The 144,179-nt window shown below is 41.9% G+C and overlaps 1 protein-coding gene across 2 annotated transcripts; it reads right to left on the bottom strand.

Annotated features, from left to right (window-relative positions):
• Positions 1-44,639: 44,639 nt before the first annotated feature.
• Positions 44,640-107,704, bottom strand: LOC124709453 (probable E3 ubiquitin-protein ligase ATL44). 2 transcript variants are annotated; one of them, XM_047240841.1, is made up of 3 exons: positions 107,434-107,704; positions 106,271-106,373; positions 44,640-45,100 (listed from the first exon to the last, which is right to left on the bottom strand). In XM_047240841.1, the coding sequence occupies exons 1-3, from the start codon at positions 107,559-107,561 to the stop codon at positions 45,065-45,067; spliced, it is 267 nt and encodes an 88-aa protein (XP_047096797.1). In that variant the 5' UTR covers positions 107,562-107,704; the 3' UTR covers positions 44,640-45,064. The 2 variants fall into 2 exon arrangements, with proteins under 2 accessions (XP_047096797.1, XP_047096796.1); XM_047240840.1 differs by having other exon boundaries at positions 106,208-106,373; positions 107,434-107,700.
• Between the last annotated feature and the right edge of the window lie 36,475 nt (positions 107,705-144,179).

The raw sequence follows: 144,179 nt of genomic DNA, 5'->3' as shown, positions 1-144,179 counted from the left end.
TGTCAATTGGAACCTTGCTGTGAAGTTAATTTTCCTTTGTGCTAACCAATTAGTTTTGAAAAAGTACAGAGGAACACATTTCTCACAAACAATGAAATCATTAATTGGGTTGCCAATTTTAACCTAGCCTTTTACAACTGTCTGATTATGTGCTTACTATTCAAAGTCTGATTAACAATACCTCTGGTTTCTCAGAGAAGCTCTTCACTTTTGGGAAGTCCAATGATACGGAATTTTCCACAGGAGAAACTCCATGGTGCGGCGCACTGTGATGCAGGCTCAGAGACACATACTTGGGATGTTATAAGATTATCAGGTAGTTGTCTCACGTCGCTGTGCAACATTCGTGGAGCACCTCAAACATGAAAGAATGCACAAACCAAACACGGAACAGTATTAAATACGTAACTAATTCATTCTAACAAATCTTATGTCACTGAGCACAATTACTCAGTTATTCAAAATGTCAAGAGTACAGGCATTCTACCTATCCATTACAAACTTATAAAACAATTCTATGCTCTTAACAATATTTGTACAAGATGGGTATAAAGTACTTCCCCATTTGGTATTGATTGGAGGGGAATATATTATAAGTAAAGCAGCTACTGTGAAAAAGGCATTGGCATTCTTACAAGGCAATGGTCCAGTCTGACATGTTGAAATGTGCCCTGTAATTTTTTTTTAACTATACAAGAAGAATATACAAAAAGAAATATAGCATTAAAATTTTAGCTGCCAAGATGCACTAAAGTAAAATTTGAAAACTCCCAGGTTCGTGCTTTCTCAGGCAGCTGGAGGAGTGTACACCCCTACTGGAGCAATAGCAGACTGCACACGAACAACACGGCATATGCATAGCCTTGATTGTTGGTGCATTGATAAACAGATAATGCAGCAAAACCAGATTGTAATTTATTAAGGGAATTTCAGTATCCATTGATAATCCCTGTGACAGTTGTCCACAGTAATGTCACTCGAATTTGCAATTCATAAAATATCCATAATAATTACCAGTTGCTTTTGTGGTGTCAGTGTGAACAGTGGGGACAAAACTGGATTATTATTCATTGTGTTTTCATCATAACTGCTTGAAGGAAAAAAAAATAGTACATTTGGAAATACGATGTTGATTTTGATTCCATGACGGCATATGCAACCAGGGGGATAGTAGATGTACTGAGAATGGTTTCAATGTCATCAAACAGCATAGTGGCATAGCCAGGGTTGCCACAGGTTCAGGAAATCAGGGAATTTCAAATATGTCAAGGAAATCACAGAAATATCAAGGAAATTTGAAAAAAAAAAAAAATCTGAAAAAACCTAATGAAATGATTTGTTTACTGTGATGTCACTCATCGTTACAGGCTGGGTTTAACTGAGTACTTTCACCGCTTCCCTACTCTCTCATTACTATTGTTTCTCCCCTTCCTACCACTCCCCTCAGCTTGCAGTCAGTGCAGCCACCACTTCTTGCCACTAGCCTATCAGCTGCCAACGAGAGGCAGGGAGCCATGAATGGTTTGTCTGGATCTGATTCTCTGAGATTGTGGGTGTAGCGGCCGGAGACAGCAGTCATGTGTGAATGTGTGTGTGCTCTTGTTTTCCGACAAAAACTGTGGATGAAAATTTAGTTGTTAGAGTGTGATTGTCTTTCCTGTGTGCCTGTTTGTTGCTCAGCAATCATCTTTACAGTAAATTGCTACCTATCCTCATTATTATTGATTTTCAGAGTATTTGAAGAAGTTATCTGTTGCATGGATTGATAATTGTGGACTCATTTCATCAACATGCTGTCTGTAGCTCAAGAATAGCTGGCCATGCAAGTGGACTTTCACAATGGGCCAAAACCGCAGGCCGTTTCTGTTGGTGTCTGTAATGGGTCAGGCCTGCCAATCTGAAGCCATTCGGTTCCCACTAATGTGCAGGTCCTGCCCGTTGGATCTAGTCTCACCGATCTGACAGCATGCCGAGTCTGTTTGTGGGTGGTGCAATGCAGTGGATTTATGGACTCAAGACTGTGGTGCTCATCAGCAGGCCAGAGGCCATGGGCGATGGATTTCAGGAGTTGTGACTGTTTCACCACAAGTAGATTGTGCAGTGTAGCATTTTATACACATTTATTTGTTCTAGTACATTTTGACACTTAAAAAGTAGTTCATATGTTGAAAAGTATGGACGATAAGAAGAAGAAAATTGTCAGTTGCTGCTGGTTTGTACTCATATATATCTCAAAAGAAAAATTACACAATACCTGTGAAACAATAGATATAACACTGTGGATGATAACTGATAATAACAAACATAGTAAAACAAACATTTTATTGGCAGTCACCTACAGTGCTGATTTGTACAATTTGTCCCCATCTTAGACACTTCTTTCAAGAGGCCTACTTTTTTCTGAGGTTATTTCTAAAATCAGTGGAGGTATTTTAAATCTGTCTTGCGACTCCTAGGAAATGCATATTTTTGTCACGAAATGTGTTTTGTTTTATTGAAATAAAATAACATCAATGGTCTTAATGAAACATGTATACCATTTGGCTTGCTTTCTCCATCTAAAAACAGTTCATTACAAAAGATGTTGATGGTAGTACTTAAGAATTTTGTTCACTCCAGGAAACGCCATTTGCTTGCAAGTTTTTTTTTGGTTTTTCCTCATTTGCATTATTGTTTCTTGTACCTTAGCTGCGAAGACAGATTGTCAACTTACATCTTAACTTAACTTTGAGATCTCAAAATATTTCAGGGAAAAATGCTAAAACTTCTCTGGAAATCAGGGAAATATTAAAGAATTGCTCTTGGGGAAACTTATAGCAACCCTGATAGCTACCAGAGCGCCATTTGTATTTACCCTTTAATAGGGAATGTTCACAGCCAGAAGGCTCAGTGTGGTGCAAATGTGTGAAGAAAATTATGGCCTTTTCAGAGAATTGACACACAAGTTGGACGGCTGTATCACCTGTGCAATGATGCTGACATCATAGTCAAGTAGTCACGTGAACATTCTCACACCTGTACACAAGGTTCTGGATGTCCACACAGCAGGGATGCCAGTCAGAATCGTTGTGGCAGTGGCAGATTGTGTAGCCAACACTGCACAGATAAGAAGTCTTGTGAGCCCAAGTGTGTAAACACAGTCTCTTGTAAACCAGTTATTAGCAGTGGGACAATAAGCATTGTCATCTCTAGCCCATCTTCCACTCACGCCACAATATCAGTGTGCGTAGCTCAACCGGTGCAATGAGAGGATCACTTGAAAGATGGAAAGGTGCACCAACGTCTTTCAGTGATGAAAGCAGATTCTACCTGCATGCAAGTGATAGTTGCTTGCACACATGTCGTAGACCTGGTGAGCGCTGTCTTGTAGAGTGCATTCGTTGAAGACACACTGACCGCACTCCAGGCCTTATGGTCTGGGGTATGACAACTCTTGTTCACCTGTGGTGTTTCTGGAGGGGATGTTAACCAGTGCTCGGTACGTGCCAACTGATATTAGACCTGTTCTTTTGCCATTCTTTCAACAGGAAGATGTTGTTGTGTTCCAACAGGATAATGGTCACCCATACATTACCTGCGAAACAACGTTCTCTGAAAGATGTGCAGCAACTTCTCTGGCCAGCACAATCTCCGGACTTGTCCCCAATCGAAGATGTATGGGACATAATGGAACAAGAAGTGATTCGTCAACTAACAGCTCTCAATCAGGCATGGCATAACATCTCCCAGGACAGTATTCACCATTCGTATGTTCAACAGGATGCCAGAGTCAGCGCCTGCATGGCCTCCCATGGAGACTATACCATGTACTAATATGGGTGTTTCGGTGGGGGTCAGATACATGGTGTAGTGCTTTGAGAATTTCCGCGTAAATTCTAGAACCACTTGGCCTTCCTCTGTCTTGAATCCACAATATTTTAAATAGAAGTGTGAGAGAGATGAATCCAATCTACTGTGCATTGCATGTTTGTGTGTGCAGATCTAAAAACAGTCATGAGCAAAATGTAGACGCAGCAGCCAAATGGCGGCCGACAAGTACCTGCTGTACGATCCATAGAGTTTCATTGTAAGGGTAGAGAAGAGCCTGTGCTATTCTTTGCTGGTTTAGTGATTGTTAAGAACAAATGAAGAAATGAGATTAGATTTTTAAGTAATTCATGTGTTGGACTTGCTAGAAGCAAGACATGTTCATATTTTCTGTTGTTTATTAAACCAGACCTGTTGTAAATGTATCTTAATAGAGTCAATGGATCCAGGGCTGGGTCCCAGTTCGTAGAGATACACTAGGAGGCCTGGTTCATATTAAATATGTTAATGTCATGCACAAAATTCCTATGAAAGAATGGTTGTTACTGGAAAAACCACGCTTGACTACAAGCAATCCACAACCAATAATAGCAGGAACTGCGGAGACTTCTGGAGTTAACATATTTATAGACTCAGGGAGTGAGGTGTCACTCATTTCTAGTGTGTTCTTTAGCCCATTACAGACTACGCATTACTTACCGCTGTTACCAGTATTGGAGTTTACGTAGTTGATGTAACCTGAACACAAAGTAAGGTTGTGAAACATGAAACCCAAGTAAACAGGCACATTGGAAAAATCAGAGTTTGTCAAAATATTAGTAGGAATGTTTTATTTGGCGTAGATTGGTTATTAGAATTTAACATCATATTGAATCATCATCTTCATCATCATTTAAGACTGATTATGCCTTTCAGCATTCGAGGAAAATCTCCTTTGCTTTGGTAAAGGTGACAGTAAATGTTGGATACCGTTTATAACCAATAATTACATTGCAAGACAACTGAATGTCAATGTTTATGATTAACAGCTACAGCACGATTATCACCAGAGAGTGATAATGTAAATCATGTATCACAGCGAGCTGACATACAAAACAAAGTAAATGAATCTCTAATATTAACCAGTGAACAAAAACTAGATTTATATAAAATTCTAATGGAATATGAAGTAGTATTTTCCGATTGTCCCGGTAATATCAGCGATTGCATATGTAAGTTTAAAATCATAGATGACACTCCATTTTTCTGTAAGCTATATCCAATACCAGTAAGTTTGAAAGAAGCAGTTAAGGAGGAAATTGACAAAAGATTGACAACAATATAATAGAATGTAGTTCTAGCATCATGAATAACCCTTTAGTAGTGGTAAAAAAAGGTTACAGGTGTGTGATTAGTGCTAGTACATTGAAGAAGCATATAGAGACAGAACGAGACAGACCAATTAATATCGAAGAATTATTATCCAAATTTGAAAAAGCAAGGTTTTTCAGCACGATGGACCTGATGGAGGGATACTGGAAATTTAGGCTACATCCTGAATCAAAGAAGTATACAGCATTTCTGTTTGATGATAAATCATATCATTTCAATGTGCTACCGTTCGGACTAAATATCTCAGTATCTGTATTTATATGTGCTCTGATGAGGCATTAGGAAGAGATTTATTGAAGGATTTAATATTATATGTAGATGATATCCTCATAATCTCAGCTACCTGGGAAGGACCTGTGAAATCTGTCACAATGTGAAAGAGAGTAACACTCATGTTAAATACAAAATGTATCCAATTATTCCTAAATCGTTACTTGATCTTACAGCAGCAGATTTGTTTGGACCATTTCCTAAAGGAAAGTGAGGATTGTCATACATTTTGGTCATAATAGAGTGCTGATCAAAATATATTAAGTTATATCCTATCAAAAGAGCAAATACACAGACGGTTATACACTGTTTGCAACAGTACTTTCTGGAGGTGGGAAAACCAAAACGATTTCTCACAGATAATGGACCACAATTTGTCAGTAATGAATTTAAAGAATTTCTGGCTTGGGAAGATACTTGTCAAGTATTAATATCCAACTATAACTGATCCTCGAATCTATGTGAAAGAGTTATGAAAGAAATTGAAAAATTATGCCGCACCTACTGCCATGAAAAACATACTTTATGGGCAACAAAAATTAAAGACTTTGAACTTATTTTAAATGAATTACTGCCTTTATCAACTGGATTTAAACATCTTTGGCAGTAATAGACAAACCCTTTGTAGGAGAACCTCTCATTAAATGTTTTTCTGGGCCTGGACAACTTACTGTCAACTACGAACTGAATCGGGAAATAGTTTCTAGAAATTTAGTTGAAAAGGGACAACGAAGAGTGAGTAAGCATATTGAGAAAGCTGTAGAACCACAGTACAAGGTCAGTGACCCAGCCCTGCAGACAGCATCTTCAGAGTTCTGCCCTGAAGAAAGAGACACTAAAGTTTTTCCAAAAGTATGAAGGACCATACCGGTTTCAAACGGTAATCCATCCCAAGACATTATTTTTAGTGGATCCTACAACTGGGTCAGAAAAAAGAAAGTACAATGTAAAGGATCTAAAGTTATATATCTCCCAGGGACGTTAACATTCTGTGTTAACAGGTGGAGTGACGACCGTCGGATCCCGAGTTGTTTTCGGTGTTTCTTCTGTAATAAAATTTTCCTGCACCGAATTCCCCCAACTTCTTATACCATTCTCCCAACCCCCACTTAGAGGTTATTAGAGAAACATACCAGCGAGAAATTGTGATTACGTCACCCAAAATTGCTCCTGGTATGTGACTACGTCGTCCTCGGTTGTTAGAGAGTTGTGCCCGTTAGGAATCTTGATTGCATCTTCCTCGGTTATTCCAGGGATGCCCCTACATGTCATTATGACTCATCTCGGCTCGCCCCAACTTATCCTGACTTTGCTAGGCAGCGACATGAAGTGGCAATTGGTATGCATATTATCCCTGAAATAAGAGAGATTAAATCTGCCTAGCCAGCCATTCTCTCCCTTGGTTTCGATTATAATGTTGACAGCTGCCGACGCGGTCTCCACGTATAGTTAGGTTTTATTTTTGCCTGAATTAGTCCTTGTAAGTAATCTCTTCACCAGTTTTCTGTGCAAATCTGTGGGCAGAAGTCTGCGTGAAATTATTATTTATTTAAATTAGTATATTCTGTTAATATGAATCATAATTACAATGATTCCAAAAATGGTTTTCTTGAAAGCTGTCTGGTAATCCTTTTTTTGTCACACAGTTCTAAGTAAGTAGGGAGAACCATACGTGACACATAACTTTCAAAATAATTTGTGAATTCGTGAGAATACCATTCTCACATCGAATGTAATATAATAGAGTTAGTCATTGAAGCATATTTTTCTTAGTAAACTGAATGGAATATTATATTTGTGGAAAACATAATATTGTGACTAATTAAATGATTGTGATAATGGAATATTTAATTTTATACTTGGTACAGAATATTTTACACTTTTTATGAGATGCGATGTAGATGGGAGAGTTTGTATTGATGTCAAAACGGGGTGGGTAGTGTAGGTAAAAACACGATTTACACTAACAGATAAATCCTGACTAACACAAAACACACATCACACTTTTCAAACGACCCTTGCAAACAAGTGTGCCTGATTCTTCACCTCCATAGGGTTGCTAAGATTTTCTTCGGGAACCTCAAGGGTGAAGGTGTGAATGTCCATTCTGTAGGAGACGATTTAACACCATGCCTCCTCAGGCTTCTCACTCAAGTACCAGTGTGGTAGGGATCCTGAGGAAGGGTTTTCTGTCTTTGGGGCTGACTTCTTTTTCTTCTTTGATCTTAGCAACCACATCTACCTTTTTTCCTTTCTTACTTCTTGTTTGAGGACATATCTATTTTTCCCTCTTTCCATATTCATCTACTTCTATCACAGAAGTCCTTCCTAGTTTCTGTGCTTTCCAATAACCTACAACTTATCTTCAGAGAAGAAGGCCAAAGAATCAGACTACACGAAAACACTTCTGCAGACACACAAAGTAATACGAATATACAAACAGTTAAGTTACAGATTAAAAGGATGTAAGAACTGCCAAGGGTTGTAAGGGGAAAACATATGTCTACATCTGAAAAGATGCACACATTGTTTTTGAAGTGACAATTTTACATTGTTCCTTTTTCTTTGTCTTATCTTGTATATACATTCATGTATATAGAGGTGTATACATGTAAAGAAAGAATTGTAGCAATCAACTCATGTGCTGAGAGAGATAGGTGCAGAAGAGCTTGTGGAATAATTATTAAACAGTGATAAGCAAGGTTGGAGTTAATCGTGATAATCATTTAAGAAAAGTCAGGGTAGCAAATGCACTGATGAAGTGATGAGTCATAGAGAAGTGGGACTTGATCATATTTGCAGACATAGTATCTACTAAGAGTTGATTAATACAGGTAGACATAGTATCTACCATGAGTTGAATAATATGTGTAGACACAGTATCTACTAAGATTATAGAAGTTGAAAAGTGGAAGAGGACTCTAGGTGGAAGAGGACTCTAGGGTATTAGAGGAGGTACTAAGAAGTGAGAGTGAAGTGTAAAATAGATTTTATTTTTACCAGGAAGTATTTAATTATAGTGTACATAAAGATGTATATGAGGGCAATGAACCATGAGGCCTACTCATAAATTTATTATTTATTTATCGTATGGCAATACAGACACATAAGAAACAAACAGACAAATCACTAATATAACAAACGTTAATAATTGCAAACCAACATTACTAATATAACAAAGTTTACAGATTACAAACAAACGTCAAGTCTATTAATATAATATATCGACTCTGGAGTTGCGAGCAGGAAGTCGTCGGGGCTCCCATTATAGGCTCTTCTGGAACACTCCTCAACAATGTGGCTGATGGTCCGACTTTCTCCGCAGTCACACTGAGGGGATGGTATTTTACCCCATTTATACAGGGAGTAAGCATATCTGCCATGACGAGTTCTAATCCTATTTAGAGTGGACCACGTTTTGCGTGGTAGGTCAAAACCAGGTGGCTTTTGTGTGATGCAAGGCATGTTATGATTTTGCCATGCATTCCATTTTTCAGACCATGCGTTTGTGATACTGAAACCTTCTTGTACACAGTCCCTTGCTGTTCTTATTGGCGGGTTCCTAGATCGAAGCCTATTAGTGTTTGCAGCCTCAATGTCTTGGTGGATTGGCAGGCTTCGATTTCCCATGATGTTTTTGTATTCACGTACGAGGGCGTCAGTACGTCACAGGTGTGGTGGCGGGATGTGGCTTAATATTGGGAGCCATTGCGTTGGAGTGGGTTTAATTACTCCAGAAATCATCCTTGGAGTGTTATGCAACTGGACATCCACCTTTTTTACATGTGGGCTGTTTAGCCAAATCAGAGCACAGTATTCGGCAGCCAAGAATACAACTGCTAAAGCAGAGGTGCGGAGAGTGGAGGCCGCTGCTCCCCAGGTAGTACCACAGAGCTTTTGAATAATGTTGTTTCTTGTCTTTAATTTTTCAGCAGTCTTTGTTAGGTGCTCTTTAAAAGATAGTGTTCTGTCCAGTGTCATGCCCAAGTACTTCGGAGTTTTATTATGCCTGAGAATGGTGTTTTCAAATCAAATGTTGAGTTCCTTTCCAGCGAGTTTGTTGTTGAGATGGAAGCAACTAACCTCTGTTTTGGAAGCATTTGGTTGAAGTCTCCACTTACGGAAATATTCACCCATTATCTTCAGGTCTTTCGTTAGGATATCCTCAGATGCTTCAATTGTGCTGCATCTTGTAGCGAGGGCCCAATCGTCAGCATACCGGAACTTTCTTGATTGTGTTTCCGGCAGGTCTGCAATATAGAGGCTATACAGCAGTGGTAAGCCATTCTTTAGTTTTTTGATGGAGCTGTAGTCAGTGTCCATACTTATTTGGAACAACCTATCATTGAGCATGCTGTCTATTAAGCATGCTATAGATTTGCACAGAATTACTCGAAGAATTTTGTACATGATGCCTTCTCTCCACACAGTGTCGTAAGCTGCTGAGAGGTCAATAAAGGCGACTGATGTTTTCAATTTTCTCTGGAATCCCGCCTCAATGTAAGTAGTGAATGACAATACCTGGTCAGTACAACTTCTCCCTGGCCGAAAGCTTGCCTGTTCAACAGGGATCGCCCTGAACAATTCTGGGCTAATTCTGTTATATATAAGCCTCTCTAGTAATTTGCAAATTACAGACAGCAGGGCAATTGGTCTGTAGCTTTTTGGGTTGTCCGCTGGCTTCCCAGGCTTTAGAATGGCTATTACCTTAGATCGTTTGAGTTCTTGTGGGATATTGCCAGTTTGCACTATGTTTGTGAAAAATTGAGCCAGCCATACTTTTGTATACTTGCCACAGTTTATTATGAATTCAGGGTGAATGTTGTCGAAACCTGGTGCCTTTGTTGGTTTGACATCTTTCAGAGCTTTTTCTATGTCTTCGCTAGAGAAAGGGCGAGAGTGTTCAGTTTCTGTGGCTTCATGTTTTAAGATTTTGAGTTCTTGCTTCACTTGGATTGTATGAGTTTTATCCTTTGGTGTCCTGGGTGTGTTAACTAGATGTGCAGCTATGGCATTTGGTCTTACAGCTGCTTTTTATCGTTGTGCTAGTGGGCTGCTACCTAGTTTTCTCAGCAGAGACCATGGTTGCCTGCTAGATGTTTGGAAATTGAGGCTTTCTACAGTTTCCGTCCACTTTTGTCTTCTGGCAGCATCCAAGCTGTGAAGCAGTTCATCCGGTATTTCCTGATCTCCGGATTCAAGGAAGCTCTGGTATAGTTCTTCGCTGGTTTGGGACCATCCAGGGATGTATTCTTTGCGGTACCCTCTTGGTATGTGCTTCTTGGCCGTGCATATCATGGCACCAACAAATCTTTGGTAATTTTTGCTAGTAGGTGGTATCCATCCCAAACATTTGTCCAGATCTGTGGAGAACCCAGTCCAATTGGCTTTTTTAAAATTCCATCGTGGGCGAGGTATAGAGGTAATTAGAGGAATTTGAGTTCCTACCTCTGTTATGATTGGACGGTGTTGACTGTGCGGAAAGTCGGACAGAACTCTATGCGAGGCCATGAGGGGTTGGTCTCTGTTGTTGGACGAGACGAAACACAGGTCAGGGTTGTATTCCTGTCTCCAGGCAGCTGATCTAAACGTAAATCGATCCTTAGCATCAAATACATGGTATAAGTATTCGTCTTCTGCCCATTTTGCTAGTGCTTCTCCATTTGCATCATTGTCTTTATACTTCCACTGTTCATGATGACAATTGAAATCCCCAACATATGCAGCAGGATGTGGATGAGTTTGAAGAACGTGGGCTGGCCAAGGTGTAGCAGGTGGCTTATAAATATTGGAGACGGTAATGCTTCCGATTTTTGTGACAACGTTATGAATGTCTTCGTTGGTGGATGTAGAAATTAGGAAAGCGTTTTCAATATCTTGTTTGACATATGTGACCACTCCATAAGACCTATGATAGGTCGCTCCCAACAGTTCATAGCCTGGTATTTTGCCCCTTTTATTTAGTTGTTGCACTGTATCACAATGAGTTTCCTGTATAGCAACCAAGTCAATGTTGTCATTTTTTAATAGTTTTGATAGAAATTGGCACTTAGCATAGCTTATGCCTTCTATGTTTATGTGACAAATTCGAACCATGGTCCGAGTTTCCTGGTCAGATGGACCTGAGAAGGGCTGTTTGGTCTGTCTGGTGACATAACTATTACTGAAAGTTTCTTATAGTCACGAGATCCTCAGATTATCTGACTGCCAGTATGTGCCAGTTCATTTAGCATTACCCAGGGTGCACGTGTAGTGTTACACTACCGACGCGAACTAGCTTTACACCCCCCTACTCATAAAGGATAAGGGGGATGTACCTGGCATTTGCTAAGGATATAGGCCAGGTGTACCTACATAGAGATAGGACGACCTGTGGCCTGATGAATAGGGATGTTTTTATAAAGGGGCGTACCTACCAGAATGGAAGGAGGAAGTGCACTCATAGGGTCAACCCATATGTAAGGTATAGGTACTGATCCTAGGGGAAAAAGATAGTATCGTGGCAGAAGCCACTCATTTAATAGGAATTATTCTGGTTAGTTTGAATTCTATATACCACCAGCTTTATTATGTTTTATGTGAGTTTACAAGGGTCGAAAAGAACTCTTTCATTTGCCCGGAGTTCCTCCAGACTACAAACTACTATAAATAATGATACTAGTACATACTAAGGAAAAAATAGCACAAGGAATTAGAATAAAGTACTCAAGTGTCATGAAACCTGGAATTTACGATTGGATAAAGAGCAGGGGGGGAAAAAATGGTCCTCACGATTTTTTAGATACTGAAAGAGCTAACTCCAACATTGATTGAAATATTTACGTTTTATAATTAAAGTAAAATGAAAAAAGTAAGGAATAGCTAAATAATAAGAAAAAGGGTATTCACAGTTATTAAAAGAACAAGGTATACTGTTGAAATATGAATTGTTGTTATATGTGGTATAAATGTACGCAATGATGGTGTATAGTGCTTCGAGAATTTCCGTATAAATTCTAGAACCACTTGTTGGCCTTCCTCCATCTCGAACCCACTATATTTTAAATAGAAGTGTGAGAGAGTCTAATGTTTGACGACTTGGTTGACTCGCACGAGTTCGAATATTTATATGAGAATTGTTGAATTTGTTTTTTGTGGTAGTTGAAATATACAATGACTAAACTAAAAGTATTCTTCCAGTACCAAGTTGTTTCAAGATTGGAGAGAGAGTCTGATAAATTCCCTTAACCAGCATTATTCTTCGGAGAAGAAATTGTTGGAGATTGACATGGCCAGCTATCCAGAGAAGAAGATCGGCTGTGCATACCAAGTAAGTCAACCTGTGGGAGAGAGGTGGGAAGTTTGCAAACCAGCTCCACATAGCTTCTTGTCATCTAAAGCGTTAGAATGGTACCTAAGAACTGCTTGTGCTATTGAGCTTTAAATGTAATCATTTCATATACTCAATGTGCACTGTTGCAGGAGTAAATCGTGAGTAAATTGGAAACCCTGTATTGACTTTTCCCGGTAGTGTATATGCTTGCTAATAGCATCTATTATGGTGTAGGTTCCAGAGTTTCACAGCAATGTGGAATCCAATTAATGTTCCAAAGGTGAAATATAAAGAGCATTGTATGCAATCGAAATCATCTAATTCTCACGAAGACTTACTGTGGAAACATAAGCAGAAATTGTAAATAACTCATGATTCCATGAATTATTGTATGAATGATGATCATTGTGCCAGTAAGAATCCAGAACAAGAATACCTTCCTCCCCAAAGAAAACCTTCCAGTGACAGATTTCAGTGACAAAGAAAAGGCTGTGAACTTTAGTCTTAACAAATGAGGGAGAAACGCTTGAAGTTAGTGTGAAAAACAAGTTTTGTTTCTTAAAATCTGGATGTGAATTGTGTAAATGGAAATCAGGCTTGTGCAAAGTATGAAATACCCACCTAAATGAAATTTGCAAAAGTGTGAAAGGAAAACTGATTGAAAGATTTAGATTTGCTAGAGAGAGAATGCACCATTACCAATGGAGATCTATAAGACTGGGCCCCCTGAACTGCAAGCAGGATGAATTCTGCTGATTTTCATGCACCTTTTTAAGGACATTCAAGGAATGGTACAATTATGAAGTCACAAAAATACGAAATTTATTGAAAGAAAACATGTAAAGGAGATGTCATTAACAGGCAATATTATAGAGGAATTCATATCTGACATGAAGACTTAAGATGCTGTTACACCAGCATCGGCTGTGTATAAAGCAGATAAGTCAGGTTTCGTGAAAGACCTGCATTCAAACAGCACTACAATTTTGGAGTGTAAAAAAGACCTGAATCATTGTGGATTCGATGAATGCTGTACATATTCGTATACAATAATGCCAGTGACATGTATGAGTAGATTACTGTTTCCACAGCCTTTTATCTGCTCCCAGGAACCTCGTGACCAATTAGGACCAAACATTTAAAAAAAATTACTGTTTCATTTCAGAAATCTGGAAAAAATGGGGAAGATTAATATTCAAAATGTCTTCTTAAAAACTCCAGAAAATAATTCATTGCTTTAGTTGTACTCTTTGCCCTGGACATAACAAGACCCCTGTCTTTCAGGACAGTGGAAAGACTTGATATGACATGACACATTACATATTGACCTACTAACATGATTCACCCTCACAATAAAACTTTTCTCTTTCCTGACGATGGAGAACATTTTTTTGGGGAAACCACTGCACAATATAACTTCCGATAGATCTTTGCCATTTCAGGTTTATCAGCAGAACTTGCATTACAACATAATATGATTAGGGTCAAGTATGCCTTGTACCCAGCACAATAAGCAGAACAGCTGGGGTTATTTCTTACACCATCCAAATACTGCCCAAATAAAACTATAGTCAAGACGGTGTAAGAAAATCCCTGACAGCTTGCAGCACTGTTGCCAGCTTTCAACTGCAGGCATGAACAGTAGCCCTCTACAGGGCTGTGACTACACTGAGATGTTGCCAAGGAGACATTTACAAAATCACATTGCATTATTGGTAGAGGTAGGCCTGCTAGGCTGCCAAACACAGCCCACTGCAACTGTCAAGGATCAACTTATGCTGACTCAACTATAGTGATTACTGTGAAGTGCTTGACTGCAATCATTGTTCTTTTATCAGGTATGTCAGTGTAAGGAAAATCAATGTTTTCACCATTCGACGGAAAGTTTGCTTGTGATCACTACAGGAAATAAACAAGGATCTGTTATATTGTTAGTGAAATACACATTACTCAAAAATTATCATAAGCATTGGGGTACAAGAATTGTTATAAAATTTTGTGTGTATAACAAATATTTAATTTCAACAAATTAAACTCCTGATCAGTAGAAGTAGTTTGCAGTGTAACACCAAGCAGATTAAAAAAAAAAAAGAAAAATAATAATAATGCATGTGTGTACCCAAGTTTTTGTATTAAGTGGCATTACACTCTTTGCAACTGCATCTTCTGACTGACGGATTTATAAGTAGGCAATTGGTTATAAACACGTCTTTGTGCATATTGCATGCACCTTCGCACCTTGACAGTTAAAATTTTGTTCATTCCTTTTTTTACCTCTGTATTCTTTGTGTATAAGAAATTTCAGAGTACATTTTGACATATTTGAATAGACCATTTCCTTGTTAAATGAGCACAGAATTTAAGTTTTGTGCCAGAAAGACAGAACTTTATTTCCTGTATAAAATCAAGACCAAAAATCATTAAAAATATAAAATGAAGTAAAGGAATTTGGAACATTATCAGACATGAAGCCAATGACCTTGTTCCAGTGATGACACAAGTTCCTGTCAGATCACAGATGTTAAGTACTGTTGGACTCGGGTCTGCTGGGTGCTGTTGGCAAGCAGGGTGCATTCAGCCCTTGTGAGGCCAATTGAGGAGCTACTTTGTTAAGAAGTAGTGGTTCTGGTCATGAAAATTGACAATGGCTAGGAGAGCAGTAGAGCTGTGCAACTGCATGGCCTATCCATGTGGCCTGCACTTGCCTATGGTGTGTGACAGAGAGCTAATACGCTTTGCAAACACTGGTGGAAGTTGCTGAAGATCACTGTTGCTAATGACAGCCATGTGAGCACAAGACTTGGGTGATATTTATATGAAACATTATTCATTTGTACAAATAAAAACACTTATTCGCCATCTGTAATAAAAATGTTAAGAATAATAGATAAATCTGAAATCCAATTGTATTTATAGCTTCAATTCTTTGTCATTTATTAAATGAATATCCTCTTCATTTCTCTTAAATTAGTTTTCATAACAATGTTTTCTGAAACTTCTCGTAACAAACTTTGATTTACAGAGATTTACCATTGTTTACACTAAATAAAATGCATTCTACAGATGTAATGCACCCTTGAATTTGTCATTAGTTAAGACTTCAATGTGCGACTTTCAGCTCATAATATTCTTCAGCAAAAATTGAGAAGTCATCACTTCTGCTTTAGTTTTTGGCAAATAATTCATTGTAATTCCACTTTAACTTCACTTCGCACCTCACATTCCAAATAAAGTCATCTTTTTACGTCATAATGTCATTCAAAACTTAAGATCCAATTTAACTAACATTTCTTTTGCAATTATATGTCTGAAGTTTGTTGTAAGTCACCATTGGTCATGGACAGTAATGGATGGGAACTACTTGATTTTAAATCATGTGTAGAACTTTGCTACAATAATTGTAGTTGGTATAGAAAGACGACACTTTCACAATACACAAGTCGCACGTGTGCTGCAATATTACGAACTCATTTATATATTTGAACTATCTCTCTCCCAAAATTTTTAAACCTCAAAGCTGTACGTAATTGCATAGACAAAAGTGGAATCAAAAAATTTTTCCATATTCTAATGGTAAGCTCAAGCATTCCATAAGCAATTTAGGAGTCTTTGGATTAAAAGTCCGGTGATGTGAATCATTAGAAACCACCGAGTTCTTTCTTCGTTCACTCATTCTGTAGCACTGCAAACACAATTTGTGCAATTATATGAAGGAGACACATCTGTCCTATAGTGTCAGCAATCAAAGAAAGGCATTTGAAGATGAAAGTTTTTATCAGCTGCATTCTTAACGTTGGCTGCTTATGTAAAGTTATTGCACCATGTTAGCAGTAGGAAGGGAAAGTTTTGGCAAGTGCACAGACAGATGAAGGGGTTCGAGTCACTAGTATAGTGGTGCTGTAAGGCACTAGGCAGCCCATCTGCGGCACCCAATAAAAAAATTTCGTGGATTGTAACCCTTGTACTGGGCCACTGTGACAGCCAGCTGGCTCCGCGCTGCCAGTTGTGAGCAGGCTGTCTGGTGGAGAATGTATGTGCCTGTCTTCAGAATACGTGCACGTGCAAAGACAGCCAGACCTACCTTGCATCCTGAAACATATTTCATGAGTTTTGATAACTTGTCGGAGTTGGGGAATTACCAGTTGTGGAGTGACTTACAATATGTCTTCAAATTTATAGCCATCTTTTTCTTTGTCAGCTCCTCCTTCCATAAGGATTCATTAAATTTTCAGATATACCAAATGCATCTCCAGCAATGACGCATGACATCAGCACTCCCTTGTATGATATGGGGCTTTTCTCCGATGTTCATAAATTTCTACTAATGAGATTTTCATGCAAAATTAATTGCATAAAAACAGATGAGTCAGTATATTTTCCATATGCTCCGATATCTAGGTAAGTGAACTTATAATATGCAGCGCATACAGCAAGTAAAATGATGGAAAAATAATTTTTATAGTTATAATAAAATGTGTTTGTTATGATAAAAAAGCATATCGTATTCCATGTCCATCTCGCTCAGCTGATTGGTCACGACTGACCATCAGCTAGCTGCCTAAATTGGCGGCTGAACATTGTGGCTGCCTAGTGTGTTATAGCCCAAACTGCTGAGGTCATCTGCCTACAAGCATTTTTTACTTTTCATTTGCAATCCTGTAAATGAAGCAAAACTGTGTTCAACTTGAAGGACGGTTTCAGCACAGCAATAATTTACTGGGCATGGTGGTGTGCCCTTGATTTCTTCCCATCTCTGAGCAGACTTATACAGCCAGTTAGAGGGGGATTTACGTTTCAACACACACTCTGAAATACAGTGCAACTTGACTTGGCACTATTGTCATTGTTACAGGTGAAAGAAGTGACAAGATCAGAGAGAATCATAGGACCAATTGAGGATTGAACCCTAAGGCTAAGTTTTGTAGGCTGGAACAAGCAACTGAGCTACATTTCTGGACAAACCATGAATAAGTTCTTTATAAAAGAAAAACTGCATTGGGCCAAAGGAACAAATCTTAATTCTGTAAAAAGAAGTAAACAAAGAAAATACAGCGGCATTATATGTTTATTATACAGCTAACTTATTGGCAAATAAATCTGTTTGAATGATCCACTTATTTGAATAATTATCCAGATTGAAATCTATTTGAATAATACACACCTCTTCTCACCACTACATCTTATGCTTCCTTTCTGTTCATATTATCAAATATAGGAAGTTCTACACTAGTTCATTTGTTCGATATACTTGTGAAAGCTTATGATGTAGTTTAATTTTTTTGTTAATTATAAACGAAGTTGACAATTATGGTCTGTAATCACACTCTCAACATAAATCTCTTTAATCTGTTCTGTTCATAATACATCTAAATGTTAGTGCGATTTTAGCAGCTGATGGAAAGTGAACCGTAATTCATCAGATTTATTTGACGAAAATGTACAGTTTCACAACTGAAATGATGACCTTCAGTAACATTCATTATTCAATCATCACTTTAATCTTTGTTATACTGTGGTAACACTTGGTGAAACTCAGGTATACAGCACACACTTTCACCATAGAAAACATGAAAAATCAATTGCTAAAAAGAAATTCCAAATGCATTTGAATTCTTGCCGAGCCCATTAGTGCCGCTACATTGTGTCCAAGTTGTGTGCATGCGGGTGTTGCCATGACACTGCAAGAGAGCGCTGTTTGATACTGAGTGAGTGGAATGCCAGCTGCATGCGCGTTCGTAGTGAATGATGTAGATGAGCACTACTGACACAGATACAGTGCTCTAGAGTGGTGTGCTGACCATATGCCCTTCTATATCCACATCCAGTGATGCCTGTTGCCTGAGGATGACACGGCAGTTGGCTAATACTGTTGGGCCTTCCGAGGCCTGTTTGGATATTAAACTCCCTGATGGCAATAACTGGGATAAGTGGTACTGTATTCAGATCACTGCTCACAAAATTTGATTTCTTCCCAATAGCAGGAAAGTCTGCTACGAAACATGGGCCATCAAAAATGATAGGTCATTGGCAAGCAGTAACTTTCTTCACTAGGATGGTGTTTCAATCACAGTATTAAAATCTTGTAACTTAACAGTGCTGTCTACTATTCCCAGCTTATAACTATTGAACTAGCTTTTGGACAGCCATTTACAAAAAAAAATCATCCCTACATACAGCCTCTTAAATTACCAGGTTATCTATATCTTGATTCCATAGAGCATACCTTATCAGCCTATCCCATTTTATAGTCAGGTTTTACTATTAAGTTCTTTCGCCCCAATTTGATTCAGTACCTTTCCATTAATTTCTCAATGTAGCCAGCTAATTTTCAGCATTCTTCTGGAACACTGCTTTCCTAATGCTAATACCCATTTCTGATCTGTACTGTTTATCATTTCAAAAGTTCATCATTCACACTTCAGTTTGGTATAAGGTCCAGACAAATATCTTCCTCCTTTATCCAACATTCTTTCAGTGTCATACTTTGCATCCCTCTTCGCCCTTCTGTCCTTGATGACTTTGATACTGGTCTAATTCTGTCCTGGAAATTTAAAGCTGTCTGAATGGGAATCATGGAAATGTCTACTGTTATTTGGTGTATGAATATCACATTGTAAGTGAAAAGGGGGCAACATACACAGCAATATTTAAGAGAACGCTTGTGAGTGACTATTTTTAGGGGTCATGTAAACCAGACAACAATTAGGAGAAAAATTTCCTGTGCACAGCTTAAAGGTACAACATATTTCTGTTTGCAGGTGGATTTTTGTTATGTTATGATTAATAATTTTCTTGCCGTTTCAAATGCAAGATGCTTCCATTCAGCTTGCCGTTGTACCTATTGCGGTGTAGAAAATATGGGTGTAAACCATAACTTTTTTTGGTTACATCCTATGTCATTACTAATGAATACTCCTTTGTTTTTGTCAGTCATAAGTTTGTAAAACAATTGCGTTTTTTAACTGGAATACATGTGAGGTTGTGATGGAGCATAGTTGTCATACCAGCATGCTGTCACTGTTGTGATTTGCGATAAGTGCCTAGTGACAGACTATGTCCTGTTGTTGCGAGTAGGGGGAAATAAAATGGGAAATTGCATGTGAATGCTTTATACTAAAGCAGCTTTCAACAAATGCTCAGATTTAATAATGACTGGTGTTTGTTCTGTTTATATTATTATGTATGTGTGTATATGTATATTTGTATTTATATGTTATGTTATGTAAATTTACGATGTCAATACTGCACTTGCACTGGTAAAGCCATACGATAAATAATAGTAAAAAAAATGAACTGTTATATCTGTTACTTAAGTTCGCAATGGTACATTACTGTAAGTTGCCATCCTTTGTTATGATTTCATCCATGTCTTAATTTTTTGTGTGTATACAAACATGTAGAAGTGGAACAATGTTTGGTTTTTATGTCCTTGTATTACTGAACAATCCAGCACAAAACGTAACAACTGGCAATGAGAAATTAAAGAACAACACTATGTACGCACCTTTGTTTATAAATTTTCACTGAAATAGTGTGTGTGGGGAAAATTATTTGAATTAACTGCCAGCTGTTGCATGTTGGACAACAACAGTGAACATGAAGACAAATGAGCACAAGAAGATCAAAAGTGTTGTGGGTAATCCCAATGGCATTGCAGTGCCCAAGTTCTCAAAACAAGTGCAATGCGGTGTGTGTATTTCTATTATGAAAAATAAGTTCATTGTGCACAAGACTTCCGACAACTTGCAAATGAACTACCTATTGAGTCTCACATTCGAGTATGCAGCTCTTATCATGGACCTAGAATATCCTTAAAAGCCATAGAACATGACTTTTGATGAAATAGTGAAAGACCATATAGAGCCCGCACCTTCAGTGACTTGGGAGTGCCATAAGTTTCACACGAGAAACCAACATCCGGAAGAATCCATTCCACATTACATAACAGTTGAAATCTGTGGCACAATAATGTGAGTTTAAAGATAATCTGCAAGGACCACTACGAGACAGATTAGTGTGTGGTTTAAGAAGTGAAACAAATAGGGGGGGGGGACAGGCGGGGGGGGGGGGGGGGACTGGAGAATGCAAACTGACATTCAATAAATGTCAAGATATTGCAGTGACTATGGAGATGATGCAATGGTTGGTCCTGTATATAATCAGGCTTGTGGGGCAGAAGATGAGGAAGTAGTATCAAAAATATGCTTAGAAAACTGGGTGCCAAAAAAGGTGATCTAAATGAAGAAAATGTCAGTAAGTGTGAGGACTGTTACAGTGTTGTTGTGTGTTCCAATGTATAAAAGTTGTGTCATTGAACAAATAGTTAATAATGATGCATGGGTTGTAGAGCTAGTTGTGACTGGAAATAAAATTCCTTTTGAATTGGACACAGGTACACATGCCGCTTGTATGACATGTCGGAAGTGGTGCAAATATTTCCCAAAGACAAGTTGCCCAAAGAGATAATAAAAAAAAATTATTCAGTATTATAACACATGCATGAAGGGCTCTGTATATTTAGTTAATGTTGCTGTCGAAGTTGATGAAGAAAGCTTTTCATTGCCTCCAGAAGTTGGGAAGCCATCACCCACTTCTACTGAACTGGGGCAATATTGTCAAAATACATCAAGTTAAACAATTAGTTTTCCACCCAGTAATAGATTGTACAGAAAAACTTGTGAAGACATATCCTGAGGTTTTCACAAAAAGGCCAGGGACCTTAAAAGATGCCAATGGTACCCAAGTGCTAATAGAAATGGCTCAAACTGTGCCCTTCATGCCAAGTCAATTCTCCTACTTCTTGTAGAAAATAAAATACAGATCATAGTTGATGAAAAAACTCTTTGTCAATTTGGCAGATGATGTGTTAGGGCACAATAGGTGTACCACCATTGGCTTTGGCTATCATTCAGCAGGCTAAAGGCCAAACACTTAAAGTAAGAATTTGTGGGGATTTTGAGGTAACTGTAAACCCAAACCTTGTCATTCCTCAATACCCTTACCAAATTTAGATGAGATTTTTGCTGAACTAGGAGGTAGGAGGAGGTGAGAAATTCACCAAAATTTACTTAAATATTGCCTGTTTCCATCCCAAGACCTGCAAATCATTCTTACTCCTTGGGAATTGTATAAGTTTAACTAGACTTGCTTTTGGAATTGCTTCTGCCCTAGCTATATGGCAAGAAAAAATGGGTAATATTCACCCTGGTCTTAAGAAAACATATTGCTGTCTTGATGTTACTGTCATCACAGGCTTCTCCCTGGCAGAGCATTGGTTCCATTTAGCTGTGTTAAAGGAATGGTATAAGAATGCAGGACTAACAGTGAATGTTGAGAAAAGTAAGTTTTTTTCAAAATGAGATGAAATATTGTGGTCAAATTATTGTTAAGATTGGATTTAATACTACTGATGTAAAAGTAGAAGCATGTAGAAAATCCCAAAGCCAACAACTCGCACTCAGATCTCGTCATTTTGTGGTATGGAGAACTATTATGGAAATTTTTTACCAAACTGGCAAAGAATTCTAAGTCCTCTGCATTCATGTGCCAAAGCATCTGAAGAAGCTAAATGAATGTTGCTGTCGCACAGTTTTGTGTTGTCATGACCCATCATTGCCACTAGATCTAGCTTGTGATGCTGTTGAGTCAGGCATGGTTGCATGTATTTCCTGATGGACCTCAAAGACCTCTAATGTTTGCTAGTTACCCCTGAAGCAAAGCAGAAGAAAATTATTGTATCTTGGATAAAGAAGCTAGATACATTGTATGGAGTGTAAAACAGTATGATTTAAGAGAATGTCACTTTACACTGATAACAGACCATAAACCACTTATCTATAGTTTGTCCCAAAGCTTCGCTATCTTGTATTTGTGACTGGAGATAGCAAAGATGGGCTGAATCTATATCTCTATATGATTATGACATTAAATATCATAAAACCAATGAAAACTGTAATGCTGACTGTTTATCAAGATTGCCATTACCTGGGCAGATTGAACCTGATTTCCTCATGCTTGATAGTGCCCTTCTTACAGCCAAAGAAATTCCCAAAGAGGTAGCCAAAGATAAAATACTATCTGTTGTGTTGAATTGTGTCAAAAATAACCAATGGTCAGATAAGGTGCCAGACGTTGTTACAGACTATTCAAGGCATTGCAGTGAATACTCTGTTGATCATAACTGTGTTGTCAGAGGGAGAGAGTTGTAATCCCAAGTAGCCTAAAACATTGGATTTTGAAAGAAACTCAGCCCGCTGGGAATCCCAGCTGTTTATGATGGTCTGGATTGAATAAAGAAATAGAACAAATCACAGTTGTTTGCAGTGGATGTTCTAGTGTCAATAGGGATCCAGCCAAGGCCCCTTACCACCCATGGGAATGTGCTAGTATGCCATGGGAGAGGCTTCATATTGGTTTTGCGTAGTTTTTGAAGACCTTGTACCTAGTCGTAGTGGATGCCCACAGCAAGTGGCCAGAAGTGCTCAAGATGCCCTCTACCAACCTGTCTGCTCTAGTTGATGCATTAATCTCTTTTGTTTGCTCAGTTTGGCCAGCTTAAAGTGGTTGTGTCACACAATGGGTCACAATTAATAAAGACTTTGCATCATGTAAAAAGTGAACCTAGGCATTTAACCATTGCACCTTACCATCCTACTTCATATGGTTTAATCTTATGTTGTCCAAAGTTTTAAGCATGCACTGAAAGCCAGTATGTTCGATGAAACATCAAGCCTTGATAAATTGTATACGCAGTTACTTGTGTACTGGAATGCAGAACACACATTCAGAGGCCCACCCTTGATTACTTTTGGGAGGTACCTAAGCACTCAATTAAGACTAACCAAATCATTTAATATCCAGGCAAAGGAAGATCTGAGATAATACTATGCATGCATGCATGCATGAGAAACGGTATTAACTCTGATGCATAAATGACGAGTGGACATTTGTACACGGTACAAGATCTTAATGGTAACACTCGTAGGAAATATGGACCAACTCTTCTCATCCATTTCTAGTGATAAGAGTGCAATTTCTGAAACTACTGTAATGCCAGTAAGTGATTATGATGTAGCTGATCAACTCTGATTCTGAAACCAACAGCCTTCCTGACAGTGAACCATTACCAACCTCTGTTGTAATGGAACCATGCAGAATAATGAACCTGCTGTGACACCAGTTGTTCAGCAAGAAGTCTACAATATTAACAGTGTAACAACATAACTCACAGATTATTAAAAATCAAAGAGACTTAATCTTATGTTGTCCCTGCCTTAGATTGGTAGTTAGTGAAATAAAATGTTTGGTTTGTATGTATTACTGAACAATACAGTAACCTAACATGAATGTATTGTAAATTTTAACAGTAAAGGAAAAAATTCTATTAACTTGAATAAAATTTGCAGGAAAGAATGATGAATGAAATAAAACCTACCTTAATTGCTTTTAATGCCAACTGAGAGCTCGTGTAACAGTTTTCAAGTTTGTGCACATCACCAAATTCCTCCAGATACTTGGGGATGCTGTCTAGAGCAGAGTGACACAACTGTAAAGTATTATTTACCTTAAATTCTTGTTATCCTTTGCTATCTTGTTTGTGGCAAACACACAGATAAAGTAAAATATCATTTATCTTGTAATTTTTGTTCTCCTTTGCTGCCCTCTTCTTGGCCATGGATTAAATGAGCTCAGTGACACTGAATTTGCAGTGCTACACAGGCAACCACAGAAGTTCAATTTTATCATCAACTGATTGCAATATATAATCCAAAAGGCATTCTTGTAACCTGAAGTGCAGTCGCGCGTGTTCCAGTAGTCCTGTTTTTGTAAATTCCTCTATTGACGTTACTGATGGAAGCTCTACGTTATTACTTTCCTTCCATTCAATAATAGACTCCTTTGTCCATTTCACAAATTGATTTTGTGATACTGGATTTATTATCGTATGGTATGGAGCCTGATGTATAACAATTGCAATTGCAGATCTGTTGGTAATTTTTCAAGATCACTCCTGGACTAGATTCTGGCATTAATCTGAGTGTTAATCTGTATCTTTTTGCCCAATAAAACATAAGCCTGTGTTCTGCACGAACCTCTATTTGTTCCGAATGTGTCACATTGTAAGCCTTTTTCCACGCCCAGACAAAGTTTGAATTCTTCTTTCCAGTCATTACACTCTTCAACACTTCCTCTGTGATAGTTGTATGTGTTTCCTGGTGCAAGGCATTTTAGTTCCTACTATCTACATTTTCTGGAATAATTTGCACCATACCAGATCTCATAAGTGCTGTTTAACTTTTCCAGTACGGCTACTAGTCTACTACTGTTGGAAATTCCTTTTACATGCTGACATCTTGGATTTTCCTTCCAATGACTCTTTGTAAACTCACCCAATGCAAACTTCTGTCATCTGCCAGTACTCGTTTTTCGTGATATACAACATGAAATTTCTCTTTATTCTCTGAAAATTCGATTCACTACACGTTCACATGCACAATTGCCCACACCCTGTTCTTTTCTGGGCCCCAAATTATGCACATGGTCTGATCACCATGGAATTTTCACAATTCTGTAAATGACGCAAAGTTTCACACATATAAAATGCAGTCCTATCTTAGAAGATGTGACAAACCTACTAAAGAGACAGCCTACATTACACGTGTCTGTCCTCTGCTGGAATACTGCTGTGCAGTATGGGAGCCTTACCAGGTAGGGTTGACGGAGGACATCGAAAAAGTGCAAAGAAGGGCAGCTCATTTCGTGTTATTGCACAATAGGGGCGAGAGTGTCACTGATATGATACGCAAGTTGGGGTGGCAGTTACTGAAACAAAGGTGGTTTTCTTTGCGGCGAGATCTATTTACGAAATTTCAATCACCAACTTTCTCTTCCAAATGTGTAAATATTTTCCAGAATGAGATTTTCACTCTGCAGCGGAGTGTGCGCTGATATGCAAGGTTCGCAGGAGAGCTTCTGTAAAGTTTGGAAGGTAGGAGACGAGGTACTGGCAGAAGTAAAGCTGTGAGTACCGGGCGTGAGTCGTGCTTCGGTAGCTCAGTTGGTAGAGCACTTGCCCGCGAAAGGCAAAGGTCCCGAGTTCGAGTCTCGGTCGGGCACACAGTTTTAATCTGCCAGGAAGTTTCGTGTAAATATTTTATTGACACCCACCTACGTAGCGAGAAATGATCATCATAATTAAATAACAGAAATCAGAGCTTGAACGGAAAGATTTAGGTGTTCCTTTTTCCCACGTGCCATTCGAGAGTGGAATGGTAGAGAAGTAGTATGAAAATGGTTTGATGAACCCTCTGCCAGGCACTTAAGTGTTAATTGCAGAGTAACCATGTAGATGTAGATGTATGTGAACACTGCAACAATGAACAACAAAATAGAAGTACTGTTCAGAAGTCTGGCAACATTTTATATGCAAGCATGTGACGAACAATCAAATAAATTAAACACATGATGATGGTGCTTTATGCATAAGTACTATAAACATACCCTGTGAAATGCAACAACACAGCTATCAATTTACACTTTTGTTCTTTGTTCTATGTATCATCATTAGGCAAATTGCGGCAGTCTACAAAAACAACTGGGAAGCAGTACCCCCTTGCAGGTATGGGGGTTAGAATACGCCCGAGGTATTCCTGCCTGTCGTACGAGGTGACTAAACGGAGTCGCCCACTTTTTGACCTTATACATTATGGTCCCCTTTGACAGTTTGATCTCCACATTGTCCGAATTTTTCCACAGTGCGGGCTATTTGGAAGAGGACGGCTTATGTGATGCACCATATATCCCTCATGCATTATGATATTGTGCATCTATTATTGTCATGACACTGCTGCTCCACCCATATTCCAGCTATCTGGGCAAGAGCACCTTGCAGGATGCATAATCTCCATCGATTGTCCGCTGTCCTGTTTTGCCCCCATGACAATAGAAGATTTCCATGCATGCAGTATCCAGCACGGTAGCCAGTCTGTCATGTGAGGCCATTTTGTACCCTCTTGGTCATAGCCCCGTAACAGCACAGCGATCGCACTGCCGATGCCTGAGCTGCAACCTCCCCACGTATGCCAAGGAATGGATGCCTGTCTTCTTGGAGCATTGGGACTTCTGGCAACAGCCATCATGCCAGGTGTCCTTTGCTGTGGCTAGATGGCACCCATGGGGAGAGCCCCTGATCGGAGTGAGTGGGATCAGGGTGGATGCCCCGCAATGAAGTAGACTAAGTCCTATTTTGCTGGGGACCAAATGGGAGGAACATAGGGCTACACAAAGAAGGCAGCCATATTCGTCTCATTAATTAGTGTGCAGCAGAACTGATGGAGACTCCTTTCTGGCTGCCAAGCCACTCTTTTTTGTAGAACACCAGGAGGATAAGTTTGATGAAGTGGCTGCACCATCCAAAGTGCACAATGGGTCAATCCTGATTCAGGCAGCATCTCCAGCTCAGTCATGAGTGTTACTCACATGTGACAATCTGGGTAATATTCTTGTTTCAGTCAACCCCCATAAAAGCCTCAACATAGTCCAGGGGGATTATTTTTCATCATGACCTCCTGTTGCAGTCTGATGATGAGCTACGTGCCAATTTAGAATGTAGGGTTGCATGTCTATAGGGGACCTAAAGACAACGGGGTTGCTACCAGTGCCTTCATCCTGGCCTTTGAGTGTGTTTTGTTACCTGAAAAGGTCAATGTGATGGTCTACTGATGTGATGTCAAACCATATATCTCTCACCCAATGCGGTGCTGTAAGTGCTGGAAATTTGAGCACGTCTTCCCAGTACCACTCTAGCACCACATGTCGAGACTGCGGACGTCCACTGCATCCGAATACTCCATGTGCCCCTCCTCCCACCTATGTCAACTGTGGAGAGCACAGTACTCCCAAAGGAGAGGAAAATTATGGAATACAAGATCCTAGACAGATAACTTACAGAGCAGCTACACTGAAATATGAAAGGTTGCACCCCATTCAATTACTCTCATCTTGTGCTGCTGCCATGACGTCGTGCCCCTCATGGCCATCCAGTTCCATCCCATCCCTTGCCCCCCTCCAACCTTAGTGGTTGGGGGCACTTCTTCCATTACTCCCAAAACTTCTACTTTGGGGGCAATGCCTTCCCAAACACTCGGGACATTAGTCCCCACACCCTAACCAGAGAAGCAACAGCCTCCTCCAGCTCCTCTTGCACGGAAGTGGTCTCTCAGGACTCTCTCTTCCAAGGTTTCTACAAGTGTCAAAGAGGACGCAGCCAGTGGCTGAAGGAGCCACATGCTACTGGTCAAAGGGCTTCATGCTTTTACTCTGTCCATGATGCTACTTCAGGGAAGCCCTCCCAGCAACCCCTAAAGAGCAGCAAGGGCAAACCGATGAAGAAGAAATCAGTTAAGAAATATGAGACTCTGGTTCTGTCTGAGGACAAGGTGGACAGTCTATTGTCCCCCGAGGACCTAGATCTTGCCGACATTTCAGACACAATGGCTGTGGATAACTGCATTAAACCGGTGGTGGCAGGTGACCCTGATGTGTAAACTGCCTCCTTGGTCCCTTCATGCCTTCCCAGACAACCAACAGTGTCATTCTCCATTGGAACTGCTGCATTTTTTTTCTCCCATCTGGCTGAGTTATAACAAATTTTAAGCATTACAGTTGCTTTTTGTGTTGCCCTTCAGGAAACCTGGTTTTCCGCAGTGTGGACCCCTGCCCATCGTGGCTATCGGGGGTACTACAAAAACCATACTGACTGTAACAGAATGTCAGGTGGAGTCTGTATCTGTATCATTACCTTGGTCTGTAGTGAACACCCCCCCCCCCCCCCCCCACCCCCAAAATCACCTTTAGAAGGTGTGGCTTTCATCGTGAGGAGAACGCAGGAAATTAATATCTGTAACATCTACCTTCCTCCATATGGTGAACTGCTGCACTATGTATTGGCTGCACTAATTTCCCAACTCTCCCCATCTTTTCTACTTCTGGGTGATTTTAATGCCCAATACCCTTTGTGGGGTGGAACCAAGATTACTGGCCATCGTAAAAATATCGAGGATCTACTAAATCAACTCGTCCTTCACCTCCTAAATACAGATGCCCCCACTCATTTCAGTGTGGCACATGTCACATACTTGGCCATTGATTTCTTTGTTTAGAATCCTACCCTTCTCCTGTCTATCCACTGGAGAGCTCACGACAATTTCTGTGGTCGGGAATCTCCGTTGCATGGCAGCATTGATGAGGTGATCCACACCATCACTACCACCATTGTTGCCGCAGCTGTATTGGCAGTCCCTTGTTCCTCAGGTTGCCTACGCAAAGCCTTGGTGTTTGCCAGAAATCACTGCAGTCATCAGAAACAGTAGGCGGGCCCTCCAACATTACGCTGATTGTCCTGACACATCCCCTGCACCAGACTGCATCCATTCCCAAATAATTAAACATCTGTCAGCAAATTACCAGCGCCACCTCCTTGCCATCTTCAACAGCATCTGGAGTGATGGCAAATTTCCTTCACATCGTTCCAGTGCTAAAACCTGATAAAAACCCACTAGATGTGAATAGCTGTCGTCCTATCAGTCTCACCAAAGTTCTGTGCAAGCTGGTCAAACAAATGGTAAGCTGGCAGTTTTCACTGAGGTCACTCCACTACTGACAACTTTGTCTACCTGTAGTCTGCCATCCAAACAACCTTTTCCTGGCGTCAAGAGTGTTAGTGCCATCTTTTTTGACCTGACGAAAGCCTACAATACCACTTGGTGACATATCTTCATTACATGCATGAGTGGGGTCTCGAGTCCCGCTCCTGACTTTTATATGGAATTTTTTGTCACTCCATACTTTCAGAGTTCGAGTCAGTGCTTCACACAGTTTGCCCCACATCCAAGAGAATGGGGTCCCACAGGGCTCTATACTCAGCGCCCCCACCCTTCCCCCCTTTTAATTGCCATTAATAGTCTTGCAGCTGCAGTGGGGTCATCTGTATCCCCTTCTTATATGCTGATGATTTTTGCAGTTCCTTCGGCTCCTCTTCTATTGGTGTGGCTGTATTCCGACTGCATGGAGCCATATGAAAGGTGCAGTCATAGACCCTCGCTCACGACTTCCAGTTTTCAGCCGTCAAAACTTGCCGTCATGCACTTCTGCCATCATCGTACTGTCCATCCACATCCACAACTTTACCTTGATGAACAACTACTTAATGTGGTGGAGACTTACCAGTTTTTGGGACTGGTCTTCAATGCCCACTGAATTTGGCTTCCCCATCTTCGTCAGCTTAAGGACAAGCGCTGGCGGCATCTTAATATTATTCGATGCCTGAGTCACACCAACAGGGGTGCTGATTACCCTACACTGCTACAGCTGTACAAAGCCCTTGTGCAGTCCCGTCTTGACTAAGGGAGCCTGGTGTATGGTTCAGCAACGCCCTCAGCGTTGCAGCTGATGGAACCTATACACCACTGTGGAGTTTGACTTGCGATGGGAGCTTTCCGAATGATCCCAGTGAAAGCCGCCTTGTGGAAGCTGGGGTTCCTTCCCTGCAGATCAGGTGACAGAACTGCATGTGAATTATACCGCCCACGTTCATAGTTCGCCTCACCATCCAATTGACCGTCTCCTTTTCCCTAAATGGTGATCCATCTACCACAATGACGGCCCAGATCGGGGATTCCAATTGCAGTCTGTGTCCAGTTGTGCTTACTGAAATCGAGACTTAACTTCTACCAACTTTCCTGAGGGTCCACTCCTGTATACCTCCATAGTCCATGCCTCGGCCACAGCTTTGTCTGGATCTACTGCAAGGCCCAAAAGGCTCAGTTCCACCTGAGGCCCTCTGCCAGCGATTTTTCTCTATTCTTGATGAGATCCAGGGCTCAGAAATAGTCCACACTGATGGCTCAATGGTCATACTGGTTTGGCTTACGCTTATGTTGGACATAATGAACAGCTCTCCTTGCTGGATGACTGCAGTGTTTTCACTGCAGAATTGGTAGCTAGCTCTCACACTCTTTAGCATATCCACTCCTGCGCAGGTGAGTCCTTCGCCATCTGTAGTGACTCTGTAAGCAGCCTGCAAGCTCTCAACCAGTGCTTCCTTCACCATCCTTTGGTAATGACCATCCAGGAGTCTCCTTGAGATTTAGTGTCCTTCATTTGGACCCCAGGACATGTCAGGATCCCAAGCAATTAACTTGCTGTCAGACTGGCCAAACAGGCTACCAGGTAAACCAACTCTTGAGATCGGTCCACCAGAGTATGATCTCCGATCGGTCTTGCACTGTAAAGTTTTCGGGATATGGGATACTGAATGGTGCACACTCTGGAGACAATCCATGCAAGCCTCTTGCGGGGACTCCGTTGCCCTTTGCTGTCTCCGCATTGGCCATACTTGATTAACTCGTGGTCATCTCTGCTGTCGCGAGGTGTTGCTATGGTTCCCACTTGACTGTCATCCACATATTGTTGGACTGCCCAATTTTAGCTGCCCGTCACACTGCCAATAGTGTTTGGAGACAATGCCTCAATGGCTGATATAGTTTTACATATTATTTGTGAGAGAGGTTTTTATCACACAATCTAATGGTAGGCGTTTGACCTTCTCCCCCAGGCTTCCACCTTTCAGAATGGCTGGCTCATCCTTGTTTCTTCTTGTGATCAGCCACCCCACTTTATCTACTATATTCTTTTAATACCTTCTACCACTTTTTTCCTTTCAGTGCATTTTCTCCCCTTTTGTCTTGCCTCTTTCATTTTCTCTTTCAGTATGTTTCCCAGTTAGTTTTGAGCCTTTTTTGCTTCCCAGACTCTTTTGGGAGATGGTTTTCTCCGTTACCTGTTTGAATGTGGAAAGACCCTGCAGTTTGGGCCCTTTCTCTCCGAACCAACCAATCTGAAAGTAGTGAAAATCCTCTTGTAGTACAAAATGGTTATATGTACATACTGTGCAGAGGCTATTGTTAACATAAATAGGTTTCATTTCGGTGACTCTTTGAAGCTGAGACTCTACAAAAAATATTAAATATTATCACGTATGTCACCTCTCTTCAACTACAATATTCATACACCAAATAAAAGTAGACACTTCTAAGATTCCAGCAAGGGACAAAACATCGATGTTTGTCTTAAGATGTAACTACAATGTAACCTCAAATTTAGGTGTCAGTCATTATGAACTGGATAATGCAAGCTATCTTTTTGTGTCATATAATGTATCTTCTTGGCAGATACCTGTGACTCTGCATTAGCTGCTTGTCTCTTGTTTGATTACACAGCTCTAACGATTCCAAAAATGTGACAATTTTGTAATTGAAAGCCGGATGTTCTACCATATTCCTTTTTTCTTGCATCTGTCCTACTCCACTCACTCACTCCTAATGATCCTCGCTGTCTTTCTCTGACCACCTTATCAGGGACACAGTTGAAGAACAAAGGGGAGAGTGCCTCCATGGACTCCAGTTTTGATCTTCAAGCACTATGAAAGCCTACCTTAGATGTTGTGTTGCTGAAGGTCTGTTTCCTCCAAAATTTGAAAATTTTTGGTGTCCACTGAATCTGAGACTTTCGTCAAGTCTACAAAGGTGATGTGAAATTTTTGATATGTGATTACATTTCAGATTTAAAATTTGTTCCTCATATGATCTGCCCTTTCCGAGTCCTCCTCGGCACTCAACAATTTCTGCTCATTTTATGCTAATATGAAAAAGTGCACCATGAAGGAATTATCGGATTGGGACGAAAATCAGTAGATGAGATGTACATTGAGGTGATAAAAGTCATAGGATACCTCCTAATATTGTGTCGGACCTACTTTCGCCTGACTTAGTGCAGCAACTTGATGTGGCATGGACTCAAGTCGTTGGAAGTCCCCTGCAGAAATGTTGAGTCATGTTTCCTCTACAGCCATCCATAACTGCGAAAGTGTTGCCAGTGTAGGAGTTTGTGCACAAACTAACCTCTCAATTATATCCCATAAATATTCAATGACCTTCATTTCGGGCGATCTTGTGGCCAGATTATTCACTCAATTTGACCGGAAACCAACGTGAACAATTGTGGCCAGCTGACATGGTGCTTTGTCATTCACAAAAATTCCATCATTTTTTGGAATCACGAATGGCTGCAAATGGTCTCCAAGTAGCACAACATAATCATTTTCAGTCAATAATCAGGCCTGAGGACCTAGTCAGTTCCATGTAAACACATCCATCACCTGCTTGCATAGTGCCTCGTTGACAATTTGGGCCTACGGCTTCATGGGGTCTGTGCCACATTCGAAATCTACCATCAGCTCTTACCAAATGAAATTGGGACTCATCTGACCAGGCATGGTTTTCCAGTTGTCTAGGGTCCAACTGATACCGTCACATGCTCATGAGAGGTACTTCAGATGATGTGCTATCAGCAGGGCACTCTTGTCAGTCGTCGCTGGCTACAATAGGCCATTAATGCCAGATTTTGCCACACTGTCCCAATGGATACATCCATCACACGTCCCTCATTGGTTTCCATGGTTATTTCACACAATGTTGCTTGTCTTTTAGCACTGACAACTCTACGCAAATGCCACTGGTCTTAATTATTAAATGAAGGCTGTCGTCCAGTGCATAGTCTGTGGTGTGAGGTAATGCCTAGAATTTGGTATTCTCAGCACTCTTGACATACGGATCTCGAAATATTGAATTCCCTAACAATTTCCGAAATGGAATATCCCTTGCATCTAGCTCCAACTATCATTCCGAGTCCAGAGTCTGTCAATTCCTGCCATTTTATACTTTGTGTCTGCAATACTACTGCCATCTGTATTTACATATTGTTATCTCATGACTTGTCACCTCAATGTACATGTGCAGACAAAAAAATGATTGCAACTGAAGAAAAATTGGATGATTTATGCAAGAGAATGACCTTCACAAATTGAGCAAGTCAATAACGTGCTGGTTCACCCCTGACCATCACGCAACCAGTTACTTGGCTTGGCATTAATTGATAGAGTTGTCAGATGTCCTCCTGAGGAATGTAATGCCAAATTATGTTCAACTGGCGCATTAGATCATTGAAATTCTGAGCTGCTTGGTTGTATCCCAGTTGGGGAGAGATCTGATGAGCTTGCTGGCCAAGCAAGGCCATTATGGGCAGAGTTCTCCAAGCAGCATGGAAGTTTGAAGATCTAACATGTCAGGTGGACAGAATTTAAAATGACATACCTCAGGGGGAAATCCAGCAACTCTACCAGCTGAGTAACTGCTTGCATAAGGGCCAGAAGTGGACAACTGCATTATTGACTTGCTCAATTTGTGAAATTCTCTCTCTTTCATGAAATACATTTGCAGTTGTGAATGTTGGCAGCCATCAGCCATATAATGGAATGACAACAATGAATATTTATGCCAGAGCAGGACTCGAATCCAGATTTACAGCTTATTACACGCATGCATGTCGGAAGGAACATTGCATCATACTTCTGAACAACACAGGTACTGCTGTATCATGTCTCTCTTTCTCTTGAATAAATCATCCAATTTTTATAAAGTTGTAATCTTTTTTTTTTCTGTAGTTGTACATAACATCCACCAATTTCTGTCCCATTTGGATAATTCCTTCATGGCGCATCATTTTTAAGAATCTGTCAGTTCAATGATAACTTTCTCTTTTAACATACTTCAGGAGTTCTACAATGATCCCACCATCCCAAGGAGATTTACTGTTCTTAAATATATTTATAATGTTCCTTATGTCTTCTGCAATTTGGTAGTTCTGAGTTGTAATTTAATGTTGAACGTCTCAGTTTAGCAGATCTTCAGAGTACTTTGCGACAGCTGGTATTTTTCCATGTCACCATGTACTAACTTTCAACACCAACTGACTCTCACTTACTGACACTCTGTTTCTCCTCCTGCAGTTGACCACATGTATCTCCTTTCCCCCCAGGTAAACTGTTTCCTTTGCAGGATACACATACACCATGTGATCAAAAGTATCTGGACACCTGGCTGAAAATGACTTTCAAGTTTGTGGCACCCTCTATCAGTAATGCTGCAATTCAATATTGTTGGCCCACCCTTAGCCTAGATGACAGTTTTCACTCTCACGGGCATACGTTCAATCAGGTTCTAGAAGGGTTTCTTGGGAAATGGCAGCCCATTATTCATGGAGTGCTGCACTGAGGAGGTGTGTCGATGTTGGTTGGTGAGGCCTGGCATGAAGTCAGTTTTCCAAAACATGCCAAAGGTGTCCTATAGGATTCAGGTCAGGACTCTTTGCATGCCAGTCCATTACAGGGGTGTTATTGTCATGTAACCATTCCACCACAGGCAGTGCATTATGAACAAGTGCTTGATCATGTTGAAAGATGCAGTCACCATTCCCGAATTGCTCTTCAACAGTGAGAAGCAAGAAGGAGGCCTGTGATGTGATACTGCCATGCAAAACAACAAAGGGTGCAAGCCCCCTCCATGAAAAACACGACCACACCGTAATACTACCGCATCTGAATTTTACTGTTGGCATTTCACACTCTGGTAGAAGATGTTCACCTGGCATTTGCCATACCCACACCCTGCCATCGGATCGCCACATTATGTATTGTGATTTGTCGCTACACACAATGTTTTTCCACTGTTAAATCTTCTAATCTTTACACTACTTACATCAAGCAAGGTGGTGTTTGGCATAAACTGGCATGATGTGTGGTTTATGAGCAGCCACTTGCCCATGAAATCCAAGTTTTCTCACCTCCTACCTAACTGTCGTAGTACTTGCAGTGGATCCTAATGCAGTTTGGAATTACTGTGTGATGGTCTGGATAGATATCTGCCTATTACACATTACGACCCTCTTCAACTACTGGCGATCTCTATCAGTCAACAGACGAGGTCGGCCTGTACGCTTTCGTGCAGTATGTGTCCCTTCACGTTTACACTTCACTATCACATCTGAAACAGTGGGCCTAGGGATGTTCAGGAGTGTGGAAATCTCACGTACAGACATATGACACTAGTGACACCCAATCACCTGACCATGTTTGAAGTCCGAGAGTTCCACAGAGCACCCCATTCCGCTCTCTCCCAATGTCTAATGACTACTGAGGTCGCTGATATGGAGTAACTGGCAGCACAATGCACCTAATATGAAAAACATATGTTTCTGGGGATGTCTGGATACTTTTGATCACTTAGTGTATCTCAGAGCTGTCATTTTGAATGCCCTTCTCGGCATGTCTCTATCACCACACGATTACCCAAACAAACAATCCTAGAAGAGCATTGGGTGATATCCATGTTTTTGTTAAAGATGTTTAAATTGATAAGATATTTGTTGTTTTCTGAAAAGCTTTCCTTGCCATTGGCAGTCCGCATTTTATATCTTTAATTTCACTGTTCACGTAGGGTCTCATTTACTGCATTTAGTGCCTCATTTCCTAACCTGATTCCCTAACATCCTCTGATTTTATTTGTCTGCACAACATTACCACTGTTTTAATTTGCTGATGTTCACCTTATAACCTCTTTTCAAGATACTATGAATTCCATTCAACCTGCATCTGACTGTTACACTGCCAATGGAAGACCTTTCTCCTCACAGAACTTTAATCAACTTTTTGAATTGCTCTTTGGTGTTATTTACATTTTGTACATAACATTCAAAAGGTTTTTCCCCTAAGCATACAAATGGTATCAATGTGGATCAGGCTTATCCAAATTTTAACAAAACTTGTCAAGATCAATGGGTACACAGCAAATTGTGTAATTCCTTGGCTTATGAAAAGGTAATAAACTGACCTGGTAACAGCACATCAATTAATGGAAAGTACAGTGTCCCATTCAAAAGAGGTCCCCACAAACATAGTAATTCCTCCGAAATTGCACCGTGTAACTTTTGACGTGGCAACACTGCAACATCATTTGATGCAACAGGGTGTTTCTGTGCATCACGGGTGCTGGAGCTCAGTGTTTAGTGACAGTGTATTGCTATTCTCTTGAAGGAGTTTCTTGTGAGACAATATTGGATTAATGGTTCCATCAAGGCATGTCAGTGAATTTTTATCGAACCCTTTGGTGACTAGCAAATACCATCTAAGTGCTGCATACAAAAGTTAGTGAGCAAGAGTGGTGGAACAGTGTTGAATCTTCAGAGTGGGGGATTGCTGCTCTTATTGGGAAAAAAGTGACTGATGTGAAACAATTGCTGACCTCTCCTGCAATTCTGGTCAACGTTTTATCTCAGGAATGTGGGACGTCATTTTGCTGTTTATTTCTGCAGTTTATTGCTCAAGCCAGGAATATTGTGGTACAAATGGTTCAGTGACGAGGTGGGGTTCCACACCTTTGGCTATGTAAACTCTCAGAATACATGTTTGTTGTGTAACGAAAATCCACATGCATTTGTCGAGAAATCCCTACATTTACAAAAGATTGGCGTGTTCTGTGTAATGTCACATCGCCGGCTCAATTTTTTTCGAGTCTACTGTGACAAGTGAAGTTTGGATCAAAATGTTTCGGGAATTTGTGAACTAGTTGGACGATGAAAAACTTGCCCTCTGCTGATACCAACAGGATGGTACAATACACTACATGTCTCGAGTGACAATGGCTGAGGTCTAATCATTTTTTCCCCCGCAGAGTGATTCCAAAAAGACTGTGGCCCCCAAGGTCACCTAATTTAAGACTACATGACTTCATAATCTGGGGTGGCCTAAAAGGCAAGGTCTACACGAATAAACCACACAACTTGGAAGATTTATGAGCGATCATGATACTTTAAATCTAGGCAGTAACTCCAGAGGTTCTAGCAGCAATTTTTGAGAACCCGCAGTGTTGTGTTCAACTGTGTTTACAAGTCACTTCTAGCACCTTTTGTGATTCACCTTTACTTTCCCATGAACAAGGTATGGCAGTATGGCATGTCGATTTTTATGCAAAGCCTTTAACAGATAACGAAAACAAGGTGAAACTACGTACAGATGACATGAGGTTGGGCGGCCACCCCTCAGTAGTAGATGCCAGATGTAGGTCAGGCAGACTGGTAAAACAGGAGAGACAGGAACCTGGGTGGAACTAACATCAGACTTTAATGCTGGTCAGAGTAAAAATGTGTGTGAACACACAGTACACTGAACACTCCTAACGATAGGTCTCCGCAGCTGACGACCCATGCATGTGCCAATGTTAATACCACGACAGCGGCAACTATGACAAATGGGCGTGTGACCGTTGGCACAGTGGCAGAGTGCTGCATGGTCTGATGAATCACAATATCTTCTTCATCATGCCAATGGTAGGGTGCGAACCCGATGTCTTCCAGGGGAAACGCTCCTTGACACCTACACTGTGAGGCATACATGAGTCCAGTGGAGCTAGCGAAATGCATGATGATGGCCCAAGCAGCATCATACACTGGTTGCAGACAAAGTACACCCCTTCATGATGGTCATGTGGCATTTTTCACAAGGCCAGAAGTGAGATGGAATGGTTCGAGGAACACAGTGACGAGTTCCAACTGATGTGCCAGCCCGCAACTCGCCAGATCTGAAACTGATCAAACACACCTAGGATGTGATTGAACATGGCATCAGAGCTCACTGGATCCCCTCCCCGGCATTTATGGGAATTAGGTAACTTTCGTGTGCAGATGTGGTGCCATCCAGTGAAGTACAAAGACCTACATCTACATCTACATCTACATTGATACTCCGCAAGCCACCCAACGGTGTGTGGCGGAGGGCACTTTACGTGCCACTGTCATTACCTCCCTTTCCTGTTCCAGTCGCGTATGGTTCGTGGGAAGAACGACTGTCTGAAAGCCTCCGTGCGCGCTCTAATCTCTCTAATTTTACATTCGTGATCTCCTCGGGAAGTATAAGTAGGGGGAAGCAATATATTCGATACCTCATCCAGAAACGCACCCTCTCGAAACCTGGCGAGCAAGCTACACCGCGATGCAGAGCGCCTCTCTTGCAGAGTCTGCCACTTGAGTTTATTAAACATCTCCGTAACGCTATCACGGTTACCAAATAACCCAATGACGAAACGCGCCGCTCTTCTTTGGATCTTCTCTATCTCCTCCGTCAACCCGACCTGGTACGGATTCCACACTGATGAGCAATACTCAAGTATAGGTCGAACGAGTGTTTTGTAAGCCACCTCCTTTGTTGATGGACTACATTTTCTAAGCACTCTCCCAATGAATCTCAACCTGGTACCCGCCTTACCAACAATTAGTTTTATATGATCATTCCACTTCAAATCGTTCCGTACGCATACTCCCAGATATTTTACAGAAGTAACTGCTACCAGTGTTTGTTCCGCTATCATATAATCATACAATAAAGGATCCTTCTTTCTATGTATTCGCAATACATTACATTTGTCTATGTTAAGGGTCAGTTGCCACTCCCTGCACCAAGTGCCTATCCGCTGCAGATCTTCCTGGATTTCGCTACAATTTTCTAATGCAGCAACTTCTCTGTATACTACAGCATCATCCGCGAAAAGCCGCATGGAACTTCCGACACTATCTACTAAGTCGTTTATATATATTGTGAAAAGCAATGGTCCCATAACACTCCCCTGTGGCATGCCAGAGGTTACTTTAACGTCTGTAGACGTCTCTCCATTGATAACAACATGCTGTGTTCTGTTTGCTAAAAACTCTTCAATCCAGCCACACAGCTGGTCTGATATTCCGTAGGCTCTTACTTTGTTTATCAGGCGACAGTGCGGAACTGTATCGAACGCCTTCCGGAAGTCAAGAAAAATAGCATCTACCTGGGAGCCTGTATCTAATATTTTCTGGGTCTCATGAACAAATAAGGCGAGTTGGGTCTCACACGATCGCTGTTTCCGGAATCCATGTTGATTCCTACATATTAGATTCTGGGTTTCCAGAAATGACATGATACGCGAGCAAAAAACATGTTCTAAAATTCTACAAGAGATCGACGTAAGAGATATAGGTCTATAGTTTTGCGTATCTGCTCGACGACCCTTCTTGAACACTGGGACTATCTGTGCTCTTTTCCAATCATTTGGAACCCTCCGTTCCTCTAGAGACTTGCGGTACACGGCTGTTAGAAGGGGGGCAAGTTCTTTCGCGTACTCTGTGTAGAATCGAATTGGTATCCCGTCAGGTCCAGTGGACTTTCCTCTATTGAGTGATTCCAGTTGCTTTTCTATTCCTTGGACACTTATTTCGATGTCAGCCATTTTTTCGTTTGTGCGAGGATTTAGAGAAGGAACTGCAGTGCGGTCTTCCTCTGTGAAACAGCTTTGGAAAAAGGTGTTTAGTATTTCAGCTTTACGCGTGTCATCCTCTGTTTCAATGCCATCATCATCCCGTAGTGTCTGGATATGCTGTTTCGAGCCACTTACTGATTTAACGTAAGACCAGAACTTCCTAGGATTTTCTGTCAAGTCGGTACATAGAATTTTACTTTCGAATTCAATCCAGCCACACGCTTCACGCATAGCCCTCCTTACGCTAACTTTGACATCGTTTAGCTTCTGTTTGTCTGAGAGGTTTTGGCTGCGTTTAAACTTGGAGTGGAGCTCTCTTTGCTTTCGCAGTAGTTTCCTAACTTTGTTGTTGTACCACGGTGGGTTTTTCCCGTCCCTCACAGTTTTACTCGGCACGTACCTGTCTAAAACGCATTTTACGATTGCCTTGAACTTTTTCCATAAACACTCAACATTGTCAGTGTCGGAACAGAAATTTTCGTTTTGATCTGTTAGGTAGTCTGAAATCTGCCTTCTATTACTCTTGCTAAACAGATAAACCTTCCTCCCTTTTTTTATATTCCTATTAACTTCCATATTCAGGGATGCTGCAACGGCCTTTGATCACTGATTCCCTGTTCTGTACATACAGATTCGAAAAGTTCGGGTCTGTTTGTTATCAGTAGGTCCAATATGTTATCTCCACGAGTCGGTTCTCTGTTTAGTTGCTCGAGGTAATTTTCGGATAGTGCACTCAGTATAATGTCACTCGATGCTCTGTCCCTACCACCCGTCCTAAACATCTGAGTGTCCCAGTCTATATCTGGTAAATTGAAATCTCCACCTAAGACTATAACATGCTGAGAAAATTTATGTGAAATGTATTCCAAATTTTCTCTCAGTTGTTCTGCCACTAATGCTGCTGAGTCGGGAGGTCGGTAAAAGGAGCCAATTATTAACCTAGTTCGGTTGTTTAGTGTAACCTCCACCCATAATAATTCACAGGAACTATCCACTTCTACTTCACTACAGGATAAACTACTACTAACAGCGATGAACACTCCACCACCGGTTGCATGCAATCTATCCTTTCTAAACATCGTCTGTACCTTTGTAAAAATTTCGGCAGAATTTATCTCTGGCTTAAGCCAGCTTTCTGTACCTATAACGATTTCAGCTTCGGTGCTTTCTATCAGCGCTTGAAGTTCCGGTACTTTACCAATGCAGCTTCGACAGTTGACAATTACAATACCGATTGCTGCTTGGTCCCCGCATGTCCTGACTTTGCCCCGCACCCGTTGCCCCTTTCTGTACTTGCCCAAGGCCATCTAACCTAAAAAACCGCCCAGCCCACGCCACACAACCCCTGCTACCCGTGTAGCCGCTTGTTGCGTGTAGTGGACTCCTGACCTATCCAGCGGAACCCGAAACCCCACCACCCTATGGCGCAAGTCGAGGAATCTGCAGCCCACACGGTCGCAGAACCGTCTCAGCCTCTGATTCAGACCCTCCACTCGGCTCTGTACCAAAGGTCCGCAGTCAGTCCTGTCGACGATGCTGCAGATGGTGAGCTCTGCTTTCATCCCGCTAGCGAGACTGGCAGTCTTCACCAAATCAGATAGCCGCCGGAAGCCAGAGAGGATTTCCTCCGATCCATAGCGACACACATCATTGGTGCCGACATGAGCGACCACCTGCAGATGGGTGCACCCTGTACCCTTCATGGCATCCGGAAGGACCCTTTCCACATCTGGAATGACTCCCCCCGGTATGCACACAGAGTGCACATTGGTTTTCTTCCCCTCTCTTGCTGCCATTTCCCTAAGGGGCCCCATTACGCGCCTGACGTTGGAGCTCCCAACTACCAGTAAGCCCACCCTCTGCGACTGCCCGGATCTTGCAGACTGAGGGGCAACCTCTGAACAGGACAAGCAGCCATGTCAGGCCGAAGATCAGTATCAGCCTGAGACAGAGCTTGAAACCGGTTCGTCAGACAAACTGGAGAGGCTTTCCGTTCAGCCCTCCGGAATGTCTTTCGCCCCCTGCCACACCTTGAAACGACCTCCCACTCTACCACAGGTGAGGGATCAGCCTCAATGCGGGCAGTATCCCGGGCAACCACAGTCGTAGTCCGATCAGGGGATGCGTGGGACGAGCTGGCCGTCTCCGACAAACCCCCATCCCGACCCCCACAGTGATGCCCATTGGCAACAGCCTCAAGCTGTGTGACCGAAGCCAACACTGCCTGAAGCTGGGAGCGAAGGGATGCCAACTCAGCCTGCATCCGAACACAGCAGTTGCAGTCCCTATCCATGCTAAAAACTGTTTTGCTAAGAACGTCTGAACTAATCTACAGAGAGTGCAAACAAATCGACAAAATTTAAACGGTTGTTAAAATACAAGATTGCCTAGTAAATGCAGTAATGCTGCTACTTGCGCACTGCTGACACTGCTCGGCGGCGGAAGGAGACTAAGCGAAATTACATTATTCAGGTACTAAAACACGATGCTACACTCTCAAATACTATAATATGCCCGAAATTTATGAATTAAATAATTCAAGAACCAAAAACACGCAAAGAAATTAAGAATTAAACTATGTAACAAATGAGTGAGCTAGGAGTATACGACTTGCTGCTCAGCTGCTTATCCAACGGCGGCAGGGAGCACACTGACTGCGACCAACCGACACTGGCCGTTCAAAACAAAACAGTAGACAAACGACTACGCGAATTTACACTATTCAGGTACTAAAACGCGATGCTACAACTCTCAAATACTATAATACGCTCGTAATTTATGAATTAAACAATGCAAGTACCAAAAACACGCAAAGAAATTAAGAATTAAACTATGTAACAAATGAGTGAGCTAGGAGTATACGACTTGCTGCTGCAGCTGCTTATCCAACGGCGGCAGGGAGCTCCCTTGCCACAATGCGTCGTCGCTGTTATCAATGCCAACGGTGAACACACTGGCTATTAGGTAGGTGGTCAAAGTTCTGGCTGATCAGTACATAAGAAAAAAAATGTTCACATAAACCATCGCTTCCTATCCAGAATTCAGAGTGGAATCTTATTATGGTGCACAAGTCTACCACTTTGCCAGTAAAGATCAGGCATGTATCATTAAACCTCCACTAATCAGAAACAAAACATTTACCAAACACTTGAACTCTGGATTGTAAACCTACTTAAGATTAATTTTCATATTTAATATGTTTTTAAATTCTGTAGTATACAGATGGGTGTTTTGAATCTGTAAAGGTCCATAAACAATCAGTACGCAGCTGCAAATAGAAGAAGTAGCTCTTTTTTAATAAGTAACTGCTTTCCTCCTCTAAAGCTGTCTATAGTCCAAAGGTTTGAACACATCACTTTACTAACCATGGTCCTACACATTTTCAACATTAAAGATTAAATGGCAAATTGTAGGACCAACTGGGAGTTCATAAACCATAAAAGGTTACTGAGAAACGTGAGATAGGAAATTTGAATCCACCAATATTTAAGAAGAAAGTAAGAGTACCTTATTAGCAATTCTAATAATTTTTCAAAATGTTTGGACTCTTGAATACAATTTCTATTTAACACTGATGTTCTCTCTCTCTCTCTCTCTCTCTCTCTCTCTCTCTCTCTCTCTCTCTGTGTGTGTGTGTGTGTGTGTGTGTGTGTGTGTGTGTGTGTGTGTGTGTGTGTGTGTGTGTGTGTGTTTTTAAAGCCGTCAACTTCTTGTTAGCATACTTTACAGAAGTTGCTTGCAAAGGTGACTGCTTCTTTTGATTAATAACTTTCCACATCCCACAAGGTATTTACAGAGTACAATGTGTGAAAAAAACACCATCCGGCCACCAAAGGTCCCAAACAATGGAAGAAAAACAGTTACATCAAAGAAAGACAGGGCCAAAATTTACAACTCCTCTGAGGATACATCAATCCAAGGTGTTCAGTCATTTATTCATAACAATGTGAGGTCAGATAGTGCTGGACACTTACTATGAATGCAATTGGTGTGTCCTCCAGTCTTGCAACATTACACTTTTAATATCTTAAATTCATACAAAGGCACAGTTCAAGTGACATTTCAGAACAATGATATAGGTTTTAGAGAGAGAGAGAGAGAGAGAGAGCTGGTTATGGTTAGCCATCCTCCCTTTTAATGCAAGTATCAAGTATGAAGGCCTGTTAGAGAGAGAGCTGGTTATGGTTAGCCATCCTCCCTTTTAATGCAAGTATCAAGTATGAAGGCCTGTTCACACATGCAAACGCTACGGATTAAGTTACGAGAAACACTCATATCTCCAGATCTGGCCTTTTACAAAACTTTTGTGCTGGATGCAGACAATTTCTGCTTTAACTAAGGAATCCCTAAGGCATGACCCCATCGTTAGTTAACAGAAACAATGTTGTGTTGTTGCAAAGGCATCGTGGTCTACTGCTGGGAAGTAATGGTATTAAAAGAAGATTTACAGATGATATATAAATACTCATTATCTAGTTTCAAACTGTTTGAGTAATGGATGCTATGCATTGTTGCAAAATATGCATTTGAAGCCCTTAGTTTCAATTTTAGACAAATTATGAGGGTTTTAGATTCACTAAAAGTTATCTTTTTGTACTAATGCAAACAAAGAATCTTATTTTTTCTTATCTGGTAGCAATATGTCATCTTAATAACCAGAGAGGAAGCCTTTAATAAAACTAATATTACAATTATTTTGAAATACAATTCAAATATCTCAGAATAAAATTACCGGTTCCATATGACACATACAAATAGTAACTAAAACTTTGTTACTTTCTATACAGTTACAGCTGTATTACAGAATCTATCTCTAAATAGTGACTTACTTCCTAACAGTTTATAGCATTTTTACACACACATGTTGGTAGAATTAATGTTTTTAAAAGTTTGTATGCCACATTTGTGAGGAAAAAAAAAGAAGAAATTAAGGAACACTGATGAGCAGCCCAATATAAATGTTGTAAACAAGTATCACATTATCAATTTAACACAAGTATCACATCAATTTAAATTCATGATATAAAACATGAATTTTATCACTCCAGATGTCAAGGCACTTTGTTTCTCACGCAGGCTTCTTGCATAAAGGACAGACCCGTTTCTGGAAGAAGGAAAAAAAAGAAATGATAATATAGTATTAATTTCAAGGTGGAAAAAGAAACCTGCAGACAAAAACGTGACCCATGAACTGTTAAACTGTCACTGCATTTGAACAGAACATAAAAATAGTAAGGGTCGGTAAAGCTGAAACAGTAAGAAGTACTTATCCAAACAGAGAACAAACAGCGGTTAAACATTGCATACCTCTTTTTTGCAATTCTGAAATCACAAACTGTACTTAACATAACTGAATCTGAAACTTCTGACTTGTGCCATAAGATGCAATTTCTACTATCAAGTCTCAGACCATCTTGTTTTGCAGAAGTGAGTAACAGTCACAAAAACTGAGATTAAACATGTGAAATGGCAATGTATAGCTTACTAAAGAAATTTATGTACAGAGCCCTAAGGAGGATTTTGACTGTAATTTTAAACTTCGAAGGAAATTGTCATTTTCACAGAAAGGGATTTGGTGAAACTCTCACTCCAGTATCAATATAAAATCAATTTGGTGTTACTGTCTGGGTCACATTTCTTAACCTTTTGTCAGTCAGAAAATAGTTCAGCATCATCATCTTTTCAACTATTAAAAGGCCTAGTTAAAGTTTTAATTATCACCTCAATGGAAAAAAATGATTTGGTATGTATTTAATTTGTATGTACATGCCTACAAGTTCAGGTACACATCAAAATTTGTGCAAAAGTATCTTAGTATGTCATTAATGGAGCTGAAACAATATGATGCATCACATTGACAAAGTGGATAATGAGCTGTGCTGTTTTACTTGGACTCCTCTGCTGGCATACTATGTTACTGTGGGTTTCAACGTGTACCAGGCCAGCAGACATGTATCTGCAAACAAATGAAAAAATTACAGAATTTTTTTTTAAGATGATGCTTAAAACTTAATGAATACCCCAATATTTATCTGCAAACTCAAGTTTGGATTCTTATCCAGACATTTCCAATATGTCTTTGGAAGGAAGAAACATTTCTCTGCTCTTCTTACAACACAATGAGCAATTTTTTTCTCTCCACGCGCAAGAATTATGATAGATGTTTTAACCTGTACAATATTTAGTTTGTCTGGCATTTACACCAGTCTCAATAAATGAATATTACTAATGCCTTTAAGATGTCCCCCCCCCCCCCCCCTCCCCATTGCTTTGTATGGAACCCTCTTTGCCTGCAAATGTACATAATTGCAAGTGTTAGTTCACTATTTAAAAGTTGGTCACTGAGACAGAAAGTGAAATTTAAATGGACATAAACTTAAAAACTATTTTGATGGTATTCATTTACAGCTCCTAGCAACTGATCACTAAACTTTAGAAAAAGGGGATGGGTTCTGAGGAATCTGATGGCCAGTAATTTTGCAAGCCACATATCATGTCATCAATGAAAGTGTTTCATACAACCATAAGAGAATTTAAAAATCTATAAACTGAATTAGAAGCAGATTACAATGCAAAATGGTTGTACTAAACATTGTGAATGCCCTGCAGATTGATGTGGTTGGTATCCTGAGAGGATTGTATTACATTTACATGCTGAGAAAACAGACATCTGTCAACCACAAAAATGTATAGGAACCAATTGTTCAGGTAAATTGATAATTTTGAGAAATATGGATGTACAACATACTGCTCAATGTTAAAGAAAAGTAGCATCCAGTTTTACCATTTAGTCATGCAATATTTTGATTCCAAGACAGCACACCTCTTTTCCAGCTTTAGACACACATTTATTTTAAATAAAAAAAAATAATAAAAAACTATTCTGTATCAGTTAACAACCTGTAGTCACCACAACAGGCTTTACAGAACATGAACCTTCTGAAGGTAGAATGCTAAAGGTTGATACACCACAACAATCAGTTTCTTATAACAGTACGTGTTCAGAAAATAAAGCCTCCTAATTCTTTCTAATAATGGAATCTAAATTATAAGACATTGTTACCTGTTATGCAATGTTAATATTAGTGCTTCCTCAACATTTCTTCACCTCCATTTGCAAGAACGTGAAGTAATTGGGGAATATCTCAAGTGGAGGACTTAAAGGAAGCATATGGTCAGAGCTGAGGATACGCAAGTCCATGCTTGGATATAGTATGAACAGGAAACATCAGCACAAACAATTCACACCCTGATCCATACCAATTAAATACTGAAATGAAATGAATAAATAACTTTGCTGGACTGCTATTAATTAGGGTGTGTAAGTTGCCTTATTTCATAAATATACCTGGAACAGGTAAGAAGAGCCAGCCAACGAAACTTTTTGAACATTATGATCAATGGTCACCAACAATGGCCCAGTTCTCACTGCAATTCTGTGACTTCTGCCAACAATGTTTGCACCTCACTTTTGTTTCATTCCATCTCAAGACCAATAGAAAGCTGGATGTATGGAGTGAGCTTTGAGCGAGTCATGCTGAAACAGTTGCACTTAGAGGGACAAGCCTTACATTAGTCTATTCTGAAACACAACACAGATGCTAAGTACACAGTCAGTCCAGTGGCTTATTGGTTACCCTCTTGTCTGGGTTGTTGATTTTGTTTGATATCTAAGATGGCTTTTGCTAACTGCCCATGCCACACAATTGCTGGATGTAGACTGGTCACGGAGGATTACATACAGTTCACTGTATCACCATGGGCCCATGCAGCAATCTGTACTAATATCATTAGCATCCACTGTGAAATGGATTTTCCTCTAGCAAGATGCAGCTGACTCTGCTACCACTGAATTTTTATGTCATACCAGCCCTCTACATCAACATCAAAGGCATTGCCAGACAAAGAGCACAACATATTAGAGAAGTCCCACTGCTGAGACTCAGATTACAGCCATTGGTTTTGCCATGAGGATACTGCACCTACTCAGTAGAGAGGAATGTTCCACATTCTCATTACATGGATAAGCATAACCAGTTCAGTTCAGGCTTCCACCATCAAGTGACCAATATCCACAATGTGCACACTGGGAAATTCGAGAACAAAGGGAACAAACACTGGAAGTTAAGTGGGCAACTATTTTCTTTTAGCTTAAAAGCTACTCCAGGCGGATCTGTGAGCAGAGCACAAATCAAGAGGAGGGGAGGGGAGGTGTTCATGGATGTGTCCTAACAAAAGCCTTCAGTAGGGCATGATGAAGTTCGCAAGAGACTCAACGTGGACTGCTGTTGCGACTCTGTATCCAGGACTGAGTGGAGTCAAATCCCCCCCCCCCCCGCCCCTTTGGAAAAAGGACTTAATAGATTGGATGCTCAGGGAAACTGCAAACTTTGATTGCATGGGAAGAGTTGTTGATGTCTGTTTTGAAGGGGGGAAGGAGGATACTTTAAAAGAGGCTATCTACATGACTAATCCAAAATACAAGAGTTGTGAGCTACAGTTTTAACACTAGTGGGACTACCATATACTATGCACGATTCCCATAGTGTACTCATGATAAGGCTTTGGACAGGTGCATAAGGTTGACACAGTCCGTGCACCAGGAACTGTTGCTGAGGCAGGAGTAGTTCTCGAGCTTTAATGGTAATTTCATTTTAATTGTTGAATGTAGGGGAACCATGTCAATCCTAGAAAAGAGAACGTTTCTGTCATGAGGATCTTTGAGAAAGGTTTTCCATGCAGGCAAAAAATTAAATTTGGAAACTATGTGCATGAGCTCTACTTACGGCACAGTGCTCAGTATGCAACCTAGTTAAAATGATCTCGCAGCGGGAGAGCTGAGAGGAGGTCATCCAAGCTGCTGGGAGAGGCTTAATAATGCGGAGTTTATTCTCCTGAAGGGAGGACCAGTGGTGATGCCAAAGTGATACCGCTTCCTGACATAATGGCGACACTGAGATCATCAGAGTGAATGTAAGAACTAGCGGGCTGAAGTACAAGGACTGCAGCCTTAGCAGCAGCCTCGTTTCCTGTCAGACTGACATGACCTGGAACCCACAAACATCACAGTGGCTCCATCAAGTGTGAGAAAGTGAAAGCTTTCCTGGACCTGTTGCACTAAGGGATGGATGGTGTACAGCACACAGAGGCTTTGAAGGGCACAGAGAGAGTGAGCAGGTGACAATTGAAAAGCCTCTATCACTGGATGTGCTCCGTGGCCTGATACAGGGCAAAGAACTCAGCTGTAAATACTGAGCACTGTGCCGGAAGCCAATATTGAAAAATGCTGGCGCCAACGACAAAGGCACACCCAACAACATGGTCAGTCCGAGAACCATCAATGTACGTACACAAAGGTACTGTCGTGAAATTCTGTGTGAAAGTCATGAAACTGAAGGCAATGGAACAAGGCTGGTGTAGTGTCCCTAGGAAGCGAATGAAGGCCAAAGGGAACACAGGCCGTTGCATGAAGCCAAGATGGTGAAAGGTTCACACCCACCAGGAAAGTTGCAAGGGACATGAAGTTAATCTGCTGGAATAAGAGATAAAACCGAACTCCAGGAGGTAACAGAGAAGAAGAATGCACCCTGTACTGGCGATCAAAGGAGTCATCGAAGAAAAGGCATAGGATGGGTGGCCATGCATGGCAGACAAATGGCATGCATACCTGCTAAAGAGAAAGGCATGACGGTAGGACAGCAGTAGTTCAGACTCTCTACCGGGCTAGTAGTCAAGGTGCCAGTTTGACACCTCAAAAAAGTCAGAACGATAAAAGGGAAAAGGCTAAAAAATGTAAAAGTGCAGTTGTGTCGTCAATGGTAAAAACAAAATGAGGGAAGTCAGCAAGAGAACGACCCCAAGGCCATGCTAGAGGCAGGAAATATCCCACCTCTGAAGCAGTAGAGGCAAGACCACCTGCTATTTGAACGTGTTCAACCGCTACAATGTAGAAGTGCGTATGGGAAAAGGAGACTAACCAATTCTAAAAAGAGATAAGTGAAAACAAAGTAAAAGGGGAAGAAAAGAGGATCTTGGCCAGGGAGGGGAGTCGGGAATCTCCAAACACAGCCTACAGTGGGAGATACCCCAACCCTCACCGCCCCGCCCCAACACCAGAGTGAGATTAAACACCGTAAAACTGAGAATAAAAACCAATTTCCCAGAGGAAACTTGAGAACCAGTTCGACTATCTGGGAATCGTTAGCCAACATTAAAGGTAAAGTGCGGGGAAATCTGTACTTAGAGCCAAAAGGAGGGGGCATTCCACCAAAATGTGGGCTACTGACTGGAAGGCTCCACAACCACAAAGTGGGGGCAGCTCATTACACAAAAGAAAATCAAGCGTCAGCCTCGTATGGTCGATGCGGAAACGACACAGTGTGGTCGAGTCTTTTCAGGAGAGGCAGACGGAAGAACGCCACGGGCCTGGTGTCACCTTAATCACACGAAGTTTATTAGACAGGGAGGTAGCCTCCCAAGAGTTGGCCCATGATTGTGCGAAGTGGGATTTGATGCGAAGCCTCAAATCCGCTGCAGGAGGGGCTACAGAGAACGGGGTAAGTGACTGCTCCCCCAGCCAAACGATCAGCAAGCTCATTACCTGAGATACCCACATGGCCAGGGACTCAAAGAAAGTCAATGAAACAAGCAGCACGGTGAAGATCAGCGAGATGGTCATGGATGGCCGAGACCAATGGATGGTTGGAAAAACAGCGGTCAATAGCCAGAAGGCCACTCATTGAGTCCATACATAACAAAACGCGGTTGTGTTGGGACTGTTTAATAAAGGTAAGGGGCCTGGGAAATTGCCATCAATTCTGCAGTAAACACCCCACATGTAGGTGGCAGGAGATGATTTTCCATGCCAACAGAGGACATGAAGGCATATCCCCCACGATCAGCAGATTTACAGCCATCGGTGTAAAAAACAACAGCATCCCGAAACTTCGATAAAATTCGGCGGAAAAAGCAACGGAACACCATCGGGGGGATGGAATCTTTTGGACCTCGGCGGAGATCCATCCGAATTCTGGGCCCAAGAACTAAGCGGGGGAGGGGGGGGGGGGGGGGGGGGCATGGAAGACAGGACTAAGAAGGAAGCCGAAAATCACAGCGAAGAGACGCAAGGCGGAGCCCAACTGGTAAACCCGCCTGAGGGCGGGAATCAGGTGGGCGACATCCATGGTCTGGGAACAGGATAGAATAGGAAGGATGAGTTGGAGAGGAATGGACAGCGATTGCATAAGAACCAGAAGCTGGGACTGCTGAACAAAAAGGGGGGTGGGGGGGTGGGATCCCAGCTTCAACCACGAGACTATCAACAGGGCTAGTAGGGAAGGCACCGGTGGCCAAACGGATACCACGATGGTGGACTGGATCCAGCAGGTGCAGTGTGGAAGGAGCAGCCGAACCATAAACTTGACAACCAAGTCCAAGCGAGACAGCAGTAAAGCACGATAAAGGCGAAGAAGGATGGAGCGGTCTGTACCCCAAGAGGTGTGGGCAAGGAAGTGAAGGACATTGAGTTTACAGAAACATCCTACCTTCAGAAGTCTGATATGAGGCAGCCAAGTGAGCTCGTTGTCGAAAAGACCCAGGAAACAAAACTGTGGGACCACAAGTGATCGTCGTGCATCGAGATGGAGCTCCGGATCATAGTATGGCGACGGAAGTGGACCACCCACGATTTTAAAGGAGAGAATTGAAACCCATGTGAAAGGGTCCATGCAGAGGCACGCCGAATAGCTCCCTGGAGCTGCCGCTCTGCAGAGGCCATCGAAGACGAACTAACCCAAATGCAGAAATCATCTACATACAGAGCAGGGGCCACCGAAGGAACAACGGAGGCCACAAGTCCATCAATAGCAATGAGGAAAAGAAGTACACTCAATACAGAACCCTGTGGGATGCCAGTCTCCCGGGTCCATGGACAACTAAAACCAGTACCTACCTGAACCCTGAACGACCGATGGAACAAGAACTGGCAGATAAAAATTGGGAGTGGGCCCCGAAGACCCCACTGATGAAGTGTAAGTAAGATGTGATGGCACCAAGCCATGTCATAGGCCTTGCAAAGGTCAAAAAATAGTGCAACCAAATGGTGGCTCTGGGAAAAAGTCTGCCGAACTGTGGATTCCAAGCGAAGTAAATGACTGATCGGAGACCGGCCCTCTCGGAAGCCACACTGGTAAGGGGACAATAGATCCCGAGATTTGAGGACCCAATTGAGCCAATGGGCTACCATCCATTCAAGTAACTTGCAAACAACATTTGTCAGACTAATTGGCCGATAGATTTCAACAAACAGGGGGTTCCGATCAGGCTTAAGCACAGGAACCACGATGCTATCCCTCCACTGAGAAGGGAAGTCAACCTGGAGCCAAATATGGTTAAACACCCACAGAAGATGTTGCCGTTGTTGAGCACTGAGATGTTGAAGCAGTTGGTTATGAATGGAGTCTGGGCCAGGGGCTGTATCATGAGAAGAAAGTGCGGAAAGAAATTCCCATTCAGTAAAAGGTTTGTTGTAAGATTCTGACTCACAAGGGGTAAAACATAAGGCAGAAGCTTCGCCCCGCTGTTTCTGGTGAAGGAAAGCAGCCAGATAGGAGGCTGATGCTGATCCCATTGCAAAATGGTTCGCAAGATGTTCCGTGAGAATCAGTGGGTCCGTACAAAGGCCATCCAGGAGGTGAAGGCCTGGGAGGGTGGACTGCCGATGGCAACCTTGGAGAGAGCGAAGTGTAGCCCATACCTGTGACGTAGGGACAGTAGAACCAGGGCGAGGAACAAAGTGCTCCCAACACATCTGTTTGCTCTGTTTGATTAAGTAACAGGCTTTAGCACGAAGGTGTTTAAAGGTAATAAGATTGGCAATGGATGGGTGCCTCTTAAGGTGTTGCAGAGCTCGACGGTGATCACAGATGGCAATGGCAATGGCCGTGCTCCACCACAGACTTGCGGGCAGCAAAATGGTCCAGATGAGTGCGGTACAGCAAAGCTAGCAGCGCGAACAATCACATCAGACACGTCACATAGATGTCATCAATACAAACTGACAAAGAGAGAGAAAACACTACCTGTGCAGTGTATAGAGGCCACTCGGCGTGTTGGAAAGACCAACGAGGTAACTTGTCCATTGGGGAGTGGGAAGGGAGCAGAGAATCAACGGGAAATGGTCACTATCACAAAGGTCGTCATGTGGTGACCAGTGTAATGAAGGGAGGAGGGAGGGAGGAGAAAGACAAAGATCAATGGCAGAAAAGGTACTATGACTGGCACTGAAGTGAGTAGAGGAGCCATCTTTAAGAAGGCACAAGTCGTGGTCGGCAAGAAACTGGTCTATGAGAAGACCTCGTCTAGATAGAAATGCACTTCCCGACAAGGGATGATGAGCATTAAAATCCCCCAGAAGGGGGAAGTTGCTGAAGAAGGGCAGTTAAGGCAGCAGGTGTAAGAGTCCTGTCAGGAGGGAGATAAAGATTGCAAACCGTGACCTCAGAGTCCAGGTGGACCCTAACAGCAACCACTGCCAATGTAGTTTGAAGAGGAATCCATGTGCTAGCAACGTCTGTACGAACCAACATACAAATGCCACCAGAGTCCCGCAGGGGGTCGACCCAATTTCGACAGAAAACACAGAACCCACAGAGGGTCAGTGAGTGATCATCAGTAAAACGAGATTCCTGTAGAACCACACAAGCTGCAGAGTAAGACGAAATACGGGATTTCAACTCCAAAAGGTGATAGTAATATCCATTACAATTCCATTGGATAACCACAGAACGATGATTCAAATGGGGGTTGAACAGGCTAAAGCCAGTTATGCCGCCGGGTCACCACCCGTCACCGACAAGGAGAGGGTGACATCCATGAACAACAGGTCAGAATCAGGTTGCGAAGCCGGGGATGGGACCTCTGGTGACACCAGAGGCTCCTTGTCCTGGGACTTGTGTTTCTTCTTCTTTTCTGTTTGAGATTCAGGAGGGCTGTGTGGCATAAAGGAGCCAGCTGCAGCAAGATCGGGAACAGAAAGAGATCGGGCGGCCTGAGGGCCCACAGACCGTGATTCTCACAGTCATCACATGGCAGCAGACCTTTGGCCTGGAAGGGGTAACCCAGGAGGGGCACCCTTGACTGGCAGACGCCGAAGAAGTGGGACACTTCTCTGGCTGGGGAGGGGGAGCAGCACCTGGAGGAGAAGGTGTCGGAGCAGGGAAGGGGGGGAGGAAGGGGTGAAGATGTAACTAAAGCATAACCAGACGTCATGGACACAGGGTGAAGACGTGCATACTTCTTACAAGCCTCAGTGTAGGTTAAACGATCAAGGGACTTATACTCCTGTATCTTCTTTTCTTTATATACTGGGCAATCTGGTGAACATGGAGAATTATTGCCATGACAATTAACACACACAGGAGGGGGAACATAGCAACTCCCCTCATGGAGTGGATGTCCACAATCACCACAGAGAGGGGCCTGCGAACAGCGGAAAGACATGTCCAAAACGCAAGCACTTAAAACACCTCATAGGAGGTGGGATGTACGGCTTCACGTCAAATCGATAAACCATAATCTTTACTTACTCAGGGAGGGTATCCGCTTCAAAGGCCAGGATAAAGACACCAGTATCAATGCGATTGTCCTTCGGACCCTTCTGAACACGCTGAACAAAGTGAACACCCCGCTGTCCGAGATTGTCCCGAAGTTCCTCATCAGTTTGAAGGATGAGGTTCTGTGAAAAATCACACCTTGAACCATATTTAGAGACTGGTGGGGGGGTAATGAATACAGGAACTGTGCCATGATGGTAACAGGCACGAAGCGCTGCAAACTGGGCAGCTGAAGCTGCTTTGATCAACAATGAACCCGACTGCATCTTGCTCAGAGTGTCCACTTCGCCAAACTTGTCTTCAACGTGTTCCACAAAAAATGAAGGTTTGGTATTGGTGAAAGTATCCCCATCAGTCCTGGTGCAAACCAGATAGCGGGGGAAAGGTTTCGCTCGTAGCCGACGGGCCTGACCCTCCTCCCAGGGGGTAGCCATGGAAGGGGAGCCCGAAGGGGCAGTAGAAGCAGCACTAAAAGAATCAGTTCCACACGGAGGGACAGTCACAGAAGAACGGCCCGAGTTCTGGACCCATATGCATTTCATTTGCATAGCGTCTGCCCCAATACCACCCACTCCAATAAGGGGCTCTCCTCATGGGATCCTCCCAGGCACAGCAAGGGCCGTCTGGCATGGCAGCCATTGCCGTTAGTTCCAATGCTCCAGGGCGACAAGCAACCACTCCTAGGCTTACACGAGGTGGTCACAGCTCACAAATCAGAAGTGTAATCCCTGTGTTTTCAGGGGGCTCAACCAAAAGGGTACATAGCGACCCCACCACACAGGCTGACTACCGTGCTGGCTATGCACCCTAGCATCAGACAACGATGTGAAAGAAAAGGTGGAATGAACTAGGAGGGTACACGTCAGAGACACTAGGTAAGGTGCTCTTCCCCAAATGGCTCACACTACGGAACAGAAATTTAGTAATGGAGGTCAAACCCCAGAGGGGGACCAGGGAATGCCAAAAGGATGAGGTGATTAGGCAACAAAACCAAATTGCAAAACCCGCATAACCAGGAGGATAGTGGGGCCAACATAAGCAAGGACACCAAGAGACGAAGAGGAGAGGGCGAAGGGGAAGGACCAAGGAGAGGAAGGGCAAGGAAATGCAGCTCTAGAAAGAAGGAAGGCTGCAATAGCTCGGGGCCCGTGCTTGCCACGCACGTTCTCACGAAAGAACCGCGAGACCCCTGGGGCGTGTCTGTGAAGAACTGCAATAGATGGCAAAATTGTCAACAAAATAGGAGCCGGAGATGCCCGGTGGGAAACAAGCCATTATAGGGTTAATGACGATACAGAGGATGACGCTCAGGATGGAGGCCTGAGGCACGCCGTTTTCCTGGATAAAGGTGTCCGAGAAGGCAGAACCCACACGTACTTTGAAAACTCTGTCTTTTAAAAATTCCTCCAGGAAATGGGGCAGGTGGCCCCCAAAAGCCCCACGTGTAGAGAGTACAGAGGGTACCAGTCCCTCGAGTCCCTCGGCAGGTGTTGTACACTTTCTCCTAATCGAAAAACACAACCAAAATCTGGGATTTCTGCAGAAAACCATTCATGACCTGAGTGGACAAAGTGATGAGATGATCAACTGCAAGGCGGTGCACTGAAAATCCACACTGTGTAGTGCTTAATAAATTATGAGACTCAAGCCACCATACTAGCCAGGCATGAATCACATATTCCATCACTTTGCAAACACAGCTAGTGAGAGAGCTGGTGCAGTGGCCACAAGGAAAGTGTTTGTCCTTATCGGACTTAGGTATGGATATGGCAGTGGCTTCACACCAGCGTCTGGGAAATGTGGCCACCTGCTACTGTCAGGCTGGACACTGGGCAATGGATCTTGGTTCCAGAGAGCTGTCAAAGAGGAAGAGGGGATGGAACTGTTAAAAGGACAAGTGAACGAAATCCAGCTAGCTTTTTTGTTATCCTGAATAACATGACAGCACCGTGCATGCGCCTATTTATAATGAATGCAGTTTGCCATGGTAGGATGACAGTTAAAAACACAGACAGCAAACCTCTGCACGTGAATTGCATTCAGGCACTCATCAGTCCACCAAAGGGCTGGGACATGGTGTGGTAAAGATGAAGTGCAAGGAATGGAACGTTCTGCGGTGGTAAGGATAATATTTGTACAGCATTCCACCTGGTCATCACAACTGGGGAAATAGTGTTTGTCAAAGGTCATTAGGGAGGAGTAAAGCCTGCAATTGGCCTTAGTAAGCTGTGATTTGTGTGCACAGAGGTAGGGTAGGAATCAGCAAATGGACAGCACATGGGAAACGGTCACTCAAGTAGGTATCAGGAATAACGGACCACTCTAGATGATGGACAAGATGTGCAGTGCAGAAGGATAGGTCCAAATGGGAATAGGAGTGTGAGGAGTCTGAAAGGAACGTGGGTGCTCCTATGTCAAGGCAGGAAACATTAAGTTGATTAAGAAAGTCAGCCAAGAGGGCACCTTTCGGACAGGTTCTGGGACAACCCCAAATGGGATGGTGAGTATTAAAGTCACTGAGCAGCAGAAATGGGTGAGGTAGCTGTCCAATAAGCTGGAGGAAGTTGGCCCTGGTGACATTGAATGGCAGAGGGATGTAAACAGTACAAAGGGAAAAGGCCAAGTGAGGAAAGAAAAGGCAAACTGCAACAGCTTGAAGACAGGTAGTCAGGGAGACGGGTTGACTATGAATGTCATCCTGTATGAACAGCATGACTCACCCATGAGATGGAATGCCGACCTCAGGTGGAAGGTCAAAACGGACCAGGGAGAAATGTGAAAGCTCAAAGCGGCCATGAGAACGCTATGTTGATTTCTGAAGGCAGAATACAAGTCGATGCTGCGATTCTCAATGCAGCCTTAAATCCTCTTTGTTGGATTGAAGGCCACGAATGTTCCATTGGAGCAGAGTCCTGATGAGGAAAAAATGAAGAGGTGTAATCTCAGCAGCTGCAGGATGCCAGTCTGCAAAGACACGCTGCGACAGGACACAGAGGCAGGAAGATACTGCTCTATGAGGTCCACAGAAGTGTCTGCTTTCTTCTGCTGTCAGCATGTGAAGTCCAACACAGAAAAACGATTGGTGGTGCGCACCGGCGACACAGGGCTGACCAGGCAAAGGTATCACGTGGCGGCACCAAAGAGGAGCTTCGTGTCGGTGAAGGAGAAGACTGTTTGCCTTTGTTGGACTTCTTCGAGCCTTTCCGATTAGCAGAGGAAGACACAGGTTTTGGTTGGCTGGAGGGACATAGGAAGTCTTCACGGGAGTATTCCTTCTGTCCTTTCTGGCCTGCCACTTGTGTAGTTAGTGACTTTGCCCCACGAGGCGAGAGTCTGATGGCTTGTTGCACAGCTGGATGAGGGCACTGTGATGCTACCATAACACTGGGCGATTTCACAATCTCAGAGGTGAATTTGAGGTCGCATGTCTGCGTGGCCATGACCTTCATGGAGCAAGATGTAACAAGAACAGTACTTTAAGTGCCAGATGGTAGAAAGCAAGGTTTGCGACTAGCCAAGAACTTGCAAGCGACCTGGGAAGGAACTTTTTCCTTTACTCGGATCTCTCAGACAGCCCGCTCATTGAGATACTTAGGCCAATCTCGAGAGGAGGTGTCATGGTTGCCATTGCAGTTGATACAGCAGGGATGAGGCAGCACGCAATTGCTCTCATGCGCATACCTACCACAGGTTAACACATTTGGCTGGGTGTCAACAACACACCTGAGTGTGGTTGAAACGATGACATTGGCAGCAGTGCATTTGCTTCAGAATGTACAGTCAGACTTTGAGAAGCTCATAACGTGCTTTGACCTTGGACAGAAGCACCTCTCTATCAAAGATGAAAAAAAAAGTGCGTGTGGGCACTAAGTAGGCATATTCCTTTTTCATCACTCGACAGATGGCAATGACACCCTGATCTGAGAGGTATATTTGGATTTCGGCCTCAGTCAAACTGTTGAGTCACCTAGTGTAAATAATACCAAGGGAAGAATTCAGAGATCTATGGGTCTCAACACGAACAGGACAGCCATGGAGAAGTGAAGCGGCAAGCACTTCTTGTGCTTGAGAACCACTAGTAGTCAACCAAAGTGCCATTTCATAAACGAGAGCAGGATTTCACAGGGCTGGCAACTACATCAACACCTCTCTCAACAATAAATGGATTTACCGTTGCAAAGGACTGACCGTCTTTAGCATGTGAAACCAAGAGGAATTGTGGAGCTGGGAAGGTCCTTGAATTGTTAGCCTCATTCAGTTTATATATTTTAGACATTGACTGTGAAGATGATTGGCTCATTGTGAGAAAATCTCCACAATTGTCAGCAACTCCAATTGCGCGCCCCTTCCGAATGGGGGCGCACCAGCCTTAGGTGATTGTTCACTCCTCATGAGCACCTGACAGAGGGACCAAATCGTCAATTTAGGAAGGTAGCAGCTCACGCAATGGCCCCTCCCTGGGCCTGGTCTTTACCAGGGAGTGCATGCGAACCCCATCTGTCAACTCGAGGCTGGGAATTACGCGTTACCCTAATCACCTGTTACATGTCGGACGATCGGACTGGCCTTTAGGGGCGTTGAGGGAGGATGAAGAAAAAAAGAGGAGCCTCAAACACCGAAGTAGAGGAAGGATAGGAGAAGGCAAACAAAGAAAAGAAACAGTTGCAATTCCTGAAATCCATCGTCTGTGGCAGGAGCACCGCAGTCCCGAGTCCTTTGACAAACCACAAAAATCCGCTGCATTGTGCCACACACAAACAGACCCAGACTGCAGGCAGATCGATGAAACTAGATCCGATGGGCTGGGCTTGCACATTAGTGGGAAATGATGGGCTTCAGATTGGCAGGCCCGATCCGTTACACACACCCACAGAAATGGCCTGTGGTTTCGGCCCATTGTGGAAGTTCACTTGTGTGGCCAATAGGCTATTCACGTGTCACAGACACCACATTGTTGAAATGAGACCATGCTGATCAATCCATGCAACAGATAACTTGCACAAATACTCTGAGAATCAGTACAAATGTGGACAGGTATCAACTCACCATAAAGATGATCACCGAGCCGCAGACAGGCACATAGAAAAGAATCACACTCTCGGAACTAAATTTTCAGCCATAGCCTTTGTCAGAAAACAAGAGCACACACACAATCACAGTGTCATTCAGACACAACTCATGCATGCAAGACCGCCAACTCTAGCCACTGTGTCAACAATCTGAGAATCAGATCCAAACAAACCACTCCTCCTGCCTACCTGCCTCTCGTCGGCAGCTGCTAGGCTAATGGCAAGAAGTGGTGGCAGCACTGACTGCAAGCTGAGGAGAGTGGTAGGATGGGGAGAAGCAGTAAGAATGAGGGTGTAGGGAAGTAGCGCACATACTCAGCTGCGCCCAGCCAGTAACAATGCATGGGACATCTCAGTAAACAAACCATTTCATCTACTGAGACAAAAACGAGCTTTTTCCTGTGTTTTTTTTTTTTTCCAAATTTCCCTGAAATGTTTGAAATTCACTGATATTCCTTGATTTCCAGAACTTGTGGCAACCCTGCAATTACAATGTCATTGGCTAACCTTGAAGTTTTTATTTCTTCGAAATGGATTTTAATTCCTACTCCAAATTTTTCTTTTGTTTCCTTTACTGCTTGCTCAATATACAGATTGAATAACATCGGAGATAGGCTACAAACCCGTCTCACTTTCTTCTCAACCACTGCTTCCCTTTCATGCCCCTCGACTCGTAATGGCCATCTGGTTACTGTAAATAGCCTTTTGCTCCCTGTATTTTACCCCTGCCACCTTCAGAATTTGAAAGAGAGTATTCCAGTCAACATTGTCAAAAGCTTTTTTCAAGTCTACAAATGCTGGAAACTTAGGTTTGCCTTTCCTTAACCTGTCTTCTAAAGTAAGTCGTAGAGTCAGTATTCAGTATTGCCTCGGGTGTTCCAAAATTTTTATAAAATTCAAACTGATCTTCCCCAAGGTCGGCTTCTACCAATTTTTCCATTTGTTTGTAAAGAATTTGTGTTAGTATTTTGCAACCATGACTTGTTAAACTGATAGTTCGGTAATTTTCACACCTGTCAACACCTGCTTTCTTTGGGATTGGAATTATTATATTATTCTTGAAGTCTGAAGGTATTTCACCTGTCTCATACATCTTGCTCGCCAGATGAAAAAGTTTTGTCATGGCTGGCTCTCCCAAGGCTATCAATGGAATGTTGTCTATTTCCGGGGCCTTGTTTGAATTTAGGCTGTCAGTGCTCTGTCAAATTCTTCACACAGTATCATATCTCCCATTTCGTCTTCATCCTCTTTCATTTCTATTATATTGCCCTCAAGTGCATCACCTGGTAGAGACCTTCTATGCACTCCTTCCACCTTTCTCTTCTTTTCTTAGGACAGGTTTCCCATCTGAGCTTTTGATACTCATACAGGTGGTTCTCTTTTCTCCAAAGGTCTCTCTAACTTTGCTGTAGCCAGTATCTATCTTACCCCTAGTGATATATGCTTCTACATCCTTACATTTGTCCTCTAGCCGTCCCTACTTAGCCATTTTGCATCTTCTGTTGATCTCATTTTTGAGACATTTGTATTCCTTTTCACCTGCTTCATTTACTGCATTTTCATGTTTTCTCCTTTCATCAATTAACTTCAGTATCTTCTGTTACCCAAGGGTTTCTACTAGTCATCTTTTTATCTCCTTGATCCTTTGCAGCCTTCACTATTTCATCTCTCAAAGCTACCTACTCTTCTCCTTCTATATTTCTTTCTCCTGTTCTTGTCAACTGTTCCCTAATGCTCTCAGTGAAACACTCTACAACTTCTGGTTCTTTCAGTTTATCCAGGTCCCATCTCCTTAAATTTGTACCTTTTTGCAGTTTCTTCAGTTTTAATCTGCAATTCCTAACCAATAAATTGTGGTCAAAGTCCACATCTGCCTCTGGAACTGTCTTACAATTTACAACCCGGTTCCTAAATCTCTGTCTTACCATAACATAATCTATGTGAACCTTCCAATGTCTCCAGGCCTCTTCCACATATACAACCTTCTTTTATGATTCTTAAACCAAGTAAGTTAGGCTCTGTGCAAAATTCTACCAGATGGCTTCCTCTTTCATATCTTACCCCCAGTCCATATTCACCTACTACTTTTCCTTCTCTTCCTTTTCCTACAATCTAATTCCAGTTGCCCATGACTATTAAATTTTCGTCTTCCTTAACTATCTGACTAACTTCTTTTATCACATCATACATTTCTTCAACTACTTCATCTGTGGAGCTAGTTGGCATATAAAGTTGTACTACTGTGGTAGGCGTGGGCTTCGTGTCTATCTTGGCTACAATAATCAGTAATAATCTTTTAGTAATAGCTTATTCTCATTCCTATTTTTTTATTTATTACTAAACCTACTCCTGCATTAACATTATTTGATTTTGTATTCATAAACCTGTATTCACCTGACCAGAAGTCTTGTTCCTCCTGCCACTAAACTTCACTAATTCCCACTATATCTAACTTTAACCTATCCATTTTGCCCTTTAAATTTTCTAACCTACCTGCCAAACTGTAATATAATTTGCATTTAGCAAGGTGATGTACAATTCTCATTTGATAAAAATTTCTTCCCAGCAAGAAAAAGTTTCAAGATAGGGAACAGGAAGAAGTCACTTGGGGCTAAGCCTGGTGAATAGGATGAACGAGGAATCAATTCTAAGCCCAGTTCATGCACTTTCATCAGTGAATTATCCTGGTGAAAGAGCAGTATTTTGCATGCTAAGCTTGGTCTTCTTTAGCCAATGCAAGTTTCAGACAATCCTACAATGAAGCATAATAGTGTCCAGTTATTGTTCTGCCTTTTTCCAAGTAATCTTTGAGCTTTTTTTCTTTAGGAATCTCAAAAAACAGTAGCCATCACCTTACCAGCTCACAAAAAGTCTTTGCCTTCTTTGTTGAACTTTCACCAGCCTCTGTCCATTGTTTTTACTGTCATTTTGATTCTGGATTGTAATGATGGCTCCATGTTTCAGTAACAGTCACAAATTGGTGCAAAAGTCTTGTTGACTACATTGCTGCACACTATATTGAAATTTTGTGCCAAATGTGCTTTTGGTCAACTTTGGGCAACTGCAGCACCCATCTCCCACACAGCCAATTCTCTGAGCAGGATGTTATGCACTCAGTTGAGAGGCCTAGCCTCAGTATCTCACGAATTTTTATTCGGCAGTCTTTCATTTACATATCCTGGATTTACCAATTGTTTCTTTTGTGATGGCTTCAATTGGGTGACCAGAGCATGCTTAATCTTCAGTGCTTGTCTAACAACGTTTAAATTCATTACTCCCAAAGTAAATGGTCTTCAATGATGGTGCGGAGTCCCTGTGAACAACATCCTATTGTTCCGATTTGTGCAAAAGTTCAGCCCTTCAAATGAAAATGTTTAATAACAGCACATAACTCTGTTCTCTCCACTTTGAATCGCAGTCAACAAACTGACAAATTCATAACAGCCACCATTCTGCATTGTTTAAATGCTTTATACAATCCTTAGAATAATGAAGCTTGCCAACCATGAAGATGCAACAAAAATGTTCCATTCTTTCATGGGAATTTACCACACTTACCAAACCACCATCGTAACTGTCTCTCAGGAAAATGCAAACTACGTGTTTACATTTCATTAATAATATTGGTAGCTCAAGCAGCGTTATCTTCATAAAAAAATTTTTTTTCATCAAGTATTTGCAAACAGAGCTCTTTATTTTCAAGCTTTCTTGCACGAATTTAAATACTTTGATTTCCAGATTATTACATAATTTAGAGTGCATTCAAGAGACTGTTGTACATTAAATTTCAGTCCTTAAATTCTGAGAAAGTTATCTTGGCTCCAAGGGTATCTTAAGCCTGGTTAACACCAAGTAAATGAATATCAGCACAAACTACATTCCTTTATGTGCAAACGGTAGGCAGTTGCGAGCAAACGACCTTCAGTCATGTTTGGTTCATGGTTCACTCACTATCCACAGAGCCTCTGATGTTTTTGAAAATGTTCAGGAATACTTAATTTCTAATCTCTTCTCTTATGTGACATTATTTGCTTCATAAGTTAAACAAATCCTGTCAATAATGTTGTTTTCCCTTTAGTGCTTAGCTTTTTCACACCAAGAAACAACTTACTAACGAATGTATAATCTCAATGTTCGCAAGTATTTGTGCGATGAAATTCTCGTTCTGTCATGTTCTCTTCCATTCACTATCATGTAAATGCTTGAGAAACTGACATCAAGTAAAAGAAAAGAATGGTAGAGAGCACTAACAAATTGCTGACTTGAGCCTCGTTTCCATCAGTGAGGTGTAAACGGTGGTCAAGCATGATAAAACATTTGGTCATGTTCATTACGCATTCACTGGTGTTTTCTCACCTTCAGCTACTTGTCAGTACTTCAGCAAAGCATTGAAGCAAATTCGCATATCCTCCACTTTAGTGCTAGCATCTTCCTCTGTTTTGTGTGTGATGGGCTTTGTCAGTGATCACTGGCAATTAATGCTTTGGTTTTAAATTTCCTCATAAGTATAATGAGAAACCAGAGAAATGAGAACTGACATGGGTGCAAAGTTCTGGAATAATGTTAAAGAAGGCTGGAACTGACATTCAGGTTTAAGTGTGCTACTTCAATGCAATTCATGACTGCAAAAATACTTGTTTTCCTACTCCTTTTTTGCTTCCTTTGTCAAAAGCAGCATGCAAAATAATTTTATCTCAATATCAAAGATTTACATTATAGCTATATCTAGCACTGTTATTGTATGAAACCTATGTGAAGGTTATTAAAAAAGAGAGACAAAAGTGTTTGCAGAGCTGGTAAGCTGTGCTTGTCCTCTCCTGTGCAACCGCTTGTTTACAGGTACAAACGAATGGTAGTGAATGCTGGCGAACTATCCAAATGCTCATTCACTTTTGTTAGCTTCCATTCGGTGCAGTGTAAATGAGGCTTCACACTATGTCACTTCCATTCGCTGTAGTATGCACCAGGCTTTAGAACATGGAAATGATATCATATGACAATTTTCCCTTGGCTGGGAACCAGTCATAACATACTTTTTACATGAAATCACTGCCACAATTAGACTAAGTTTCTATTGTTCATTTATTTCACTATCACGATTGCAGATGTGGAGCTATTTTCAAGTGCAAGGACAAAAATAAGTACTGCTTCTTAAATTGTGTTGTATATCAACTGTTATTAAATTATGCTTTGCACTTTGTTATCCAAATTTTATAGGTTTTTTTTATAGGTTTCAATTTGAATGTAACTCTACAGCCGAAATCACGATAGCGAAATAAATACATAAATAAATGTCAAATGGCAGTAATGATTTCATTTGAAAGTCCCATATGGCTTCTGTGCAGGAAGAGCAGTTGCTGCATTATATCATCATACAAGTTCGATAAAATTTGGGCAGTAACGAGTGCTCAGGGTTCTTTATTAGTTCTTATCAATAACTAACATACAGAGGTTAGGCCAAATAATGTGAACAGTGGTAGTAATGGGATGTTGTGTTTGATAGTCAACAACAGAGGTAAGGTACACGTCACGCTGGACTGTGCGTGTTTAGTACAGACTAGGCATCAGTGCAGGTTGTTTAAGAGTAGTGTACACTTTGTATTTGCATTCAGAGGCAGAGGTAAACGTGCAATGAAAGACCTAACAAGGTCCAAAGAGGGCAGATTGTGGGGGCCCAATTAGCTGGAGCATCAGTAACCAAAACAGCCAACTTTTTGAATGTTTCAAGAGCAACTGTCATCAGTCATGACAGCCTACACAAAACATGGCAAGACAACATCGTGTGAACATAATAGTGGGCACAAATCAAAACTAAATGACAGATCATTGTACGCTAACACAAATGCCAAAAGAAGCCTACAATCCTGGTTGCTTGATTCCAACAGTTAAGCATGGTGTGGGTAGCCATATCATGGTATTCTGCTGGCCCCATCATTACTCTCCTAGGCTGTGTTACAGCCAAAGATTATGTAAACATTTTAGGTGATCAAGTGCACCCTTTTCACACAGTCAGGACAGTACAATTGTGGTAGGAGCATGCAACTGAACTGTAGCTTCTTCTCTGGTCAGCAAAGTCCCCAGACTTTAACATTAATGAACCCTTGTGAACAGTATTGGATAGCAGACTCTGGAGCAGGTTTCTGCCTCCCTCATCACTACAGGAGTTAGAAGAGGTTCTGATTGAAGAATGGCATAACACTCCACTGGAGTATTCGAAGAAGAATCACAGCTGTATTACGATCAAATGGGGGTCCAACCCCATATTAACAAACAATTTCCCCAGTAAGTACAGGTGTTCACATTATTTTGTTTATCCGCTGTATTCATTCATTTGGATTCAAAATCCACATCTGTAATCTTTCTTCATCTTTGATAGAAATCTGAACATTTTTAGTTCAGGTCTTGTCCATCTGTTCCTTTCAAAACTCAGACATCTGGCAAGTTGAATTTGTGCCCTAGCAACGATACCTCAGAAACAGCTGTCCCTCACAGCTGCCAGCCAGTGGAAATGACTTGGGGCTGTCTGCAATTGGGCAACGTTGCTACAGTTTTCACCAAATGAAGTGCCATCTAGTGGTTGATGACACAAGTATGAGTTTGGTGATGTCGCTGCCTGGTGGCTGTTCCTGACAAGGATTGCCTGCCAGAGAAAGTGCTTGTTCAATCGGTTTTTTATGTGATCTGGGGTGGCACTGTCATCAGTAGCATTGTCATCACTATCACACCAAGAAGGTATTAACTCTTTCTTGGCGTGGGAATTCCAGAAAGCCATTTTTAATAACTCTGCTTTTGTTGCACCGTGATCTGTAACATTACCATCATGAGATTCCGAGCTTCTAAGAAACTTTGCCAATCCTGTGGATATTGTGTTCTTTTAAATTTGGCATGCTTTTATTTTGTAGACTCTGCAACAGTATTCTGACCTGTTTTGTGTACCATGAAGTATCAGTTCCATCTCTTATTAATTATTTGGTATAAATCTCTCAATCACTGTCAATACTATTGCTTTGAATTTAAGTCACATATGGTCTACACTTACATACTTACATGGTTGGTTTGTAAGGAATGAAGATGGTCTTTTAGGAAGATGTCAAACAATTTTTACTGCTTTTTTTAAATAATGTATTTTGTGATTATTTTTGGTGGGTTTGGATGTTATGGTACTCAGTCTCACAATGAAGATCTTGTATGTCAGTAATCCCCATATGCATCATAATACTCCCTATTTGTTCAGCATTATTTGTTGCTGAGAGGTCAAGTATGTTTTTTCAGCCATTTACACTTCAAGTGGACTTCTGGACTAAATGTTCAAAAAAAATTTTTGGAGAAAGCCTTTACTACAATTTTGGATGATGTTTTGCACCTACCTCCAGCTTTGAACATGTATTTTTGCCAACATATTGAGGGTAGATTGAAGTGTCTGCATGTGTGTGTGTGTGTGTGTGTGTGTGTGTGTGTGTGTGTGTGTGTGTGTGTGTGTGGGCGCGCGCGAGTGTATACCTGTCCTTTTTCCCCCCCTAAGGTAAGTCTTTTCGCTCCCGGGATTGAAATGACTCCTTACCCTCTCCCTTAAAACCCACTTCCTTTCGTCTTTCCCTCTCCTTCCCTCTTTCCTGATGAGGCAACAGTTTGTTGCGAAAGCTTGAATTTTGTGTGTATGTTTGTGTTTGTTTGTTTGTGTGTCTATCGACCTGCCAGCGCTTTCATTCGGTAAGTCACCTCATCTTTGTTTTTATACAAAGTATAATTGTATGACTGGGGTACTTATATGGAAATGCGACTCAAGGCTTCTTTGAACTGTTTCACAGCTATATCGTCTTAAGAGATTGGTAAAAGAAACCAATTACCTTATTCCAGTTGTCAAGCATAAACCTGTACCTACACTAACTCACAGCAACTATCTATGCCAATTCCGCTACAAGATAAATTAATTCTAACAGCAGAAGACAGGCTGCCACCAACTGAATGTAGTCTACCCTTTTTATGTACCACTTAGTCACTTGCAAAAATTTTGGCTGTACTTATCTCTGTCTTTAGCCAGCTTCACTACTTTTTATTAGCTCTGGTATGGTCCTTTCCCAACACAGATATGAAGATTTATTACTATACTACCTATCGTTAAGTGCACAAATCAAAAATTGTGTTGCTTCATTATTGCAACCCTATGCATATTCATTAATTATTGCATTGTCATATGTTCAAGTGAGCAGCAGTAACACAAAGTAAATAGCAAGCTACATGAGAATTTTTTTTAATACTAACTGAAGAGTAACACACAAACAAAGTTTATGGAGAAAATATTTTAACACAAATTTGATTTCTGAAATTCCGAGGAAACAAACCTTCTTCACCACTGAAACCTGGCTGATCACCTTGTGTTTTTACTATGACGAGCATGATTTCTGTTTATCAAGATTTCTTTGGAAATTTTACACATTTTGCTAGTCCTGTTAATGCTTATTCTCCATTTCAAAGTTCTGAGAGACGAAGTTCTAAAACCTCCAAGCTATTTCTTCAATTAACCAGATTTACATTCGTATGCACTTTCAGGCATTTTCACACTGACTAGTCTTATGATCTCAATTGTATGATGCAACAAAGAAAACTATTGCCTAATATGACAAATTCGTAAGTTAATGTATAGACAATGCCAACAATAACTTCTCACTCCACTAGTAGACTATTATAGAAAATTATTTCTGTATCCACTGTCACAATGTTGCTGTGTTCATTAGCTCACATTTTTGCAGCATTCACGAATGTTTGTTCATAAAAGAACCACTCAAGGAAAGGTGGTCAAACTTGTGTACATTCTACCAAGAATTTGCAATGTTTTATTTATGTATCTACAAATAGGTAAATATAATAGATTGACTTTTGTCACTGCTTTAGTTGTCACTGTGAAGGGACTATGCACAATGTACGGAAGACCAAGACAAGGTGTTTTATACCATTCACTTGAATAAAAGCTTTCGCTTACTAAAAGTTTAAAAAAATCAGTACTCCAGAAAATGATTATTATTGAGATAGGTTAAGAACTTCTCAACATTAAATATAGTAACTAAAATAAGAGAATTTCCACCACTAATGAATAGGTCTTAACCATAATTTTTATTTTTTTTTAAATTTTCAGACAATTTCACCCTATCTGACTTAATGTTCGTCTGTCCAACTTCTGTAATTGCCCTTTTCATCGTTATTCATTCCTCTTCAACTGAAAAGTCCGATGTAATCATTATTACTGTACATACAGCCTTAGAAAACTTCCAAGGCATTTCGTTACTCTACAGTACTCCATTTCTTTCCTCACTGATTCTTCCAGATGATTCTCTTAAACTTATATTTACTCTTCATTACTAAATTGTGACCCGAGTCCATCTTCTTCTGGGTGCGCCTTAGAATTCAAGATCCGATTTTGGAATGTCTGTCCAATGATTATGTAACTCAGCTGGAACCTTCCCATGTCTCCATGTATTTTCCTAGTATACTCTCCTTTTGTGATTTTTGAATAGTGTATTTGCTATTACCAACTGAAATTATTGCAGAGCTCAATCTTTCTTCCTTCTCATTCATACTACCATGCCAATATTCTCTTAACTATGTCTTCTGTTCCCTCCCATACTACTGTATTCTTCATAGTTATTAGATGGTCGTATCCCTTTACGTATTGAGTTACCTGTTCAATATCCTCAATACTTTATCTCGATCAACTGCTTGTGACATCAGCATACATACCTGAACTACTGTGGTTGGCAGTGGTTTGCTGTTGATTTTGATGACAACACTATCACTGAAATGTTCACAGTAACCCACTCTCTACCCTACCTTCCTATCCGTAACAGATTCTACTCCTGTTATAAAATTTTATGGTGTTGTTAATATTACCTTATATGTGCCCGACTGGAAATATTTCCATTTCACCTCACCTCACTGATCCCGCCCACAATATCCATTTTGAACCTTTCCATTTCCCTTTCATTTTTCCAGCTTCCCTAACTCACTGAAACTTTTAACATTCCATGCTCACACTCTCGCAATGTTACCTTTTTGTTGGTTATTCAATTTTTCTCTCGTGGTTCCTCCCTTAGACAGTCTTCTTACAGGGATCCAAATGGGGGACTATCATGGAATCTTTTGCCAATGGGGAGATGATCAAGACACTTTTTCAATTTCAGGCCACAAGCTCTTTGGATACACATTGCATGTATTTAATGCAGTGGTTTCGATGCTTCTGCCTCTTAGGAGCAGTTTGCCACTCCAAGGGCAAGATTTTACCCTGAAATACTGTCGACAACTCTGCTTTCTTCGACAAGACCATTGACAGAATGAGGTGGACTCACTGTACTTTAAGCCCTCAGCTGCCATTGCTGCTGATTTTCATTCTAAATTTAAGCAGTGACAGGGTTCAAACCCAGATGTCAAGACATTTGTTTCCTAGTCCAAGACACTACCCCTAGACAATGGTTGCGAGGTGCAGTTAAAAAGTGATAAAATTTGGTGTATGCCTTTCACTGCTAAACGTTACAACATTTGATTAAGGCTTTATTAGAACCTGGGGCCAAGATGCAGCACAATTTCAAGTTGATTAGGTGGAGAAACAGTATGTTTCTCGTTGGTGTTTGGTAATGGTCAGGGTGATCATTTTCATCAGCCTCTGAAGTAGATGGAAGGCTACAGCAGGGATTCCCAAACTCTTCCTCTGACAGAATACTTTGTGAATCCTGGTACTTTGATGGAACACCTTGCTTATTTTGAAGGTTAGTAAAAGAGAGAGAGAGAGAGAGAGAGAGAGAGAGAGAGAGAGAGAGAGAGAGAGAGAGAGAGAGAGAGACTTGTTTTATTTAGTGATTATGTCAATTTTAATTATAACTAACACAGAGATTATAATAAAATTTTAAAGAAATAATTAGAAGCATCAAAACATTAGGGAAAATGCAATTTTGATTAATACCAGTACTTTTTTGTGGAGTGCTTATTTGCTTCCCAAGGAACACCAATGTTCCATCAAACCCAGTTCTGGAAATGCTGGGCTAGAGGACAGTCATCTGGCATCCAGTGATCTACTTACCTTTGCCAGTACCTAGGAACAGGAAACTTAGGTCCGCTTGGTAACTAACTATTTTTCCACAAATTCTTTCTGACAATTAGTGAGTCTTGGCAGTCAGTATTCTAAAAGCAATTTTGTGATTTCTCCATGGAACTGGTTTTCGACATGTAAATCCTTAGGAAATCGTGATGTCTTTTTTGCTGTGAGCAAAACTGATAGTTGTACCCTGTACAGTGGTACCAGTATCTTTAGCAGGTACAGTATCAGAAGTTACGGTGGAGATTTTCAATCAGCTTTCTTAATGGTCCATATAGTTTGGCATCAAGTTGGGTGGCAGAGTGGTACAGACAAGATGAGTGGCACATGTTCACTGTTGAACAAATTATCAAACTCCCTACTGGATGGAGGTAAGGGGGTCCAGTACACCAGACGAAAAGGCCTTTACCCAAGTGCGTTCTATATGCTGCACTAAAATGTGTGGGAGAATTGTTATTAAAAATACATGTCATGGTCGGAGTTCTTCAACTAAAATGCCTCAACCTATTTTCGTTCCACCCAACAAGAGTCTATGTGCACTGAAATCAACAAAAAAGTATAGGTTGAGGCAGTCAGTGATCAGAGAAGGTCTTTGTCTGTTACAGCCCTATATGGTAGTAGGTAAATGTTACAAATAGTAAGCTTTGTCACGTTTGTAATAGTACAGCTACACCTTCCTATGAAATACAAACATTTCCACTCCTGATGTACTTTCAGAGCCAGTTCATTTATTAAAATATGCTCTATACTTATGCAAGACCTGAGTGAAAGTTGCTGGAAAATGCATTTCCTGCATTACAATATACAGCACTAAACAATTTCTGCTGCTTGGTGGCAGTCATTTCACTGGAAAATTTCTGGTGGTAGCACGAGTATATTGTATAGCCGGCGAAGGGAAGGGACTGCCAGCATGAGGATAGTAGGAAATGAAAACTTGCTCATGATCATGTGCTTGTCATGCACGTGACAACAAAAGAGTTGTGAGCCCCCTGGAAGACTACTGTGATGATCATGATGATCGAAGAAAATTTACTTTTAGCAAATGTACACATTGCCTGCAAGGGACACAATAACTGTTTTAATTAATATACAGATAAACCACCATAGTGCATATATACATAATTTATTTCTAGTTTCACTCATTAGGTGCAAGCAACTTCAAATATTTATTAAAAAGTTTAAAGGTCTGCTCAGCACCATCTTCAATACGAAAGTGGTGAGAGTGGGATCTAAATTCCACATCCTCGGAGGCGTGACTGAGGCCGTGGTGAGTAATGAGCTTCAAACTGAACTTTTTAAGCTGTTGAATATGTGGCAACCACATCAAAGGGGCATCAAATCAAAGTCCCCAAAAGAGGGAAGTACTACTTTGGACAGTTCACTAAGAATGTATAGTTTTGGATGTAGATGAACAGGTCTACGTCGACAGAAGTGCATAACCAATGTTTTGGCAATGGAAAACTGAAATCCACGGGTGAGAGCACTTTCCTTACTGCACCCTGCAGCCGCTGTTCAGCAACACTAATGGTTGGAGAGTGCCAATTATATTCTTTGAGCAGCTACCTGTGATCTTTGATTGCTTCAGCAATTTCCCGTGTATCATGTTTCTGATGCAGTATTCTCACAGAAATGGGAATAATAAATTGTGCTGCTATTACTGATGCAGTAGTTGTATCTCAGAGTTCACTGTTAATAATCCCCCGAGGAATAGCATCAGGTGACAGAGCAACATTGAAAACAATACAATCAATTTCCTTTACCGTCCACTGTGGTCAGTCATAACTGTTTGGGAGGGACACGGGTACTGGGAATCTACCACTGTAACAGAAATCGTCATGTACCTTCCACTGGATTGAAGTACAAGTCTAAGAGACATGGTTGAGTATGTTCAATGTGATACAGAAACACAAATCTATGATTACTTTTTCTAATACACTGCTTCAGCTGGATGGTGTACCACCACCCCACAATGGGTACTGAAATCACCAGAGGAAAGATGGAGCTAGCTAACAGGCCAGGTTAACTATGTAGGGACTTCAGAAAGGAAGTTACACATTGTCTCTCACTAAGGTCACTGAACAACAAGGACGGTACATTGCTGGAGAGAGTACATGTTCCAGGCTCCTGCAAACAGAGTACTGTCACAGTACAGATAACAGCTGTGTGGAATCATGTGCCAACTAGTAACATACTCCAAAGCTGAAGTATGCAACAGCACAATTCATGTGGGCAAAACATCTACATTCCACAAGGATTCCCTGTGAAATTTTCACAGTATATGGAATAAATGCGATGTCATGTCCAGTCTTAGGGAAATGGCGTAAACAACTTGACAAGACATCACACATGTGGGTGACACTTATCAGGAAGTCTAGCAAGCTGAAACAACATTTTGTAGGGTGGTGGGAGGAGGAAGAAGAGGAAGAGGAGGAGGAGGAGGAGGAGGAGGAGGAGGAGGAGGGAGATAGATTTGTCAACATGAGGACTTTCACACAAAGGTTCTTGAATGGCTCCATGATGAATGAGAGGATTTCCATATCTGAGTAATTAAATGACTGGTAGAACATTCTGCCCATTGTTTACAGAGACTTTGCGACTATGCTGAAAAATAGTGTCATGGGTCTGTGTCACAGAAGTGTATTGCAGCATTCAATAAAGTTACTTGACCTGCTATAATAATTTGTATCTCTAGATGCCTTAGTTCCCTTTCAGTTAGGGATCATGTACAGCTGAAGTTGCCTGATGGGCAATTTCATCTCAAATCGTACAGGTCAAGAGTGAATGTGTTACAAAATATATGTTGAAGTTCCACATGATACCTCTCCAAAACTACACTATTTTGATTTATGACTATTTGTTAAAATGTTACAGACCTCTCTAAGTGAGAGAATTTGTGAAAATGTCATAACAAAAGGGAAAATTGAAAAATTGTAATAAACAAACCAAAAGTGATAAAGATCTGAATTTATTTTGAATAAATACTTTGTTCCCAATATTATGAGGCAGAATTCACACACACACACACACACACACACACACACACACACACACACACACACACACACACCTGGCTTCTTTTTTAAAAAAATAAACTACAAAAATTTATAACTTTTTGCGAATTTCAAAATTATGTTTTGAAAAGATGAATAGTCGTAGGATGTTAACTGTCTTGAGAAATGATGAAGTGGAAGGACTGCTAACTGTCAGCTATGACATTAATGCATGAAATTCCTAAACAGTCAAAATATTTATATGTAAAGAAAAAAAAGAGAAAATCTGAAATTTTTGGGTTATTTAGAAATTAATTTGCAAATACCCCCATCCAAATTGTTCTAAAAATTTCATACTACACTCCTGGAAATTGAAATAAGAACACCGTGAATTCATTGTCCCAGGAAGGGGAAACTTTATTGACACATTCCTGGGGTCAGATACATCACATGATCACACTGACAGAACCACAGGCACATAGACACAGGCAACAGAGCATGCACAATGTCGGCACTAGTACAGTGTATATCCACCTTTCGCAGCAATGCAGGCTGCTATTCTCCCATGGAGACGATCGTAGAGATGCTGGATGTAGTCCTGTGGAACGGCTTGCCATGCCATTTCCACCTGGCGCCTCAGTTGGACCAGCGTTCGTGCTGGACGTGCAGACCGCATGAGACGACGCTTCATCCAGTCTCAAACATGCTCAATGGGGGACAGATCCGGAGATCTTGCTGGCCAGGGTAGTTGACTTACACCTTCTAGAGCACGTTGGGTGGCACAGGATACATGCGCACGTGCATTGTCCTGTTGGAACAGCAAGTTCCCTTGCCGGTCTAGGAATGGTGGAACGATGGGTTCGATGACGGTTTGGATGTACCGTGCACTATTCAGTGTCCCCTCGACGATCACCAGTGGTGTACGGCCAGTGTAGGAGATCGCTCCCCACACCATGATGCCGGGTGTTGGCCCTGTGTGCCTCGGTCGTATGCAGTCCTGATTGTGGCGCTCACCTGCACGGCGCCAAACACGCATACGACCATCATTGGCACCAAGGCAGAAGCGACTCTCATCGCTGAAGACGACACGTCTCCATTCGTCCCTCCATTCACGCCTGTCGCGACACCACTGGAGGCGGGCTGCACGATGTTGGGGCGTGAGCGAAAGATGGCCTAACGGTGTGCGGGACCGTAGCCCAGCTTCATGGAGATGGTTGCGAATGGTCCTCGCCGATACCCCGGGAGCAACAGTGTCCCTAATTTGCTGGGAAGTGGCGGTGCAGTCCCCTACTGCACTGCGTAGGATCCTACGGTCTTGGCGTGCATCCGTGCGTCGCTGCGGTCCGGTCCCAGGTCGACGGGCACGTGCACCTTCCGCCGACCACTGGCGACAACATCGATGTACTGTGGAGACCTCACGCCCCACGTGTTGAGCAATTCGGCGGTACGTCCACCCGGCCTCCCGCATGCCCACTATACGCCCTCGCTCAAAGTCCGTCAACTGCACATACGGTTCACGTCCACGCTGTCGCGGCATGCTACCAGTGTTAAAGACTGCGATGGAGCTCCGTATGCCACGGCAAACTGGCTGACACTGACGGCGGCGGTGCACAAATGCTACGCAGCTAGCGCCATTTGACGGCCAACACCGCGGTTCCTGGTGTGTCCGCTGTGCCGTGCGTGTGATCATTGCTTGTACAGCCCTCTCGCAGTGTCCGGAGCAAGTATGGTGGGTCTGACACACCGGTGTCAATGTGTTCTTTTTTCCATTTCCAGGAGTGTATGTTAGTTGGTCACTGTACTTAGGGAACATACAATCAGAGTAGGCAATGCTTGTCTGTGCAAAGTGTGAGAAATTTTTTTTGGTGGACCCAGCTTTACTCTAAAAAAATTACGGACACTGACTAAGCAAATGTCATGCAAAACTGGAATTTCTGAATCAAAATACTTACTCTACAACACATTATAAGTGAGTGGGGAAAACAATTCATAATTTTGTTCAGAAGCTTTATAACAAAAGCAGAGATGCCGAGTCACAGATAGGTGCAACAAAAAGACTGTCACAAATGAAGCTTTTGGACAGTAAGGCCTTTGTCAAACACAAACACAAACAAACACACACACACACACACACACACACACACACACACACACACACACACACACACACAAATGAAACTCTCTCACATGACTGCACTCTCAGGCAACTGAAACCACACTGCCTAATGTGTTACATTCCATCCTGGATTTTCCATTGCTTGATTTTTGCTTTACAACAAAAATGAGATACAGAATATTTATATCCATATATATCTTTAGTCGTATATCTAAAAGAAAGATGATGAAACTTACCAAACAAAAGCGCTGGCAGGTCGATAGACACACTAACAAACACAAACATACACACAAAATTCTAGCTTTCGCAACCAATGGTTGCCTCGTCAGGAAAGAGGGAAGGAGAAGGAAAGACAAAAGGATATGGGTTTTAAGGGAGAGGGTAAGGAGTCATTCCAATCCCGGGAGCGGAAAGACTTACCTTAGGGGGAAAAAAGGACAGGTATACACTCGCACACACACACATATCCATCCACACATACACAGACACAAGCAGACATTTGTAAAGGCAAAGAGTTTGGGCAGAGATGTCAGTCGGGGCGGATGTACAGAGGCAAAGATGAAGTTGAAAGACAGGTGAGGTATGAGCGGCGGCAAATTGAAATTAGAAATTAGCGGAGATTGAGGCCTGGCGGATAGCGAGAAGAAAGGATATGCTGAAGGGCAAGTTCCCATCTCCGGAGTTCTGACAGGTTGGTGTTAGTGGGAAGTATCCAGATAACCCGGACAGTGTAACACTGTGCCAAGATGTGCTGGCCGTGCACCAAGGCATGTTTAGCCACAGGGTGATCCTCATTACCAACAAACACTGTCTGCCTGTGTCCATTCATGCGAATGGACAGTTTGTTGCTGGTCATTCCCACATAGAACGCTTCACAGTGTAGGCAGGTCAGTTGGTAAATCACGTGGGTGCTTTCACACGTGGCTCTGCCTTTGATCGTGTACACCTTCCGGGTTACAGGACTGGAATAGGTGGTGGTGGGAGGGTGCATGGGACAGGTTTTACACCGGGGGCGGTTACAGGGGTAGGAGCCAGAGGGTAGGGAAGGTGGTTTGGGGATTTCATAGGGATGAACTAAGAGGTTGCGAAGGTTAGGTGAACGGCGGAAAGACACTCTTGGTGGAGTGGGGAGGATTTCATGAAGGATGGATCTCATTTCGGGGCAGGATTTGAGGAAGTCGTATCCCTGCTGGAGAGCCACATTCAGAATCTGATCCAGTCCCGGAAAGTATCCTGTCACAAGTGGGGCACTTTTGGGGTTCTTCTGTGGAAGGTTCCGGGTTTGAGGAGATGAGGATGTGGCTCTGGTTATTTGCTTCTGTACCAGGTCGGGAGGGTAGTTACGGGATGCAAAAGCTGTTTTCAGGTTGTTGGTGTAATGGTTCAAGGATTCCAGACTGGAGCAGATTCGTTTGCCACGAAGACCTAGGCTGTAGGGAAGGGACCGTTTGATGTGGAATGGGTGGCAGCTGTCATAATGGAGGTACTGTTGCTTGTTGGTGGGTTTAATGTGGACGGACGTGTGAAGCTGGCCATTGGACAGGTGGAGGTCAACGTCAAGGAAAGTGGCATGGGATTTGGAGTAGGACCAGGTGAATCTGATGGAACCAAAGGAGTTAAGGTTGGAGAGGAAATTCTGGAGTTCTTCTTCACTGTGAGTCCAGATCACGAAAATGTCATCAATAAATCTGTACCAAACTTCGGGTTGGCAGGCCTGGGTAACCAGGAAGGCTTCCTCTAAGCGACCCATGAATAGGTTGGCATACGAGGGGGCCATCCTGGTACCCATGGCTGTTCCCTTTAATTGTTGGTATGTCTGGCCTTCAAAAGTGAAGAAGTTGTGGGTCAGGATGAAGCTGGCTAAGGTAATGAGGAAAGAGGTTTTAGGTAGGGCGGCAGGTGATCGGCGTGAAAGGAAGTGCTCCATCGCAGCGAGGCCCTGGACATGCGGAATATTTGTGTATAAGGAAGTGGCATCAATGGTTACAAGGATGGTTTCCGGGGGTAACAGACTGGGTAGGGATTCCAGGCGTTTGAGAAAGTGGTTGGTGTCTTTGATGAAGGATGGGAGACTGCATGTAATGGGTTGAAGGTGTTGATCTACGTAGGCAGAGATGCGTTCGGTGGGGGCTTGGTAACCAGCTACAATGGGACAGCCGGGATGATTGGGTTTGTGAATTTTGGGAAGAAGGTAGAAGGTAGGGGTGCGGGGTGTTGGTGGGGTCGGGAGGTTGATGGAGTCGGGTGAAAGGTTTTGTAGGGGGCCTAAGGTTCTGAGGATTCCTTGAAGCTCCGCCTGGACATCAGGAATGGGATTGCCTTGGCAAACTTTGTAAGTAGTGTTGTCTGAAAGCTGACGCAGTCCCTCAGCAACATACTCCCGACGATCAAGTACCACAGTTGTGGAACCCTTGTCCGCCGGAAGAATGACGATGGATCGGTCAGCCTTCAGATCACGGATAGCCTGGGCTTCAGCAGTGGTGATGTTGGGAGTAGGATTAAGGTTTTTTAAGAAGGATTGAGAGGCAAGGCTGGAAGTCAGAAATTCCTGGAAGGTTAGGAGAGGGTGATTTTGAGGAAGAGGAGGTGGGTCCCGCTGTGACGGAGGACGGAACTGTTCCAGGCATGGTTCAATTTGGATAGTGTCTTGGGGAGTTGGATCATTAGGAGTAGGATTAGGATCATTTTTCTTCGTGGCAAAGTGATATTTCCAGCAGAGAGTACGGGTGTAGGACAGTAAATCTTTGACGAGGGCTGTTTGGTTAAATCTGGGAGTGGGGCTGAAGGTGAGGCCTTTGGATAGGACAGAGGTTTCGGATTGGGAGAGAGGTTTGGAGGAAAGGTTAACTACTGAATTGGGGTGTTGTGGTTCCAGATTGCGTTGATTGGAATTTTGAGGTCTTGGAGGGAGTGGAGCTGGAAGTGGGAGATTGAGTAGATGGGAGAGACTGGGTTTGTGTGCAATGAGAGGAGGTTGAGGTTTGCTGGAAAGGTTGTGAAGGGTGAGTGAGTTGCCTTTCCGGAGGTGGGAAACCAGGAGATTGGATAGTTTTTTAAGGTGGAGGGTGGCATGCTGTTCTAATTTGCAGTTGGCCTGTAGGAGGATGCTCTGAACAACAGGTGTGGATGTGGGAGTGGAAAGATTGAGGATTTTTATAAAGGATAGGAGTTGATGGGCGTGTTGATTGGCTGAGTGGATGTGTAGGTGAAGGATTAGGTGGGTGAGGGCAATGGATTGTTTGGTTTGGAACTGGTATAGGGACTGATGGAAAGAAGGGTTACAGCCAGAGATGGGAACTTTAAGTGTGAGGCCTTTGGGGGTGATGCCAAATGTCAGACAAGCCTGAGAAAATAAAATATGGGAGTGTAATCTGGCTAGGGCGAAGGCATGTTTGCGGAGGGAATGTAAATAAAACTTAATGGGGTCGTTGTGAAGGTGTTGTGAGGGTGACATGGTACTAGAAGGTGGAAAGTGGAACACAAGGCTGAAATGAAAATGAAAATAAATATGAAAAAATATATGGGGAGAGATAAAGGTAAAATTAGAAAGCAAATGGAGATCTGGTGTGAAAAAAGGCGAGAAAGGGTTGGTTAGGGCTGGGCTATGTTGATCCTGTGGTGAACTTGTGTAGGTAGATAATGATGTGCATAAAGGTTAGGTGGTTGTGTTGCTGCCAAAACACGTTAAAGGGTGGAGAAATTCGGGAAAATTTCGAAAAAACTACGTGAGGATGTATTAAAAGGAGTGGTTTCGTGGTGGCAGATTATGGAAATGAAGCTAACAATTGTTTGATGAAGAAATAATGACGTTAAAACCTGTGGGAAGCGGCTAAAAATGATCGGTGATGTGAGAAAAACGGAAATGGAAATAAAGCAAAAGTTATTAAAACTGCCGAAAGGGTTGTTTAATAGCTAAAAGGAACTGTTTGTGGATTGGAAACGGTGGATTTTATAGCAGCAAAGCGGAAAAAAAATATTTTTTTTTGGTTATGGTTTCGAAGTGATTTACGTATTATTACGTATTGTTGAGTGTATATCGACGGGATAAAATTGTATACTGGATTACGGTAAAAAAGGAGAAGGTGAATAGAAAGTGAAACTGCTGGCAAAAACAGAAGGAGGAAATAAGACGACAAAAGACTTCGAAATGTAACAGTGACAATAACAATAACGATAACAATAACAAACGTGACTGTTGGCTTCAAATTAATGATGTGAAAGCACCCACGTGATTTACCAACTGACCTGCCTACACTGTGAAGCGTTCTATGTGGGAATCACCAGCAACAAACTGTCCATTCGCATGAATGGACACAGGCAGACAGTGTTTGTTGGTAATGAGGATCACCCTGTGGCTAAACATGCCTTGGTGCACGGCCAGCACATCTTGGCACAGTGTTACACTGTCCGGGTTATCTGGATACTTCCCACTAACACCAACCTGTCAGAACTCCGGAGATGGGAACTTGCCCTTCAGCATATCCTTTCTTCTCGCTATCCGCCAGGCCTCAATCTCCGCTAATTTCTAATTTCAATTTGCCGCCGCTCATACCTCACCTGTCTTTCAACTTCATCTTTGCCTCTGTACATCCGCCCCGACTGACATCTCTGCCCAAACTCTTTGCCTTTACAAATGTCTGCTTGTGTCTGTGTATGTGTGGATGGATATGTGTGTGTGTGCGAGTGTATACCTGTCCTTTTTTCCCCCTAAGGTAAGTCTTTCCGCTCCCGGGATTGGAATGACTCCTTACCCTCTCCCTTAAAACCCATATCCTTTTGTCTTTCCTTCTCCTTCCCTCTTTCCTGACGAGGCAACCATTGGTTGCGAAAGCTAGAATTTTGTGTGTATGTTTGTGTTTGTTAGTGTGTCTATCGACCTGCCAGCGCTTTTGTTTGGTAAGTTTCATCATCTTTCTTTTAGATATATTTTTCCCACGTGGAATGTTTCCCTCTATTATATTTATATCTTTAGTCATGATTTTACATCTTCATGACTTTCCCTGAATTAAAATTGCCTAGAATAAACACTGCACTATTGAAACAGTACTTGGGAAATGGGAATTCCACACTGATCTTTTGATGATGGCCATTTGAAAAAGCTAGCAGGAGCATGAAGTGTCATAAAGGAGATAGTTATATCTTGCAGCTCATGAGAGATACTTATTACCTGTCCCACCCACCACTGATTGTCATACTCACAACAAATGAATTGACTCACCACAAAGTCTTCTAATGTTATTTATTTATTTATTTACATATCAAGTTCTGTAGGACCAAATTGAGGAGCAAATCTCCAAGGTCATGGAACATGTCAGTGCATGAAATTACAACATAAAAGTAATAACAGATAAAAATAAAATGTTTATGAACCCAAAAAAGGCAAGCCATAAGTTTAAGTAAATGCAATCAACAATACAACAAGAATCAGCTTAATTTTTCAAGGAACTCTGACAGAATAGGAGGAGTGACCCATGAGGAAACTCTTCAGTTTCGATTTGAAAGCACGTGGGTTACTGGAAAGATTTTTTAATTCTAGTGGTAACTTACTGAAAATGGATGCAGCAGTATATTGCACACCTTTCTGCACAAGAGTTCAGGAAGCTCGATCCAAATGCAGGTTTGATTTCAGCTGAGTATTAACTGGGTGAAAGCTGCTTATTCTTGGGAATAAGCTAATATTGTTAACAAGAAATGACAGAGAGGAATATATATATATTGAGAGGCCAATGTCAAAATACCTAGACTCACGAACAGAGGTCGATAAGAGGTTTGTGAACTTACACCACTTATTGCCCGATCCACCCATTTCTGAGCCAAAAATATCCTTTTAGAATGGGGAGACTTACCCCAAAATATAATACCATATGACATAAGCGAATGAAAATAAGCGAAGTAGACTAATTTTCATGTCTAACGATAACTTCAGATACCATTCGAATAGTTAAAATGGCAGCATTAAGTCTTTAAACAAGATCCTGAACACAGGCTTTCCATGACAGTTCACTACCTATCTGGACACCTAGAAATATGAAGAGTTCAGTCTCACTAATCATATGCCTATTCTGTGAAATTAAAACCTCAGGTTTTATTGAATTGTGTTATAAACTGTAAAAAATGAGTCTTACTGTGATTTAGCATTAGTTTGTTTTCCACAAGCGATGAACTTGTGTCATGAACTGCACTATTTGAAACCAAGCCACTGTTGCACACAACATCCTTTACTACCAAGCTTACATCAGCAAACAGAAATACTGGAGGGTATATCATTTATATACATAAAGAACAGGAGTGGCCCCAACACTGATCCCTGGGGCACCACCACTCAACCGTACCCCACTCAGATCCTACATCACAGCTATTCTCAAGACTGTGAATAATGACCTTTTGCTGTTTGTTGCAGAAGTAAGAGGTGAACCAATTGTGAGCTACTCCCCAGATTCCGTAATGGTCCAACTTCTGGAGCAACATTTTGTGATCACAATCTAACGACTTAGTTAAATCAAGAAATATGCCTACCGTTCGAAACCTTTTGTTTCACCTATATAGTACCTCACAGAGGAAAAAGAATATAGCATTTTCAGTAGTTAGATGACTTCTAAAGCCGAACTGTACATTTGATAGCAAATTATATGATATAAAATGATCAATTATCCTTACATAGTCTTTTCAATAACTTTAACAAACACTGATGGCATTGAAATAGGTCTGAAATTTTCTACATTATCCATTTCTCCCTTTTTATAAAGTGTATGTGCTACTGAGTGCTTTAATCATTCAGGAAACTAACCATTCTTCAAGGAAAAATTACAAATATGGCTAAGTACAGGGCTGACATGTGCAGCACCTGCATACCGTGGTCTCTGCGTTTCACACAAAGTAACAGGTCACATTTCATGGAGAACTGTTCTTGCAATGTATGTGCCACTCTGGAGTGCAACTCAGTGGTTACTTGATTGAATTCCTACCATAGGCTTCACAGCAGACCACTCTTCTCTGATTTTTAAATGGAATTCCCTAATGTACTTTCACTTAGAATTAAGAGTTTCATGTTTGTTAGTAATGGTGATATGGCGTGTACAAATCCAGTAGCATCTCTTATAGCATCTACAGCTTCAGGTTGGAGATTAAATATTGTTGCAAGATGTTTAAAGATACCTCCTACCCCATCACAAGCACTTTTTCCGTGATATGTTACTGAAAAAATCCATTATTTTGTCTTAAATCCTGTACTACAGTCTTGACAAAGCTCATAAAGCTGAAAGGTTTTTAAAATGAGATGCTGCGCCATCAGTAACATACACATGTTTAGGAAATGCATTGTTTTTACATGCTATGTTATCAATTATCATGTTGACAGCATAGCATGCATGTGCACTGTCATGAATGAGATCAGTGACAATAGCAAAATGTGATGTTCCAAGGAACTGAGCAACACATGTGAATATTGATACCTGTGATGTGTGCCATTGATAACTTTGAATTTTGTTCTGCAAAGCAACAGACCAGTCCTTAGCAAAGTCGAAATGAAGAACTAATGTGTCAGTATTCTGGGATGTGGCTGATTTTACTTCTGCTATGTCCTGTCTCTGAATCCTCCGGATACAATGGTCGGCTATTCCTTTAATGACTCAATGCCTAACCTCTGTAACAAACTTCTCTGGCTCTACTGTCTTCATCAACTCTCCTCCCGCCCACAACGCATAGGTTATGTCATTGTCAGTATACTGAAGATGTAATGCTTCAACAGTCATCACTTCAGCACCAGGACACATTGTACACTCCTGCAGCCAACATTTATCTTGTGCCTCTTGACACATACACAAAAACATTAGGTCCACCTCTGTGTACTGCCTTCCTACGACGCTGCTTATGCGAAACAAACAAGATTCAAATTAGTGCAGTAGATACATGTGCATACTTCCTTCACTGGCTGACATTTTATCCATTTTGGGAGTAGAATTTTATGAGACCAATAATTCGGGTTCCCCTTGTTCATTAGGAGATACGCTTCTATTATTGATCTTGTCATATCTTTTTACCTTTTTAACAATTTTCATTAACAGAGATAAATTCAGCCTGGTTAGGACATTGCCTGCTGCAATCTTTGTCACACTTAGGAAATATTCCAAAGCAACAGTAATCGTATCATCTTGCAACGGATGCCCACAATAAGAATCTGGGTGTGCCCAAATACCTTTCTCATTATTTTATGAACTTTTGAAATCAAATAATGTGAGGAAATGTGTATGCTATCTGCTGCTTAGAATACCTATCTGGTATAAGTGTCAGTAACTGTACCTTCTCAGTATAGGTGGCTGCTGAGATAGCAGTATTCAGGTTTTGAAACCAAGTCACATTTATCTACATTATACACTTCACAGTTTTGTAGATGTTGCTTGTGTAAAGCTTGTTTCAATTTCTTCCACTTTTCTTTTTACATGCTGTTTTCTTCTTGTGCTTCTCACCTTTCTTGGACATTAAAGGGGGGGATGTAGAACGGCTACAACAGATATTCTAACACTCAACACATCAACTTCACAGTCAGGAATATAAACATCTGCCTATCTTCTTTAGGTGACTGATTGTTCAGGTGGACTGTCGCTAAATTTCTTCTTGTAGTGAGTGTAGCAATACCTGCAAAATGGATGTCATGCTAGTAACATTACTTGAGGACTAAGATATTTCTGCAATACCTCTGACAAATTTCCAACGGCTGTGAAGTGTCTTTCAGTTTTCTTAACCACCACCTTCTTGTGCTATTTTTCATAGTCCACATACCTCACTCTTTCACTACTGTATTTCCCCACTGACACTGTATCTAACAAAAAGTTCAAACCAAACACAAAACTCATTGCAAAATGGTTTACGTGAAAGTTCTCACTTGTTTGTTATAAACAGAAGAGCGCTGGAAACTATTGCCAACATGCATATTTTACACTAGAAATTCTGTGATGCAAAATGAGCAGAATGTTGAAAAATTTTTAACACTTTACACAGAAGAATACTGCCCACTGTGTTTGCACTGACTACAACATATTAACCAAACAATATTTTGTGTAATTTCCAAAAGTTTTCAGGGGGAGGGGGGGGGGGGAGGGGGTTTCAAGTAAATAATTCATAAAACTTGTAAAGATGCAATTTTTTACATTTTTAATAACAAATATTTACATAATATAGATAGCTGAAGTAGAGAAGATAATGTTTGTAATTACATCTGTAGTATCTCGTAATACAACAGAAAAGATAGTGTTCTGTGACTTTCCAAATTAGGTGTGTGTGTGTGTGTGTGTGTGTGTGTGTGTGTGTGTGTGTGTGTGTGTGTGTGTGTGGGGGGGGGGGGGGGGGGGATAAAAAAATTAAGTGGAAAAATTAACTTAAATTTCGTATTTTCATCCTAAATTTATAAGTTAAAGGAAGCCCATAAGTGTGCGAGTGTCAACTATATAGGGGACAAAGAAAGAGCCTTTAAGAGGAGTGAGAAATATCCACTTGGGAGTCCCCTGGGCAACGGCACTTTACTAACTAATCTTGCTACGTAGTGACTACAAACCTCATGAGAGTGCGGAAAATGAGAGATCACAAAAGGCTTCTTTCAGAGCCAACACTGACAATCATCTCATTCAACACAGAAGGGCTGTCACATGCAAAACAAGATCTTATTTCAAACATGTGCAAGGATTATAGGTGCGATGTTCTGTGCCTCCAGGAAACGCACAGAGGGCCAGACTCCACAAGGCCAAGAATACCTGGCATGCAGCGAATCAAAGAGATTCCCCATAACCAATACGGAAGTGCAATTTTTGTCAAGAATGAACTCAAAATCACAGAAGGTAGCACTAATGATCAGAATAGTGTAGAAATAGTGTCTCCAAATCAGGGTAACAAACATCTGTAGATAAGCCGCCCAACATAGGCCTACTGTATCAGTTCAGTACACCGCTGGGGAAAAACAAGGATATACCAGATTTAATAATTGGAGACTTCAACAGTCACAATGTGATCTGGGGATATACACAAACTAACAAAGATGGGAAACTAGTGGACAGTGTGCTGAAAACAACAAGCCCCATTTGATCCACGATCCAAAACATCCTCCATCATTCAACAGCGGCAGATGGAAAAGAGGCTAATCCAGATCTATGTTTCACTAGCAATACTCTTGCAAACGTAAGTCAAAAGCTCGTATTGAATCCCATCCCAAAATCCCAGCACCAGCCAATACTCTGCAAAATCAACCCAGTGATTCAACCAACAGAGTTTCCCCATTTGAAACAAATTTAATTTTCAAAAAGCTAACTGGGAAGCTTTCTCAAAAGAAGTGGACAACAAACTTTAATTTCTTCAACCCCTACCAGAAAACTACAGTGAGTTTGTTAAAGCTTTAAAATACTGTGCATGGTAGAGTATACTGAAAGGATGTAGAAAATCGTACATTCCAGACTACAGCGAAGAGACAAAAGAGAAATATGAAACGTATTGTGATCTCTATGACGCCAACCCAATCTCCCCAGAAACAATGGAAGTGGGCAAAGAAATAGAAGAAAGAAGTAGCAACACACTGTAGAAAGCATTAAAATGACCCACAGTGGTCAGAAAGCATGGAGACTGCTCAAAAAGCTCAATGGTATATCTGCAGGTACACCAGGCTCTGTTGGCGTTGCAGCAAACCAAATAGCCTCCCAGTTGCTAAAAAACGGTAAAGCGGAACACAGACTGAAGAAAGGGCATACGAGAAAACTAAATGCGTGCCCAGAACAAAATAATGAAACACTCTATCACACATTTACATTAACAGAACTGAATGAAGCAATCCGAAGTTAAAAGATTGGGAATGCCGCAGGCATAGATGATATTAAAAATGAACAGCTGATACATCTTGGTGTTTGCTCTGGTTGGAGTTTATGAACTGCTGTTGGACAACTGGATGAATCCCTAAAATCTGGAGGCAGGCAAAAATAATTGCAATTCTTAAGCCTGGTAAGGACCCAGAAGATCCTAAGAGTTATCGGCCGATCTCTGTTGTGTACAACTTACAAACTGTTTGTAAGACTGATATTAAACAGATTCAAAGAGCTGATTGAGGGCATCCTAAAAAAGGAGCAAGCAGGATTTCGGCCTGGCAAATCCTGTACTAGTCAAGCTCTCAGCCTAACCCAGTATGTAGAAGATGGGTTTGAGAAAAGACTAGCTACAGGGGTGGTGTTTACAGATTTGACAGCAGCATATGATACCATCAACCTCAGAAATCTCAATGTGAAAGTGCAAAAAACAACAACTATATTTCAACACACTAGGAGGGACCTTTAATGCAAAACATCAATCAGATCTCCAGTACTTTTGGTTTATTAGTTATATTTTTTATTCTCTATTGTTTTAAAGAGTTATTTACACAGGGCCGTGCCATTTATAAAAATTCAGGTAAAATGAAAATACTTTATTCCTTAACACTTATGATACAGAGGACCAATATATTTTTTTCTGAGAAATTCATTAGCACAAGTTGATATGGCCTATATGATTTGAGATGAAATCACTCTGATCTACTTTCACTTTTCATTTCACCTCGTCTTATTTCTACTTTTATCTTTATTCTACTTAAGGAATTTTATCTCTGGTTGAGGAATATGTAGTATCTTGAATGGAGGACAAATGAACTGTTGTGCAGCTTATAGACTGTTTTTCCATCAATCTGGCTGATATCGAGCTGCTACGCAGTGTTGTCTGCCAGGCCAGAAAAAGGTAACTGTCTTCTGGGTGCATGCTGGTTCAGGACACACTACTGGTTGGGCGTGGGTAGCTGAAGTCCCTAATAAGGATGTCGAGAGGGAACAGATGTATTCGAACAGCTACCAAGGCCACACTTGGCATAAACAGGGGCTTAGTCACCAGGATCGAGAGGCCAGAAACAAACATTTACAACACTACACAAGTGATGGAATGTACAGCTTTACAAGGTGGAATCCAAAATTCTCAGGACTGGTGTTGTCATCTGGAAAGTAGGAGCACTAGATCTTTGCACCGCTAGGTAGCAAGAGCTGCATATCTGATGAGTCAGTGTGTGGAGTGGCATTCAGCTGGGAGGCCATGTTGCATGTCCACAGTGATTTCCATAATACTCCGAGTTTGGTGTGTAGTGATTTTAAGATGGATCCGCAAACAGAACAGCGGACATTCGTCAGACTGCAGCTGATGACCCAACCTTCTTGTCACGGCTTATCACTGGTGACGAGAGCTGGATTTACGGTTATGACCCAGAGACAAAGCAACAATCGTCGCAGTGGAAGAGCCTGGGCTCTCTAAGACCCAAAAAATCGAGACAGGTGAAGAACATGATCATCGTTTTCTTTGGTACCAAGGGAACTGTGCACAAAGAATTTGTCCCACCCAACCAAACAATGAATTCTGCATGTACTACTATGACATTTTGCAACGGCTCCATGAAAACGTGTGGCGATGATGGCCCGAACTTAGACATCAAGGAAACTGGCTGCTGCATCGTGACAACGCGCCCTGTCACACGTTCTTGCTCATCAGGACCTTTTTGGCAAAAAACAACATGGCGGTTGTGCCCCACCCACCGTACTCGCTAGATGTGGCACCTTGCGACATTCCCAAAACTGAAACTCAAGTTGAAAGGCCGTTGGTTTGACACACTAGAGAGGATTCAAGAAGCATCGCTGGCGGTGATAAACACCCTCAAAGAACAGGACTTCCAGAAAACATTTGACCAGTGGCAGAAGCTCTGGGACGTGCGGATGGGAACTACTTCAAGGGTGATGGTGACCATTAGTCCAAAGGTAAGGTTTTCAACAGATGGCAGCACCAGTACTGAAAATTTTCGATAGCACCTCGTACATCACAATAGTAACCATTACGTTCACGTTGTCAGGAAATCAGATCTTTTTGAAAGGTAAAATAAGTTATTTTCTCCTCTTATCTTATAGCCCCTTCCGAATACAGTGAAAGAGACACCTCATTGTTCCAAGTTTGCATGCAGTTCTCCATTTGTTTGCAATGTGCGGTTGTGATAGAAAATTACACCCTTGAGCATGTTGGGACGCTTCTGAGGGGTTATGGTGATGGGAATATCACTGAACGTCTCAAAGGAGATAAATGCCTGTAAATGAGTAGAGATCACAGTTTTAATCCAGATGGAGCCACTCTGCATTTTGCTAATCAGTTTCATTTCCTTGAATTTTTCCTCAATATATTCACCAAAGAAGAACAGTTTTGTGGTCAAAATGGACTTGCTATCCATTTGGGTACAAATTTGACACTAAAGGAACATTTCTCAAATTTTGTTTTCAATCTGATTTCCTCCCATATTGTGGCAGGGAAAGTGGGTTCTAAGTCATACCTTTCTGCACTGATGCGGAGTCATTCCATGCCAAGTGGTCTAGCAGATCCCACATAACCTTAACGGATTTTGATGAAATTTTGTATGAACTTTCACACATGTTCCCAGTAAACACTGGCAAAGTTTCATAATCACTAATTCAATACTTTCAGAGATACAGTCACTTGTTTGACCATAGTGCAGTTACCAACAGTGCACATATGAATTTTCAACGAATTTGAGGTGTATCATCTCTGGCAATATTTTCTTTAAAGAAATAAAACTTAGTAACTTTTATGATTTTTTTGTCCCCTCTTAAGTGAAATAACAAGAAAAGAGTTCCTGAGCAGTTTCCATACGGATAATTTGAAGCAAAGTTAGCTGAAAACATTTACACTCGGAAAAAATGTGAAGTTCATTTTTTACATCTCCGGAAGTAATTGCAGGATAAGTGTGAAACTTTGCACATAACAACTTACCCGTACGAGATCTTAAAATATAGAATTTCATTCTCCTGTTGCTTTGCTATACTTCACAAATTAAAGGCAAAGTTGACGATTTTTCCAAAAATACTAAAAATGACCATTTTTTGCCCACTTTTACAAAAAGGCGTCTTCTGCAAACCCTTACACCATTTTCACTAGAATGACTATGTTCTAAACCGCCTAAAAACTAGAGGGGGTTTGCAATGCGAGCACATAAGACCCTGGAAAGCAGCAACCATGAGGATGTGCATTGAAAACTGGTCCATTTTCCACTGTTATTCAAATCTGACATCTTTTATTACGTTATAAAATTGTTTAGCACACTCTGGGGATGGCAGTATCAAGTCTTGATGACTAGGAAGTGAGAAAGTCCAAATAACTCTAAAAAATTCAAAAAGTTTCTTGTCATGACTCATTGTGACATTTCAGTCTGTTTTTCTGATACAATTACAATATCACACTTGTCATGAACTTCACAATTTAACTGTGCATTACCAAGGTGTGCAGATCACAGTAATAAAACTGTTGCACAACATGTGCAGCGCACACAATATAAATACCCTTTACATTTTATATCACAGTCATATTGTGTATACTTTGGTGAAGTTCTAGCAGTCTGCCTGACATTTTCTTTTTTGGAATGAATTTACACTGTAGAAAATGATTAGTATGCCTTTTTATTCATGTGCTAGTTTAATTCTGGTTTTAGATACAGCATTTTTTTTTTTTTTTTTTTTTTTGTGGTTTTCGGGCGCACAACTTCAGTGGTCATTAGCGCCCTGACTACTCTAAGAATGCACCGCGAGGCACAAGTTGACAACAACTAAAAGGGAAAACACAATAAAAGACAGACTGACAGGCATAGGACTAAAAAACATCATCAAATGTCCTTAGCGAGGTTTGTCAAATTGATAAAACAAAGAACACGAGCAGCTGCTCGTGGGTCATCCGCTAAAATGGCATCTAAAGTATTAGGCAGGTTAAGATCGAGGCGCAGTGTGTTAAGATCTGGACAGGACATTAAAATGTGTCTAACCGTCAGCAAGTGCCCACATGGGCAGAACGGCGCCAGCGCAGCCGTCAGCAGATGGCGATGGCTGAACCGGCAGTGTCCAATTCTTAACAGGGCTAAAACGACCTCCTCCCGCCGAGAAGGGCGTGAGGAGGACGTCCAAGCCACGGGAAGAGGTTTTAAGGCCCGAAGCTTGTTGTCGGTAAGTGCAGCCCAATCGGCATGCCACAGCGACACAACGCGCCGACAAATGACCCTGCTAAAATCGGACGAAGGGACACAACAAGAAGCTGTCCGAGGCTGGAGGACCGCAGCCTTGGCCGCGGCATCTGCAGCTTCGTTCCCAGGGATACCGACATGGCCAGGAACCCACATAAAGCTAACCGGCGTACCGACGTCCACCAGCTGCTGAAGAGAGTGTTGGATCCGGTGTACGAAAGGGTGAACCGGGTACGGATCACTGAGGCTCTGGATGGCGCTCAGGGAATCTGAGCAGATGACATAAGCAGAATGTCGGTGGCGGCAGATGTAAAGAACAGCCTGGTAGAGGGCAAAGAGCTCAGCTGTGAAGACCGAACAATGGCCATGGAGCCGGTATTGGAAACTTTGTGCCCCAACAATAAAGGAACACCCAACCCCGTCATTGGTCTTAGAGCCATCTGTATAAATTAAAGTCATGTCGATGAACTTCGAACGAAGTTCCAAAAAACGGGAGTGGTAGACCGAACCGGGGGTGACCTCTTTTGGGAGCGAGCTGAGGTCGAGGTGAACGCGGACCTGAGCCTGGAGCCAAGGTGGCGTGCGGCTCTCGCCCACTCGAAAGGTTGCAGGGAGTGAAAAATGAAGGTGTTGCAGGAGGCGACGAAAGCGAACTCCAGGGGGTAGCAAGGCAGAGACATACAACCCGTATTGAAGGTCAAGAGAGTCGTCAAAAAAGGAACGATAAGACGGATGGTCGGGCATTGACAGTAGCCGACAGGCATACCGACAAAGCAGTATATCGCGCCGGTAGGTGAGTGGCAATTCGCCAGCGTCAGCATGAAGACTCTCTACGGGACTGGTATAAAATGCTCCGATCGCAAGTCGTAAACCCCGATGTTGTATGGAGTTGAGGCGGCGTAAGATGGATGGCTGTGCAGAGGAGTATACGAAGCTCCCATAATCCAGCTTGGAGCGGACGATCGACCGATATAGACGAAGTAGGACGGTTCGATCCGCTCCCCACGACATACCACTGAGAACACGGAGGACATTTAAAGAACGGGTACAACGGGCGGCCAAATATGACACATGTGGAGACCAGCTAAGTTTCCTGTCAAAGGTAAGGCCTAAAAATTTGGTTGTCTCCACGTTTGGGAGAGCAACGGGACCGAGTCGTAAGGACGGTGGGAGAAACTCTTTGTAGCGCCAGAAGTTAATACAGACCGTCTTCTCGGCAGAAAAACGGAAGCCATTGGCGACACTCCAGGAGTAAAGACGGTCAAGAGAACGCTGAAGACAGCGCTCCAGGACACGTGTACACTGCGCGCTGCAGTAGATGGTAAAGTCGTCCACGAAAAGGGAGCCTGATACATCAGCTGGGAGGCAATCCATTATTGGATTGATCGCGATGGCGAAGAGAGCGACGCTCAAAACTGAGCCCTGTGGCACCCCATTCTCCTGGCGAAAGGTGTCGGACAGGACAGATCCCACACGTACCCGAAACTGTCGATCCAGTAAAAAGGAACGAATAAAAAGAGGGAGGCGACCGCGAAGGCCCCATGTATGCATGGTGCGGAGAATGCCCGCCCTCCAACAGGTGTCATAAGCCTTCTCCAAATCAAAGAACACAGCCGCGGTCGGGCGCTTCCGCAAGAAGTTATTCATAATGAAGGTCGACAAGGTAACCAGATGGTCAACAGCAGAGCGGCGCCTACGAAATCCACATTGTACATTGGTAAGTAGGCGTCGAGACTCGAGCAGCCAAACCAATCGAGAGTTAACCATTCGCTCCATCACTTTACAGACACAGCTGGTAAGCGAGATAGGTCGATAACTGGAAGGCAAGTGCTTGTCCTTTCCCGGCTTAGGAATCGGGACAACGATAGACTCGCGCCAGCATGCGGGAACATGTTCCTCAATCCAGATGCGATTGTATGTACGAAGAAGAAAACCTTTACCCGCAGGAGAAAGGTTCTTCAGCATCTGAATATGAATAGAATCAGGCCCTGGAGCGGAGGTCCGTGATCGGCCAAGTGCGGTTTCGAGTTCCCGCATGGTGAATGGGGCATTATAACTTTCACAATTCGAGGAGCAGAAGTCAGGTGGCCTAGCCTCCTCTGCCTGTTTGCGGGGGGAGGAAGGCAGGGTGGTAATGAGCGGAGCTCGAAACCTTGGCGAAAAAGCGGCCGAAGGCATTGGAGACAGCCTCAGGGGCCACAAGGACTTCATTCGCGACCTTCAAGCCAGAAACTGGGGAGTGGACCTTAGTGCCAGATAGCCGGCGCAGGCTACCCCAGACAACAGAAGGAGTAAAACTGTTGAAGGTGCTTGTGAAAGCAGCCCAGCTGGCTTTCTTGCTTTCTTTAATAATACGACGACACTGAGCACGTAATCGTTTATAATTAATACAATTCGCCACTGTAGGGTGGCGTTTAAAGGTGCGTAAAGCACGTCGACGAGCACGTAAAGCGTCTCTACATGCTGCGGTCCACCAGGGGACCGGTACGCGACGTGGAGAAGAAGTGGAGTGAGGGATGGAATATTCAGCAGCAGCGAGAATGACTTCCGTGAGGTGTGCGACCTGACGATCGCAGCTTGTGAAGGTTTGATCCTGAAAGGTCGCCCTGGAAGAGAAGAGCCCCCAGTCTGCCTTGGAGATGGCCCAACTAAAGGAGCACGGAGAGGGAGTACGCTGCAGGAGATGGATAACACACGGGAAGTGGTCGCTCGAATATGTATCAGCAAGTGCATACCACTCAAACCGGCGTGCAAGTTGGGGAGTACATATAGAGAGGTCTAAATGGGAATAGGTGTGAGATGTGTCCGAAAGAAAAGTAGGGGCGCCAGTATTGAGGCAGACAAGATTGAGCTGGGTGAAAAGGTCTGCTAACAAGGAGCCCCTCGGGCAGGATGCTGGAGAGCCCCAAAGGGGATGATGGGCATTGAAGTCTCCAGTTAACAAAAATGGTGCAGGTAGCTGAGCAATAAGTTGCGTCATGTCTGCCCTGGTAACGGCAGATGACGATGGAGCGTAAACGGTACAAAAGGAAAACGTAAAAGTGGGGAGAGTAATGCGGATGGCAACTGCCTGCAGGCCGGTGTGCAACGTGATGGGATCGTAGTAAATATCATCCCGGACCAGCAACATAACCCCTCCATGAGCTGGGATACCTACCACAGGGGGTAGGTCAAAACGCACAGAGGTGTAGTGTGCCAAGGCAATTTGATCGCATGGGCGTAGCTTCGTTTCCTGGAGGGCTACGACGAGCGGACGATGCAAGCGGAGCAGCAACTTCAAGTCCTCTCGGTTGGAGCGAATGCTGCGAATATTCCAGTGAATAAGTGCCATCGTAAAAAAAGGAAGATGATAGAAGTGGTCACCTCGAAGGCCGCTTAGGGCCTGGCTTCAAGCGAGCACTGCCGCCGCTATCAGGAGGCGGACAGTCATCGTCCATGGGGTCTATAGGGTCATCGGCCATCTCGGGAGGATGGCCGGGAGGGGGAGCTTCCTCCGCCGGTGAACGGCCAGATGTTCGGCTACCAGCGGTGCGGCCAGGCGAAACGGATGACGGCCTGGGGCGGCAACCGCTGGGTGGCGCAGGAGAAGAAAGGCGCCGCGGCGGAGAAGGAGAACTGTGCTTCCTATGCGCCTTTTTAGAAGGACGTTTGGTGGAAGTACCGGTCGAAGGCTGGGAGGTCGAGGTACGGAGGAAGTCTGCACGGGATGGTTCCTTCTTGAAGGCCCGTGCATCTGACTTCGGGGTCTTCGACTTAGCAGAAACTGAGGAAGTGGCTGGTGTCTGTGGGGTGACGGGAGGAAGAGGAGACGTCGACCGCGCGATCTTAGCACTGGCCGAACGGACGACCGTGGTGCTGAAGGTCAGATCGCATGTCTGGGTTGCTACCTCCCGGGTAGTCCGAGGAGAGGCGAGGACAGTGCTGTATTTCCCCGCTGGGAGCAGCGTGGGCTTCCTACTAGCCAATAGCTTGCGAGCAGCCGAGGTGGACACTTTCTCTTTGACTCGAATTTCCTGGATACAGCGTTCTTCCTTATAGACAGGACAGTCGCGGGAGGATGCGGCATGGTCACCCTGACAGTTCACACAACGAGGAGACGGAGGTGGACAGTCACCCTCATGGGCATCCCTGCCACAAGTGACACATTTAGCCGCATTGGAGCAAGACTGTCGAGTGTGATTGAAACGCTGACACTGGTAGCAGCGCGTAGGTGTCGGGACATAGGGGCGAACAGAAATAACCTCGTAGCCCGCCTTGATGCGCGATGGCAGCTTAACACTATCGAAGGTCAAGAAAAGTGTCCGAGTCGGTACAAGGTCATTGTTGACCTTTTTCATGACCCGATGGACAGCCGTCACACCCTGCTCAGCGAGGAAAGATTGAAGCTCCTCGTCAGTCAATCCGTCGAGGGAGCTACTATAGACTACACCACGAGACGAATTCAAAGTGCGGTGGGCCTCCACCCGGACAGGGAACGTGTACAAGAGTGTGGCCCGAAGCAGTTTTTGCGCCTGAAAGGCACTCTCAGTTTCTAGTAATAAGGTACCGTTACGCAACCTGGTACAAGATTTGACAGATCCGGCTATGGCATCGACGCCCTCCTGAATGACGAAAGGGTTGACAGAGGAAAAATCCTTTCCGTCCTCAGATCGAGAAACTACGAGGAACTGTGGGGCAGGCGGTAGTACTTTTGTCACTGTTGGCTGGTCACGTTTCCGTTTTTGGGTCGAAGTCGAAAGCGATGGAGTAGAATCCATTGCGGAGGAATCCCCCATGATTGCCAGCGTCTCCGATGGCGCGCTCCTTCCTTGTGGGGACCCTCTCAGAGGGCACTCCCGCCTTAGGTGAATGTTTACACCTCAGGTCACACCTCCCGAGAAACAGACAGAGGGACCAATCGGCATGGTCAGAAGGTATCAGCTCAGGCAATCACCCCTCCCCGGGCCTGGCCTTTACCAGGGGGTACGCGCGTGCCTTACATGTCTACCCAGGGCGGGGACTTACGCGTTACCCCGTCACCGGCTACGCGTGCGAACGCGTGGGTCGGCCTTCAGACACGCACAGGGAGGAAGGAAGAAGAGGAAAAAGAAGAGAGAGAGGGAGAAAGAGGACAGACTGTCTCAAACGCCGAGGCGGAGACCAGAGAAGGCAAGGAGAGGAAGGCAATGAGAAGGCAAGGAGAAGAAGGCAATGAGAAGGCAAGGAGAAAAAGGCAAGGAGAAAAAGGCAATGAGAAGGCAAGGAGAAAAAGGCAATGAGAAGGCAAGGAGAAGTCAAGGGAAAGAGTAAGGAAGACAGTGAAGTGGAGAAGAGCAAGGAAAGGAACCAACAAAAGGAAGGAAGAAATGAGAAGTGAAAAACCAAAGAGACCACGATTATAGGTCGTGAAACCGTCCGTCTCCGGACGCAGGCGCTAACTACCCCCGTGAGGGGGATGGACTCCTTTTAGTCTCCTCTTACGACAGGCAGGAATACCTCGGACCTATTCTAATCCCCGGACCCGCAGGGGGGAGCATATTTTGTGTCAGCATAGTCTGGGGTTTATGTGAAACATTAGTTTACTGATGAAAAATTGTATGAAAGTGTTGCTACAGTCCATGGTGGTTTAACCACTGCTGGTTCCTTTGAAAATGAGAAAACCTCTATAGGGGCCACACCCAATAGCTGTGCAACAGCAGCCATTGGTGGGTTCCTCTATCACAAGTTCCCAAACCTGATGATGGTTTCTTTACACAGGATCCCAACTCTGATGATACCTTTCTGTTTCTAGAAGGGGCCTCTTTTAGGATCCTAAGCTTATCTTTACTTCAAGCTATTTGAATTTCTTTTTACAGGTTTCATTAATTTACTGTAAAATATCATGAGGAAAACATATGTCAGTTGCATGATGTCACTGATGGGATTGCTTAGAAAGGAATTTTGATAAGACAGGTTAAAAAAATTAAAAAATTCAAATGTGATTGCCTCAAACTGTTAGATCCACAAAAAAAAGAACTTAAATTCTTTTTATCAGGTTCCTTGTTCTGTATCATTTTTTATAAAAAGAATTTTGCAGAGCTGAATGCTGTAGAGGGAGGAAAAAAGCTACTTCTTTGCAGTCTTTCGGACTCAGACAATACTAAACAATTGTAGATCATCATAAAAGATGATAGATTTAATTTGCGTACCAGCAGAATATGGGCCTATTTTCAATGCACCTACATTTTTTTTAATTTTTTGTTTTTGTTTTTTACAGTCTTACATGCTCGCACTGCAAAACTACAGCTAGCTTTTAGGTGATTCAAAACATGGTCTCTCTAATGAAAATGGTTTAAAAGAGTTTGTGAAAGACTTTTGCAAAACTGGGCCAAAAATAGACATTTTTGAAGTTTTTAGAAAAATTAGCAACTTTTCCCTACTGGGAAGCAATAGGAGAACGAAATTTTATGAATATGAAGATGGTATCTGTTCCGAAAAGAACACTGTACACTGGAAGTCTGCTCCTCCTCATGTATCTTCTACGGCGGTACGGCATAGCGATGCGTAGCGTGCAGCTGCCTCGAGTCGAATGAACATGCTGCTGCCTCTAGACACAGTTATCGTACCACATGACGTCAGAACTTCCTGCCCCCACACGCGCGTACAGCGCCAGCGCGCCTTATCAGTGTTGCGCAATCTTGATTTTCCAGCAACACGGGCCTAGTAATACTAGGGCCCGTGTTGCCCGGCTGCCTCGTCCAGTGGCTAAGTCCCACTCAAGGTCACCCGCCTTACTCAGCGGCATACAGTTGATGACCATGCAGCTTATTTATAATGAAGTAATAATTAAATCTAAACCCTTAGCTGACGACAGGTGTTGTTGCTATATATCAATGGGGACAGCTGAAAATGTGTGCCCCAATCGGGACTCGAACTGAGGGATCTCCTCCTTACATGGCAGACGTTCTATCCATATGAGCCACCGAGGGCACAGAGGATAGTGCGACTGCAGGGTCTTATCCCTTGCACGCTTCCCGTCAGTCCCACATGATACCATCTTCATATAGTTAAAGGCTACCTGGCCACTGACCTCCTCCTGTGCGAATGTGCACGGCACCCTTTGCCCGAACTCTTACGGGACTTGTCAGCTTAGTCAGGCATGAGTAATGAGTGAATGGGCAAATATCTATTAGGAACACTATGAATGTAGGTTGTGGACAGTTGGGAATCTGGGTTTCACGGGAAGTCATGCAAGGGGCAAGTCCCTGCAGTCACACTATCCTCTGTGCCCTTGGTGGCTCAGATGGATAGAGCGTATGCCTTGTAAGCAGGAGATCCCAGGTTCGAGTCCCGGTTGGGGCACACATTCTCAGCTGCCCCATTGATATATATCAACAACGCCTGTCAGCAGCTAAGGGTTTTGATTTAATTATTTCGTGAAATTTTATATTCTAAGACTTTGTATTGGTAAATTATTACATGCTAACCTTCAGGTTTATCCCGCCACTTCTTCTGGGCATATAAAAAGCTTAACTTCACATTTTTTCTGAGCATAAAATTTTTCGGCCGACTTTGCTTTAATCATCCATATTGAAATTGCTTATGAATTTTTTTAATTATTATTTTGCTAAAGAGAGCACAAAATGTTGCGCAAGATGGCCGAGTTCTGTTTCTTTCGGGAAACTTTGCTGGAGATAATATGTCTCATATTTGCCGAAAACTCACAGTTTCAGTGATAAGCTGTGCTATAGGGTCAAATAAATTACTGTATCTCCAGAAGTATAATGTGATCATGGAACTTTATCAATGTTTATTGGGAACATGTGCAAATGTTCATGCAAACTTCAGCAAACTCCATGATGGTCATGTGGGAACTACTATTGAAATTAGATCACTTGGCATGGAATGGCCCAGTAGTATGTTCGCTAGTGAAACTGTGGAAGCCTTGTAGCCACCATTATGAGAATATTCCATCATCATCTTTATGAATCATCTATCATGATACCCAGGGTAATTTTGAGAACATTTTTCCATACCACTGACTCATCATTTGGTGTCTCCCCTTTTCCCTTGTAAGCGACCTTCCTCACATACTGTGAAATTAGAAAGTATGGAGGTCAAACTTAAAAGTATGTTTTAACTGAAATAAGTGTGGAAAATAAAATCTGTAGAGAGAGAAGTACGTAATCGTAATCACTGTGTTACGAAAAAGCCAGGTTGTCGATAAGGAAGCCATCCTACAGATTAGGTCAGAGAAAAGTTACAGTATAGGAGTCAAATTGTAACACTTGAAAGGAAGAAGTACTGCAATGGTGCAGGGACTATATGCTCACCATTCACATTCTAACAAAATTAAAAAATAGTAACATAACTTTAAGACTACAGAGACAGCAGTGTTCCATAGCTTTATCAAGCAGAAGAGGAATTGGTTGGTTGGTTGATTTGAGGCAGGGGGGGGGGGGGGGGTGACACAAGATAGTGAGGTCATTGGTCTCATAATATGGGATGGTAGAAATCAATGGAAGAACAACACAAGCATGGTTCAGTCAAGGTCAAGGGATTATGTGCAAAGCAAAGAGGGGAAAAGGGGCGTCAGGGCAGCAGAAAGTAGAAAAAACAGAAGGGGGATGGGTGGAAACGGGGAGAGCAGGGGTGCCCCAGAAACAATAGGCACAGTGGAGCACCGCCACCTGTGTCATACCACAATCCGAATACAACAGGGGCAACACCAGGAGAAGGAAGATACAAAAAATGGAGAAACAAAACAGCACAACAGGTCACATAAATGTGGGGAAAAGGCAGGGAAAAACTGGCCGGTGTGGAGGCTAGGTCAAGGCCTCAACGATCGACACATACGCTAACTGAGGGACTCAAATTCCAGAGGAAAATTCATGGACTTAACCTGAGAGCACCAACCACTTTTGCGACAAAAACCAAGGACAGATGTACGTAAACATGTGAGATTCATCTGCTAACACCTGAGACAAGGCAGGTGGGTGGGCATATCTAGTGTGAAGGACCAAAAGGCAGGGGCAGTCCAGCAAAATACGGATCACTGTGAGCGGAGCCCTGCAACTCCAGATCAGGAGGGACCATAGTACGGCGACAGAAATGCACCACCCTCGACTTAAGGGGAAAGAATTAAGAACCATGTGAGTGTGTCCAGTTGGAAACATGCCACATGGCACCCTACTGCTATCGTTCTGCAAAGGTCACAGAGTGGGAACTAGCCTAAATAAAGAAATCATCCACATACAGTCTGACTAGGTAATGGGCTTTGGCACAAAGATGTTTAAATGTAAGAAGACAAATGGAGGACAGATGCCGCTTAAGACGTTGCAAGGCATGACAACAATCATGGATAGAGGTGGCAACAGCTGTGCTCCACCACGGAACTGCCCAGTGGTGAACTGGTCGTGTCAAGTGGGGAATGGCATTGGCAGCAGTGTGAATTATCTTACTGGACAGACCATGGGCGACTTCATCAATACAACCTGACAAAGAAGGTGAAAACAAGACCTGGGAGGTATATAGTGGCCAATCAGCATGATGAAAAGCACAGTAGGGCAACATGGCCATTGGGAGGCAGGAAGGGAACGAGAGACTCAATGGAAAGTGGCCAGTGAAAGGAAGGAAGAGGAGGAGGGGAAGAGCAAAAGATCAATGGCGGAGAAAGTGCCATATGTGGCACTAAAATGAATAGGGGAACCATCAATAAGGCACAGGTCATGATCCGCAAGAAATGGGGCACACAAATGTTTGTCCCATGGCCAAGTTGTGGTAGCAGTCCTCTGGCCTGAGAGACACCTGGGTAAGGGGTCGCGGGAGTGAGCCCCATCACTGGCAGATGCTCAAGGAGGGGGGCACTTCTTCAGTCAGGGAGAGGGAGTGGCACCCGGAGGGGAGCATGTGGGAACCACAGGGGAGAGGGGGGGGAGAGGGGACAGGACTGGGTTTAGAAAGAGGGAGGAAGGGGAAAGGATGTAACAGAGACAAAAGTATAAGTCATTGATAAAGGATGAAGTTTGTCAAATTTCTGATGTGCCTCAGTGTAAGACAAACAATTCAGGGACTTATACTCTTGTATACCCTTTCCTTTCTTATACGCTAGGCAATCTGGTGAGCACGGAGAGCGACAATCGTGATAATTAACACCTGTGGCAGAACACAGAGGCTCCCCTCGTGGAGTGGGTGTCCACAGTCACCACACATCGGGAAGACACATGGCTGAAATGCAAGTATCATCGGTGGCGGGACGTATGGCTTCACGCCACATCAATAACACACAAGCCTGACCACCTCTGGGAAGGTATCTCCGTCAAAAGCCAGAATAAAGGCGTCAGTATCAGTGCGATTGTCCTTATGACCTTTCTGCACACACTAAACAAAATAAACACTCTGGCATTCCAGATTGGCCCAGACTTTTAGTTTGAAGGATGAGGTCCCTATGAAAAATGACGCTCTGTACCATATTCAACAACTGGTGATGTGTAATGGACACTGGAATGTCGCCAAGATGATCACAAGCAAAAAGAGCTGTAGACTGGACAGCAGAAATCTTTTTGATCAACAGGGAACACAACCACATCTTACTGAGAGATTCCACTTCGCCGAACTTCAATATTTTCCGCAACAAATAACAGCCTGGTGATGGTGAGTTTGTATGTTATTTTCCTCTTATCTTACATTGCCTATATCTTATAGCTGTGAGCCAAAATCAGTCACTGGTCTAAATTGACAACAATATAAGAAAAGATAGGTTGCTACATACCGTAAAGAGCACGTCAAGTTGCCGTAAAGAAGACGTGTAAAGTTGCAAACAGACACCATTAAAAAACACTCTCATACAGCTTTCAGCGACAGCCTACATCAGTGCGCACACACACACACACACACACACACACACACACACACACACACACACACACACACACACACACAAGAAGAAGAAGAAGAAGAAGGCAAGCACACTTCACGCATATACGACCTCTAACTCCAGTGTCTCGGGCCAAGACGCTAGAGTTGGCAGTCGTGTGGGTGAGGTGTGCTTGTGCTGTGTGTGTGTGTGTGTGTGTGTGTGTGTGTGTGTGTGTGTGTGTGTAAGTGTGTGTGTGTGTGTTTGTTTCTTTACTTACAAAGTCTGTGGCCGGAAGCTATACGTGAGTGTCTTAATTCTTACTGTCTGCAACTTTATGTTTCTTCTTTATGGTAAGTAGCACTATCTTTTCCTACACTGTTGATATTCCTACTTCGAGTTTCCATTGTTTGATTTTTGCTGTGCAGGTATAAATTAGCACATCACGTCATCATTGTGTTGTTTTTGGCTAACCTTGAGCTGTGACAAGTTTTTTTTTTTTTTCCATAGCGTACGTGTTTCTGTGTAGCTGAGCTGTAAGTTTTCTCCTGCTTGTTTGTAAATACGGCGTCTTGCCATGTTCCTATAACTTGGACATGTTTCATAAAAACACATATGTATATAACAACAAACTTGTCACAGCTCAGGACTAGCCAAATACTACATTGATGAAATTGTGTACTAATTTAGACCTGTGGTTGATTCTGGTTGTCAGCCACAACACACACATACCGTGAAATAAAAAGAGAAAACAGCCCACTAAAGATGTCACAACTGTGGTGACCCACGTTTGGGTGATAAAACAATCATTTGTGTGCTTGCAAAAAGGGGGCCATTCTTAATTCATTATTATTTTCCTGCAAGCACGGGAACTGAGCTTAAAATTCCTATATGATAGTACAATTTCTCACTCCCTCTTTATAAGAATTTAATGAGTGTAAAGAGGAAACCAACAGCATGTATTTAATCATTGCATGAGGGAATGAGATAAATTAAATATGGCTAGCAATACAAACCAATCTTTTTACAATTTATTGGAATTTTCAGTCTACAATAAATGTACCATAATTTATAAAATGCCACAATCATTGTGCACACTTTGTATTGCAATTACGAACATCAGAAGTTGTGAATGATCATCTTCATTACAAAAATCAGGTGTCTGTACTAGAAAATGCTGTTGTTTAGGGAGATCCTCTGGATAAGGTCAAAAAATGAGCTTGCAAATACTAGCATCAAACTTTTGGGAACTGTAAGTTAAACAACTGCATTAATGTTTAAGAAATCTAAAAAATATTGCTGTTCATTAAGATAATTTCCAAAACAGCCTTGTGTGCACAGCAGGGGTAGAGGAGGGATTTCAGCTGTGTGTCACAGCTCAGCACGAGTTTGGCAGTGGTGCAGAAATGTTATTGAACTCTTGTTTGTGCTCTAACTGTAAATTAGAATGTATACTTATCAAAAATCACACTGCCTGTTAATTACCTGTTGTAACCTGTTTTCTGTGTGTAACAAACATGCACAGTGAACCCTGTGCAGTGTATGGGGAGAAATATTAAGTGATAGAGGTGTAAGAAAATGGTACTGTTTCTTTAGTGAAGGTCAGGCAAATGTCCACGACGAAAAAAGAAGTGGACTATCATCTGCTACCAGGGTTAATCACAAGATCAGACAACCACCATCTATTGCCAAGGTTAGTCACAGAATCAGACAAAATCGTCAGTTCACCATCACAGAATTATCAGTCACTTTCCCCTAGGTATCATGTACAGTGTTGTGCAAACCTGTGACTGATAAGCTGGGTTATCACAAATAAGAGGCCATAATGGGTGAGTGGGGCCACACTATTTGCCACACAAGTCAAACATTTTATGGATGAGAACTGTTGACAACAGTTGTCTGGGGTAGAGAGCTAACATGGCCTACTACTAGTTGATTTATGGAGAGAGAGAGAGAGAGAGAGAGAGAGAGAGAGAGAGAGAGAGAGAGAGAGAGAGAGAGAGAGACACTACAATAAACTCTGAGATTTACTTTAAGACATACCCTTAAGAGTCACCCAGAACAAAAGACAGGGGCTACTAAGTTCTAGAGGACCCCCCCCCCCCCATATATATATATATATAATGGAAGGAAACATTCCACGTGGGAAAAATTATATATAAAAACAAAGATGAGGTGACTTACCGAACAAAAGCGCTGGCAGGTCGATAGACACACAAACAAACACAAACATACACACAAAATTCAAGCTTTCGCAACAAACTGTTGCCTCATCAGGAAAGAGGGAAGGAGAGGGGAAGACGAAAGGAAGTGGGTTTGTTTGTGTGTCTATCGACCTGCCAGCGCTTTTGTTCGGTAAGTCACCTCATCTTTGTTTTTTTTTTATATATATATATATATATATATATATTATACAAAGATGAGGTGACTTACCGAACAAAAACGCTGGCAGGTCGATAGACACACAAACAAACACAAACATACACACAAAATTCAAGCTTTCGCAACAAATTGTTGCCTCATCAGGAAAGAGGGAAGGAGAGGGGAAGACGAAAGGAAGTGGGTTTTAAAGGAGAGGGTAAGGAGTCATTCCAATCCCGGGAGCGGAAAGACTTACCTTAGGGGGAAAAAAGGACAGGTATACACTCGCACACACGCACATATCCATCCACACATACAGACACAAGCAGACATATTTAATTTCCCACGTGGAATGTTTCCTTCCATTATATTATATATATATATATATATATATATATATATATATGAATGGGATCTGTTTTGTCATCCTCCATACAGCCTTGTTTTCTCATCTAGTGATTATCACCTGCTTCCAAAGATGAAAAAGTGGCTGGAGTCACAGCAGTTTGATAAGTCAGAGCACATCTTAGCTCACAACAACTCTACAATTAAAGCAATGAAAAGCTCTGAAAAACACATTCCTCAATTTGACACATGCCCTAATGTAAAAATCAATTCTGTTTGAAACTGTAAATTCAGAATCCAGTCACAGTATGAGCTAATGTTTTGGAGGGTGTTAACACTTACAATTCTGAGCATTTGAATTTACTCCCATTTTTTTTGTTTCAACTCCCTCAGCAGGTAATGATAATCAACACAGTATCAGCATTGTTATTAATCACTAATTTGCAGTATAATGTATCTGTCTTAAGCACATCAGATATTGTGATCTGACTATAAAATTTATTTTCTACTTGCAAAATCTTGCACTTTAAATTTCATAAGGCTAAATATTTTCAAATTGACATTTTGGAGGATGACAAACCTGAAATGACCATTACTGCAATTTCAATTTTTTCATCACCATCAGCATCTGAGACCTTTCAGAAAGGCAACAGTACAGAAAGTTTCTTGTGAATCTCATTCTGGCATACTGGGCACACTTTCTGTGAGCTTTCAGCTATCAAGCCCCTTTCAAATGCATGATCTGTTTTTGCAAAAGGATTAGCGATCAAAGCAGATTACAAAAACTGCTCCTAGGCATAACTGGAGTGTACCTGCAGAAGTCTCGTTTGATCATGTTGGAATTCACTCAGACTACAGTCTTTCTTAAAATTATCAAAAAAGTCCTGATAGCATTCTCTTTAGTCAAACAACAAACTGAGCTATTTGGTATATAAGCACCAGCATTTAGATCACCTATCCTAAACTAATCTTAATTAGCCACCCTTTTACAACAATGCTTTGAAGCTGTCTTGGGGAACAAAACAGTTTCATTTTTATTGAAGACTTTACTATAAAAGGTGGCAATAAACTGCTATGACCCACACATACGTTTCCCAACACAGTGACATAATATACTCATACACTAACAAGTGCATTCACTGCCTCAAAAATGGCTAATTACTTGGTTGTGATTCAAAAAGGAGCTCAAGCTACCACTTGTCTATACTAGATTTATACAAATTTACTGAAAAAAGTACTACTTATCCAAGCAGTCATTCTCAGACACACTGTTTCTAGAATACTCGGAAACAACTGCTATATTTTGGTAGAATTGCTAACAAGTAACTTCTCATAGAGAACAATTAAAGGGCACTATTTATACCTTGTTTGTTCAAAAATTAAAGCAGTCACAAAGTTGTTGCCAAATCTGGTCTCACATAGCACTTAAACAGTGAAAGATATGGCCTCAAACTGTTAACAAATACAAAAAGTTGTGTGACCAACCCAAATATTTCACATTAACAGTACTACTACTTTCAATTTCAAGCCACCTTGAAGTTTGGCCAAAATCGTCATGTAACTCTTATGGCATTTTGCAGCCCTATACTAAAATCTACCTAAAATGTTGATTTAATTTTTTTTTCTTTATCTTGATCTCAACATTCGTTTAAAATTTCATTTACATTAGATACGGTTGGATGGTAATGATTCCTAAAACTGATTATTTGCTGTCAAATTTAAGCAAATACAGATTGAAACTGGCTGAATACTCTTCATTTATGATCTCACCTCCATGAACCATCTCATTGCACATTCATTATGGAGCCAATGGTCACATTGTAGTTCCCTTACTTTGGGGCCTGGTACAATTTCCTCGAAACATATTGGACAGACTGTATTTTTCTTCTTTTTCTTGCGCTGCTGTGTACAGCCAGTTGATTCCCTCTGGGGTGTCCTACATGAATATTGAAAGAACATAATGAAATATTTGTTCAACTGCTAGAATGAGCAGTGTAAGCCAAGTAAAATATAGCACATTACCCCTCCCCCCCCTTACACACACACACACACACACACACACACACACACACACACACACACACACACACACACACAGAGAGAGAGAGAGAGAGAGAGAGAGAGAGAGCGCAGGGTGAGTTGCACAGAAAAAAAGGAACTACTTTCATTTAGTCACTGGGACAACAGTACTTAAGGCAGTATGTTTATTTCATCATTACTGAACAGGCAGCGTGTGAGAATAAACTTCAATTCGGTACGACACTTGTAGTGGCTGTAAGTCAAATATATATTAAAGGTGGATGCTTCCGATTAAGTTTTAATGTATCGACTGATAAGTTTTAATGTATTGACTGAGTAGGTAAAATCATATTACATAAAAAAGTCAACAGTGAATGGATTGTCAGAGGCCAAACTAATAGAAAACTTAGAGCTTACTAAAATTCCCGTAACCAAAGCGTAAATTTGAGGCAGCCATACATTGACATTTGGCAATTTTAATTCAGAAACTTCGCAGCTAACGATTTCTACGAATCAAATTACTCAGTAAGCCGTCAACTGTAAAGCAAATAAATCAGGAACTAAATTTGCGTCAAGTCAAAAATAATCATTCGCAAACTACTCAACCTCTTAGATTACTTACCATCCTAGTACGAAATTTCCAATAGTTTCAAAAAACCCAAACTTATGGACGTAATAATGAAGGAGATAAGAATATCACTCGTTTCATTTAACAGAAGAAACAAAAACTAAGACTAAGTAAGGGAAACTGTCCTGTCTGAAATCTGGCAAAGCAACTGTTATACATACAACACAGATTCTAACGTTTTACAAAATTTATTTCTATGGTTGAAACCAGGCAAACAATACATTTCGCATGATTCATACCGCAATCTAACATGGTAGTACAATTACAATGAAACTAAGCACACGAATGACAGTTGTTCACTCCAAAACACACAGTTGTAATTCATGACAACGAAAAAGTAATTACTAACCACGAATTTCTTGGTTCATAATCACTGGAGTCAGCTGGACCGTGAGTCAAAGGACGCTGTACTGATGCAAAATACGCAACTGCTGCTAGGCCAATTGCCACAATTACAGCAAACGCTATTCCCTGCATGTTAACGCTTTGTATTGTCCTAACACTCCTTTTCCCATTCGTGTCACATTGCTTCACATAACTCGGGGATTGTCGAATTTTCAAAGCATTCCAAAACAAACTCTTCACTGAATGTATTCAAACAAAGTGCGCTGGAGATATCTCTACTCAACTGTACGGAACTTTTTTTTTTTGACAGCCACAGAACTGTAAATTGTCAAATAGAAAATTCAAGAATTTGCTCAAACCACGAAAATGAAACTGAGCCTGGTATCAAAGCCTTTGTCAAACAACGATGTGAGAAAATAAATAAAATAATTAAGGTCTATTCACACTTGACGCAACGGAAGGGGACGAAACGTCAAAACCCTCCACGACGCATTTCCAATGACAGATTCAAGGAGGTTATTTTTTATAGGACCTAAAGGGGTGCTCAAACGTTCCACAATACTATCAAACTGTAAATATATTGACCGTCTGATGGTGGGTATTGACGCATTGTCAATACTAGAAATACGGATGAGCTATATTGATGAACCACAAAATATTCTGTGTTGTCAGTACACACTGAATGTGTGAGGTGAAATATGGATGATTTGACAATATTTTACAGTCAGATGTTGACAGCTCTTCAGGAACGTTAGTGTGAGCTGTTCATTTTTTAAAATTTGCCTTTGTGTATTTCATACCACAGATTCCACTTTTAAGGAGCCTTATCAGACAAGAATTGTAATAGGCTTATGCAAGGATAATCATTGGATATGCTAATATATGATGGTTAACGGAGGATTCTCTACCTCATTGTTTATTTCATTAACTGGAACGTACAGAATATATTTTGTTGCGTAGTAGTTTTGAAAAATGTTCGAAATTCGAAAAATACGTCGTATTCCTGCAATGATTAGGAAGAGGTTTGCGAAATGCATGTCAGTTTCACAAAATTAACGTAAAGCGTTAAAAAATGTACGCTAATTGCCTGAAAAGCTCCTTCCCAAGTAGACATAATTGCTTCACAAGTTTCTATAACATTTTACTAATTGTGCTTCCTGATATTACAGAACTAAACTGCGAGCATTAGTATGTCCAATCTGTCGCCAGACATCTGGAAGTTACTCCCACTTACTCCTGCTCTCTTGTTAAGACCACCTACAATAAATCGAGCCTTACGGCAGATATCGATAGTTGACAATATGGCGGCAATCGTGGGGGAAACAAACAAGCCGTGCATGTGTTTCCGTAACGTGTGTGTGTGTGTGTGTGTGTGTGTGTGTGTGTGTAACATTGTATACGTGACGTTCGAAAGATTATTAGCGAAAGCATTTATTACTACCAATTATTTATGCTATATGCTGTGAATGTCGTCACAAGTGCTATGCTAGTATTTATTTTCTAGATTCTCTGATAAGATCGGAATAAATTAAAGTGTAAACTGGTCTTGCGATGGGTCGTAGCTGTTGTGTACCAGGATGTAAATCCAATTACGGCATAACATACGATAATTCAACATTTAAGTTTCCAAAAGAAACAGCATTGAGGAAAAGTACACCACTGCCCATTAAAATTGCTAGACCAAGAAGAAATGCAGATGATAAATGGGTATTCATTAGACATATATTATACTAGAACTGACATGCGATTACATTTTCACGCAATTTGGGTGCATAGATCGTGAGAAATCAGTACCCAGAACAACCACCTCTGGCCGTAATAACGACCTTGATACGCCTGGGCATTGAATCAAACAGAGCTTGGAAGGTGTGTACAGGTACAGCTACCATGCAGCTTCAACACGATACCACAGTTCATCAAGAGCAGTGACTGGCGTATTGTAACGAACCAGTTGCTTGGCCACCATTGACCAGACGTTTTCAGTTGGTGAGAGATGTGGAGACGGTGCTGGTCAGGGCAGCAGTCGTATATTTTCTGTGTCCAGAAAGGCCCGTACAGGACCTGCAATATCCTGCTGAAATGTAGGGTTTCGCAGGGATCGAATGAAGGGTAGAGCCATGGGTCGTAACAAATCTGAAATGTAACGTCCACTGTTCAAAGTGCCGTCAATGTGAACAAGAGGTGACCGAGATGTGTAACCAATGGCACCCCATACCATCACGCCGCGTGATACGCCAGTATGGCGATGACGAATACACGCTTCCAATGTGCGTTCACCGCGATGTCGCCAAACACGGATGCGACCATCATGATGCTGTAAACAGAACCTGGATTCATCTGAAAAAAAAAAAATGATGTTTTGCCATTCATGCACCCAGGTTCGTCGTTGAGTACACCATCGCAGGCAATCCTGTCTGTGATGCAGCGTCAAGGGTAACTGCAGCCATGGTCTACGAGCTGACAGTCCATGCTGCTCCAAACGTCGTCGAACTGTTCGTGCAGATGGTTGTTGTCTTGCAAACGTCCCCATCTGTTGACTAAGGGATCTAGACGTGGCTGCACGATCCGTTACAGCAATGCAGATAAGAGGTCTGTCATCTCGACTGCTAGTGATACAAGGCTGTTGGGATCCAGCACTGCGTTCCGTATTACCCTCCTGAACCGACCGATTCCATATTCTGCTAACAGTCATTCATTGGATCTCGACCAACGCGAGCAGCAATGTCGCGATACGATAAACCGCAATCGCGAAAGGCTACAATCCGACCTTTATCAAAGTCGGAAACGTGATGGTACACATTTCTCCTCCCTACACGAGGCACCACAACAACGTTTCACCAGGCAACGCCGGTCAACTGCTGTTTGTGTATGAGAAATCGGTTGGAAACTTTCCAGCACGTAGTAGGTGTCGCCACCAGCGCCAACCTTGTATGAATGCTCTGAAAAGCTAATCATTTGCGTATCACTACATCTTCTTCCTGTTGGTTAAATTTCGTGTTTGTAGCACGTCATCTTCGTTGTGTAGCAATTTTAATGGCCAGTAGTATAGATTAAACTAATTCATAGAGATAATTTTGAAGTTAACGATAAAACTGTGGTATGCATTAAGTATTTTGAACCTAGGTTTGTGGTCAGGGAAGACATTTTTCCTGTGGAAAATAGTGAACCAATACATGTGCCACGAAAAATACCAAAAATAACAAATGATGCAACTTCAACTATATTTTCTAATCAACCTTCGGGTCTAGTGAAGCAGGGATACAACCCGTCAGCTTTGACCAATGACATCAGAATTGGCCAGAGAGCATTTATTACACAGATGTAAGAGCTGAGAAGAATGTTCAGAAAAAAATGAATGCGAGAGACGAAAACTATAGTTGACATTTATAAAGGCCAGTAGTATTTTATTGTTAACGATCTCATGTATTTGTATCTTATTATTTTACTGGAAAATAAAACGAAATAATTAATGAAATATATTAGTAGCAAAGAATACATCACGTCACATATACATGAGCTGTATCTCGAAGCTCATTCGAACTCTATTGCTTAAGTGCAGTGCGGGATACAAGTTTAGCGTTCATCGATTTCTTCATTTTCACTAGCATTACTGTCCTGTTGTCTATTTGAACGATGTATCCTCTGCTTCAGTAAGCCCTAAATGGAACACAGGATACAAATTGTAGATGTGTTGTTTATTTCATCTCCACTGTAAAAAAAAAGGCTCTAGGCACTATGGGACTTAACATCTGAGGTCAGCAGTCCCCTAGACTTAGAACTACTTAAACCTAACCTACCTAAAGACATCACACACATCCATGCCTGAAGCAGGATTCGAACCTGCGACCGTAGCAGCAGCACGGTTCCGCGCTGAAGCGCCTAGAACCACTCGGTCACAGCGGCCGGCCTCTCACTATCACTAACAGTCTGTTCTTGCATACATATCAGTATTATTCATGACAGAAGGGGCTACGTACGTAATATTTTTATACCATACTTCCGTTGATCTCTGTGTATGTACACTGCTAACAAAAAGGTGGAAATAGACGCACGTTACATTTGTAATCTGTACCTCAGTTGAACTACATGAAGAGGCAATAGGACGACACATATACAATTTGTATCCCGTACTTCACTATGGGGTAAATTTTTTTGTCGCCTTAGACGCCAATAGTATCCCATTCTGTACTTGAGCTATATAGCTATGTGCAACATTTGTTTCTTGCTCTCCAATTGACATATATAGCGTCAGTGTAAAGGTGAAGTGAAGGATGGGATATAAATTTTAGTTGTGTGGGGGATTTCGCCTTTAATATAGCAAGTACAGATTCGAAAATATTGTACTGATACTAGATCTGGGAAAAGAAAGAAGATCGACAACGGAGAAATTTCTATAACGTACTTCACTACACAAAAATACACATATTGGAGTAATAAAACAATGAAATACGTCAAAATAGTGAAATACAGTAAAAGAAGCAAATGGAAAAGTGAACTTACCAGACGGAAATATCGTGGAACAACCGAAGTTTGCCTAGAAAGACATTAACGAAAATCACGTACCTACATTCACAACAAACACAACATTACGAAAACTCTCTCTCTCTCTCTCTCTCTCTCTCTCTCTCTCTCACACACACACACACACACACACACACACACATTCATACCCCCCCTTGCTCTCCTCCCCCTCCCCCCCCCCCCCTCCCAAATTGTGAAATTAGCTGAGATATTTGAGATGGTACAGTTTGCCAATATGTTTAATAAAACATTTAAATGGGCAATATGTCCGCAGAATACTGTGTCTCCACAAATACTCGTTTAAGTGGCTTTGAAGTGTCGAAATCTGACGTTTCCCTTTCCCTACAAGAGAGTTCACTGCTGACCAATAACCCTCTATACTATTTGTGCAAGCCTCTGTGGATATTGGTCTAAACTCAGTGTTGTGATTTACAACAAAATGTTGATAACCCCTATCCCCTAAATCACTATATGAAGAAAATCCATCTGAAATAACAATAGAAACCTCTTCAACGTGATTGTCAATTAAGCTAACCTAAACTTCCTTACTTCTATTCAGTACTACTTTGAACACTACATTGTCCCAATGCTGACCTGAAACAACTGCCCCCCAAACCCATAATCCCACCGGAGGTTCCCCCCTGTTGTACTTACTTCTGCCAAAATGTGATTCGTCAGTTTCGACCATAACACCCGGCCCCCCCAAACGGCCCCCTATATTTCATGTATTCCCCACAAACTTCCCTACAAAAAGAGTACCAGTCTACTACCATAGTCACACAACATTCATGCACACAGAGTCACATAGGATACCTTAAACACCAACAGCAAGCGATTTTCATAATGTCTCTCAGGGTGAGCTTAGATTTCTCGAACCACATTCCCCTCCTAATGGATCGCCACAACCTATCTCTGCTGCACCTCTATACAAATAAGTCGTGAAGTATGGCGACGAGATACACTGGTGAGGCGCATATGTTCGCCGCACTCACGACATCGAACGTATTCAGCAATAAGAAAATATATTTGCAAGCAACTAGTTGTGGTCAACATGTCTTCGCCCATAGCTTGTCGTAAATCATCAAGGTCAATTGCAAAAGACAAATCCATTCCAACAAACGAAAATAAGACACCAAAATTGTTCTACAATAAGAAACTAATAGTCCAAATTACCTCAATATCACTCCAAAAGAAATTAGGTACCGAACGAATAAGAAACACCCAATTAATTTAGTTAAATCACATGAAGAACATTTTCAGCAATATGAAGCGATCACTTTTAGAATCACATTCAATTATTTTAATGTACAATGATACTGCTTAGGCCGGTATTACACTATCAAATTTCTTTGTCAAAGATTTGATAAAAGATGTGATCAAATATTCTGTCAAATATATTTGACAAAGGTCTTTGACGTAGTGCTAGAAGGGGTATTACACTGTCATCAAATTTTTCGTCAAATTTCAAGATGGCTGGCAACTTGTTATTAACCGCAGCAGTTGCACGTACCACAATTGCATTGTGTGCACATGTGGAAAAGAAGTGGGGGAAAAAAAGGAACCATACATACGAGGTTGACAGTCTTAAATTCCTGGGATTACAACTTGATAATAAATTCAGTTGGGAGGAGCACACCACAGAACTGCAGAAACGCCTTAACAAATCTGTATTTGCAATTCGAGTGTTAGCATACATAGGCAACATAAAATGAAAAAGCTTGCATACTTTGCCTACTTTCATTCCATAATGTCATATGGGATAATATTTTGGGGTAAGTCTTGAAGTCAAACAAAAATTTTCAGAGTCCAAAAGAGTGAAATACGTATTATTTGTGGAGTAAATTCACGGACGTCCTGCAGAAACCTCTCAAAGAACGGTATACTAACAACTGGCTCTCAGTATATTTACTCCTTAATGACATTTGTCCTAAATAATATATCTCTTTTTCCAGCAAACAACTCAGTTCATATATACAATACCAGGAACAAAAAGGATCTGCACAAGGACTTAAAAGCACTTACTTTAGTTCAAAAAGGGGTCCACTACTCAGGAACACTCATCTTCAATAATTTGCCGTGAATTTACTCCACAAATAATACGTGTTTCACGCTTTTGGACTCTGAAAACTTTTGTTTGACTTCAAGACTTACCCCAAAATATTATCCCTTATGACATTATGGAATGAAAGTAGGCAAAGTATGCAAGCTTTTTCATTTTATGTTGCCTATGTATGCTAACACTCGAATTGCAAATACAGATTTGTTAAAGCGTCTCTGCAGTTCTGTGGTGTGCTCCTCCCAGCTGAATTTATTATCAAGTTGTAATCCCAGGAATTTAAGACTGTCAACCTCATATGTATGGTTCCTTTTTTTCTTCCACTTCTTTTCCACATGTGCACACAATGCAATTGTGGTACGTGCAACTGCTGCGGTTAATAACAAGTTGTTGTCAGCCATCTTGAACTTTGACGAAAAATTTCTAGCGCTACGTCAAAGATCTTTGTCAAATATATTTGACAGAATATTTGATCACATCTTTGATCAAATCGTTGACAAAGAAATTTGATAGTGTAATACCGGCCTTATCTGGAACACAGAACTGTTTTATTATCTATGCCTCGAAGTGAAGACATTACTATCTATGACTAATGTATGACATCATTGGTCAAAACCGACGGTTTGTAACCCTGCTTCACTAGACTCCAACCTTCTTATCACACAGTACCAGTTCCTAAGGAAAGGAAGAATCCTGAAGATCGTGTTCAACAGCTACTGGAACGTGATGAATGTAGTTTCAGTAATTGGTGCGAAAATGGCAACCTACCTGACTTCCAGTATATTAAAAGCAAAGTGCAGAAAAGGAATGTTTATCCATTTACATTTTTAGTAAAGGATTACTACTTATCTAATATTAAATTAAAGGATGATTCAGTCAGTGATGTGCCATTAGTTTCTGTGTGTTTCAAGATATCAAGTTCCTTGGAAGTAAAAGGGTTTCACAAAAATGTGTGTTTGCCTACAGAAACCTTGATAGGTTATTACAGTCTGGGGAGCAAGAGAACTTGAAATGTGACAAATGGACGAAATTTGACAATATGGGGAGTCACCTAAATGGTTTCACAATAGCTCTATTGGTACCATTGACAAGATCATAATTTTAGTCAATGTTCTCAAACAAGCAATAAAAGCTGGTAGTGATTTTGATGAAGAAATAGCCCCTAAAATAGAATTTTTTTGGAGCAATTACAACTTACAATAACAAAGCAAAGTAGATATTCTCCTGAGCTTTTGACATGGGCAGCAACCATTTGGTTTTCATTTCCTGGTGCCTACCATCACTTAAGAAAAATAAATGTGTTAACATTACCTCATCCTGTCTATTTAAGGCAGTTCCTAAGCAAAATGGGTCCAAACAAACCTTGTATTGGTCCATCACAGATAGCTTTTTTGAGGGAAAAAATAAATTTCTTCAAGAAAATGACTTGGTAATTTCAGTGATGCTATATGAAGTTTATGTTAACTCAAAATTCTCTTATAAGGCAGGAAAGATACTTGGCGTTGCTGAGAATACTTCAGAAACTACAGCAGCAGATACAATGCAGGTTTTCATGGCATCATCTTTACATTCTGATTATAAAGAAGTAATAGCTCTCTTTCCTGTAAAAAATGTTAATTCTGATACACTACTGAAAATGACAATTGACATATTAAAGATCATGTATGAGCTTGGAAATGATGTAATATGCCTGGTAACAGATAACCATAGCAGTAATAGGAAAATGTATCAGCTTATGTGTGGTGGAACTTTACAGCCCTATATTACAAATCCAATTGCTCCATCCAAACTTCTCTTTCTTCTGTTTGACAGTGTGCACTTGCAAAAGTGTATCAGAAATAACTAGTTGAATGGAAAAAATGAATCATTCATAATGCCAAATATTGAGGATACATTTGCTTTCCTCAATGCCTTTCTACACAGTAAAGAAGGGAATGCTGCATATGAATATAATGTCAGTGAAGCAAAATTTTCAGATTTGAAGAACCTGTTTCATTCTGAGAAAAATGAACTGTTCAAACTTGCTCCAAAGTTAGTGAGAAAGGCAGTATATCTTGCTCTCAGTGTTTTTGATTCTAAAACTGTGGCAGGACTAGAAATTTTGAAAAGCCTGGGGATTGAGATTTCTGATGACACTATTCAGTTTTTGAAATTGATCGTTAAATGGTGCTTAGTTTCTAATGTGCAGCATCCCATGAAAGGCAAATACACATCAGATGATAATGCTAGCCCAATCACTGGACCTACTGACTCCAAACTTCTGTTTCTTGAATATTTGAAAACATATCTTGACAACTGTCATGCATTGTCTACTCATGGAAAACTAACCAATGAAACATATACTGCTTTCTCCCACATACTTGCAACGTCAGTTCAGTTATGCAGATATATTTTTAACACATACAACAGGTCCTACATTCTTACAGTAAAATTACACACTGATGCCTTAGAAGCAAGATTTGGAGCTTATAGAAGGCTAAGTGGCTGCACATATAATGTTTCACTTGTGCAAATCTTGGAATCTGAGAGGAAACACAAAGTAGCAAGTCTATTAAAGCTCAGATCTATTAAACATGGCGAATTTACTTTAAATGATTTTGCAGTAAAAGTAAATTAACACCAAACGTATGAAAATTTAGATAAATTAGAACCTGCTCTAGAGGAACTAGCAAAAATTCCCATGAAGGATGTAGATTTGAAAGTCGAGGTTTGTACTGATAGCTACACTAGCAAAACTGCTTGAAAAGCTGAGAAAATGTGGAGAATGCTCAAATTGTGAAGGAATGTTACAGACAGAGGATGAAATTTTGTTGCAGTGTGAAACCAAAGAACTCCTTTCCTATTGCAACCAACTGAATCATGGGGGATTAAAGTATCCTTGTTCTATAATGATTTCCTTATATATAAACGTTTTCAAGTTCTGATTAGCAGCACATATGAATCAGAATTTGTCAAACTTGAAAATCAAAGAGATGCAATACTTGCCTTAGCAACTGCATTGTGTGAAAATGGCATTAGTAACCTCATTGATGTGTGCAAATGTGGCATTCCATTAAAAACAATAATCAAGAAAAGTATTAAAGTGCTTTCAAATATTTTTGTTAATAATTATACAAAAATCTTGAATCAAAAGTGTGTTTTAAAGGAAATTGGTCGAACACTAGTAAAACGATAAAGAGGAACCCAAGGTGACATTGCAGCAAAAATAACAAAATGCAAAGTGGCGAAACTGAGCAGCAAATAAATTCAACAGGTACTCAAAATCAAACCACTTCTATCATATTACATAATGACAGTGACTAGAATTAACTGCATGTTGTTTAATACAAGTTTCAGCTTTAGCTGCACCCTTCACTTAATATTTCTATGTAGCTTCTATTTTGCAAATTATTATTAGTGTCCAAATATGTCATTTGCATATGTTGTGTAGTGGTCTGTTTGGATTTGATTTTGAGTTGCATATCGAAATTTTACTTTGTCATAGTGCTTATTACATAATTTGTGACTTTAGCACAACTTTTTATTTCAGTTTCAATATAGAAAAATACAAAACAATATGACATTTATTACGCAATTTAGAATCTACTTTCCATTTATGAAGTTTGTAAATAATTCATATTAGGGTACCACTGAAATACACACATCAAAAAGAGTTTTGCATCACCCCAGTTCCCAGAACTCCTGAAGATAGACATTGACTATGGATATTATATCACAGACGCAGACCCTGTGACTGTTCAGAGATGTCACTAAACCCACCCAAAGAAGTGAACAACCACACACGAGCAGCGCTTATTAGATGGAGGAGTCCAACAGCCATCAGTTCCAATCATTCCACCAGGAAGAAGGTACACGGCTCTTGTTGTCTGTAGTTCAACCATGCCTAGACGGTCAATACCGCGGTTCGATCGCGTCCGCATTGTTACTTTGTGCCAGGAAGGGCTCTCAAGATGGGAAATGTCCAGGCGTCTCTGTGTGAACCAAAGTGATGTCGTTCGGACATGGAGGGAATACAGAGAGACAGGAACTGTCGATGACATGCTTTGCTCAAGCCGCCCAAGGGCTACTACTGCATTTGATGATCGCTGCCTATGGATTATGGTTGAGAGGAACCCTGACAGCAACACCACCATGTTGAATAATGCTTTTCGTGCAGCCACAGGACGTCGTGTTACGACTCAAACTGTACACAATAGGCTGCATGATGCGCAACTTCACTTCAGACGTCCATGGCGTGGTCCATCTTTGCAAACAACACCATACAGTGCGGTACAGATGGGCCCAACATGCCAATGGACCGCTCAGGTTTGGCAGCATGTTCTCTTCACTGGAGAGTCTCGAAAATGCCTTCAACCAGACAATCGTGGGAGACGTGTTTGGAGGCAACCCGGTCAGGCTGAACGTCTTAGATACATTGTCCAGCGAGTGCAGCAAGGTGAAGGTTCCCTGCTGTTTTGGGGTGGCATTATGTAGGGCCGACATACGTCGCTGGTGGTCATGGAAGGCGCCATAACGGCTGAACGATACGTGAATGCCATAATCCGACCGCTAGTGCAACCATATCGGCAGCATATTGGCGAGGCATTCCTCTTCATGGATGACAATTCGCGCCCCCCATCGTACACGTCTTGTGAATGACTTCCTTCAGGATAACGAAATCGCTCGACTAGAGTGGCCAGCATGTTTTTCAGACATGCACCCTATCGAATATTCCTGGGATAGGTTTAAAAGTGCTGTTTATGGACGATGTCACCCACCAACCACTATGAGGGATCTAAACCAAATCGCTCTTGAGGAGTGGGGCAATCTGGACCAACAATGCCTTGATGAACTTGTGGACAGTATGCCATGACGAATAAATGCATGCATCAATGCAAGAGGATGTGCTACTGGGAATTAGAGGTACCGGTGTGTACAGCAATCTGGACCACTACCTCTGAAGGTCTCGCAGTATGGTGGTACAACATACAACGTGAGGTTTTCATGCGCAATAAAGAGGGCGTAAATAATGTTTGTTGATCTGTATTCCAATTTTCTGTACAGGTTCTGGAACTCTCGGAACCGAAGTGATGCAAAACTTTTTCTGATGTCTGTATTTGGCCTAAGACTCCCATCATCTTGGTGTCTGTGTTGTGGTCTGATATATTGTAGGCAGTCTTGTCTCTTGTCCAATGCGACTGCCTCTGTCATTAACGTATTTTGCTTCTGTGTTTTATCTCATGTCAACACAAATAACTTGTTGAATAATGCAGATCTCATTGGAAAATAATTTCTGGAAATTTTTCGGATTGCTGGTTCCGATTTCAGTCAGTAAATCAGCATGTGGCCAGTCACTCCTTTTTTCAACCAATCTCGGACCCATTTCGTCATTTTCATTGTTCTTTGTTGCTTGCTAATATGACTGCAGCACACACTTTCTTTTGAGTCTTCGATATCTTAAGTTTGTAAAATCGCATTGTCAACTGACAGCTGTTTTCAGTGTTATTGATAGTGTGAGGTCTCTTTAATATCTTGAAGGTCTGACAGACTAATAATGTCAACAAGCATTGAACGTGTGCAGGCCCCTTAAAAGTGACTTGCATACGTTCAATGTTTAGTGACACTACTAGTTTGTCAAAGCTTAAATATGATAAAGCAACTCACATACCACCAAGATTATTATCAGTTGGCAACCAGATTTTAACAATTAGAAAGAGGAAATTCGTTAGAAAATGCCTGAAAAAGGGGAGTGAATTGTCACATATTAATTTACTGACTGAGTTCAGAATCACATGACCTTAAGTTTTCATAAACCATTTTCAAATTAGTCCTGCATCATAGCAAATTATTAACATCGCTATGTAATAACAGTTTCTTACAGTTTTGTTATAATTTGGTGAAATTGACATGCTTTCTGTAGACCTCTTACATTTCATTGCAGATATATGATGCATTAAAAAAATTCCAACCTGCTACGTTAAGGAAGTTTGAGTAAAAGCGCTTTCAGTCACAAATTTTTTCGTGTTTTATTAAATACATGATGCATTTCGGACCCTGTGAGTACATCTTCAGATGTAAATAGTCTAATGTAAAATTTACATTTGCACTTGAGTGACATGAAATGCATTTTATGAATGCACAAGGAATAACATTTTTGGCCTTTTGTGATCGGTATGTGTTGGTTTATTCATTCTGTTGTCGCACACCATGTCACTCAAGGCACACATTTATTTCCAAATGTGTAACTCTCTCTTCCTTTCTATTTTCTCTCTGTGATTGTGTAGCAGCAGGCTCAGTCCCCTAATGTGGACAGCGGAAGATCCTGGGAATGCATAGTAGTCGCAGTGAAGATAAGCTATCTAAGGGGTAAGACCCTGAAGTGCAATTGGTGTAAACAAATGTGCACCTTGAGTGACCTTATGTGTGACGTCAGAATGAATCAACCGACATATACTGATATTAAAAGATAAAAAAATGTTCTTCCTTGTCTGTTTGGAAAATGTATTTCACGACACTCAAGAACGTGTATAAATTATGCATTAGACGTTTTGCACCTGAGGATGGACCTACTAATTCTGAGATGCATCATGTAATTTTATAAAACATAAAAATTTTTGTGACTGAAGGCTTATTTTTACTTCTTATTACTGACAGTATTACTAAATTTGCATTATTACTAGGATTGTATCACCATAAATGGACAGACTGTACTAAGATTGCATCCATAAATATGAATTACGGATATAAAAGATTATAGCCAAGATAGACACAAATCCTATTCCTACCATGGTAGTACAATTTTATATGCCAACTAGCTTCGCAGATGACGACGAGATTGAAGAAATGTATGATGAGATAAAATAAATTATTCAGATAGTGAAGGAAGACGAAAACTTAATAATCATGGGGGACTGGAATTCGACTGTAGGAAAACGAAGAGAAGGAAAAGTAGTAGGTGAATATGGAATGGGGGTAAGGTATGAAAGAGGAAGCCAACTGATAGAATTTTGTACGGAGCCTAACTTAAAGACTTGGTTTAAGAATCATAAAAGAAGGTTATATATGTGGAAGAGGCCTGGAGACACTGGAAGGTTCAGATAGATTATATTATGGTAAGACAGAGATTTAGGAACCTGGTTGTAAATTGTAAGACATTTCCAGGGGCAGAAGTGGACTCTGACCACAGCCTATCGGTTATGAATTGTAGATTAAAACTGAAGAAGCTGCAAAAAAAAAAAAAAAAAAAAAAGGAAATTTAAGGAGATGGGACCTGGATAAACTGAAAGAACCAGATGTTGTAGAGAGTTTCAGAGAGAGCATTAGGGAACGATTGACAAGAATGGGGGAAAGAAATACAGTAGAAGAAGAATGGATATATTTGAGAGATGAAATAGTGAAGGGAGCAGAGGATCAAGGAGGTAAAAAGATGAGGGCTAGTAGAAATCCTTGGATAACAGAAGAGTTATTGAATTTAATTGATGAAAGGAGAAAATATAAAAATGCAGTACATGAAGCAGGCAGAAAGGAATACAAACGTCTCAAAGATGAGATTGACAGGAAGTGCAAAATGGTTAAGCAGGGATGGCTAGAACACAAATGTAAGGATGTAGAGGCATATATCATTAGAGGTAAGATAGATACTGCCTACAGGAAAATTAAAGAGACCTTTGGAGAAAAGAGAGCCGCTTGTATGAATGAGAGCGCAGATGGACAACCAGTTCTAAGAAAGAAGGGAAGGCAGAAAGGTGGAAGGAATATGTAGAGGGTCTATACGAGAGTGATGTACTTGAGGGCAATGTTATGGAGATGAAAGAGGACGTAAATGAAGATGAAATGGGAGAATGATACTGTGTGAAGTGTTTGACAGAGCACTGAAAGACCTAAGTCGAAACAAGGCCCCAGAGTAGACAACATTCCATTACAACTACTGATAGCCTTGGGAGAGCCAGCCCTGACAAAACTCTACCATCTGGTGAGCAAGATGTATGAGATAGACGAAATACCCTCAGCCTTCAAGTAGAATATAATGATTCAAATCCAAAAGCAATTGGGAGTTGAGATGAATACACTAAGCAGATTGAGAAGGTTGTAGGTTACAGTAGGTACTTGGAGATGAAGAAAGTTGCACAGGATAAAGTGGCATGGAGAGGTGTATCAAACCAGTCTCTGGACTGAAGACCATAACAGTAATATAAAAGATGAAATACTATTATTTTTTCCATTCACTTTGGCTACTACTGAAGAATTGTCCAATAGAGATTCTTTCAGGACCTGTGCAGTTTTCCTTTTGAAAAGTCCTGATACCAGGGATTACACATCTCAGGGCAAGAATTGACATTTTTAAAACAACCTTTGGAAAACTAACATGTGTTCCTCACAGCCAACAGCTGAGTATATCAGTGTTCCTCTTATTGTGGGTGTCATGATTAAGTATGCCTTGTCTCATGCTGAGAACCCCTTGAATTTTTTTTTACGCTGGGGAAGCATAATACTGACTGACGATTGCCATTATCACATACTGGATGAATAGGGGTTTGCAGTGCTACAGTCTTTTGCTTGATGCAATAATTATAACTGCTTTCTTTTGTAACATTAGTACATCTTTGCAACCTGCAGAGTGTCCAATAACAGTAGACCATAATTTATGCGGCTATTAAGTAGTGCATAACACACTGTTATAAGGTATGGGTCAGTTAATACATCTTTTAGTCTCCTCAGGTGGTGTATTACATGGGAAAACATGGAGCACACATATACTGTGTGCTCATTCATTGATAGTTTGCTGTCAATCAAGAATCCCAGCATTTTGACAGCCTCCATATTATTGTGGTATCCAACATTGCCAATGCTGCATGTCAGATTTTCTGCTTCCAGTTATTCAATCTTTGTTTCCAATATCCATTTGAATTACACAATGTCACTTGCTTTTCTTCAGGATGGACCATCCAGACCTTTTATAAAAATCAAAGACAGTTCAGGATATCATGAAACAGCATGTGAATAATGATGAAACCTCTATTGTTTTTCTTGCTATTACAACTAACAGCTTTCCCAAAATTTCTTTCAGAACCACTGTGATCTCTAAATAATTCCCTCACCAGTAACAAAGTTATGAGTTAATATGTGTGGTGAAAACCATTTCTTACCAAAAATCAACACAATATTAAAACAAAACAAATATAAATCACAATAGAATGACGAGAGTGTGATACAACATAATTAAAAGAAACTTTTTACAGTGTCCATTGTGACAGTTCATTAATCCTCCACAGAGGCAACTTACTTCAAGAAACGATGCAGAAACCTTATAGCCCTTCCTGACTTTGATACTCTGATATTTGGAGGCGATTCCTCTGGGGAACGTTGTGGTTGAATGTCCATGGAAAAATTTGAAAAATCCTTTCCTGATTCCTTTTTTCCCTGCAAGAGGTAGGCTGCTTTAAGCCTGTTTGCTGACACTTTTATGTGTTTGTATTTCCTCTCGATGGTGAAATACTTTTCACGCCTTGCTATGACAGGGAGAGAACTGTCCTATGTAGATTCTAATGGTTTTCTAACACTATCACATCTCAGGAAGACATGGGAATATGTCTGCAAGTCTTTTGGGACAAATACTGATCTTGATGCGTTATATGTAGGTCGACTAGGTTTCAGACATAAAATTTGCTTTTGCAAATGAATCAGAGTCAATCTTTGTTGTCCGTTCTTCAAAAACGTAGCAGGAAGTCTTCTAGTCTTTCCACATACTGCCTGTTCAATGGAGTGGTTTCATGTTTTGTATTGTGGCATATAACCCCAGTAGAATGGTAGGTGGAGTTTCTGTCTCTTAGAAAATTTATAGGCTGTAAAGGCAACAGTGATGAATCTAAATGGAATTTTTATATTTTATGAAGATGCAAAGTCCGTTAATAGTTGTAGTTCATTACTGATAACATGATGTATTATCTTTAAAAATTGTTTTGTTTGTTTATTCTGTGGTAGCAAAGATGGGATGATTCTGAGATGGCTGCTAAGCAGAAGTCAATAAAGAAGTCTTAAGCAGGCAAAGTGGCGTGTGCTCTTGGTGATTTAAAATTAGACTAAATATCGCCAAGCAACATCTTTTGGGAACTGCCGCAAATATTACGTTACGGCAGTTATATTTGGTGACCTCGACGTGGTAATAAGAAGATATGACGACAAACGGAAGCGTTTCCGAAGATCGCCTGGAAGCAATCAAGATTAGCATCAAAATTCCGCCTTTTTGGAGCGAAAAACCCGAATTTTTTTTCTATCAAGTCGAAGCACAGTTGAGCATTTGCAAAATTGTCACAGAGGAAACTAAATTTAACCACCTAGTGTCACAATTAGAACCAAAATACATCGAGAATGTTTGAGACATTATTTGCGGCACAGATGCGAATAAATATTCGTTGGCTAAGGAAAGTCTACTGTATATTTTCAAAGAAAGTGAAGATAAGCGTATTAAGAGATTAGTTATTGAAATTGATTTGGCAGACCAAAAACCTAGTCAGTTACTACGCAAAATGCAAGCTTTGGCAGGTGTAGATGTGTCAGAAAAAGTCCTAGAGACACTTTGGCTAGAAAAACTTCCGGATTCTATGAGGAACATTATAATTGTCAGTGACGAGGGCCTCGACAAAGTGGCTATACTGGCTGATAGAATAACCGAAATGAATCCCCGTAACGAATTGTTCGTCACAAAAAGTGGTGGTTGTAGCCAACAGGATGTTTCGATAACCATGAGTGACTTGATGACAAGAATATCGGGGCTATAGCAACAAATGGCCGCGCTGTCAACTGGTTATCGATGTAGGTCTCGTAACAGAAGCTGTGAACGTCAGTGTAAAAGAAGTCGTAGTAAGTCTCGAAATAAATGCAACCCCAAGGGCAAGTACTGTTATTACCACTTTCGCTTTGGGCAGAACTGCAAGCCTGAAAAATGCACACCCCCATGTTGCTGGACTGAAAAGGGAAACGCGACCCAGCAACTGAATTAGCGGCAAGTTCTGCTGCCCAAGTCCATTGCCGCAAAACCCGCTTATTTGTAACCGACAAAAAAAAAAAAAAAAAAAAGAAACGGGATTGCAATTTTTAGTCGACAGTGGCGCGGATGTTTTTTTAATTCCCGCTCACGCAAATGTTAATGGTGATTCATCATATAAATTGTGTGCTGCAAATAGTACCGAAATTCCTACATATGGAATCGAACTTCGTATTATTGATCTGGGACTGCGACGTCAATTTCAATGGCTATTTATAGTTGCGAAGATCAATAAAGCTATATTGGGTGCCGATTTTTGAATAAATTTCAGTTATTAGTAGATGTCCATAATAAAAGATTAATAGATGATGTAATCAAGCTCAATGCTGAGGGTAAAGTTATGACAATCTCAGAGGAAAACGTCCTGAGCACCATGAGCCAAAATACAAAATTTACAGATCTACTGTTACAGTATCCAGACATAGCTAAACCTAATTTGGCACCTAGCGAAATTAAACATGATGTCAAACACTATATTACCACTGAAGGCCCGCCTGTGTTTTTTAGGGCAAGACAATTAGGTCCAAAGCGCATGGCGATGGCAAAACAAGAATTTAAATTCATGTTAGACGATGGCATCATTAGACCATCTAAATCTGCATGGGCAAGTCCTCTCCATATTGTACCTAAGAAGGATGGCTCAATACGTCCATGAGGAGATTATAGACGGTTAAATGAAAGAACAATTCCAGACCGCTATCCTATGCCTAGAATAGAAGATTTCCATTGTATTCTTCAAGGCAAAAACATATTTTCTAAAATCGATCTCTTGAAGGCCTATTATCAAATACCTATTGTTGAAGAAGATAAGCACAAAACAGCTGTAATCACACCATTTGGACTGTATGAATTTAATGCCATGAGCTTTGGCCTGCAGAATGCACCTTCAACATTCCAGCGATTCATTAATGAAGTTATGTTTGAGCTAGATTTTGTGTTTCCCTACCTCGATGACATTTTAATCGCCTCAGCCAGTATTGAAGAACACCGAACACACCTGAAACTAGTCCTGGAGCGATTATCTAATTATGGACTTCGAATCAACTTGTCAAAATCAACCTATGTAGTAAATGAAATTGAATTCCTGGGCTACTGAATAACATCAGAGGGATCCCATCCACTACCTGAGAAAGTGCAAGCAATTTTAGAATATAAATTACCTGACAAACTGCATGAGCTCTGCAGATTTCTTGCCATTGTCAACTACTACCGTCGCTACCTTAAAGATGCGGCACAGACTCAAGCTGTTTTGCATGACTATCTTAAGGGAGCAAGAAAGAAGGCTAATAGACAAATTCATTGGACTGAAAAAGCAAAGAAAATGTTTGAGAAATCTAAACAAGATATAGCAAATGCTGCATTATTGGTTCTTCCTAACTCAGAGTTACCCCTAGCATTATGTACAGATGCGTCAGATATTGCTGTTGGTTCTGTACTCCAGCAGCCGGCCTTGATGCCGAGCGGTTCTAGGCGCTACAGTCTTGAACCGTGTGACCGCTACGGTCGCAGGTTCAAATCCTCCTCGGGCATGGATGTGTGTGATGTCCTTAGGTTAGTTAGGTTTAAGTAGTTCCAAGTTCTAGGGGACTGATGACCTCAGAAGTTAAGTCCCATAGCGCTCAGAGCCATTTGAACCATTTTTTTGTGCTCCAGCAACTGTAAAATGGAATTGGAGACCTGTTGCATTCTTTTCACAGAAACTGAGTAAATCACAGAAGGGTTACAGTTCCTATGACCGAGAATTATTGGGAATTTACCTTTCTGTAAAAAAGTTTAAGCATTTACTGGAAGGAAGAGACTTCATAATTTTCACTGATCATAAACCACTCACATTTGCTTTCAAGCAAAACAATGATAAGGCATCTCCTCGACAGATGAGACAGTTGCACTACATTTCACAATTTTCTACCGATATTGGTCATGTCAGTGGCCATGACAATATTGTTGCAGATGCCCTATCCAGAGTTGATGAAGTAGTAATACTGGACTATGATGAAATTGCCAAAAACCAGCAACAAGATCAAGAACTACAGCAACTCTGAACAGGGAACAACTCCTTAAACTTCAAGTCATATCAACTTCCATCAGGGAAAACATTGTGATGTGACACATCCACTGCAAATATCAGACATTATATTCCTCAACCTTGTCGTTATCAACTGAGCTGCTCGGGGGAACACAATGGTAAGCGCCATCGCTGTGTATTTTGCGGTAGATGTCTAATGACACCACCTGTGGGATGCACAATGCAGCAAACTTACTAGTAGTTCCAAATTCACTCAACAGACGTCAGGGCCGAGCTTAATGGTAAGCGCCACTGTCCGTATGTTGCGGAAACATAATGGTAAGCGACAGAGAGAATGGCGTTAAGTAAAAACATTATGGCAACAGTGAACATGGCAGAAGACGAGAAATATACTTCCAATGATACTAATATCTTCGAGAGGGATCCAGAATACATTCCTAACGATTCAGATGACTCAGAGGTATGTTATTTTGTAAATATACTGTCTTTTGTACGTTTCACGAACATAATGGTAAGTGCATGTACATACCATTATGTTCCTGAAGTACGTTAATTTTGAGGTTATTTTAGAATGGCTACATTTTTGTGGCTAAGTGGTGTGTGAAAGCACATTTTTCATTTATATTGTTACATGTAATAATAATAATGGTAACGGTAAAAGTAGTTTTCCTTGTTATACAGGTTAATAGCGAATCAGATCATATTGCCCAAAACAACAAACAGTGTATTGCTCCTGCAGAAACCATTCAGGAACAGACAAAGACGTCGCCTCGGAAAAGGTGCTGCTGTGGCCAAAATAAGAACTCGAACATGGTACTGTTTTGGAAATATCTAATTTCAACTGGTAGATTTCGTGTTATTGAACACCACTTCCCCGTGAGCGGGCACAAAATTTTGCCGTCCGATAGAGATTTCGCGACAATTGAAATTACATTCGCCGACAAGTACAAGATGTGTACAGTCCAAAACAGTGGTGCGAGATCATCAAGAAGTCGGCTAAGAAGAATCCATTGCTTGTATATAATATGAAAAGAGAGGATTTCTATCAAATACAATACTCTAAAGATGCGTTTGTCTTCAGAAAGAAGACAGTTGATAGTCGAGATGTCAACCTAAGGAAAGTATGTAGGTGGAAGGTGACCTCCGAATATCCATCATCTTTATTCATCAGCGAGATATTTTGTCATGACATTTGGCATGAAATAAGCTTCAGGAAACGTGGAAGACAAGGACCAGTACCTATGCTTCGACTTAAATACAATGGGCAAAGGCTTATTGAAAAGAAGAAAGTTGCTGACGTCCTGTCTCTCATAAATTACATACCTCCTGTCCACCATGGATTTATCCTGTCACTAAAGCCAACAGTTTTGGATGAAAAAGACATTAGTAATGAGAGTGATGAATGATCTTGCAGTTTCAGTAAAGTGTTGAAGACTTACTGTAAAGTTTAATATGTAATGTTCTATCACTATGTGTTGTTAATGGTGTATGGTAATGTAATAATTTTTGTATATTTCATTTGTTTTGGTCATTTCTGAGTTTCATTTATGTCTGTATAGTAGAAGATAGATGTTAGAATCACTGCAGAATAATAAAAGTACTGTTCAAAAAAAATTATTCAGATTTGCAGATCAACTGAAACTTTAAATGCACTGTATCCCGAAACTGTGATTTTGGCGCTTACCATTTTGTTCCCCTGAGCAGCTCAAATATTTCTTCATTTTCATGGTGTAGCTCATCCTGGCATAAAGACAACAGTGAAACTGTTGATTAGCAAAGCCATTTGCTCAAACATCAAAAGTGATATGCGACAGTGGACTAAATCCTGTGTCAGTTGTCAGAAAACCAAGGTCACTCGCCACACAAAATCACCACTAGAGAAGTTTGAAGAATCTGATGAACGTTTCAGTGTTGTACACATTGACCTAATCGGACCTTTTCCTCCTTCTAATGGCATGACGTATTGTTTAACCTGTATTGACCGTTTCACATCCTGGATGGAAGTCATACCACTTCAAGATATTTCAGCTGAAAAAGTGGCAACAGCCTTCTACCAGCAATGGATTGCAAGATTTGATGTACCATCACAGGTAATCACTGACCAAAGAACACAGTTTAGATCGCAGTTCTTTAATACTTTGGGCATAGTATGTGGAATGAACATTCAGTACACAATGCAATGTCATCCTCAATGCAATGGTAAAATGAGCGACTACATAGAACTCTGAAGTCTGCAATCAAGGCCCATAACAGTTGTAATTGGACAGAAACTCTGCCTACTGTTCGATTAGTGTTGCGCACTGCAGTGCGAGAAACATCAAACCATTCCATTGCAAAGATGGTATATGGAAAAACTATAAGACTTCCTGGTGAATTTGTTGAAGAGCCCACTACAAAGATTGACCTTGATTCATTTGCATCTAATTTGCTAAAGCAAATGCTTCATCTGAAACCTAGTAGGCTTGCACAAAGCAAAGCAAGATTAGTATTTGTTCTAAAAGATCTGCAAACCTGTTCCCATGTCTTCCTGAGATGTGACAGGGTTAGAAAACCATTAGAACCTACATATGATGGTCCCTTTCCTGTCATTTCAAGACATGAAAAATATTTCACTATTAAAAGGAAGTGCAAACACATAAAAGTGTCAGTGGACAGACTTGAACCAGCTTCTCTCCTGCAAGAAAAATGGGAATCAGAGAAGGAACTTCCAAACTTTTCCAAGGACACTGGACCACAACATCCCACAGAGGAACCATCTCCAAATATCAGACTTTCTAAGTCGGGACGGATTGTAAGGTTCCCACTTCGATTCTTAGAGCAGTTGTCTCTATGGAGAATTAATCAAATATCATACCAGACATTGTAAAAAGTTTTTGTAATTATTTTGCATCATATCTTTTTTCATTCCAATATGTTTTTTTATTGTTTTATGTTAAGGATGTGCCTTTTTTTTTTAAAGAAAATTCCTTCATTACCATGTATTAATTCGTAACCATGTTACTGGTGGGGGAGTAGAGTAAAGGCAACAGTGATGAATCTAAATGGAATTTTTATATTTTATGAAGTTGCCAAGACCGTTAATAGTTATAGTTCATTGCTGATAACATGATGTAATATCTTTAAAATTTTATATTTTTTGTTTATTCTGTGGTAGCAAAGATGTGATGATTTTGAGGTGGCTGCTAAGCAGAAGTCAATAAAGAAGTCTTAAGCAGCCAAAGAGGCGTGTGTTCTTGGTGATTTAAAATTAGACTAAATATCGACAAGCATCTTTTGAGAACTGCCGCAAATATTACGTAATGGCAGTTATAAGACCATGATTATAAACTTCAAAGTTCTCTGTAGTCATTCAGCCTTGCCATTTCACTGAGGCTGTGTTGAATTTTCACTCTACATACTGCTCCCAAATTATCAAACAATAGCGATCTAAACTGTGTGCCTTGGTCAGTGATAATCCATGACGGAATGCTGAATCTCACAGTGTAGTGCTGGTAGAAGGCCTTTGCTACGTTTTCAGCTGTTATATCTTTGAGTGGTATGACTTCCATCCAGGATATAAAATGGTCAGTACAAGTCAAGCAACACAGCATACCATTAGAAGGAGGCAAAGATCTCATGAGGTCAATGTGTACAACACTGAAATGGTTGTCAGATTGTACAAATTTTTCGAACTGCGATTTTGTGTGACGAATACACAGGGTTTAGACCAATGTCACACATTATTTTTTATGTTTGTTCAAATAACTGTACTAATTAGCAGTTTCACTGTAATCCTCATGCCAGGGTGAGCTAAAAAATGAAAATGGAGAAATATTTGACAACGAAAAGCTTGAGCAATATAAAGTCTGATATTTGCAGTTGACATATCACAGGACAATGTTTTTCCTAATGGAAGTTGGTATGACTTGAAGTTTAAGGAGTTGTTCCCTGTTTAGGGTTGCTATGATTTTTAATCATGCAGCTAGCTCTTGGTGATTTCATCATAGTCCATTATTGTTACTTTATAAGCTGACATGAGGAAAATCAGAAGAAAACTCTGAAATGTATTGCAGTTATCTCACTGCTTTTCTTAATAGAATATGTGAGATGCTGTTCCAGTATAGTTGGAGAGCCTTTGCAAGTTTTTCATGTCCAGGAAGAATGCCAAGTGAACCGAAGCACGAATGGAAATTTAGATTGAGGAGAGAGGTATGCTAGGGTAGTTCCTGCAGTTGTGCACAGCCGCTGTACCAAGGTGACTTAGTGATTGGCGCATCTGCCTAATGAGCAGGAGACCTGGGATCCCCAGGGGGCCCACAGTTCCTTTTGTGGACACGTGTGTGGCGCGCACAGGGCCCCAAGCTATTGCAGTATCCTTCCTTTTACCAGACTGCATTACCGTTCCTGTTCATCTCCTTCCCTGTCCTTGCTCCTTTCTCTCTGCCCCCCCCCCCCTTCCCTCTTGGTGGACTTCTTTATATCGACCTGGCTATCCTCCCAGCTTTGTTTTTGGTATGTGCTATTGTTTAGTTTGCTGTTTCCATCTCATTTTCAGCGTTTTTGGTCCCCTTGATGTTTGACTTCCATTTCCAACGTTTTCCGTTCAGTGTGAGCCATTTGGAGACGAACTCCCACTCTAGTTTCCATTTTGGAGGCTACTCTTCCCCTCCCCTCCCCTCCCTTTTCCCCATGCACCCTGGCCCCCTTCCTGCTAGGTCACCAGCACAGTAGACAGTCCGTGTGGTGGGGCTGTTAAGTACCCACTTGGCTGAGCCCCATGAAAACACATGGATCACACTGCTAGTACCTGAGCTGTTAACGTCTCGTGTATGCCTAGGAGTCGATGCTCATCACTTTGGGGCATCAGATCTCCAAGCAATGGCCGCTGTGCAGTACCACTCTTGCTGTGGCTGGGTGGAGCCCACAGAGCGAGCCCATCGTGGGTGGTACTAGGGTGGACACCTTGCACATGAAGCGACAACAGGTCAACATCTTGGCCATTCTGTGGCCATCTCGAAGAGTGATAGAAGTCATGACACTCCTTCTTCTGATCCTTCAGCCTTCCCCTCCCTTGCCACCCACTGGGAAGAGGTTCAAATGGCTCTGAGCACTATGGGACTTACCATCTGAGGTTATCAGTCCCCTAGAACTTAGCACAACTTAAACCTAACTAACCTAAGGACATCACACACATCCATGCCCGAGGCAGGATTCGAACCTGCGACTGGAGCGGTCACGCAGTTCCAAACTGAAGCGCCTAGAACCGCTCGGCCACACACTGGGAAGAGGGTCAAGCTCGCCGGGTAAGAGGAAACCTTTCCCTCGGTTCCTGGTTTGTACCAGGACAGATGGCGAAAGTTTTACCATGACCAAGCCTTTGTTTTTCGTGGAGACGATTGAAGATAAGTATGTCGAAGTGGAATCCTTGAGTAAAATGTGGTCCAGTCCTTTGCTCATAAAGACATCTTCCGCTGCCCAGTCTGAAGTCCTGCATGCTTGTGACTATCTCGGTGACATCCCAGTCTACATCGCACCCCACAAATCTTTGAAGTTGGTACAGGGTATCATTCTCCACCGGGATCTTCATTTCCAAACTCACGAGGAGCTCCGTGCAAACCTCAAGCGGCGAGCATTTCGATTTATCCACTGTGTGCAACGAGGCCCTAAAAACAATCGCACCAATACAGGCGCCTTTATCCTAGCCTTCTAGGGGGATACCCTCCCAGAGAAGGTCAAGGTGATGGTGTATCAGTGTGATGAAAAATCTTACATTCCATCACCAATGAGATGCTTTAAATGCTTACGGTTTGGACCCATGTCTTCCCACTGTATCCATGATCCCCTCTGCGGTGACTCTGGGCGCCCCCTCTATGAGGGGAGTGCCTGTACTCCCCTGCCAGTGTGCATAAATTGTAATATGCAGCATCCTTCACGCTTGTCAGCATGCCTGATGTATGTAAAAGAGTGACAGATTCAAGAGTACAACACCTTAGATCAACTTACCTATACCGAGGCTTGTTGAAAGTATGACTGGCTCCATCCCATGCTTATAACTTTTACTTTTGCTTCAGTTACATCCATTCCCCCTTCTACCCCCTCCCCTTCCCAGCCCCACCCCACACCTTCCTCCTTACCCTCGCTCTCCCACTTCCCTTCCTACCCCCCAACAGTACTCATACCCCCCCTCCCCTCGGGTTCTACTCCCCCTCCCGCTCCAGAGAAACGCTCCCCTTCTTTGGCAGCTGCCAGTGCTGCAGCTCCCTCCTGGGACTCCTCTTCCCAGCACCCCCCTGAAAGAAGATCTTCAGCTCCACATTGGCCACGTGATCTGTGGCTGGTGGGCACCACGATTGCCAGATGTAATTCTGTGTTTGACCTCGCTGCAGTCTTCCCTTCTCTTCCTTCACAAGAGAAGAAGCAGAAACACAAGAACAAGTGCAAGGACCCTCCGGTACCCCCTGGGATGCCGCCTTCCCCTCCTCAAGCCACTAAACCAACATAGTCTGACCCCACATACATTACTGGCCATTAAAATTGCTACAACACGAAGACGAAGTGCTACAGACGCGAATTTTAACCGACAGGAAGAAGATGCTGTGATATGTAAATGATTAGCTTTTCAGAGCATTCGCACAAGTTTGGCGCCTGTGGCGACACCTACAACGTGCTGACACGAGGAAAGTTCCCAACTGATTTCTCATACACAAACAGCAGTTGACCGGCGTTGCCTGGTTAAACGTTGTTGTGATGCCTCGTGTGAGGAGGAGCAATGCATACCGTCACGTTTCCGACTTTGATAAAGGTCGGATTGTAGCCTATCGCGATTGCGGATTATCGTATCGCGACACTGCTGCTCGCGTTTGTCAAGATCCAATGACTGTTAGCAGAATATGGAACTGGTGAGTTCAGGAGGGTAATACAGAACGCCGTGCTGGATTCCAACGGCCTCATATCACTAGCAATCGAGATGACAGGCATCTTATCCACATGGCTGTGACAGATCGTGCAGCCACGTCTCGATCCCTGAGTCAAGAGACGCGGGCGTTTGCAAGACAACAACCATCTGCACGAACAGTTCGACGACGTATGCAGCAGCATGGACTATCAGCTCGGAGACCATGGCTGCGGTTACCCTTGACACTGCATCATAGACAGGAGTGCCTGCAATGGTGTACTCAATGACGAATCTGGGTGCACGAATGGAAAAACGCCATTTTTTTGGATGAATCCAGGTTATGTTTACAGCATCATGATGGTCGCATCCGTGTTTGGCGACATCGCGGTGAACGCATATTGGAAGCGTGTATTTGTCACCGAGATACTGGCGTGTCACTTGGCATGATAGTATGGGGTGCCACTGGTTACACGTCTCGGTCACCTCTTGTTTGCATTGACAGCACTTTGAACAGTGGACGTTATATTTCAGATGTGATACGACCCGTGGCTCTACCCTTCATTCGATCCCTGCGAAACCCTACATTTCAGCAGGATAATGCACGACCGCATTTTGCAGGTCCTGTACGGGCCTTTCTGGATACAGAAAATATTCGACTGCTGCCCTGGCCAGCACATTCTACAGATCTCTCACCAACTGAAAACGTATGGTCAATGGTGGTCGAGCAACTGGCTTGTCACAATATGCCAGTCACTACTCTTGATGAACTGTAGTATCGTGTTGAAGCTGCACGGGCAGCTGTACCTGTACACGCCGTCCAATCTCTGTTTGACTCAATGCCCAGGCGTATCAACGTCATTATTACAGCCAGATGTGGTTGTTCTGGGTACTGATTTCTCAGGATCTATGCACCCAAATTGAGTGAAAATGTAATCACTTGTCAGTTCTAGTATAATATATTTGTCCAATGAATACCCGTTTATCATCTGCATTTCTGCTTGGTGTAGCAATTTTAATGGCCAGTAGTGTATATGTACATTACCCCATCCTTATCGGTGTCAGATGGCGACTCAGTGGCGTGACCAGCTCCGGTCTGTTCGCTTCCCATTTGGACTCCAGCTTGAGAATCCTCCAGTGGAATTGTAATTGATATTTGTGTCACCTCCCGGAGTTTCAGCCCCTTCTTTCCTCCTACTCTACTGCTTGCATTGCTCTCCAGGAGACCCATTTTGTCAATTCTTACTCACCCACCCTTTGTGGGTTCCACACTTTCTGTCATAACCGACTTGGCCCCTTGTGGGCTTCTGGTGGTGCCTGCATCATGGTCTGCAAGGACATTGTTAGTAAATGGGTTCCCCTCCATACCACTTTGGAACCAATTGCTGTCAGGGTCCATCTGGCCACTCCAATCACAATTTGTAATGTCTACCTCCCGCTTGACAGGCCGCCAACATCCCTTGCCCTAACCACCTTTCTTGAACAACTCCCTTCTCCCTTCCAGCTTCTAGGGGACTTTAATGCCCACAACCCTCTTTAGGATAGTTACACGACTACTGCCCTGGGCAGGACAGTTGAAGTTGTTCTGCAGTGCTTGACCTCTGTCTACTAAACACCATTATTCCCACACAATTTAGTGTGGCACATGGCACTTTCTCTGTCATTGACCTCTCGATCTGCAGTCCCAGCCTTCTTCCCTCCATTCAGTGGGGTGTCTATGATGACGTATGTGACAGCGATCATTACCCAATTGTTTTGACCTTCCTTCAGTGTATCTCACTCTGTCATCTTCCCAGGTGGGCCTTCTCTAAAGCTGATTGGGGTGCTTAAGTTTAGAGTTGGTGTGGCTGCGCTGGGGCCTCTCGGTGGGCCGCGGCTCGTCGGCAGCCACAAGGTGCCAGACATTAGCGGGGTCCAGTGACAGCGTGGCTGGGTTTTCCATGGTGATGCTGTGTTGATGAAGGAGACATGCCGGGAGTGCTAAAGATGGCGGACTTTGTGAAAACATCATGGCAGACATTTCACAGTTCGTATAGAAATTAATAGTAGCCAGATGAACGATTCTACCTCAAAAAGGAATATGTACATTACCATTATTTGCATTATTAGTTTAAAGTTTAGTAAGTGACTAAATTATACAAATAACACCCAGCAACGAATTTCCAAAATCTAAATGGTTCATCATATTTCGTCAGTCTAGGTGTCTTTAGAAAGCTATTAGTGTAAAGCTGAATTGGTATGAATTACAGGCATGTAACTTGAATAGTACATGAGTTATTGGAGGTCAAAGTGGCTGATTACTACTAATCGCGTCAGGCCATAAGTACTTCACAGTGACACGAAAAAACGGTAGCAGCATGCTTATAAATATATTTATTCATCTATGTCTTTGTTTATATCCGATATATCTATTGATTCTATTCATGAAGAAATTGGTTAAATATTTACTGTGTTTTAGAAATCACAGACATTAGGCTACTGGCCTACCTTTTATTCTATTCCTTTGATATATTTTTATTTAATTTGTTTATTCATCTAATAATGTGTGTTAGTGCGTGATTATGGTCCAGCCATAAGAATATTTATTTAATTTCAAGTTATTTAAATATAAATCCAGCATTTAGAATGTGTTTCAAAATGTTTGGGAGTGTGCGTTGGCTTGGAGACATGACAGGAGCGCTATCGCCAATCACAGCGCTCGTTACTAAAGGAGGCGACTACCAAAGTGAATGGAGGTAAGTTCTGGGCAGTGTGGTATGAGGTATGGCACAGCATATAGGGAGTAAGGCAAAAGACATGGAGGGTGTGGGACAGGACGCGATGGACACACAGTCGTGGAAGAGGGACTTGGATAGTGTGGAGCGGTTTGCGCGTGGCTGTGGCGGATAGAAATATTTCGTGGTGCTGATTTGTGTACTAGTGAGATTTCCGTGGCTTCTACAGTGAAGATGTAGTGTGCGTTTAGAAGTGAATATCTCACGAGCTATGTTGTTGTTCATAACTAATTATGTGTAGTAGGAATCTATTGTTTCCCTGTTATTCAACTTATATTTTATTGAATTGCTGGACCATCGACATCAATAAGTGTTTTGCAGAAATATACCACATTGTCAAAAGTACTTCTACTATCGTACTCATCATTTAAAGTCATTAAGATAGTACCTGCAGATTTTATTTAATTGCAATCTTTCATTTATAAATTTCTACGTTACATTCGCAATTGCCAGGTGATGGGAATCTTTGACCATTCGATCCATGTGTATACGAGGGCTATCCACAAAGTACATTACGTTTTCGTTTGTGTCCGTTAGGGGCGGGGCTAGCGCGGCCATCTTGATGTCATGGCATTCCGCCACTCAGTCGGCATCCTGCCGTGCTGGTGAGAGGTTTGTGCTGTGCTCCGTTGAGTTACTGTGACAGTTACTGTCAGCGTTAATTGAAAATGCCGTGAAGTGTGAAGTGCGTGCTGTAATAAGGTTTCTGACTGCAAAAAACTGTACACCGATAGAAATCTATCGGCAGCTTTGTGAAGTGTATGGGGACAACATAATCACTGAAGGTGGAGTGCGTCAATGGGTCATAAAATTTAAAAATGGCCGAACTAACGTTCACGACGAAGAGCGAAGTGGAAGACCCAGCATAGTGACTGCCGAACTTGTCGAAAAAGTCGATGCCGCAGTCCGTGAAAACCGTAATTTCACAATAACGGAACTCTCTATGAGTTTTCCACAAATTTCACGAACTTTGTTGCACGAAATCATTACCGAAAAGCTTGGTTACCACAAGTTTTGTGCAAGATGGATACCAAAAATCTTGACAGAGATTCACAAAAATAAGCGAATGGCTGCAGCATTAACGTTTTTGTACGCTTACGAGAAAGATGGCGAGTCATTACTCGATCGCATCGTTAATGGTGACGAAACATGGGTTAAGCATGTGAACAGCGAGACAAAATTGCAGTCAATGCAGTGGGGGCACACAAATTCCCCCCAAAAACCCAAGAAATGCATGCAGACAATGTCGGCAAGGAAGGTCATGGCGACTGTCTTTTGGGACAAAAAAGGTGTGATTTTTGTGGATTTACGGGAAAGAGGCACTACAATAAACTCTCAAAGGTATTGCCAAACTCTGCACAACCTCAGAAGAGCAATACAAAAGAAGCGCAGGGGAAAGTCGGGCTCAAAAATCTTGCTGATTCATGACAATGCCCGGGCACACACGGCAAATGCCACTCGTGAAGTTCTCGAATCTTTTAAGGGGAGTTGTTTCCCCATCCGCCGTACAGTCCCGACCTGGCACCGAGTGACTTCCACTTATTCCCAGCAATGAAGAAGTGGTTGGCTATGCAGCATTTTGATGACGACGCACAGCTTCAAGAAGAGGTAACCACGTGGTTGAAGGCGCAGGCGGCCGAGTTTTACGACGAAAGAATTTCCAAGCTCGTCCATCGCTACGATAAGTGCCTTAATTTAAATGGCCACTATGTAGAAAAGTAGTATTTAGGTGTGGCTTTCATCTGTATATAATAAAAAAATTCCAATAATTTATTTATTTTTAGTTCCAAAATGTAATGAACTTTGTGGATAGCCCTCGTATTAATATTGTAAACTGAGGTCTCAGCAGTATTTGGCTTGTAGTGCAGCAACTACGTATCCCAGCCCCTAGACAACGAAACCCGCCAAAACTTTTAAAATTTCAACTCTCAGTCTGAGGGTACATGGTTGAGGGCCACCTCACCAACATCATTTCACATATTATATTTGAAATCCCGTATACCACACAGCAGTATTTATGAGTATACACAGACTTTGACTGCCACCATTTTTTCCACAGCTGTTTCAGCCGTCCCTTCTTCCTCGAGTCCCCAGAAATTGCTGAGGCCATAAAAGACCGCCGCCGTGCTTCAAGCTGCACCCTTCTACTGCTTTCCTGGAATTTAAACGATTCCGCGCCCAGTCCCATTACCTAATCAAATTTCAGAAATGGATTTGCTGGGAACGATATGTGGCTGCCATAGGACTGCACACCCCCTCTTCACAAATTTGGGCGAAACTCAGGTGAATTTTTGGCCATCGTCCTCCCACTGGCGCTGCAGGAATTTCTGTGCGTGGTGTTGTCCTTACCCATCCGGACATTGTTGCAGAGCATTTCGCTCAACATTTTGCCCAAGCTTCTTCATCGTCTCAGTATCTTCCCACATTCTTCCTCGTGAAAGAGCGCTCGGAACTGCTGCCTTTGTCTTTCGTTTCTTGCTGCTTGGAGCTTTATAATTCTCCATTTAGCGAGTAGGAATTCGCCAGCGCCCTCGTCCTTTGTCCCGACACGGCTCCTGGACCAGATCGGATACATAACCAAACACTCCAACAGTTATCGGTGGCTGGCCACTATTGTATACTGCCCCTTTTCAACTGTCTGTGGAGTGAGGGGGTATTTCCTACCCAGTGGCAGGAAAGCATTGTTATTCTTGTGTTGAAGCCTGGGAATGAACCTCTTCAGTTGGATAGCTACCGTCCAATTAGCCTTACCAACACTCTCTGCAAGTTCCTTGAATGCCTGATGAGTCGGCAGCTGGTTTGGATCCTTGAATCACGCGACCTTTCATCATCAACTCAAGGTGGTTTTTGCTGTGACCACTCTATGGTGGATAACTTGGCCCACCTGGAGTCTGCTATTCTGTCGGCTTTTGCCCACCAACAATACCTCATTGCAGTCTTCTTTGACCTGCATAAAGCCTACTACAGCACCTGGCGCCACCACACCCTCACCATACTTCACAAATGGGGCCTTCGTGGCCCTCTGCCCGTTTCGTTCTTGTCGCTTTTTCTGGGTCCAAGTTGGCTCCTCCTACAGCACTTCCCATCGGTAAGAAAATGGGGTTCCACAGGGTTCCGTGCTGAGCGTCCCTCTCTTTCTAGTAGCCATTAATGGACTGGTGGCGGCAGCTGGGGTCCCTCTCTTTGCATGCTGACGATTTTTTTATCTAAATTGATTCCTCTGTCATGGGCGCTTCAGAACGCCGTCTACAGGGGACAATCTACCAGGCGCAATCTTGGGCTCTCTCCCATGGTCTTCAGTTTTCAGTGGCCAAGTCGTGTATCATCCATTTCTGCCGTCACCCTACGGTCCATCCCCATCTTTACCTGTTCCTCGATGGCCAATCCCTCGAGATGGAGGACATCCTATCGCTTCTTGGGTCTGGTCTTCGATGTTCAGTTGACATGGCTCCCTCATCTTCGCCAGCTGTAGAAGATATGGTGGTTACATCTCAATGTTCTTAGATGTCTGTGCAGTACCACCTGGGATGCAGATCGCTCTGTTCTACCGAAATTGTACAAAGTGCTGATCCAGTCTCGTTTAGACTACATGACTTCTGTTCGGCGTCACCTTCGACATTGCAGATACTAGACCCCATCCACCATTGTGGGGTACAACCTGCGACTGGTGCCTTCCAGAGAAGCCCCATGATTAGCCTTCTTGGTTCGTCTCTTGGCCACAGCTCTATCTTAATCTCTCCAACAATTCAAAGGATTCTGTCCCTCTGGAGGCCCTTCACCACCAATTCTAATGTCTCCTCGGTACATTCTAGGGTTCAGAAGTGATTTATACTGATGGCTCCATGGTTGCTGGTCACACTTGTTATGCTTACACCTAAGCAAGATGCATGGAACTTCATTCCCTGCCAGATGACTGTAGTGTTTTTACTGCAGAATTTGTGCCCTCTGGTGCACACTGGAACATGTCTGCTTCTGCTCAGGACTGTCCTTCACTATCTGTAGTGACTCCTTGATCAGTTTGCAAGCTATCAGCCAGTCCTTCCCTCAGTGTGGTTTTCATTTGGATCCCACGCCCTGTTGGGATCCCTGGCAATGAACTTGCCAATCGACTGGCTAAACTGGCTACTAACAGGCCATCTCTTGTTATAGGCATTCCGGAAATAGACCTTCGCTCGGCATTATGTCGTCAGGTTTTGGGAATTTGGAATGCAGAATGGCACACTCTTTCTTCGCTGAATAAGCTCAGGGCGATAAAGGATTCTACAACTATGTGGAGGTCCTCCCTATGGGCCTCCTGTAAGGCCTCTGTCGTACTTTGCCAGCTCCGCATCGGCCGTACTTGGCTGACTCACAGTTATCTCCTCTGTCGTGAGGACCCCCCCCCCCCCCACCCGCTATCATTGTGGATCAATGTTGACTGTGGTTCACCTCTAACTGGACTGTGCCAACTTAACCACCCTGTGATAAACTCTTAGATTTCCTGATTTGCTACCCCTGGTGTTAGCTGACAATGCCTCTGTGGCTGATCTCGTTTTAAGGTTTTTTCATGATGGGGGTTTTTATCGCTTTATTTAAGGGTGGGACCTTCAACCTTATCGGTGGACAGAGGGGATAGCAGGCTGTCTTGCTCCCGCCTTCGCCCCAATTGGACTGACTTCAACTGGGCTTGGTGGTTCACCCCCCACCCTCTGACTTCTCACTCCTTTCCTTATAGGTTTTATTTTATCTTCAGTGTCTATCTTGTCTACCTGTGGTTCTTCCTTCATGCTCCTGTTATTCATCACTTTCTTTCCCTCCTCTCTTCTTCTATCTTCTTCCTTCCTTCTCTGTCAATCGTTTGTAATTTTATGGTAATTATAGTTCCCTCTTATAGTGTGAGGTTTTATTGGTTTTAGTTATTCCAAGGTCAGAGGGACAGATGACCTTGTATTTTGGCCCCTTCTCCAATCCAACCAACCAAGGAGACCTGGGTTCGAATTGTGGCTTTGGAACAAACTTTCATTCGTCATTTCAGTCTGCCTATATACATCATAGATATTTGAGACTTGAAAATGTCTCTGGAATCATATAGTTTCATTTGGTGAATGGCTTATAGTCAATGAAAATTATGAAGTCCCTCCCTTACAGTAAATATTTAAACATTTTTAATCGAAAGGTATATTCCGAACAGTTCTAGGTGGTAGATATTGTAAACCTTCTGCGAATGACTCAGTTTCTGTCAAAAGAATGCAGCTAATTTCCAGTTTTCCTTTTCTAGTTGTTGCAATACAGAACCAATAACAACATCTGATGCATCTGTGCATAGCAATATGTGTAACTCCGAGTTCGGAAAAGCCAATAATGCAACATTTTTCAATATCATGTTTACATTTCTCTGATTTTTCCTCAGTTCCTCAATGCACTGAATTTGTATGTTATCATTCCTTTTTGATCCATTAAGGTAGTCATGCAGTAAAGTTTGAGTTTATGCTGCATCTTTAAGATACTGATGATAGTAGTTGACAATACCAAGAAACTTATAGGGCTCATGAAGTCTGTCAGGTAACTTGTACTCCAAAATTGCTTGCACTTTCTCGGTATCTGACATGGCCTTCTGCTGTTACACAGTAACCCAGGAATTCTGTTTCATTTACTCCCAATGTTGAGTTTGAGAAGTTGATTCCAAGTCTGTAATTACACAATCACTCTAGGATTAGTTTGTGGTGTGCTCAGTGTTCTTCATTACTGGACGAGGCATTTAAAATGTCGTCAGGATAAGGAAACACAAAATCCAATCCAAACAGAACCTTATTAATGACTCGCTGGAATATTGAAAGTGTATTCTGCAGGTCAAAACCCATTACATTAAATTCATACAGTCCAAATGGGGTGATTATACCTGGCTTATTCTCACCTTTTTCAGCAATGGGTATTTGATAATAGGTCTTACACAGGTCAGTTTTAGAAAATACGTTTTTGTCTTGCAGAATACAGCAGAAATCTTCTATTAGAGTTACAGGATAATGGTGAGGAACTGTTCTTTCATTTCACTATCTGTAATTTCCACACAGAAATTTGAAGATGACTAGCTCATAGTGATTTAGGTGGCATAATAATGTCATTGTCTAATGTGAATTCTGATTCTTGTTTGGCCACTCCCTTGTGCTGTGGGTCTAAGTGTCTTGTCGTAGAAAACAGGTGTGGCTTCTGTGGTAACATAGCATTTGACATCAGGTTAAATTTTGGCCAGTGCCAAATTAGGTTTAGCTATATCTTGATACTACAGCAATAGGTCTGAAAATTTTGTGTTTTTGACTCATCGTACTTACAACATTTTTCTCTAAGACTGACATAACTTTGCCATCAGAACTGAGCTTGGTTAATCTCTTATTATGGACATCTACTAATAATTCCACTTTATTCAAACGATCTGCTCCCATTATAGCTTTACTGATTTTTGCAACAATACATGGCCACTGAAGCTGACATTGCAGTCCCAGATCGATGTTATGATGCTCAATTCTGAATGTAGGAATTCTGGTACCATTATCAGCATACAGTATATGTGGTGATTTTACACTAACCTTTGAGTTAGATGGAATTACAGAAACATCAGCCCCCTGTCAACTAAAAATTGCAGTCCTGTTTTTTATCAATTACAAGTAGAAGGGTTTTGAATCAGTTGCCTTGGGCAGCAGAACTTTCCGCTAATTCAGCTGCTAGGTCGCGTTTCTCTGGAGAAACTTCTTGGAGGAGTGGATTTTTCACGTTTACAGTGCCGTCCAAAGCAAAAGTCGTAATAACAGTGCTTACTCTTGTATTTGTTTCAAGACTTTCTGTGGCTATTATTCCATGGGTGGTCGAAGCTTGTATGACGAGAACTATCTTGATAACAAGTTGACAGTGCAGCAATTTCTTGCTCTAGCCACAGAGTTCGTGTTATTACGTAACTCACTGTTACTAGACCATCTTTTGTAACAATTCTGCAAATGCTGAATGGTGCCTCTATGTGATAGAACCAAATTTCGGGTTTTAAGGATAAATAGGTTCTAAATATATCTTATAAATACTTTTGATATGTTTGTATACATATACCATAGTTAACACATAATCGTTGATGTTCTGAAATGTTTGGACTAAACATTTCCCACTGCTTCGATTCTTAGTAGTTTACTAAACAAACATTGTCAAGAACATCAATTATGGATATTGCTTTGGCCATTGATAAACTGTATCAATACTAGTTTCTTAATTCTGATACTGCTATCCAATTGTTTGTATCATGAATGGTGTCTCATTACCTTAAGTGTCCTCACACATTAAGTATTTATTGCACAATAATATTGTGTTAAAATACTGTGCAAAAATGTGAACTCAGAAGTGGCACAATATTACTGCGCAATATTTATGCCTAGAGCACATCAGTTAGAACTTTGTCTTTGTAGCGAACATATTAGCAATTACATGCATTATGACTGTAATTGCTACATGCTACAAAAA

This window comes from Schistocerca piceifrons, chromosome 1, assembly GCF_021461385.2.
Source record: "Schistocerca piceifrons isolate TAMUIC-IGC-003096 chromosome 1, iqSchPice1.1, whole genome shotgun sequence".
Lineage (NCBI taxonomy): Eukaryota > Metazoa > Arthropoda > Insecta > Orthoptera > Acrididae > Schistocerca > Schistocerca piceifrons.
The sequence above is the reverse complement of the archived record's forward strand: the minus strand, read 5'-3'. Positions and strand labels throughout refer to the sequence as shown.

Bases quoted from the DNA above. Each gene is read 5' to 3' on its own strand.
- LOC124709453 (XM_047240840.1), bottom strand. From the start codon at position 107,561: ATGCAGGGAATAGCGTTTGCTGTAATTGTGGCAATTGGCCTAGCAGCA. The intron at 106,374-107,433 runs GTTAGTAATTAC...ATATTCATGTAG, and splicing joins TATGAACCAAGAAATTCGTG to GACACCCCAGAGGGAATCAA. The intron at 45,101-106,207 runs GTGAGATCATAA...TCCTTCTTCCAG, and splicing joins CAATGAGATGGTTCATGGAG to AAACGGGTCTGTCCTTTATG.